The sequence below is a fragment of the Biomphalaria glabrata genome, chromosome 8 (genome assembly GCF_947242115.1).
Source record: "Biomphalaria glabrata chromosome 8, xgBioGlab47.1, whole genome shotgun sequence".
In the NCBI taxonomy this organism is placed as follows: Eukaryota; Metazoa; Mollusca; class Gastropoda; family Planorbidae; genus Biomphalaria; species Biomphalaria glabrata.
This window is the reverse complement of record NC_074718.1, coordinates 33,283,423-33,410,414: the sequence shown is the minus strand read 5'-3', so window position 1 is coordinate 33,410,414 and position 126,992 is coordinate 33,283,423. Positions and strand designations below refer to the sequence as shown.

The following is a 126,992-nucleotide window of genomic DNA, read 5'->3' as shown; positions in this document are numbered from 1 at the left end:
TGATACGAAGTTCTTCATCTTTAGTGGGCTTATTGCATGGTTACTAGATTGACTTACTGAAATTTCTCTTGTTCACCCGTACATTTAGTCAGTCGTTTTACTTTGAATCTTGTATGTGTCTTGGTTGCTGTCGAGTTAATATTGAGCTCAATGTCTTGCATCTAAGCACTCCCGTACATCTACACGCAAGCATCTTCAGATAATTCACGTGTCCAGATATACAAGATACTCCTCAGTAGCAAGGTACATTACAATGGCTGTCTGGTCGTGCGCTGGAATGTCGTTCGATCATCTCGATGGTCCCGTTTTCATCGCCGCCATCCCACGTTGTCCTGCGAGAGGTTTGGACTAGGAAGTAGATTATCTTTAACTCTGAATGAACATCCGAAACGTGTGGAGAATTTTGCGACCGCATACAAACATTACAATATCTTATCTATATATGTGAATTTTTTTAAAAATACATATTTGGTTTCATTAATTAACATAAAAAAAAAGAGGAAAACATTTAACTTTCTTGTTGTTTGATGCAATTAAATACAATCATATTTCAACATGAGTACTCTCCCAAAGTAAACGATTTTCAGAACAAAGATAATTTAGCTATCTATCAAAGGGGTTTGAGTTCAAATACCGATTCGAGCTGAGTTGTCATTGATGAGTGCCTAATGGCGGAACGGAAACCTTCTCCAAGATACCACCTCAACCCCCGACATGTCCACAAAAGATATTCGACCATAGCGCACTGAGCAAAAAAGATGCGGTAAACAAAAGCATTCTAAACATTTAGAAGCACTGATCAACTCTGTAGGTCTTTTAAATAAAATCAAAATTAAATTATAGCTTTTATATAGCATGCTCAGAGCGCTATGGTCCAATCTCATTTGTGGACCAGTGGGGGGCTCAGTAAACACAACTCTTCTCGAGTCGGGTGTCGAACCTCGAGCCCTCTTCATAGGTAGCCAAGCCAAGTTCAAGCGTACTTAGCCTCTCCACCACGCATCCCAGTAAATGATGTCCGTATTCTTTGTCATAAACTTACAACATTGCAACTTAAAGGTAGATAGCATGTTTGGATTTTTACAAAGAGGCTTTCAAATCTACCAGAACACATTCCTCTTAACATAATCAAATACAACTTGGAATCAAATCAATAGAAATCGGGTTAATGAGACGTGGGTTATTAGAATATTATTATCTTTATTAACCTCCCTCCTCCCCCTTCTCTTCCTCCCGTCTCCTTTTCGAAGGTCTAGTCAAGCGGGTAGAACAGCATTCCTGTACCGGCAGAGAGAAAATTGTCGAGTCGAAGGAGCTGAAGAGGACAGTCATTACCTCTCGTGGTGGCTCTTGGCGTCACGGAGCCATAGGTGTAGAGGTGTATAATGGAGCTAGTCTATCTTTTGTTCAGATAAGGTGGGACATTGTAACTAGATAAGATCATTGAATGATCGATACCGAGTTTCCGCTTGATCCATAGTTATTAGATGTCTTGAAGAAATAATAGAGGACCCGGGGATGACCTCGGGGGAGAGGCGTGCTAGGTTTATAAACTTATTTCCAGTTGATTAGTTCTGAAGTATGGAGTTAGGTCAGACTAAGGATCTGCTTTCTATCTATCTATCTATCTATCTATCTATCTATCTATCTATCTATCTATCTATCTATCTATCTATCTATCTATCTATCTATCTATCTATCTATCTATCTATCTATCTATCTATCTATCTATTTATCTATCTATCTATCTATCTATCTGTCTAGTCTTTCTGTCAAACTATTTTTCTCTCTCTCAATCTGTCTGTCTGTCTATCTATCTCTCTCTCTCAATCTGTCGTTCTGTTTTCCTGTTTGTAATTTCTCTCTTTCTCTCTCTCTCTCTCTCTCTCTCTCTCTCTCTCTCTCTCTCTATTTGTCTGTCGGTATGTCTAACTAACTAGCAAACTATCAAAACTATTACCAACAATCTGCACATTCGTTTGTGTCTATGAACTTTATTTTGAAGTGTATACACTATTTCATTAAAAAAACGATGCAACAATCTGGTTAATTAATGGAAAATGAAATGGTGCCTACAAAATATACTACAAGCTCATCTTCCTACTTGATTAATGCACGTCTACACAATTACCAAACTGTAAGACAGTGATGCACAACCTAATCGGCATGCGGGCCATTTTAATTTCCGACACTTGTCTCGCAGGCCACATGACCGAAAATGTACAAAAACGAAATGAAATTGGCCTGAAACAATTTTATCATAAACTTGTGGATCTAGTACTTACATTAATTAATGGGATAGTGGAAGTTTATCTTTATTTTTTTTTTTTGAGCGTCTGAAACTGGCTTCATTTCTGTAATTAAAATTGAGCAAGATTGTAGCTAGCTAACAAACGACTTTTTTGTGTCTCTTTTTGGTAAATATTCTCATACATCCTCCAATCTCTCGGCCTTGTTTAACAATCTTTTTATTCGCGGCTTAAACCAAGAATGTCGTCATATTTGTTTTAAACTGCCGTTTATATGTTGTTGTTTTTTTTAAATAGGTAAGTCTGTTGAAAATTGTATAAAATTTACTAATCGTATATACATGTATAAAATCATTTATATACATGTATTGATACAGTTGAAAACATTTTATATACTTCAACAAGAGAACCTAAGAGAGGGTAGGTGCCTCCAATTACTTGTAACCGGCCCAGTGTACAGAAGACAATAGTTTAGAATGCCAAATATTTTCCTAGGATAAAAAAAAAAGAACAATAGACGTAATATGTTGTATTATTTTACCGAACTTATGAACAGATGATGTTGTTAAGGTCATCTGTTTCTTTGGCCAACAGTTAACGAGCAGCACGATGACCAATCGCCTTTACTTTCCCAAACTTAAGTCTAAAGCCATTAAAAATCTCAGTCTTCACCGATTTGAACCTAGCACTCCAAGCAAAGCGCTTAACCACTGAGCCACTGCGCTCCATTGAATGGTCATTGAATGAATAAGTTACACATAATTTTATTTAAATTGTATTGTTTTCTTGATTGGGAATTGTGAAAACTAGATCTAGATGTAAAGGCACAGTTATCAATCGAATTTCTTTCGGTATAGTCAATACTGTGTTCTTTGGCAGTACACGGGCAAGTGCTTCCGATGAACTTGGTTGTACATTCCGTATAATGAGAAACAGTAAATAATTATCTGCAGTAAATTATGTAGATCTAATTATCCTCTAGGGATAGACTCCATCTTTTTATTGTCCCTTTACAGTTATTTCACGTCCATGAGTTCTATGCTATATAATGCTAATATATGGTCGTGACGTTGCAACATATATGTATGTATATATATATATATATATATATATATATATATATATATATATATATATATATATATATATATATATATATATATATATTGTCACCCGGTTACAACATGGACCAACTTGTCCTGCGGTTAAACTGTTTAATTGACCTCTGTAGTGGCGTTATCAGTGGGTGGAGACATCCAGCAGGAACTAGAAACACATGATGTATTATCTTGGGTGTTGTTTTGAACGCGCGCGCGCACACACACACACAATCAAATAAATATGTACTTTATAATTGTCGGCTAAACAAAAAATTGATATTCAATATAGCAGATTAGGTTCCGCATTTCCAAAATTAAATTGTAACAGTAGATTAATGAACTGCTTTGCCTCGCGTGGGTAAAGTCTAGATTCCTTATTTAAATGCTGATTGTCCCCTGTCATGTTCTAGTATTTCTGTTTTATTATAGTCGTTTTTTTTAATTAGAATTTAGACAAATGTTTTGGCAATTGTTTTGTCTCTTTTTCTTTTAACTATTAATTATATAACCTTTTTAAAAAGTGCATGTCTTTTGAGCGTATACAAATTTCAGAAAGACACATATATAAAGGCACATTTCTTATTCCATAAGCTAGGACAAATTCTAATACTTCTTCCATAGTGTCATTAGAGCATGGAATGCCAATGACTTAAAAGAGTTTAAGTCTCTAATTAACAAACATGCTCGATTAGATTAACGCATGAATACGCGTAGGTCGGAATTATCTTCTGATTTGAAAAAACGTCAGTAATTTAAAAGATAAGACATGCATGGTTTCTCTCTCTCATAAAATAGCAGGTTGTGTGTCAACTGATTTTAAACAAGAAAAACATTTTAAAAATACATTTTTTTTTAAAGACAATACCTCCATTAATATAATAATTTTTATAATAAATTATAGTAAATAAAATAAATTATACATATATAATAAATAAATTTTAAAAAATTAAAATAATATTTGGCTCAAACCGGCTATCAAACCTGTGATTTTGACGATTTTCCTAGATATTTTAAAGTTGAGGTATCTTGCAGAGAAAAGAATTAATAGCTTTTTGGCCCCATGGAGAAAACTCCAATTTTGACCATTATAACTTTTCAAAGTAAAACGTAAAAAAAATAGATGTAAATTTGGCTTGAGAACTAGACTTAGATCTAGAGACAACATCGATTTTGAATGGACCATCGCGTTCGGGAATTTCTCATTATTGATTCAAGAGTTTAATAAACAAAGATGTTCAGGACAACTTGGCTCATCGTCTTCTACAGAGCAATGGGTCAGCAGACGACTTCATAAGGGAGATACACAGAGAAGCCTCTGACAAGAATGAAACATTCGACTGTTTCAAACAACGTTTAGGTTTTTATTAAACTTCATTAAATACTGCTATTAGGGATTTTCACACTAAAAGTTAATTATAATAGTAAAAAAAAAAAAATAAGATAAAAGCAATATGAAGAAATGTGGTGGTCATATAATTGAACCTAAAGTAAAATGAAAGAAAATTTAGAGACTGGGAGAAACTCTGAAACGAATATACCAAATTCACGATGTCAGAGACGCCATATTGAGAGATGACTTACGTCAGCCACAAAACAAAATTTTCTTGGTGATACAAGCGTTAAAAAGGGGACTATGTACCAAAATCAAATCACAAATCATTCTGTATTATGTACTCGGATACAACAAACAGACTTCTATTGATGGATTTGCCTCAATGTAAGGAAAATCGCCAAAAATGTTACAACCCAAAGAAAGACGAAATAATAATTTAGCGAGTAAAAAGGCGCATTTTTTTTCTCACTGCTGTTAGATAATTTATTATGAACGTAAACTGTGATTTTTCGGACATGCTAGGACGTGATAGCAATAGAGTTTTATATTTCGCAATTCACTATCTCACACCCACTGGTACTTGAGAACCTCTGAGATAAAATCTCTTTCAATCTTTCCCACCCTCATCACTGAAGTTGGCTGTTGACTGGGATTTCAACGCCCATCTTTCGTTTTTTTCCCCCTTATGTTTTATGACGTAGCCATCATAAATGTTTAATTGCTGAGAGGTCTAGTCCACCTGTTCTAGGACTCCTGGGTCCCAGCAGACAAGATGTTTTAAGTTTCATAAACCCACTGGAATAATCCCACCCATCCTGGTCTCTTGCGTCATACGGTCTCAGATTTAGATTTTTTTTTGTGTTTTAGGCAGCAATACAATACAAGAACATCCCTAAATTTAGCATCATTCGATTGTACAGGCTGCTTGAATAATTCATGATAACCAATGAGATTGTTGATATAAAATCTCTAATTAACACGAACGACTTGAATCACAGATTTACGACAGTTCAAGACTACGCAGCTTCCCAGAGACTCGCCTTCAAAGGAGTCCCCCACGTTTCACAAATAAAATACAATTAGTAACAAATTAGGCATATTAAATATAAGAAAGTGAGACTGAGCACTTGGCTTTTGAACCAGGAGTCCCGGGTTCGAATCCTGATGAAGACTGGGATTTTTTTAATTTCGGTATCTTTGGGCGCCTCTGAGTCCCGCCAGCTCTAGTGGGTACCTGACCGTAGGTGGGGAAAAGTAAAGGCGGTTGGTCGTTGTGCTGGCTACATGACAACCTCGTTAACCGTGGACCACAGAAACAGATGAACTTTAACATCATCTGCCCTGTAGATCGCAAGGTCTGAAAGGGAAACTTTACTTGTACTTTTTAAATAAAAGAAAATAAGGTGAGTGTGGTTACATTTACATTAAGTATTTTATTTCTTTCTCTACAAACATTTTGTTGCTTTGAGATTTCATCTCACTGGCCTCCCTTAGTTGTAGAACGATTATGGTTTATCTCAGAGCATACTTCCTTAAGTGAGATGAAAGCCTGGGCATTGTTTATGGTCGGAACGATGTCGCCACTCAGGAACGGAATATCCAATACAGTTTGGGATCAGTAGAGCCTCAGGATCTGCCAGGCTGTAGCATGGTGTGCCACAGTCACCAGCACCTAATTTTTCCTCAGGGTTGTCTCCCGAAGCTTTCCCTGTGTTTGAGATTTAATTTATTAATATTATTAATTGCATGTATTTTGAAGCTTTGAGAGGGTTGGGTCCGCCAAAGATATCCTGCCCTGAGCCTCTACTTACTTATATACGACCCTGAGTGGGGTGTCATATCATCCTCTTTTGTTGTTTTCAAAGAAATTTGTAACTTATAAGCTTCAGAAGCCAATTTTTGTTGGGAACTATAAAACTCGGACGCAGGAGTAAAAGAATGAATGCTGATCTGAAAACACTTTTGCCGTGGACGTCTTAGTCTGTACCACGTGATAAAGCAACACCCTTCCAAGGAGTTGTAATTAAGGGGAGACAATTATTTAACTTTCTGACGCGCATGTAGGAAAAGTCGCGGGATTATAGGAGATTTTTAAACCAAATGTTATTCACAGCTATCTTCACCTTTTTCATAGTCTAATTTTCAATTCCATTATACAGATTTGAAAAATAATAATAATACGGTGTCATCATATAATAATAATAGTCTATCAATACTTTCGTATTCTGAACACCGGAAAACAAAACGATTGCTATTTACAGATTTGCCTCTATTTAAAAGTACATATACAACTCTCAATAGTTCACCGCATAGGTTACATACTTACAAAAGTCTTTCATGCATAAATCTAGATCCATATAGGATAGAGATAGGAATTTTGTGACTTTAACCCCACCCAAGCTAGACTCTTTATCGTATGATTGATATATTAGTCTCATTAAGATAACTAATCAGTGATGTACGCGTCAGGATTGCGTCCACAAACCAAAATACAACTTTTATAAATGTGTCTATTCTGTTCACCGTCAGTCTCACAATTTCCTGACCTTTTGTGCGTGATCAGTTCAAAAAGAATTAAAAAACCTGGCAAAAAAAAAAGTAGCCAGATTAAGATAATTATAATTGTCTTTTAAAACATATTTCCATCATGATTTTATTTTTATAATTCCTTAAATAACATCTTTCTGTGGGGTGCGATTCTTAATTAGTTTAGTCTGGTAACTTGGGGCAACTTATGTAGCTCCTGCTATGTATTCGAAAATGAACACATTTCTTAGTTCTTATGAAGAGGAATATGGACTCCATTCCTTGCGTTAAGCTGGACACATACTTGACATGGGCCAGTTTGGTCTACTGCAGATATGTTGCTTCTTTTTTCATCTATTTTTTTTTCTTTTAGATCTGCGTTCTTTGCTGATGGCTGATCTCCTTGCCTCATATCTTGAAACTCCGACACACACGACTTCACGCCATGAGGAGCGATAGAGAGCTAGCGTCTCACATCCGTGAATGTCAATCCCACACTCCTTGAGGGAGCTCTTCAGGGTGTCTTTGTTTCGTTTTCCTGCACACAGCTCCCCATAAAAAAAGTCGTTTCGGGAGGCGATTTTCAGGCATTCGGACGATATCTCCCACCCAAAGTAATTTGGGTCTTTTGCTGAGAAGAAGATACTGGTCATGTGACAACCGTAAGATCTCAACAGTCAAACACAATTCACATGATGGATTTTTCTAAGACATCGTAGATGGAAGCTTTTTGATGTGGCAGGAATATAAGGTCAAGGACTCTGAAGCCTATGAGTGAAGGAAAGACTACAGCATTGAAGAGTCAATTTTTGTTGAATGTGCAGAGTCCTCTCCATGACCAGACCTGTTCTTGAAGACTGCCAAAGGCGGCACTGGCAGGTGTAACCAGAAGTCTACGTCGTCATCTAGATTGGCGTTTACTGATATGGTGCTTCCCAAATATACAAACCTTTTTTTCACGCTTGATAGTTTTTCGCTATCTATGAAAATGTTTGGTTCTGTGACAATTTCATTTAGATTTTAGTGTGGAAACACTGTTAAATGTACCCTCTAATTAAAAAAAAACTCTACTATAGCTATACATTCTATAAACTGCTGGCTTCATTCCTACAACACCAGGAAAGTTTTTAGAGCTTGTGAGTAAATAAAAAAAATAAAACAAGTGAACAACAAAAACTTTAAAAAAAAAGTAACTTTGCTCACATCATGGTTCAGTTGTTTAATTATTTTGTTTATTTATTTATTATGCTGGTTTTTCTATTGTGTTACATACTCTAAAGTACAACCCAATAAGTGGAACACTATTTCAATGTGGTCTTCTAAATCTAGTCAAGAGTAAAGCGAAAAATACACTTCTTATTTACAAACCACTCGTACCCAAAACACTTATTTCTCAGGAAGTAATGGATTTATTCTAATCTACAAAGGCAACAATCACGATATGTTCCATTCTTAAAACAATTCACACGCTGTTAAAAAATATATTTTGATCTAAGCTCAAAACAAACTCTTTAAGCAGAAAACTTTGGCATTGAGTACTGCAAAAAACAAATTCTTTGGTCAGAAATTGTCGTGGTCATGTCCAGGTAAAGATCTGGTAATGAATCTCTTGGAATTACGAAAAAGGTCAACTAGGCATTGAACTGCCAATCATTGCCTGCTTGTCATAGATTAGCGACAATGCAAATGTCATTGGCATTGACATTTTAATTCTTAAAGTGTATAAATCAGTCAAATATCACGACTTAAAATATAAAGGTAGTTTACATCTAACAATATCGAATGTTTACCCCACGCATTTTCTCTTACCATATGGGTTCTTCATTGAGCTGCTGTCTCTTCACAGCTGACAATTGATATGTTTAATTACAATAGTTCTGGAATACAAGCTGTTTATTTGTAGGCCTGTCAACACCTTTTAGCGACCGCGTTGTTATTTTTTATTTTGGTGTACATGTGCTGAATAAAGAAATCAGTAGATTAAATTGTTCTAATGTCTAGCCGCCGCCCTGATTGTAGCTTAAAATAGCAGCTAAATAAAGATCAAACTATTCCGGACTTACTGCAAGCGTGGCCTGAACCTGATCAATTGAATGGATTAGTTTTATATTCACTTCTGTACAAAGCTACTGAAGGGTGATGAAACCTCTCCTTTGATTGATTGGAGCTTAATCACGCGATAAGCAAATTTATGGAAAGATACGAATTGAAATAAATAAATTGATACTAATTTGATACTGTTTACGTGTCAAGTATTGAAACTCTGAAAACTCGATGCCTAAAAAATTGTGTAGGTATATAGGTGTGGGCGTGTGTGTTTGTGAATAGACTATCATGAATTTATAAGATAATTTCACCACACGTACGGCAACATACGATTGTATTTGTCCAGAAATGTAGTTAAATAATTAACAAGCAATAGAAAAAGATTTTAATCAAGAACCGCTAATTACTGCCATTTATTTGAAAATTACAGGGTTTAGCTCCTCTTTGGCTATATAAAACAAAATTAATTAATCAATTAGTACTAAATGATTAACTAATTGGTTAATGTTTTGATTAATTATTGTATTGTCATTGACTATGACTAATTATGCAAAATGTCCACTTGATTCAAGAACGGGAAGTGGGAGATGTGTCAACACGTAAAACGTTAAATCCATATATACATCCACATCTCTCATTAAGTAGCATTTATTACCCTTATTTCGATATCAAACAAAATAATTTATCACCAACAATTAATTAACTGATTGGTTAATAGTTTGGATTGATTGATGTCTTGTAAGGTACAAAGAATAATTGTGCAAAGTTTTAACTTGATTCGAGAATGGGAAATGGGAGAAGAAACATGTTCAAACTTTTTACCAGACAGACAGACAGAATGAGTTGATATAAGCTTTATAATAAAAATTTTACCTTTATATAAGACCTTTAAAAATAGCATTAACATACAAAAAACGGCAGCTAATAAAAATTATTACACATTAAAACTGTTTCTATAAATTCGGCAGTTTATGATGAATTTGGCTTTTCAGTAGGCCTTCCAACAATAGACAAGGAATGAAATAATTGAATGTAACTAAATAACTAAATACTGAAATAACTGTAACGATAGCTCGTTCGTTTGACATGTTTCGGGTGTTCCTTAAAATTTTAAAGGCTATTGCATCTTAGCCCAAACCACCACGTCGTGCGCTTTGCACGCTGGACTGTCGTTCGGATTTATCGACAGTCGAGGGTTCAAACCCTGCCCGCTACCATCCCCCGTCGTCCTGCGGGAGGTTTGGACTAGGAAGTAAACTATCTTCAACTCTGAAGGAACATCCGAATCATGTAAAATGTTTTACAAAAAACAAAATGTTTTTGCAGGACGGCAAGGGATGGCGACTGGCGGAACCAGGGACTATCGAACCGACAGAGCTCATAGCACAAGAACAGGAAGTCGTAGTGCAAGGGGAGGAGTTTCATTGTATTCCTCTATGTTGGCGTCTTGACAGAAAATAGCCGAGCACTTTCTTCTGAACTAATGGTAACAGAAAATAGCCGAGCACTTTCTTCTGAACTAATAGTAACAGAAAATAGCCGAGCACTTTCTTCTGAGCTAATGGTGACAGAAAATAGCCGAGCACTTTCTTCTGAGCTAATGGTAACAGAAAATAGCCGAGCACTTTCTTCTGAACTAATGGTGACAGAAAATAGCCGAGCACTTTCTTCTGAGCTAATGGTGACAGAAAATAGCCGAGCACTTTCTTCTGAACTAATGGTAACAGAAAATAGCCGAGCACTTTCTTCTGAACTAATGGTAACAGAAAATAGCCGAGCACTTTCTTCTGAACTAATGGTAACAGAAAATAGCCGAGCACTTTCTTCTGAACTAATGGTAACAGAAAATAGCCGAGCACTTTCTTCTGAGCTAATGGTGACAGAAAATAGCCGAGCACTTTCTTCTGAACTAATGGTAACAGAAAATAGCCGAGCACTTTCTTATGAGCTAATGGTGACAGAAAATAGCCGAGCACTTTCTTCTGAGCTAATGGTAACAGAAAATAGCCGAGCACTTTCTTCTGAACTAATGGTGACAGAAAATAGCCGAGCACTTTCTTCTGAGCTAATGGTGACAGAAAATAGCCGAGCACTTTCTTCTGAACTAATAGTAACAGAAAATAGCCGAGCACTTTCTTCTGAGCTAATGGTGACAGAAAATAGCCGAGCACTTTCTTCGGAACTAATGGTAACAGAAAATAGCCGAGCACTTTCTTCTGAACTAATGGTAACAGAAAATAGCCGAGCACTTTCTTCTGAGCTAATGGTGACAGAAAATAGCCGAGCACTTTCTTCTGAACTAATGGTAACAGAAAATAGCCGAGCACTTTCTTCTGAGCTAATGGTGACAGAAAATAGCCGAGCACTTTCTTCGGAACTAATGGTAACAGAAAATAGCCGAGCACTTTCTTCGGAACTAATGGTAACAGAAAATAGCCGAGCACTTTCTTCTGAGCTAATGGTGACAGAAAATAGCCGAGCACTTTCTTCTGAACTAATGGTAACAGAAAATAGCCGAGCACTTTCTTCTGAACTAATGGTAACAGAAAATAGCCGAGCACTTTCTTCTGAACTAATGGTAACAGAAAATAGCCGAGCACTTTCTTCTGAGCTAATGGTGACAGAAAATAGCCGAGCACTTTCTTCTGAACTAATGGTAACAGAAAATAGCCGAGCACTTTCTTCTGAACTAATGGTAACAGAAAATAGCCGAGCACTTTCTTCTGAACTAATGGTAACAGAAAATAGCCGAGCACTTTCTTCTGAGCTAATGGTGACAGAAAATAGCCGAGCACTTTCTTCTGAACTAATGGTAACAGAAAATAGCCGAGCACTTTCTTCGGAACTAATGGTAACAGAAAATAGCCGAGCACTTTCTTCTGAGCTAATGGTGACAGAAAATAGCCGAGCACTTTCTTCTGAACTAATGGTAACAGAAAATAGCCGAGCACTTTCTTCTGAACTAATGGTAACAGAAAATAGCCGAGCACTTTCTTCTGAGCTAATGGTGACAGAAAATAGCCGAGCACTTTCTTCTGAACTAATGGTAACAGAAAATAGCCGAGCACTTTCTTCTGAACTAATGGTAACAGAAAATAGCCGAGCACTTTCTTCTGAACTAATGGTAACAGAAAATAGCCGAACACTTTCTTCTGAACTAATGGTAACAGAAAATAGCCGAGCACTTTCTTCTGAACTAATGGTAACAGAAAATAGCCGAACACTTTCTTCGGAACTAATGGTAACAGAAAATAGCCGAGCACTTTCTTCTGAACTAATGGTAACAGAAAATAGCCGAACACTTTCTTCTGAACTAATGGTAACAGAAAATAGCCGAACACTTTCTTCTGAACTAATGGTAACAGAAAATAGCCGAGCACTTTCTTCTGAACTAATGGTAACAGAAAATAGCCGAGCACTTTCTTCTGAACTAATGGTAACAGAAAATAGCCGAGCACTTTCTTCTGAGCTAATGGTAATGAGGAACAGTTCTCTAGGATTTAACCAATTGTTAAGATAGACCCAGATGTTAATATTTCCCAACCAATATTCATATGAATTATAAAAAATATACACACTTAGTTGGCCGGTTTCTTTTTAAAGCACGCGCTAAACAAAAAGACAAGAAATTCAAATTTAGTGCCTCTAGATGTATAATTTTAAAGACATTTCGGTTTTTTAAGAAATTATGTATGAATTGTTTCCACTTTTCATTCTATTAAGACAAAATGCATTTATATTTTGTGACCTAATCTAATTTAAATGTATGGTGTCGAAAAAAAAATAGACACAATATGTCGCAAAAGGTGCCATGGTATTAGTGGAGATCAGATACCCTCCACCCCTCCACTACCATCCTAAAAAGGGATCATAAACTATGATTTAACATTGTTAATTTTGGTCTCAATTTCGCACCATAGGATACGCAATGGTTAGAGACTTTGTCTGTTCTTCAAGACATGCGCAGTAAAACCATTTGTTTAAATTGTATCTTTCAGACATCTGCAATCTAAGACACAAACCTTTTCTCCCGAACAACTGTAGCGTGTCTGTGCGACTAGGGCTGTGTGTAAGAAAGGCAACAAAGTACAAATGCAAGATGTAGAGCGAAACAAAGCTGGGTTGAAATGGGTTTATCAATTAGCATGTTTTATGGATAAAGGCTCATCGATTAGCGTGTATTTTAAGACTTCGTTGTGATGTACAAACCACACACACACACACATAAATATATGCACCCATATCTCACGGAACATAAGTGTCATTTTAGTGTCATTTAGTGTCAGTTCTGGCGGGTAGTGTGTGACATCGGAGCGCTGTTTCTTAGCTAAGCGCCCTTCATGTCACAGTGAGTCCTGAAATTGGAGTGGTGCTATCTTACGCAATAACGTGTAATACTTTTTGTGTCTCCAGTTTTTATATTTAGAGAATTTTTTTTATTATTTTTGGTTGGAGCTTCACATAAAATGAATTCAGAATTGTTGAATTATAAAACAGCTTAAATCTTGGGTTAAATCTAGAAACATCTCCATTGCGTGCCTTGAAACTGTGGTGTACAAATTAGAAGGGTTGGTGATAAATGCTTCGCTATTCCACCACTGTTACACTGCATTAGAATCCCCACCTCCCTACTCAGCAGATTAATGAATAAGTCGGGGAAGGGGTGTAGGCGCTTGACAGAACACCTTTCAATTTAATGTATACTTGATAAACAAATTTGACTGTACTACCCCCCCCCCCCTTTCTCTTTTTCTCTTCCGCGCATCTAGACACCAGGATTCTCTTAATATGACCAGTGGGAGTCCAACAAATTAGTCCCCCCAACGTTGATTGAACAGTTAGCGCCGCCGTCTCCAGCCAGCACTTGGATAATTACTATTGAGCGAGAAGTGACACTAGTTGGTCTCTGCGTGAAGAAATGTGCCACTTCCTTGATAGAAACAAGGGAGACTATACCATTGTCAGGGGAGACTATAGGATATCAAACATGTTTTTTTACAATTGACAGCTTACCCGACAAAACAAAAATATCCTGTAGATGTTTGTATGGAAGAATAAAAACTGCCCGGCGCTTGCTGCTAGACATGTGTCCATCCCTCAATATTGCCTTCGTTAGTTCTGGACTAAACCCTTGACCTGGTGGTTGATAGGAAATGTCATTAAAAGTGACACTTTTTTAACAGCTTTTATTAGTACTGGGCTCTAGCATCTGCATGCTTGCCACGCCAACTATTCTTTAGCATTCTTCTAAAAATAAAAATAATAAAATTTGCTTACACAAAAATGCTTAAAAAAGATTTTATATTATATTATTATTTCATTAATTGTCCTTGCATTTTACACGTATTGTTGTTACTTTACACATTGACCAGCCACATCGCAGCCTGTTTGCAATGTAGTGAGTATTTTTAAAATGAGGAAATGAATATGTGTATGCGTGTGTGCGTGTATGAGTGTGTGTATATGTGTGCGTGCGTGTGTGTGTGCTTGTCTGCTTTTGTGTAAAATAATATTCGGAAATGAAACGAAAGTAAAAAAAAATATGAAATTATGAACGTACAGAAACATGGTACAACACTTTCCAGTTGTTCTTATTAAAGATAAACACAAAAGAAACATCCAGGCAGGTTGGCTAATAGAACATAAGATCTGCTACATTCCTGTTCATGTTTTTTAGAACGAGGCTACTAATGATAAAACAGCGCTAGAATTGTTCTGGTGAAATCCCCTTTTTCCAGACCAAACAAATAAATGATATTTTTAGAATTGAGTTTTTTTCAAATAGTTTTACCTTTGTTATCACGACATCTGCCAAATTTCCGTCACCTATGACATCAGGTTAATAGGTTCATTAGGATGGAGGGTATAGAGTCTAGAGGAGTTGATCAAAACTTTCTCAATCTACACTGATTCTGAGAAACTGGGCATCAGATTTATCAGTTGTAAACCTAGTCTGCGCCCGTCAAATTTGTAGATATATTAGAGATTTCCATTTATGGTGCAACAGCTAAAGGCAAAACAATATCTACCTTTCTGGTGTATCCGATGTACAGAATAAAGTAAGTCTTAATAAGACATGCATATTAAAAGGCATAAATGTTTTTTTTTTTTTTTTTTACTTTTTAGCACTGGAGAATTTAATTTGCTTGAGTTCTTCTGTTTGTAGCTCATTAAATTGTTTTCTTTAATAAGTTGACAACATGGACGTTTAATTCAGTGTCCTTGACATTGTTTAGTTTATCGTGAAAAATTCCCAACATCTCCCATAAATTCCCTTATAATATCATGCTTTTAACATTTCATTTATCTCAATGACTATCTCATAGTATATTCGACTTCGCTAATTACCGGACGTTTTGGTTATTTGTAATCGTTAAAAAACGGAATTATTTAATGAACTGAAACAAAACACGCACACACACAAATAGTGTAAAAAAAAAATAAGAACCATAGAAAGAAAAAGTAGAAAGGACTAGGGAAAAAAGAGTTCTAAATCTGGTCAGACATAAGGACCCCATGTTTTAACAAACAAATACAAGAGTCCCTAACCCAAACAGCCAAGTGGTGGGAAAGTTGACGTCTTTAAAAACTCATAGAAAGAAACATTCCTGAAGCTCATGGGCTCCGCCAATCTTGGAAGCATTAGCGGTTGTTGATCAATTCTTAAGTCAACAGGAGAGGGGGCAGGGTGATGGAAGGGGAGGCAGCGGGACGTATGACCAATAGATTGAGAGTAGCCGGTGATGGCGACTAGAAAAGTGGGCAAGAGAGAAAAAGGGAAAGAGGGGGTTGGGAAAGGGCGGCAGGACAGAGGCTGTGGGTTGGCAAGCATGTAACCTAGCGCCCATGCTAGACTATGTCAAAACACAAGAGAGTTGGGGTGGGACCTCTGCTAGCACAGGGCTGTGAAACTCATAGTTTTTTTTTGCGCTCTGGTTTGTTGATGGATCCTGACTTTGGCCAGCGCACCAAAGCGGGGGTCAGCGTCTCGAGTTATTGTGAAACAGTCACTGTAGCGGTCACATGACAATACTATGTCGAACTGGTTTGATAATGTGGGTCATACTGGTAGCTTTGAAAATTGCAAAGTTTCAAATGCAGCGTTTCAAAATGCTGCCTTTGAGTAAAAAAAAGGGTGCATAAAGCAATTAAAAAAATACAATATGAATTGATCTTGCTGACTACCTTCAACAAAGAAAGGTCCCTTTACTGTACTGTACATTAGTGAACTCTGATCACTTCATATGTCCCTCAGAGCGAGACCAATCGTCCCACGTCACAGGTCTCTGCGATGTGGCATCGAGCTATTGGTCTCCACTCCCTACCCACAGGTTGCAACGTCTCAGGTCAGCGGTGAGGCCTTCTAAAAGGATTGGTCTTGCACAGAGTTGTGCCACGTCGGTTTGCGGGGCTTTATTCAGTACATAGACCAAAGGTACAATGATACATTTACAAAGACTGCTGCTTGGTTGACTAAGAACCGATTACTTTTGTCTTTTTACAATGGACCTCATTCACCAATCGTAAATAAACAACATTTAGCTACGTGATTCTCTATCTCTTCTATACAAACTACGCAATCCATAAAGGCTGTCACGTGATAGTTTTTTTTCCATTGTTTTATCCATATTATCACGTGGCTTAATGTTGTTTGTTTACGATTGTCCATACCTCTATTCGATTCGCAACTTCGTGGAAACTTCAAAACCTATGTAGGTGGACGCGATTCTCGAAAACGGCTCTAAATATTTTCCTAGAAATTTGACAGTTGCTGCATATCGTTGGGAAAAGAATGACTAGCTCGTTGGCCATTCTGAAAAAATCTGAATTGACTGTTATAATTTTTTAAAGTTACAAAAAAAGGAAATAAATTTACATTTGGCTAGAGAACGTCTTCGGGTATTTCCGCATTCATTGAAGAGTTTAATAGATTAATATTCAGGAAAGTTTTGCGCATCGTCTTCTAAGTCTAGTCTGTGTAAAGGCTTATTGGAATATTATAATGTCTAGTAGATCTATACATTCGCATCACCAGGATTTCTTTCTCAGGGGAATGGCGAGGAACGGGGAAGGATAAAAATGTTCCATTATTTTTTAATCTACATTCATTAAGTTATAAACCAAAAAACAATCACTATATAAGATCTGAAAAGACTTGTTTTTTTTTTAAAGTACACACCAAATATCCACATTATATATATTTAACGCTATATGGGACTTGGGTACAAGCACTTAAGGCCACAAATAACACCTACCCATCCATACACCCCAATTTCAAAAACACTGTACAGTACTCTAAATACCGATCTCTGTACTTTATTATAGTTACTTTACTTAGTTCTAAGGAGTCTCACAGAGCTGTGTCGCACTACTCGTATCATATATCATACGATTGACAAGATACAGTTTAGGACTTTTTTGGTTTTGAAATGAAGCCACCACACTGATTTTTTTTTATGCCAACTATGCCAGGTAGGAGTGCAGACGATGTTACAGGGTAACAAACGGACGACCACGTGCACAAGAGACGAACAACAGTCTACCAGTGTACACGGTACGCAGAGGGTGGGGGTGAAGGGGTCTTTTTTTCTCTCTCCGGGCTACTCTGCCGGCAACTACGCCACTGGGTGTAACCCAACACTAGCACCCAACAGAGACAAATACAGCACTGATAAATGAGAACTGATTGCAATTATTTACTGCCGTCTAAATTTATTATCGATTTTCGATATTGTAAAATACATCCGTCTGAATAAAAACTAAACACGTGGCGACGTAGCAAGACCATTGGTAGCATTAGTCAGAGGAGTAAGAGAGATAATTATGCCTAGGTATTCGATACGTGAATAGTTTAATTATACTAGTCAAGTGTGGCTGTAATTAAAAATTGGTTTTCTTCCTTTTGAAACGGTTTTCGTTTGATGAATACCTGAGTAATTTATAATTACTATTAATATAGTCATCCTTTTTATTTGTTTGTTTAATCTTCAACAATATGACTAGGCTTTATTAAACTTCTGTCTTCGTTATAATAGAACTAAAAAGAATAGATCTAATAGATGGGTACACACTTGTATGGTCTGCGCTTCCAACTGTCAACTCGATCTCGTTAGTTCGAACCACTTCCTCTCCCTGCCGTCCGACAGAAGATTTAGTGTAGGAGGTAATAATGTTCATCTCTGAAGAAATGTCCAAAACGTATTACAGTAATCTAAATATTACCAACAAATTAAAGACTTAATAAAGTATAATCTAAAGATTACTAACAAATGAAAGTATGGATTGCACGAAAACCATTGCAGCTACTCTCAAGGATATAGAAAATAAATGAATGAAAAAATATATTTTGATAGCTGTATTTTGTAGCCACTTGAAATACTACACCCATGGGTCACTTGCTAAGCAGGTAAAAAGGCATCACACGAGTAACATCGTGATAATGTCCACTCAGTAAACTAGGGGAAGAAGGGTGTGTGTGTGCGTGATAGCTTTTTAAAATGTATTTCATAAAAAAACAACTTGTTCGACTTGAATTCGAATTCGATGGCTCAAGCCTACTCAAGCCAACACACTAATCACTGTGCCACGCGAAGTGCTTATGAAAATAGAAATATCGTTAGTTAGTGGGAGAAAAAAACGTGTACACAAATTGTATCCGGCAAAGACAGATAGAGTGAGTTGATATAAGCTTTGTGAAAATAAAGTATTTTCTTGATTTATTGTTAAAACAAAGCCTTAGGTCCATACGAAGAAGACAGAGGGTAAAACAGTACAATTAATGTATTGCTTCATTTCTTTTTTAATTATAATATAAACACTCGATGGTAAAATTTAGGCAGCCGAACACATGTCATAACATGTGACAGTTGACTGGCAGGTCAAAGTTCTTGTATTAAACAATAAGTTCTACCCCATCACCTTCACCTATCCCTTAGTCTGTTGAAACATTGGGGCACCACACACGATCTGTAGACGACCTCTCTCCTTTCCTTTCTATCCTTTGATTGAATAGAATCTCTTTCAATGACAGCCCGACATTTTTTTGACGTTGTTTTCCAGTCACTTTCTTTGTATGCCTCTTCTTTTTCCTGGTATTGTACCCTGAAGGAAGGTCTTTGCGAGTATGGAGACCTTGTTATATGGCTATAAAGTTTTAATTTTTTTTTTTTTAAGTGCTCAGCAGGTCTTCGTTTGGGCTCAATCGCCATTGTGATACTGTTTCAGATCTTCTCATTTGTGATTCGGTTTTGTAGGTTATACCTAAGATCCTTCTAATTCAAAATCATCTCAGTTCCATTGATAGGAGTAACAGGACCCTCCTCTTTAGTTCTGCAGGGCTAACCTCCAAGATTTACATACAAGTTGATACAAGAATATGGTCATGACAAGGAGCGCATCAGTCAGATGTTAGTGTCCACTGACAGTTTTGAGCTTTGCAGGTGCTGCTGTAGCCCTGTAGGCTATTGGTCATAATGTGATTTTTTTTAAAATTATTATGTATATTTAAATGAAAAAAAACTTTATTTAAATGTTACATAACAGATCAGTCTGTGCTGGGCTCTAAACTTCCGTCATGCGTGTCACTGGATGCATATCTAAAAAAAAAACCACAATATTATCGAATCGACTACAGGTCTGCTTTTTTTATTATTATTCTGTATTTAAAAGTTTGTAAATAAATTTGTTTCGGATGTCCCTTCAAAGTTGAAGATAATTTACTTCCTAGTCCAAACCTCCCGCAGGATGGCGGGGGATGGAAGCGGGCAGGGTTTGAACATGGGGCCATCGATAAGTCCGAACGACAGTCCAGCGCGCAACCCGCACGACCAGACAGCCATCAAGTGGTCAACGTGACAACGTCACGGGTCGGATGTGGCCCGCAAGACATAATTTGATGTTCACGGTAGGCCTACTAGATCTACGAAGTACTTAGCAGGGCCGGCCTTAGATAACTGGCAGCCCTAGGCGAATTGAATTTGCTTGACCCAATGAAATAGTAAAATAAAAATACATTATACGCTTATTTAAACCCCTCAGGCTAGTGTAGTCCAGCAATAACATTGAGCACAAGTCTTGCTATTTCTTCTTTGAAAAAAGTTGTTTTGAGTCCTGTGAAAGGCCCCCACCAATCGGAAGCCTTAGGCTAGCATATGCCTAAGGCCGGTCCTGTACCTAGATTACTTAAAGAATTATTGAAGTTTGTAAAAAAAAAAGGGTGGGGGGAAGCCATCTGGCAGTATGCGTGTTTTAACTTTCATTGACAATTATATCATCTTCATAGGGGTAAATTGTAATTTAAAAAATGGTGTCTACATTACACATTACAGAGACTTCGCCCCTGCCAAATTAAAATACGTAGCAGTTTTTAGAGAAGCTCATAACAATGGAAAAAAATAATCTATAAATGTTAAATCAGAATGTCAATTTATTAGTAATTTAATGCCAACGAAACATGATACTTTTATTTCAACGGAAAATATGCACCTATGTTGTTTTTGTTTTAAATAAGGATCTGAATGGAAAGGGGAGGGTCTGAGGGAACTTTGGTGCGTTCATTGACTTCAATCTAGAGGTCTAGTTGTTGAACAGAACAAGGACAAGAAATAGTTTGGCCTCCACCAGACACGTGACATGGACAGATTTTTTTTGTTTAAAAAAATAGACCTTTTTTTTTTTCCACAGACACATGGGCTAGATCAGTGTATATAATCTATCCGTCACATCCTGCTCATGACGCCATGTTGTCTCTATGATTTTTTTTCTTTGGAAGGCGGCCCGTGACGATTGTGTTGGAAATTTAGGCACCGATGCCGACATAGGTTGGACACCAATAGAGTTGAAAACAGTCACATGCCAAATTGTATCTCTGTGTGTTTTTAAGTTTTACATTTACAACAAAACGTAGAAACAGTTGTTTTTTGAAGCGCACAAATCTAGGTTTATTCATATCAAATTGTCAGCTTTTATTGAAGTGCTATTGTGTACACCAAATTAAGAGAAAATGTTGACATTTAAAAAGTTGTGGTTATGCTTTGAGAAACTTAGATATACTTTGGTAACGTCAGACAGATTTGTGTTCTCATTCAATGTCTTAAGTCTTAAAAGCAAGGCCTGCTTAGGGCCTGAATCCCATCATATACTACTTTCAAACCTTCGAAAGTCAAGCAGAATATTCATTTTTTTTATCTTAGCTAGTCAATGAAAATCAGTATGTTATCCAGAGAACTAAAGAATGGGCTTGGCATCCAGGAGCTTGAGGGATTAGCTTTGCATCCAGGGGCTTGATGGATTGACTCTGCTTGCAGGGGCTTGAGGTATTGACTCATCATCTGAGCGATTGAGGATTGGGCTTTGCATCTTTGTGCGTGATAGATTGGGTCTGCATTTCAGGGGCTTGAGGTATTGGCTCATCATCTAAGCGATTGAGGATTGGGCTTTGCCTCTTTGTGCCTGATAGATTGGGTCTGCATCCAGTGGACTGAGGGATTGGCTTGGCATTCAAAGGCTCTACATCCAGGGACAAGAGAAATGGGCTCTGCATCTATAGACCAGAAGATTGTCTCTGCATCTATAGACAAGAAGATTGTCTCTGCATCTATAGACAAGAAGATTGTCTCTGCATCCAATGACCTTTGGAATCGGCTCTGCATCCAGTGGAGTGAGAAATAGTCTTGGTATTTAAAGGCTTGAGCGATTAGCCTGAGAGATGGATTCTACATCCAAGGATCTGAGAGATTAGCTCTGCATTTCTTTGCCTCCGCACTTCTCTGGTGAGGCCTATTTAAGCACAGAATATTTCGCTACAATCTACGCATGCTGTTGTAGCTGGCGCCTGTGTGGACAGCCATTACTTTCTGATCTGACGCTTGGCATTTCCCGAGATTCCTTTGGTATCGTCTGCGAGACTCGCTGAAGATTTTTACTTATAAGAGATAGTAAGCCTAACAGAGGCCCTAACATATATTGCTGCAAAAAGAAGTCAGTTTGGACAAAATTATAATCTTATCTTCTTATCTTATAAATTACAGACGTTACTTCAAAAAAAAAAAAAGAAGATAATTACGTCCTACGCATTTTTAAACTAAACTAAACAAAACTAAACCTATTCAAGTCAACACTATTCATAATCAGTTTAATCTCGTTAAACCAGACCGATTTACATTGTGTTTAATCTCTATAAATCAAACAAATTATAATGTTTTACCAGTTAAACTAGATTGCTGTATATGTTTAACCTCGTTAAATAAACTGGTTTCTAGTGATTTGACGGCTAGTTCCAGATACCGGAACATCTGGTGAAGCTAAGAGATTGATTGAACCTAATATCCGAGGTCTCTTGAGATTTGACGTGACGTAGTAGATCTTCATGTCTTTCTCGTTAGCATCAAATCTAGAGCACAGACACACACACAGACACACGCACAGACACACACACAGACACACGCACAGACACACGCACAGACACACACAGACACACGCACAGACACACACAGACACACGCAAAGACACACGCAAATAAAATCGAATTAAAAAAAAAAGTTTTAGTCTAAATTCTTAGCTTCTAGTTTCCTCTATTTTCCCCACTTTGACTTTTTTTTAATGACCTACACATATATTTTTGTATAAATACCTAAATAAAAAAATAAGTACGACCTACTGAAGTAAATAAAATCTGCTAACGTATCAGGTTTTGAGGTGGTAAGCAGACGTGAAACTATAATCAAGTCAGCTGGTGAAATCACTCAACATGTGCAGAGAATATATTTTGACTAGGGTTTGTCTAATTTAGACATTGTATTCATATCAATCTCTGGACTGTCGGATGTAGGAGCTGACGAGTGCTACATATATTAATAGACCACAAACAATTCACTGGACACCCGGCACGATGACAGTGACCCAGTTATAAATATAAGTAGGCTATCAATAGGATCAAGCGCAACTTTTCTTCGCATTTGTCGAAAAAATTGTCAAAAGCGTTAGTACGCACTTCAGAAGTTTTTGCTATGTATATATATATATATTTTTTTGAAGTGATCTTCGTTTACAGCTGTGATAATCTGTGGTGCCCAAACTGTGAACCGCGGGCCATATCTGTTACGTGGCGATGTGATGTAGAGGATCCCGAAACTTCCTCACGCATTGCATGATAAGGCCGCATAGGCCCAGTTCCTCACGCAGTGCATGATAAGGCCGCATAGGCCCAGTTCCTGACGCAGTGCATGATAAGGCCGCATAGGCCCAGTTCCTCACGCAGTGCATGATAATGCCGCATAGGCCCAGTTCCTCACGCAGTGCATGATAAGGCTGCATAGGCCCAGTTCCTCACACAGTGCATGATAAGGCCGCATAGGCCCAGTTCCTCACGCAGTGCATGATAATGCCGCATAGGCCCAGTTCCTCACGCAGTGCATGATAAGGCTGCATAGGCCCAGTTCCTCACACAGTGCATGATAAGGCCGCATAGGCCCAGTTCCTCACGCAGTGCATGATAAGGCCGCATAGGCCCAGCTCCTCACGCAGTGCATGATAAGGCCGCATAGGCCCAGTTCCTCACGCAGTACATGATAAGGCCGCATAGGCCCAGTTCCTCACGCAGTGCATGATAAGGCCCCATAGGCCCAGTTCCATTGGGTCTCTGCGATTTTGTTGCGCTGATACTGTCTGTGGCAGGCGTGTCTTATATTTTCAGGTCTCCCAGTCCGAAAGGGGTTGGCACCACTGATTTACAAGATGTAATCACGTGTCCTTTCACAATGTCCTACTATATTTGTTCCCAATTCGGGATGTTTCGGATTGTTTCCCTGTCGAAATCAATATAATCCTAGCATTTAGGAAATTTAAATTTGTTACGGAAAAAAATATTTTTATTGTAGATTTCTATGCCATTAGGAAACTAATTCCATGTATATATATATATATATATATATATATATACATATTTCTTCCTAATTGACCAGGTTTGCTACATTTTTTTTTCTGCAGTTTTAAGAGCCACTTTACATTCAGATTTATTCGGTTTAGAAGCAATGTATTTATTTATTGCACCGCAGGCCCACCCTTTTTCTGCTCATGCCTTTAGCCTCTCAGTTGTCAGAGTTATACTTGTATTAGACATATGACGAAATTATCACAAGTAGAGACCCTTTCTTGTTGTCGAGGGGATGTCATAGAACTCGCTTTTACATTAGAGTAAAAGTTTGAGTTATCTACTCCTGGTCAAAATTATCAAGGAGATTCAAGAAATGCCTTTAAGAATTCTGACGTGATGTTTGCAAGCCTCGAACTGATGTCTTTTCAACTGCTCGTACGATGAAAAGGTTAAAAAAAAAAGAGAACATTTGTTTATTTATTCAAAGACTTTTTTTTATGACTTGTTAGGAACTACTATCTACCTAGAAAAACATTCTTAAGAATTAAAGTAGGCCTACACACCGTTAGTCCTATCCAAAGGCAAGGACATATATGTATTTATATATTTGATACTAAAGTCTTGGACGCTGCAGTTGCCAACAAGTAGTTCCTAAAACTAGTAGAATTATATAAGAACCATGCTATGTGTTGGATAACCTACACTTATTGAATTTTAGTATTTTCCATTTAAAGTGGGAAAAAAAAAAACACAAAAATGATAACAATTTCTTTGAAAAAAAAAGATAATGCTAAGTCATTAGTTGCTCTGAATGATTCAGGCATCCCATTCAACACAAAGGTAGATGCACATTTCTTATTCCATACGCTAGAACAAATTCGTACAAGTGCTCATTCTTCCCTAGTTTCATTAGAGAATGGAATGGGTTGCCTGAAACAGCTGGAAAATATATCTTAACAGAGTTTAAGTCATTGATTAACATACATGACACATGAAATGCATAGGACGTAATTATCTTCTTTTTTGAAGTCACGTCTGTAATCTATAAGAGGACACGTTCCATGCACTTGCATAGATTTTCTTAGCATATGGAATAAGAAATGTGAATTTATCTTTATGTCCTTCGAAGTATTTGTATTAGGTTTTGTTTTTGTATTTGTAATTAGTGTTTAATGTTTTAGGTAGTATTGCTACTTTGTTTATTAGTCTTCTGTCCTGATGTGTGATTTTACTATTGGTGTTACCGTTACTTTATCAAATCTAAATGTACGTTTGTTATAGATCTTTTTTTTTTATTTGGCATCTGTCCTAGTTTCTGTTTTCCTCTCATAATATGGCTCTGGCTGATAACGCATAATTTTACATTGGTCTAACCATGGAACCAAACTTAAATTTTGGTTTTATGTTCCTGTTTAATTTGTGAACTAATTCTTTCAATAAAAATCCAAAACTTTGATTTTTAATAACCTGCTCAATGTGGGTAGCTTTTATAAAGTACATTACATTTTGATAATACCGTATGAAAACATCAACATAAAATAGTTGAATACAAGCAAATAGACACGTTGGCAGATGAAGTCACCATATAGGCCAAAATGTGAACATTTAAATAAATGTCTAACTGGAGAAGAACGTAGCAATCTAAATTAGCTTATATTGCAAAAGAAAACAAAATGATGAACTATTAAGAGAGTATCGCAATGTTAATACTTCGGACATTAAGTCACTTAAAATAGACTGTGTTTCTTCTATTGTGTAAATATAGCTAACCCCAGTGCAAAGCCCTCAGCCCCCTGGATGACAAAGTGGTCATCATCGAACCACGATGGACGAACTATATATATATAAATATAGCTAGCATAAAATGACAGTTTGTTCTAAATTTCGATGCTAGCCATTTGATTCTCGATACTAGCCATTTGATTCTCGAGTCCCCAAGCCAGATACGAGACCAAAGGAATTTACTTAACCAAGGGAAAGAATCGAGAAAAAGAAAATCGCTACATTTAATCAGTTTTTTGTTTCCACCCACTAAGAACAGGTTCGGTTTTACATCTAGGCATCCCAACCTTCAGCTTAGAGCAGCCATGGAATATGTAACACTGACATATACTATCTGAACAGGGCCCCATATCTCAAAAAGCATATGCGGCACTGAGATTGTGTATTCAGCAAGTATTGGAATAAATTAAATCGTTAGACATTATATTTGCATATTCATGCACAGTACCAGACCTAAACAACATTATTAGCATTAGATATTGTATTTTATTATCATAGATTCCTTCTCTAGATATGAAACATCGCCCACCTTATTTAATGTTTATGTTTGAGTCACTGTCAGAATAGTCTACCACATCACATTCTCTGTTTCTACAGTCCAACACACAATGTTCGTTGAGTTATCTGCCTTCAGAACATAAGCCAGACTGAACTTTAAAAAAAAAACAAAAAAACTCTTGTCTGCTCTGGTCAAAGTCTGAATTGCGCAGACATAAAAAATGTCATAAAAATAATAAAATGCAAGATTTGAGGACAAGAAAAAATAAATGATTGAACTACTGGTCAATGGTGAATGGATTCCTTGTAGTATAGCATGTACTTCGTACTATCACCACGGTGGTCCTGTGTTCAATCCCTGCGTACTTCCATCCCCTGTCATCTCTATTTCTGAAGGAACGCCCGAGCTTTAAAACTCTATTGGAAATGCATTTGTCGAGCGACAAGTTTTAGCTGTCCCTTAAGGGAAGCCGCTATTAGTTTTGTGCAGTCTGTTCGTTCATTCCTCCGTCCGTCTATTACGTTTAGATATCAAAAACTAGAAAAGATATTTAAAAGCAAAGTTCTTATTAGGCAGCTAGCAAAGTTCTCCTTTAACGGCTACTCCTAACTACGAAATGCGAACCATTTTGTTTTTTTAAATTAAATATGTAAGTTGTTTTGTTTTTTGTTTAAAAACTATTTACCATTATTTGCAGAATAGAAAAAGGCTGCGGATCTAGTAAGAACTAGAGAAGATAGTTTGCATATTTTTATAACATTTACAGGTTTGTTATTTAGAAAAAAAAGTATATATTTTGTATGTTTCTTCGCCATGTTACCGTTTCCAATCTCGCTAGCACTAACTGCTGTAAGCTGTTGTCTTTAAATGGTATGAACATTGTATAGTTTAACATTTTTATATTTAGAGTATTGAAAATATTCAGAAAATACATTTTATTAGTTTTCATTTACGGCCCCCAACACCAACAGTGACCTAACAATGTCCATCGGAGAATCGCAGTTTTGACAAGCCTGGACCAAAACCCGGGCTTAATTTGTGGACTACCTTGACCCCCTCGACCTCACACACGTGTTTATTACAATGAGTGTTTTAAAACGGGGCGCATGTTGTTTTTAAGCGCTACGTTTCATGATGGCTATTACAAGCTACGCCTTCCCTCCCCCCTTCTCCCCCTTGGACGTAGAACATAGTGCTGAAGGATTCCAGAAAATTGGGGGCTCGATAGACATACACCACACGGACGTCTAGACACCAGCGAATCGTCACATAAACATATACCGGTAACGTTTTTTTTTTAATGATGCTCTGTTCATAAACGTCTTCATCCTTCTCCGAAAATGAGACATGAGTGAACGTGAATAGAGCGGCTCATTAAAAACCTCATTAGTCTCATTAATATTAAATAATAATTCGAAACTTTTTAACATGTGAAGGATGAAGACAACGGGAAGAAAGAGAAGACAATTTAAAAACTAAACGGAACTAGTCAAATAAAAAGGCAGAGTTAAGGGCCATGGAAATATGAATTACTTTTGCATATTGAAAATGGTCCTATAGACCTTTATTTGTTATTAATTTAACTGAAACTTTCATCTAGCAACGACCACCATCCTACAAGAGCCCAACTATTTATATATATATTTATATCGAACTGTGGGGTATTAAGTTCTTGTAAGAGTTATTCCGTGAAAACTGTGCTGAATTCGTATTATATGATTATCATTTGTTATCTTCAAAGAATTATTCTTACAGTGATTAAGTAAATGCATGATGACTTCCTGGTCATGTGGTAAGCTCTGCCATCCCCCATAATCCTGCGGGAGATTTCAGCTAGGATGTAATCATCTTAAGATGACTAACAGAACATCCGAAGTATGTAAAAAATAAAAATAAAAAAATGATCTGTTCTGCAACATATTAATTCCATTTATTAATTTATATATTTTTTGGGAGGTAATTTATCTTTTAAAACAACATTGTTTTAAAAAAGTTACATAGCACTTACAACAAAACCTTACAACAAAACGAGTTGTTTTTTTATAGTCAGATTTTATTCACTGTGGAGAAATTCTTTGAAGAAAAATTAATAATGTATGAAGGTGTATGAATTTAAAAAAATGACTCTAGTAATAAATAAACAGACATTAGAACAAAAAGTGTAGAAAATCTTCTTAATAATCTAAATGAAAAGAAAGTTTTTGTTTTTAATTTTAATATCAAACAATTATATTGTTATTTATTTTTTTATTTAATTTTGATGAAAATAGAGTTGAAAATTTTGTATGAAATGAATCAAATGGATGATATTCTGATTATCAAAGTTGTTAATAGCTGTTTCTGCTTGATCTGGCAGAAAAACAAAAGGACATGCTCAGTAGAAATTACCCTTTCCAAGAAAAACAACTAACAACTATGTCAAAATTACAAAACATTAAGCCCAGTCATCCTAACAAGGTCTGATTGACATCCTAACAAGATCTGATTGACATCCTAACAAGGTCTGATTGACATCCTAACAAGGTCTGATTGACATCCTAGCAAGGTCTGTTCGTCATCCTAGCAAGATCTGATCGTACTCTAAAAATGTCTGGAGATCAAGATTATAAAAACAAAGATTATAACCCACTGTTATAAGGACACAAACTCAAAAAGGTCAACTCTTTGAAATACCTTGGAGCCATTTTATCCAATGTGAGAACTTAAGTCTAAAGAAGATTGCTAGCCAGAATGTTTACTTATATCTTGTCTTCGAGTACAAGGATTAAGAATGAATGCATTATTTCAAATGGTTATGCTTTTCTGTCATCTACATATTTTGCCACATAAAATGCAGACAGAATATAAAACTTAAAAAATAAAGGCAAAGTTATACAGTTGCTTTTCATATCATTAGACATGACCATATAAAGCAGGTCTTCAGAGATGTATATAGACTTTGGATTGTCACATCAACATATGAGAATTGTATACAGTACTGATACATGTAAAGAAGAGAAGGTAAACACTATATAAACTTTGAATATCAATCTCTGAATACTGCATACAAAACTCATTTGAAAGACACAATAAAGTATTTACCAACACTCAATCTAAACACCAGATTTAATATCTACCCACTGAATCAGAACAGCTCTTTTGTTTTGACAGTATCACTTACAAAAGCATAAACAAAAAAATAACATGTATGGATTCTAAAGCTCTCTCTTGAAACAATGATTGTCAAAACTTGAAATATTCATCTATAATTCTTGAATAATATATGACCAAATTAACATTCATCTAAGCTGTAACAGGGGATGTGGTGGCAGTGGATTCCAAAATTTTATGAAAAAATATCTTTCTAAAGAAGAAGATTACAATTTTCTCTAAAGTATTAAAAGATTTAAACAAATAAAAATTACAAAATTACATTATATAACATTTCTCCATAGATTTAAATATATATATTAAAAAAAAACATCACATGAAAGTTTTTTAAAAGCATAAAATGAAATATCACTAGCATAATATCTACTGTGGTCTCTATTATATTGTATATCACCTACATTTCAACATCAAATGTTTATTTAGCTACCAAAAGGCCTGTGAAATATATGGAACTTGAGTCCTTTATAAATAGAAGCCATCTGGTAGGAAGTGATGTCCACTTGTTGGAATCCATGTCTCAATCCATACAAGACAAGCTCAGCCATTATGTGAGTGAGAGAGGTGGCCTGCACTTCTGACTTGAGCTCTTCTAATGACATCCACCTGCAGGACTCAATCTCCTCTTGGCAAGGGTTAAGCTCATATGTTAGGGGCTTTAACCTGAAAAAAAAAATATTTAAAAAATTGTATTTTCTAAGCAAAGATGGTATAGCGAGTTTAAGCCAACATCATAAATATTCTGTTTTTGGTAATCCTGTATTATGGCGTTATAGGACCTCATGAAGCCCAAAAACGAAAGTCATGCACTCTGTAATTTCTATACTTTTTAGCTATGGGTTCAATCAGGAGTGCATCTCTCCCAAAAAAGGAAGATAAATATATATACTCTATAATTCTTATATTTCTAGCTATTTCTCTACATGAGAGAATGGTCAATGTCAATTTGCCCAGCCTTTTTTAAATCTGAATTTTCAACCACAGTTGCCCAAAATATCATGTGTGGTGGCATATTTATATTTACAGGCAACTATCTTTTGCAGCTCATTCTTTTCCACCACAGACCTTACTACTGAATTTGAAGATGGCCACTTCTTTTAATAAGAGGATTGACTAATTAACTCATACATAAAACTATTGACAACTGATATTCTGAGTTTTCCTATTTCCACTCCAGCCCCATCCCTATACAAAAAAGAACAAAAAAAAAATTGGGCCACTCTTTTTCTATTTAACACTTCCCTTTGAAAAATTGCTGAGTAACATTATAAAAAAGCTTAAAAAGTTATATACTCTTATTTTGCAACTATCTTATAAACAGTATATAATAAAACAAAACTTGATTTAACAATCTATCACAAATATCTAACTACCTATATTGCTTCGGGGAGGCGGTAAAGCGCTTGGCTTTCAAAACGGGGGTTCTTGGTTTGAATCCTGGTGAAGACTGGGTTTATAATTTCTGGATCTTTGAGTCCACCCAGCTCTAATGGATACCTGACATTAGTTGGGGAAAAGTAAAGATGGTTGGTAGATGTGCTGGCCACATGACACCCTCGCCACAGAAACAAATGACCTTTACATCATCTGCCCTATAGACGACAAGGTCTGAAAGGGGAACTTTACTTTTTACTGAATACCTTTGGGCCAAACCAGGATCCAAAAAGAAAAAAAAGGTTTCATAATTACCACCAACATCTTTGTTTAGTTTAGCGAGCTAATCATTATTGCATGTGTATAAATAAACGTCAACATCCCAACACCAGCAACCTGTGGCCTAATGTAATCACCTGCATATCACGTACAGGTCCGACCTGCCAAATGCACCTGGAGGTTTGTGCTGTTGACGGAAGGCCAGCACTGACTGGTACTCTGGAAGTCAAAGAAGTTGAACAGCACATTTTATGTCCGTCTCAAAACGTTACATGTTAAATAATAATAATAATAACAAGAAATGGCAGACACGTTAGACACATTCACCAGAACAAATGTAGAAATAAAATAAAAATAACGTGCACAAATATTGAACGTTTCAGCAGACGATGTAGCACGAGCAGACGACAAGCAGACGGAATAACCACGGAGGGCTCAACTATACATTTCATCTGTACAAATTTGTACAAATGCTCCTTCTTCCCTAGAGCTATTAGAGCTAGGAATAGGTTGCCTGAGCTAGCCAGGAAAACCAGTGACTAAGCAGAATTTAGGTCATTGGTTAATATGCATGACTAAATGCATTACGCGTAGTGCATGTATTTTATTTTTTGAAGTGATGTCTGTATTATATAAGATAAAATAATCGTCTCGATACAGGTCTAGATCCATAGTCCTATAGATCTATCACGACAGACCGTGGATTAGTTGAGCCTACGACATGTGGGATGCTGCAACAGAGTCAGCAGTGATTGTAACGAGTGATGTAACCAAATTAAAATACATTCCTACTTTATGTTCCAATCGAATCGTGTTGGATATGATCAGATTGGATTGGATCTGTCCAGAATCAGATCGGATCGAATGGGATACCGATCGGAGCGAATCGGATCTGATAGGTTTAGATCGAACCAGCAACATTTGCATTTAGTGCGACCCTCTAAAATCTTCGCATCCAGTTTCGTGAATTTCAAGACGTGCCCAATGTCTCTAGAGCCCAGTAGGAGACTAGGAGACTGTAAGAGAAGAGTATTGAAAGAGAACACAGTGAACTGTCAAATAGAAATGAAATCGATACGTGCACCGTGATTGTACTGGATGGAATAGTGAAAACAAATTGAAATAGTAAGGATGGCAACAATAGAACTAAAGTTTCAACAAGCGATCTTACCTAGCGATTTCTTGACATTATCTATAAAATAGCGATTTCTTGACATTATCTATAAAATAGCGATTTCTTGACATTATCTATAAAAACCAACGTACACTTGGGGTGTTTATTTTTCTAGCGCTGTAAAAAATAATTGTAAGAACTTTGACAGTGACAAATTTAACGGTTATTTTTTTTTATGACACCAAGACACTCGAAAGGTTTCCACCTGGCAAGATCCACATACCAAAGATCAAGCTCCTGAGGACTAGGAATCTCTTCAGCAACTGGAGGGCGGTAGTACATGGATCGTGAAAGGAAGTGAACACAACTTAGCGGTCAATGAATGTTTGCCAGTTGGGGATGGAAGAATCGCTGGATTTGAGAGTATATTTTCTCAGTAACAAACAAACAAAAAAACAACAAAAAAAAAACGATTTGAAGAAGTTACTTCTATGGAACATTTTTTTCACTTCTGCTTATTCGGAAAGCGCCATTGTTCGACTACAAGGCAAAGTAAACCAATCATAATAATAATAATCTTATAAAATATAGACGTTACTTCAAAAAAGAAGATGATTACGTCCTACGCGTAATGCATTTAGTCATGCATATTAACCAATGACTTAAATTCTGCCAAGTCACTGGTTTTCCTGGCTAGCTCAGGCAACCCATTCCATGCTCTAAAAGCACTAGGAAAGAAGAAGTATTTGTACAAATTTGTCCTAGCATATGGGACGAGGAATGTGCCTTTATCTTTGTGTCTTTCAGAGTATTTTATTAGATTTTGTTTTTGTATTTGAAGATTATGGTTCAGTGTTCAGAGAATGCATATTCTATTATTGGTCTAAACAAGGTTAAATAACATTTTAGTTTTTTGTTCTTATTTGATTTATAGAAATTTCTTTTAATAAACCCTAAGGCATTGTTTGATTTTTTTAAAATCGCCTTATAGAAGTTACACAATTCAAAAAGATTTTTTCTCCTTGGATTCAGGATCCCAAAATAAAAGAAGAATTCTTTTGTAGTTTTAAGCCATGATGTAGAGGACAATAAAGTAAATAAAATAAAATTATCGCAGTAAAAAAGTTATAAAAAATCACTAGCTAAGTCAATTGAGGCTTCCGAAAGATCTCAACTCAATCTAACGAGGCCAAATCTCCCATAATTCAACTAAATAGAACTTCTATGTCACTAAAGAAACGGGGAAGCAGGTAATATAAGACTTGCCAAAGCTCAAGCACACACCAATGTTCATTCCATTCACGAGAGCATCTGATGAAAACTACGTCCCGTAGTAACGACCATTTCCAGACAGCCCGACGACGAAAATTGATTCAATCAAGGGTCACTTGTGTCTGACGGCTGTCTCTACATTTATGGTCCACTATACAACCACGGCCCTTCCTCTCTGGTGATAAGTTTATTCCCCCGTAGAACAACGAAGCAGAAGAAATTACCTTACCTAACTCAAAAAATATAGAATCAACATTTTGTACAATCAACACCACCTCAACATCCCTAATAATAGGCAGCATTTACAGACCATCATATTCTAGTTTAGAATACATGCAGGAACTATGTAATCAGTTTACTACACTTAAAGAAAAAAATAAAAATGTAGTTTTTTTGGATCATGGGTGATTTCAACCTACCTGATATAAATTGGAAAACACTAACCATAGATAAACACCAAAACTTCAAGGACATAAATGAGCTTTTCATAGAAACTTTACACAACCCAAGTTTAGATCAAATCATTAAAAAACCAACTAGATTAAACAATACATTAGATCTCTTCTTAACCAACAGACCTGGATTAGTAGTAGATTACGATATTCTCCCTGGTCTATCAGACCATGATATTAAAATACACAATCAGATAAAAGCAGTAGCCAATACAAAACCCAAAAGAAAAATCTTACTCTGGAACAAATGCAACCTAACACAACTACACCAAGCTGCGTTAAACTTTCAACAAACATTCTTATCAGAAAAAGACATTAACCAACCAGTTGATTACCTCTGGAATTTCATTAAAAACTATCTTAATTATTATTTTTTTACTTGCTCTTCAGTACTGAAAATAAAATATTTAAGTTTCAAGTAAAAAACATTCTCCAATAAGTAAACTAATGCATTTTTATATTTGTTTGAAATGATCTAAAACAAAACCTTGGGATGTCATATACAAACCTCATACATTGATTACAAACCTCATACATTGGTTTACAATACTCATACATTGGTTTACAAACCTCATGCATTGGTTTACACACACTGACAATAGATTTCATATTAGGCCTACTTAAAGTGTATTTTTAAAAAATAGTCATAATTAACTAAATACAGTTTTATTTGCTCGCATGTATGTCAGTTTCTGTGTACCAGGTCAATGAAAAAATATTAAGAATCATTGAGCTACAAAGTGTAGCAGTATCCTGCCAATGGGTAGTCAGTGATGAGTCATGAATGCAATCTGCTAGGGGAGTAGTTTATCATTACTTAAAGGACACCAATACAAATCAAATAGTAGATTTCCACTGAAGGTTGATCCACAACATTGGAGGGAAACAATAGAAACCCTTTAGGCGACAACGTGAAACAGGTTCCAGTATGTGCGACTCCTTGAAGGTGCTTCAAATAATACATAGCACGTAACATTGTTTTTAAAAATAAAGCACTGCTCCGTATTTATAACATTACCCATAATGCACAGCTTAGCGCCTATTGTGATCCGAACTGAGACAGGTATTCAAGCATACCTAATGTCTGTCTCTCTCAAAGAAAGAACTGCATTTATTGCGTATACAATAAATATTAAAAAAAAGGATTATGACACTTTGTGTACAATTCCAAAGGAGGGCGTGACAGAGTACCTGTTGGCCCGATTTCAATGATTTCGCTGTGAATTAAACATGTTCGATGCCGTCAGCCATTACTTAGCACCTCGAGGTTAGAGCAATTCATCACGGAGAGACTAACACAGTTTTTTTTTCTGTGAGATTAATGCTGTGAATTGCCTGCAGTGTAAAAGTAGCCATGTAGCCCTTTCAGACCTTGCGATCTATACGGCAGATGATGTAAAGGTCATCCGTTTCTACGGCCGAAAGTTAACAAGTGTGTCATGTGACCAGCGCAACGACCAATCGCCTTTACTTTTCCCCCAACTAATGTCAGGTATCCATTAGAGTTGGGTAGACTCTGGGGCGTCATAAAAATCCAAAAAATTACCTCCCCCCAAGTCTTCACCGAGATTCGAACCCGAGACCTCTCAGAAGTCAAGCGCTCTACCACTAAGCCACCTCACCACCCGAATGCGGTACTGGCTCTCACAAAATCAACAAGTTACAAAAAAAAATGGTTGAATCGTATGCTCGGTAACAACATAAGATCAGAACAGACAACAGCATTGTATCAAGAATCCTCACAGAGAAGTTAAATAGGAATTAATTAAAAAGGTCGCAAAATTATTTAATTTTAACATAGCCAGACAATACTAAGGGTTAGATCCAATGTATGGTATTTCCTGTTAATGAAGACATTAAATATTAGCCAAGTCTGCCAAATGTGAAAAAAGAAAAAAAAAAATGAAAGAAAAAAAGAAAAGAACTACTATGACTAACCCCCTCCCCCCCCCCCCTCCCCAATTCTTTACTACTCTCCTAACTTGTAAGTCAACTCCGAGACTGGTATTATCCTCAAGTACACCCGAACCAATAATTCATCCAGCTCCACTTCCTACTCGGGGTCCCGAAATGTAGGACCACTTCCCAGAATGCAACAGTGTTTGCCCACGCGGTATGAAACGTGAGTTCTTTCAAAGTTGCGTGTTACCGATACCGCAGAGGGACAAAACGGAATGGCTCTTGCGCTGTCCCTAAGACTGGACAGAGAGGAGTGGGGGGAGAGGGGGGGGGGTTTGGGAGACCTTACCGGACTGCGGGACAAATATTGGCTCACGTTATGCACACCATATCTGGTTGGGAGTCATCGTTAGTGGGATGGGTGGAGAACAAAAGAGAAAGAGATGGAGTGAGAAATAAAGAGAAGGAAAGAGATAGGGGGAGAGCGAAAGAGAGAGAGAGATCGAAAGAAAGAAAGAGAGAGAATGAAAGAGAAAGAGAATGAAAGCAAAAGGAAGAAAGAAAGAAGAGGAACGGTGTGATACAAGAGAAAGAAAAAGAAAGAACTAGTAATAAAACGAGAATGAGCGAAAGAGTGTGTGTGAAAGATAAAGTAAAAGTGAGTGATAGAGAGAAAAGAGAGAGACAAAAAGAGTGTGAGAGAGAAAGAGACTAAAAAGAAGGTGCTAAAACGATAAAGAATTATAGAGAAAAAGAGAGTGTAAGTGAGAGAGAGAAAGAGAGAGGGAGTGGTTTCATAAAGAAAGGACTGCTCATATAGGGACTGAGTAATCATTTCAAGACATTGAATGAGGCGGTTAGGGCAGGAGGTTTAATTGTCTACACTTCCCATGAAGTGGACACCAATAACGATGGTACTCAGACGCAGGGTCCACTCACGAGACTAGCATGAAATCTAGAACTCGACAGTCGCTCGCACGTACAAGACTGGCGATAATTCGGCGGGGGGGGGGGGGAAGCCTTAAAGCTAACATCATAATCCAGACATGGGATATCTACGGTCCTGTTTCCGAAACGTCATTTCTAGCCTGGTAATGTCTGTCTCGACATGACTCAAAGGTATGACTCACACACAGAGCTGTATCGGGAGGGGTGGTCAAGGGGCTTTAAATTTTTGGGTTTGAATCAGGTTCTCTCTTACTCTCTTTTTCGAATACAAAATTTTGTCTCAAAAGAAAACCGTGGTTTGATTTCTATTTCTTTTGCAGCTTAATCCCCACCCTTTAAAGAATAGAGTTGAAGAGTGGGATATAAAAATCCCCCCCCCCCCCCCTAGACTAATGTAACTTTCAGATTCAACGTAAAAGATTGAAATATTTTTTTTAATTCACTTACATATAATACCAAAATGATAACATTTATACAGTTATTTCAATGGAATTTTTTCCTCTCTCTCTCTCTTCTCTTTCCTTGGGGGTTCCAGGTTGGTGCCGCGTTTTGGAAGCAGATGCCAAGCAGACGTGCAAGACGTGGGGACAGTTGGAGAGACTCGCCCAGAACAGAGATGCCTAGAGGAAGCTGGTTGGTGGCCTATGCCCAAGAAGGGACCACAGGCAGAGATGAGATTCAATGGAATTAACATTTTTTTAAATCATACTTTGAGGGATTAATTTTAATGGACACACGAACTTGATTTCATTTTTATAAAAGATACCAAAATACAGCATTCATAATTAGCAGTTAAAGGCAACCATTATAGTTTCTTAAACACACATTTAAACAGCGGCAGTGACATTTGAACCATTCTTACAAGTTTTTATTTTATGTTTGTCAGAGGTGTTTATTAGCAAGTTTTAGTTGAGTTAACTTAGCTTTTTATCTATTCTTCTCAACTAGATTTTTTCTTCTTAGATCTTCATTGCAAGCTCCCCTTTTGTCCAAGTGTGCATAGTTTGTTTTTTGATGCTTTTCAAATTTGGCTAATGACTTGGTTGGTTCCTCAGTCGTCCACCTAATTATTTTGAGTTACTTGATCATGTTTACTCATGGACATTTGCCTCTTTCAATTCACAATGTGTGGGATGTGTGGCTGAATGGCTATCTATCTGGGCATTAAAACGTTTATGATTTTACCATCACAAAAGAGATACAAGACACCAATAGCAAAGATAAACAGGCACAAAAACTCTTTTGTTCCCCTGGCAATCAAATCATTAAATAGAAATCAATCTGATATTAACTTTTCACATGTAAATTATGAGCCTGATGTGAATGTACATTTTGTTTTTTTATACTAATAATGTTTTGTTTGGTGTAATGAACAAATTGTAAGACAAATTTCCTTATTAGCAGCCAGGGTCGAGTTTCGTTAAAGGGAATCAAAATTCATCGTAGTCTCTTAATCAGTTTCCACCGAGGAATTTTCGGTTGATATAACATTGGGGTATACTGTTGTTTTAGATAACTTCCATAAACGCTTAATCTCCAAGCATAGGTTCATTTATTTTTGTGTTTTTTCTAACTCAATTTTTCTTAATTTAAGAGATAGTGGTACGGCAATGTCAATAATGGTAGAGGCTTTTTCTTTTTTTCAGCAGATCAGGGCTTATTATATTATTATTATCAAGCAGTCTCGAGTTCAAACCCTGACAGGTGCTAAGTTATTTTTACTGAATGCCTAAAGGCAGAAAATTTTCTCCCAGATGCCCCACATGTCCACAAAAGTGATTGGGCCAGAGGGCACTGAGTGATACAACATGAAAGATGAGCTAGACAAAAGTTTGTTATTTGTAATTAAAAAAAAAAAAAGCCTACTTCTATCAAATTACCAACTCAGTCAATGCTTTCATTGTTTTTTTTTTACAAAGCTTTTAGCAACTCACTCTGTCTGTCTGTCTGGTAAAAAGTGTGTACATGTTATTTCTCCCACACCCATTCTCTGATCAAGCTGAAACGCCACACATTTATTCATTGATACAGACAAGACATGAATAAATTTTTAAAAAAGTAATCAATTAGACAATTAATTACAGCTAATTCATTATTTTGGTTAATTGCAACATTGCAAGGGAAACTAATACTAATACTACTAATGACTAAATTTGTTGGATTCAGTTTCCTTTTAATAATTGCTAAGGCTATTTCTCCCTCACATATTCTGCAATCAAGTTGATGCTTTAAACAATTATTTATTGTACCCTACCTAACAAGGCATGAATCAATAGACAAAAATACTCAATTAGTCAATTAATTATTTTGTTTGATATTGAATAAGGGAAATAGCTTGTACATTATTGGTGAATATAGTTTTTAAGGACAGAGTTCTTCCCCATTAGATAAGCTTTGTTGTTATTTTTTTAAATGGATTTTTTATATTTTACTTGTTTCTTTTAAAATATCTCTGAGGTAGACTTTTTAATTTATAAGTTGTCTACCTTTCCTTCAATTTCTTTGAAGTATGCCCCACAAATTCACCCATCCCTGTCCACTACGTTTCTCGTACAAATAGCTTTCATAAAAAATGTTACATTTATAGCTTTAGCTCCACCCATCAGTTCAGTCAAACTTTTTTGTTTCTAAATGGGTCAGAGGTTTCAGAGAGAAAAGCTTACCTGTCTTAACCCCTGTTTCCTCAAACACTTCTCTTTCTGCAGTAGCAGCTGGTGAAATGAAATAAAAATGCTGGTGAATACATTACAAGTCAAACATGAAAACTACAACTATGATCAATATGAAGCTTAGTAAACTATAGAAAGGTGAGAACAGGAATTAAAAGAATGTCACACCTCCTTAACCCACAATTCCTAAATGTGTAATAAAGAATTTTAAGTCGTTGAACCTGGTGACTAATAAATAATTTTCATTTTAGATATTTTGGGTTTTTGGCACATCAACACAAATTAGGCTTTCGATGTTAGCTATGAAAGAGAAAGTGACTTTTTGTGTTGGCCTGGTCATGTGATATGTGCTTTAGATTGTCATCAGGATGGTCCCAAATTTAAACCATGCCTTGTTCCATTCTCCTGACATCCAGTAGATGGTTTGGGCGGAGACGTAATGGTTTGAATTTTTGAAGGAATGTCCATCTTTTTTTTTTCAATAATATTATTTATATTATATTTTTATTATTTGTGGAAATTTGTCATATATTTGTGCATAAAAGAAATCAAAACATTATAACCATAGCCAATAAGAGAGACCTTCATACTTCAAGTTTCACTCAAACATTACATAAAAAGTTTACTTTAGAAAGTTGGATTTTATTCAAGGTTTCTGCCATTACATACATTCAACCAGACTGTAAATTGTGTATTAAGACCTCTGTAACTTTTTATATGTTTATGTATGAGAGGGTGGAGAATGGATCACAATTAGTAAGCAAGGGAAGCTGTAACCACCAAAAGAAAAAGGATCTATCCACCAAGAAAGAAAAATGAATACAGGTAATAAATAGGAAATAGAGAGAATGAAAGAGTGAGTAAAAAAAAAAGAATAAGATGAGTAAAAACAGATGTAACAATACTCACCAATATCTTCACCAAGATCTGACAAACCGCCTGGAAACTTCCAAAGTTGAAACTACAAAAATAAAAATTATGAACATTTGTACTATTTTGACTAGCTGAAAGTTCCCTTTATTATTAATGATCAATTTAATGGATTTCCTAATGAATTATAAGATGCAGGCAACATGTTAAATGAGTCTTCTCATTTTAATGTGTACATTTCACCCCAGTTCACAGATAATGTCAAACCATTTTTTAAATGTACATTCAATAGTCTGATAACTATTTTTATTATAAAAATATCCATTTTGATTTTTCAAAACGTTCATTTAATAAATCAATCTTCAAAAGCTAATTGAAAAATCTATAGTTAGCAAATTAAACTTGTATGACTTACTGGTCTATTTTTATCTTTTACAACTAACACTTCTTTGGTATCATCTCTGACAGCCATACCTAATTTGGTCAAAGAAATGTAGCTTAGAATTTTGTTTCCAAAGAAAATATTGAAAATAACTCCAAAATGTATATAATGTGTAACTCCTGTTTAGCCAGAACTAGACTTTCAACAATTAACATGATAAATACAACAAAAATGCAAGACTTCAATAGGATCATACAAAGTTGAATATTTACATCTCTTAAAACAAGGTCCAATGTCTCAAAGTCAGTGTAACTATTTTATATTTCATAATTAAAATCTGTATAGTTCTTGGAAAGAGTTCCAAATGCATAAGATGCTCCCACCTGAGACACCAACTTGATGAGTTGCAAAGATGGGAATTCTACTTTCTTGTTGTGTGTTCATCCAGAGATACAGCAGTGCTTTCTCCCCTTCAGCATGGTGAAACTGGAAGCCAAACTTAGAGCTGACACTAAATACAGTCCCTCGGGATAGGGGCACCTGCAGCCAAACAGCTTTGATTTTGTCCTTTTTCCATGCTTCAAGTGATGCTACAGTATTTAAAACACTGTTTATTTATTTATTTTTTTTTTTAATTTCTAATTAATATTTTCAATAAAAATTGCAATTCAAGAAATATGAATAAACAATCTTTGTCAATGCGAATGCCTGAGGTATTTGGTATTTTTAAAAGTTCAAATAATTCAACATTTGCGTGGGGCATTGTGACATAAGCTAGTACTAGAATCAATGTTTTTAACTAAATGCACTAACAATAACAAAGCTTGAACAGCCTGAGAAATTATATTATTTTTGTTTTATAAAATTGTAAGGGAGGCAACTCAATGATGAATCAAGGTAAAAGATAAATGATGTTTACTTTATATGACAAAAGTTCTGAGACAATCAAAATGAACATTATTGTCAATCTTAGTTTTCAGATCTTCTTATTCTAGCCTGCAAGGTTCACTGTTGCCCCCTGTGTCTTTACTTTCCAATAACCTTACTGTAGTCTCCAGAATGGTTGCCTTCACTAATCAACAGGAATATCTTCCCCATTGCTGGAATGACTCTTGCAAAGTCTCAAAAGGTGACTTCTCCACCAGACAATCAACACAGAAAACCTACTCTGCTTATCATCCTGCCCATGTTTAGTGATCAAAATATGTGCTGGTGCACACCATATTACAATATTAAATTTAATCAAGGATATGAATAATATTTTTTATAAACTTTCATAAATGTAGACTTTTTCTAATGAGAATTGTTTTGAAAATTTTTAAAAATTCTAGCCAGTTGTGCCTAAAATATTTTTATCATTATGTTCTTGAAAATGTATAATTTCCTAAAATGTCCATATGAAAAGAAACTAATGAGACTTAAACTGACACAAAATAAAGCCATGAGATTTATAACAAACAAATATTCACATCGGACTAAAATAAGATCATTATTAAAATCATGAGACACTTCAGAACAGAAGACTATAAAGTAAAGTAGCAATAATACATAAAACACTAAAAACATTACTCGAAAATACAAAAACACAATAAAAACACAAAGATAAAAGGCATATTCCTTGTTCCATATATTATATATGCTTTGTCTCTAGTGTCTCTAGTTCATGGAAAGGGTTGCCTGAATCAAGACATATGACTTAGAAGAGTTTAAGTCTCTAATTAACATGCATGGCTTATTTTACTCATGGATATGCATAGGATATAATTATGAAGAAAAGTCTTTAATTTATGAAATAAAGGATTTTATAAGATCCCAGTGAGAAAGCTGTGAGTTTGTATTGCTGACTTCATGTTCAACATCAAAATATTTAAATTTACATATAAATTGCTTATGTCTTTACATAATAAGTGGCTTACCCAGTAAAACTTTAGTCAAGTCATCTTCAGAGAGAGAGTTCTTGGTCATATCCACCCAAACACCATTATATCTATCTGTCTCACCAGACAAAATGGCTTCCTTCGTACAAAGTGTGCTATAGAAAAACAACCTCTTCTGAATGAGGCTGTGCCTCACATGAATTGCTTTATTAGTACTATAACCATTATCACACACCACTGTGTCAAATAAGAAACTGTTGCTCCTTATTGTGTAGTGTTTAGCAGCTAGTTTTCCACCAATGTTAATATTAGTACCGGTACACAGAATAAAACGGCATGACAACTTTAAGCAGCCAACACTTCCAAAAGTTTGGGACATGTTGCAGTTCTTTGAATAAAAAAGATTTTGAAAATAAGTATTGAATTACAGCGTCCAATAAGTAATTAAAACATATAAGAATAATTATTATATACAAAATGAAAATGTCTAGTTAAAAGAATTCAATGAATAATTTGTAATTGTTTTGTGTTCAATAATTTATTTATTTTTTAAATTCAACTTAACATCCAGTAAATCATATTTCTAGATAATGTCTTTATAGCGTGTAGAGAAATTATACATATTGTTATATGGTCTTTTTTGGTATTTAGTGATTCTTTTTAATAATTAAATGAAATGTTATAAAAATGTAATCTCTATATATTTTTAAAAAGTTTTTTCTTTTGCATTATTTTTTTGATGCTCAACAAATTAGACCTTTATAAAGTCGAAATTATTAAAATGTTTTAAAATCTAAATAAATTTAATAGATTTTTGTTCTCTTTTTTACTCCTCCTTATATTTATAAGTCCAGAAAGGGAACTAAATCATATTGATCTTAGTAAAATTACTGCAAAACAAGAGTTATCTTTCTTTAACATGAAGCATACCAAAACATTAGATCTAGTCTATACGAATGAAACAAAACAAAAATGCCTACCAATAAATTCCTTGTCATATTATTTAATACGGCCAGTATGTATGGAATCTTCTTATGGTTTTTAATACGTCATTATTCGTGTTCAAACAACTTCTATCCACTTTTTTTTACAGTCAAACAGTCTAGTGACTGAAATGAATCCATACCGACATTCAGATTCACATTACCGAACGTCACACGCCACTCAACTTGAACTAGCGTCAGCCGTCACCATCGACCATGACATGCCCATGCCATTTATTACGATTTATCATAGATCAATTATTTTATCGCCTTTTTGAAGGTGGATTCTGATGAATATTCTATCTAAACGATAAAGCAATAATTAACTTTCGGTAAAAAACAGTCCTGCTTGTTATAGATTTACTTAGATCTAGTTTAAAATAGTCTAGATCTACTCTACTTCTATGTAACTACACAGATCTAAATTTTTTTTTATAAACAAATTAGGAATGGTCTCCCCTTGGTCGCACTGCCCAATACAACAATACTTCAGCTCCAAATATTTCTCAAATTGCTGTAATCTTCCATTTATGACCCCATTCAATACTTTTTCCGGGTTCATCCTTGACCAGTTTAGCTGTCGAAGTATTACACCACAACATTCTATGAACTTCAGATGGACGCCTGGTCTTTGGTTGTATGATAGGCCTAGAATCTATATGCAGGGCCGGTCCTACAGATTGCGCGGCCCTATGAGAAACCGATTGCGCGGGGCCTATTCTGGGTTGTGATAAGGGAAATAAGAGAAAATTAATATTTTATATTAGAAAATCAATTCGTCTTTACATTGTATTCATACTTTACTAAGTACAAAATCACTTTCAAATTAGCCATCTACAGTAGATATGAGTTTTTTTTAAACAAAAAGCTGATAAACATTCAGATCTGCCATTTAGATTTACTATCGACTAGAAAAAAAATATCGCTTTTTTTTTTTTAAAGAGGTCGTGATAGATTTATATCTATATTTGTTTTCCAGTGACTATTAAATTAAATTAAGAATTTGAACTTCTAGTTTTATTTAAAACTTGCCTTATTATTGTTATAAACCTGGTGGTGGCACAGAGAAGGGTAGTGGTGTGTGTGTAGTCAGCCGACGCAAATCGCCCCCAGGCCAGCGCTAGACGAGCGGTCAACCGTGACGAGTTACGACGATCGGCCGAGACGAGTTAACAACATGAAGGTTCGAGTAGGATCGGCGTCGTGAACAGAGCTCATTAGCGTCACGAGAGTTGTAGTCATCTGACCACCTAGAAACGTCGAGGGGCGTTCTGTCCGGTTCGAGAAGGCCAGTAGGGACCCTATATAAGAGCGGAGGTGTCGCAATACAAGACAGTCGAGAAAAGGGGCTCAATACAGGAAGGTTCAGAAAGCGGGTTCACGACAGGAGTTCAGAACACGGTCGACTACAGCACAGTTCAACGGTGTGGTCCTGTACGGAGCATTACGACGGTTCAGTGCGGAGTACTATCAAGTACAGTTGAGACGGCTGGCGTCTTGATCTTGGTCTGTGATCGAGTCCGACACAACGAGCCTAGTGTGTGAAGTCAGTCCTGAACTGTTGAACCCAGTGCAAGCCCGGAACAAGACGGAGAGACCAGTGCAAGACTTGATACGGTCGGAACGGTGTTATCGGAGAGATATTTGTTATCGCAGAGCTATTTGTACTGTTCTACGTGCTGCCAATTGTACAGTATTGGCTGTTATTTATGGACATTAAACCTTTACGTTATTTTGGAGCCCTGACTTGTCAAGTTCTTTAAGTTGGTGGTGTATGGTGCAGTTTGCAGAGAGCCTGGATAGTGAGATTCGTAACATTATTACATTTTTATTAAATGAAAGCTGACAATGCCATTTTTTTTTAATAGTTAGTAGTATTGGCGTTTTTCAAATTGAATGACACCCAAATTTGACAATTTCGTCTGTTTATATTAAGGAGATTTGCATGAGAAGATTTTAATAATTTCATGAGATTTTCAAGACTTTTTTTTTTTCGTATATTTTACACTTTCAGGAGAATTCCAGAAACCCTTTAATAATAAGTTAAAATGGTTTATTTAAATATATTATACCTAGAATTCGAAAGGGGCGTATGAAAGTGCGGGGCCCACTGCGGCCGCATAGGTAGCAGTGGCCTAAGACCGGCCCTGCCTATATGCCTTCTGGACTGTCGTCCGCTAATCTCCCGCCGTCCTTCGAGAGGTTTGGCTTCAGAAGCATGTAGAACAACCAAAACAACATCTAAATAATGTTTATTAGACCTTTATAAGTTTACCACTATGCTCGATTTTTACCCGAAGGCAACACGCTTTCATTCTGTAAATTTTTTTCTGTTTGGAAAGAACATCAGGAAGCCTTATGTGCTACTAGACTCAGAAGTGCTTATTAAAAACTTTGGATGATGGTCAAGGCCTGATTAAAGGGGCAACGATGGTGTTGTTTGGTGTTAGTCCTCCGTGATCTCAACACTGACAGCAGATTGTGTTAGAGCTAAGTTTTGTCAATCTTTTACGTCTGTACGAGAGAGAGACATCTTATACTCTTTTCTGTTAGGCCTATACAGTCTTATTTTATCTTATATCTTTCAGACGTTACTTCAAAAAAAAAAAAAAGAAGATAATTACGTACTATGCATTTAATTTTTCAATCTAGTCATGCATGTTAATCAATGACTTAAACTCCGCTAAGTCGTTGGTTTTCCTGGCTGACTCAGGCAACCCATTCCATTCTCTAATTGCACTAGGTAAGAAGGAGCTCTTACACGATTGTGTTCTAGCATTTGGATTAAGATGAGTTTTTGTCCTTCTTTTTAAACGAACATTTTCGAAACGTGTTTTGTGTCATTGTTTAGAAAGAAAGATTTGATGAATTGTTTTTTTTTTGTTTTTTTTTTGAGAACATGAACTTCTCTGTTACGTCTTAAAACCGCGACATTTTTTGGGTACTATGTAAATAACGTCTCTATGTACTTCTTACGTGATTGATAGACCTGTCAGAATGACTACAAGAAATTCAGACTTTTCATAATTTAAAATAAAAATATTTTGCTTTCTTTCTACAAGTATTTAGGCTACTGCTTATAATATTAATGGTTATCTGATTTTACATTGCATATAGGACTTCACCTTAAGTTAGGTAAAATTTGCTGTGACTAAACAGACTTATTCTTGACAGAAAATATAATGAACATACATATATGTAACAATGAACATACATATATGTAACAATGAACATACATATATGTAACAATGAACATACATATATGTAACCTTGCTGGACCAAGTAAAAAAACAAATGACGTTTGGGACAGGAGGCCTCCGTCAGCTTCAAACAAACAAAAAAAAAAGACAAAGAATTAATACCAAATATATACTTAACTTATAACCCACCCTCTCATTTCCACTAAAAGCACGACTTTTAAAACCGCAAGTTTTAAATTGTAATTCTAGTATTAAGGGGTTCTTTTTTTTCTGGGAGCCTTGATGTTCGACTTGTAAAAGAGCAAGCTTATTTGTTTTCTTGGTATCTAATACCCAACAGATTTCTGTAACATTTACTCTCAAAGGCTTGAGTTTCAAATTCAGAGCTCAGTGTCCAACTTTCACAACCGTATATACACATAGACACCACTATTGAAGAATGCAGTTGAAGTTTACTTAGAAGTTCATGATACTCTTCCAGATTTTACAAAGTTTACTTATGACGGCGGATGCCAAGCTTAGAATTCATAAGAAACGTTTAAGTCTACGTGGAAAAAATGTGATGATAATTGAACCCTAATATTTCCTAGTAGCTTTTCCCCATTCCTTTCATAATCACAGATTTTTCTATTGTGTAAATACATGTGTGCCTATAGTGCCATATAGCTCACTATTTATGCTTACATTGCGTAAAATACACCGAAATGAACGAGCTAAGACACTTAATATTTTTAAGTGGACATGATCCTCAAATATCCATTAATATCTAAATCAACTTTTCTCAATCTATAGTGCACATTTTGCTGACGTGTTGAGAGTTGGAAGCTAAGGATTTTTTTTTTCTAGAGACAAAAAAAATCGGTTGTATTTGCAATCTAGTTAGAGAATATACATTTATATTTGAATATGGATTAAGTAAAAACAGTAATCAAAAAGTTCTTTTAAATTGAACTTTCTATTATGTTTTCGCCAAACCTATAATGCCCGTTTTGCTCGTGTTAAAGCGGTTGACTTCTCCCCAGAATGTCAAATCATCGTTCTATTGACGTCTTCTCCTGATCAAAACAGGCCTATTACATAGGGTCTCGCCTCCACCCATGAAGATAATCTTACTATGAATACTAAAACTAAGTACATAGGTCTTGCTTGTTACAACACAACACCTTTACTTTTTTTTACCTAATTTGATCTGATTTTTAAATGATGGATAGTGAGTTTTATACGTCATCGAATATCACTTAACATCTAAGAATGCTAGAGAATGCAAGAGAATGCTTGGACCAGACGTCATCGAACATCATTTAACATCTAAGAATTCTAGAGAATGCTTGGCCCAGACGTCATCGAACATCATTTAACATATAAGAATGCTAGAGAATACAAGAGAATGTAAGAGAATGTTTGTCTTCGAAGAACCAGGGGGCGTGGTGGCTGAGTGGTTAAATGCTTGGTTTACGAACATGGGGTACTGAGTTCGAATCTCGGTAAAGACTGGTATTTTAAATTTCGGGGATTTTTAGGGAACTCGTGAGTCCACCCCGCTCTAACGGGTACCTCATTTTAGTTGGGGACAGTAAAGGCTGTTGGTCGTTGTGCTGGTAATATGACATCTCGTTCGTTAACCGTTGGCCAAGGAAACAGATGACCTTAACATCATGTGCCATATAGATCGCAAGGTTTGAAAAGGGAACTTTACTTTAATGAAGAACCTCCCTAGTAAGTCGATTTGTCTGAGAAATGTGTTGTTTAATACTGTTGTGATTACAGCCTACGGGCAGAAGAGGCTCGTTAGCTATGGCTGGCTACCCACATAGAAGGAGGAAAACTCTTAATTCAAACCTCTGCTGCCTTGCAGCTATACCCAATCATGGCTTCGGGGGGGTCAACCCTGAGGAAAAAATCAGGAGCCGGCGACACTTAGGCAGTGTGCAACACTCAGAGCTACACCCTGGCAGAGCCTGCGACGACGCTGACCCCAAATAGTATCGGTACTTGCCTCTTTTTTTGGATACATCAGCTGTGTGTTAGGGCGAACTGCTTTGTTGGAGACATGGTTCCGACCATAACTAATTTCCATGAGGTGATGAACAGTCGCTTTTAGTTTGGCTATTGTAAAAATGTTTGACATGTTTCGGATGTTCCTTCAGAGTTGAAGATAATTACTTCCTAGTCCAAACCTCCCGCAGGACGACGGGGGATGGAAGCGGGCAGGGTTTGAACCCGGGACCATCAATAAATCTGAACGACAGTCCAGCGCGCTAACCGCACGACCAGGCAGCCATCATGTTTCATCAAATAAATTGTTACGCCTAGTTTGTTAAGTTTTTTTTCCTTCTCTTGGCTTGCAGGTGTCTGGTGTCTGACATAGGTGAAATGAAATTCTATATCAGACTCTGTTTGTGGAGGAGCCATAGGGACACCAATCTTCATCTTTCTTTTTTTTTTTTAAATCTAATAATAGGTAATGTTTGTATGTGCCTGTTTCTTAACATTAACTCAACCAGAAAAACTGCAGTTTCGACAACATTCACAAAGATGACATTAATTTTATTTTGATGTAGATTAAATATCATTAAACTGAGCCTTAGTAAAAGGTTCAACATCCTTAGACACTATGGCAAACACAAAAATTCAATAGCATAGAGCACATTTTTTGTCCGTGTCACACATGATCAAAGAATCAGAACAAAATAAAACTAAAACAAACTTATAACAATAAATATTACAATGTTCACTTGACATATAATGTATTATTTAGTTTTATTAAATCATCATACTAATATATTATACTATTAAAAGAATATAACTCTAACATAGAACTTTTTTTTTTGGGGGGGGGGAGGGGGCTCAACAAGACAGAATGCTGCCTTTTATAGACGTAAAGATATTGAATGTGATTATAAGACTCATTAGACAATAACGAAAAACCTTACCCCAATAGCATTATTCGTACCTCTTCTTTTTTGAAGTAACGTCTGTATTGTATAAGATAAGATTCTAGCTTCGGAATGTTGCATTTACATTTCTTATTACTTCAAGTATATGTAAATAAGATTGGATGGATAATTACCAGGGCTAACATCAAACAACATGTGTGCCAGCTGGCCAGACCATAGCGGCATGTCCGGAAATCAATTTTCACATGAAAAGGAGACAGATATTTTCCTTCTGATGGTGTCAGTTGTTCAGAGCAAGACCACTAAGACCCCCCAGACCAAAGCAGTTGTTTAATACCAGCATTAATACTGGCAGCTAGAGTAGTAAAAGAATCACACTCAGTTTCTTTACTCATCCACTACAAAGATAACGTTTCAAAACACGGTTATGTATATACGCATACACCATTTTCTCAGACGTGTTCCTAGCAAACTCAATGTAAGTAAACAATTGAACATCCTCTCCTTTCTTTCTCTTTTAAGTGTTTTCTATCGAGCAAAATCCGATAAAACATACATCAGGACCAAAAACGTTCGCTAAATGCTAAATGAAATAGCAACGAAAGAACATTATTACACAGACAAAAAAAAATCGAATATCTTAACTTCAGGCTTAATTTAACTTATACAATTTAAACATCATTAGATTATAAAGACAAGGCCTAGACATTGATACATAAAATGTTTTGGGCACTTAGAACCCATTCAAACCACCAACAAGCAGACATGGAACACGGTAATCTATTTGTTTGTGTGTGTGAAATGAAGGTCATGTTAACTGTGTACCAGTGGACATTCAACACAAATTATCTCTTCACACTTTAATACATCAAGGGATTGAATGTGAACTTCCCATTACCTCTTTTTTTTTCTGGTAACATCAAACCATTATAATTTGACTAGACAATGAACAAATATGCTTCAATGGAAATGTGGACATATCACAATAAACATTGTTTAATACAAAAACGAAAAAAGGCTTCATGGAAAACAAGCTTTCAAAGTGTAACAGTCAGGAAGGCGGAATTCTAGTGAACAACAAGCTGAAGTTTAAACAAATTCATTTCATCTTACATGTAACTCCATCTGAAAATAAACAGAAATATGCGTTCAAATACATGTAGAAAAGCAATAACATTTTTATGTAAAGAGAGCTTTTTGTCAGGATTTTGTGATTTTACCATCACAAAAGAGATACAAGACACCGATAGCAAAGACAAACAGATACAAACACTCTTTTGTTCCCCTGGCAATCAAATCATTAAATAAGAACAATCTGGTATAAACTTTGTCACATGTAAATTATTAGTGAGTCGGGTGTGAATGTATACTTTGGTTTCTTATAATTATAATGTTTTTTGTTTGGTGTAATGCACAAATTGTAAGACAAATTTCCATACGGACAATAAAGATTATTATTATTATTATTATTAAAAATAACAGTTTTGTTTTCATGGGTTAATTTTTTAAAAATTCGGTCTGGTACAGTTGCATTTTGAAGAAGCCTAAAGAATCTCTATTACAGATAGGTTGTATTGTTTTCATTATACACTTCAACAAAGCCACTATGTTCATGTCCCATTCACGGTGGGGTGTGAAAAAGAAATAAAAATTGTAGACATAATTGACAATGATAGAGCCTAGCCTACTGCATATAACATGTACCGCCTATCTACTTGCCACTACAGCAGTTATGATATTTTACTTTTAAGTATAATTTTTAGTGAGCAATATAAAAAGGTTAATGCCAAAATCTTTTTCCCATATGCTAGTACGAAATCGCACACGTCTTCCTTCTTCCCTAACGCAATTGGACTGATTAAAACATGGAATGGATTGCATAAAACAGCTAGGAAAATCAATGCCAATGACTTAGCAGAGTTTAAATCTTCAATTAACATGCTGGACTAGATTAATACAAGGATACGCGTTAGACATAATTATCGTCTCTTTAGAAGAAACGTCTGTAATTTATAAGATAAGAACAATTTTTAAATATTTGAAATAAAAATTATGGTCTCTAATTTATTACCAAAGCTTACCTTTTTAATGAGAACCCATGTCTGTGAATTGGAGTGGAAAGCTATTCTAAGAATTAAAATTCTCCCATACTTTGGAGGAACATCCATGATGAATGCACCATCTGAATTGAATGTACCAAGAACATGATATGTGTCATTGAGATTCTTTAATTGAGGAAGAAAGTCATATCTCTTGATATTCGCAGCTTTTTCTTTCTCACTAAATGGTGTTGTTTTTCTTGTCAAATTGCCGCCATCTACAAACTCATCTGGCAAGATTTCCAAGGACGCTTCTCTAATTATGTCCCCTGGATGTTCACTGTTTCCACTTTCAATGTGTATTCTGAAAGTAAGAAGTTCATTGTATAGTATTTGTTTCAACCCATAACACAGGTGTCGCTAGGATTGTTATTAGCCTGTACAATAATCTAATGTCGTCACTTTCTTTTAAAAAAACAAAGAGGGGAAAAAAAAACACACGTTCCCAATAAAATAGGACACTATTCTTTTCTGTTTAAACATAAGACAACGAGCACGTTTCAAACTTTAGACACAGTGTTGTCATCGGTGAGGTCCGCACCCCTCGCACTCACCTACCGGCGCCACGGATCAGAAGAATCTTTTACATATAGGCTACTATATAGGTCAGGACATGGACTTCTAGTGAGGTTCTAGTGTTTAACTTACAAATGTACTCACTGTGCTCTGGCTTGTAAGATCTACAAAGCCGGTAATGTACGTTTTGTGTACGTTTTGATTTTTAGATCCGGTTTACATTTTTAAAAGCAATAAACTGTGGTACAAAACAGCACAAGATATGGAGAAATGTGGTGACGATACAGTGGCGTAGCTAGAGTTGGGGGGGGGGTCCTAATTCGAAAGTAGTCCCCCCTGTGGGGGCCCTCCTGTTAGTCATTAGCCGATGTATCTGTTCATCTCTTGTTTCTTTGATAACTTTTAGATTTGTTAAGCGCATATAAACCTTTTATTGGCATAAAATAAATAAAGCTAATAAATACGTTTTGAACTAAACATAATGTTTTATCTTACGACACCATACAATGATTGTTGCAGCTATGAGGCCCTGAACCGAAGGCTTTGAAAAGACACACCAGTTCTATTAGAGATTTTCATTAATGGCAGAAAAACTATAGGTAGCTATTTGGTGTATCCGGTGTAGCAAATACAGGAAGTGTTGATAAGATACGTATTTTTTAAAGCTATACGGCAATTTTTGAGTATTTTTTAGCACGGCAAAATCAAACTCCATTTGTAGCTTTTAGTTGGCTAGAAAAATTGAAGGTCAACTTAACGTCCTTGGCATTGCTTAGTTGATTGTGAAAATAGAAGCAAGAAGAAGTGAAATGCTGACAGCTTTTTATTTCGCAGTGGCTGAGTGGTAAATAGTTTGGCTTCTGAAACTGGATTCTGGGTTTGAATCTGTGTGAAGACTGGGATTTTGAATTTTGGGATTTTTAGGGTACCCCTGAGTCCACCCAGTTCTAGTGGGTAACTGACTTTAGTTGGTCATTGTGCTGGCCTCATGACACCCTGCTCGTTAAGCGTTGGCCAAAGAAACAGATGAACTTAACATCTTCTGCTTTGTAGATCACAAACCCTGAAAGGGGAACTTATTTAAAAAATTCTTAACATCATAATTTTCTTTTCCTTCAAATCTGTGGCAGTGGAGACCAATAGCCATTGCCACCTGACAGGTCAGTGTTCAGGCCCACTATGACGTAAGGTCTCGCAGAAACATATCCCATGCCCAGCTTACCTTGCTAAAGGAACAGGATGGTCAAATATGAAATCAATGACATCTCCAGCTTTAGGGTTGCCTCCCCAGAAGATGTCATCACCATTGTACAAAGCATAGATATCATACTTGGAATACGCCTGCAGGTTATTGATGATGCCAGACAGTGGAGGGTTAAAAAATATTTTTTTAGCACCTGTCCCAAAAGATTTATCCTGTAAAAATATAAAATGACCAAGAAAAGTAAGCTTCAATAAAAGATTGGCATTTAAATGATGACCATAACTATAAAAGAAATAAAATGGCTCGTGTAAACGCTGCTAGTCCCAGGAGTAATAAATAAGAAAAAATCAGAATAAAACGGCATTACAGTTTCAACATAATTTATATTTTGTTATTATAAGCTCATATTGTAAGACATATGACTCACTATCAGAAGTCATTCTTTAAAGTACAGTGGAGGGAGCACGAAGAAAAGCTAGCTGGACAACGTAGAAGGATGGACCTGGACCTATCTCTTGATATCCTGCTAAGAGCAGCTGCTGATCGGGGAAAATGAAGGGATTTGTTTGCACGAACAGTCACAGCACCCCTATGATGAAATTCAAGGGACAGATGAGACACTCTATGTTAGTTTATATAGGTTATGTTTTAAAAAAACGTAAGTTTTAGTAAGAACTTTTCAAATATTGAACTATGTTTTTGTGTAGTGTCAAGACCCAAGACAGCGTGGCATCCTGCTTAGATATTTGATGTATGAGCCTACATTATATTCTCTAATAAGAGAAACAGCTCAAGCAAATGATTGCTTTTAAGGCTATGAAAAGAACTCTTATTAGAAAACATAATGCAAGTCTTATAGTTTTCCTTTAATTAAGTTAATATCATAAAAATGAAATGTCTATTGAAAGTAAAAATTCTCTAAAATAGACTCTATGAAATGACATATCAAAATAACCCAAATATATATCACATTTACACGTGTGATATAAGTAAAGGTTTAAAAAAAACACAATAAACAAAAAATATGAACCTTTAATTTATTGACATTGCCAGAAAAAGAAGAATGAAAGCCTTCATGTTGAAAGAGGGTGGGTGTAATTAGACGTGCCACACTCCGGATCTTATGGATGCAATAGGCCTGGAGAAATATTATAATAAGTAATTATTTGTAGGTCAGTGACATTTTTAAAAGTTAAGCAAAAAAAGTTAAGAAAAAAACTGTTAATATTTTAAAAAAACAATAGTTTAAAAAAAAAAAAACTTCCGTCACCATTTTTAAATTGATTGCCTACTTTTGCTTTGTTTAAAATTACAAGATCTTACTAAAGTCTTACACTTCCTAACACTAAGTGACTAGATCTTATCACAGTCTTTCATTTCCTAACACTAAGTGACTAGATTTTACCAGGGGCGGACTGGGTATCAAAATCGGCCCGGACATTAACATATAAATCTGCCCACAAATAGCATGTCGATGTTGTAGCCAGGATCTTTTCATGTGTGTGTGTGTGTAATTAATCTTCATTACATTCTGACATTTCATTCTTTCGAACGTGTTTTTGTACCCTAGAATATTCAAAAAATCAAATCTGCTATTCACTGCACTTAATTAATGGAGTCCGGTGATTGTTTGAAGATGATAACTACAGTTTTGCTTTAGTTTTTGTATTGGTGGGAAAGGGTACAAAATTAGGTGACTGTAGTTTGCTTAATTTTTTTCTGGTTTTATTGAAGGTGGGGATTTTAGCCTAAACCTCCTTAGTTGCACCATCCTCCTTAGTAAAGATTCCCTTTTTCCCTTTAAGACAATGAGGTCTGAAGCAATTGATGGTTTGATTCCCCCCCCCCCCCGGCTACGCCCATGTGTTATATTATAGGTGTAAGCCTAATTCTCTTCAAAATATATAAAGTTTGATAGCGCATCGAAAACTGGATGTATTCGTGCGTAAGATTTCGCAATGTATTTTATTTATACGTGTATGTGGTCTGAAAACTATAAAAAAAAAATACAATAGCAGCATTAATGACTTTGAAATGAATAAATTATTTAATGTTTTAGAAACTTTTTGGTATTTTTATATATTGCAGACGTTACTTAAAAAAATACGATAATTACGTCCGAAGCTTTTCATGTGTCAATCTAGTCGTACATGTTTTTCTGTGACATAAACTATGCTAAGTCGTTGGTTTTCCTGTCTGACTCAGGCAACCCATTTCATTTAAAGATTAAAGAACGCTGAACGGTTAGAGAGGCACTTACTTAATGTAAAAAGCACTTGGTTCGTCCTAGTACATTCTCGAAAATGAGAATCGTATATGAATATACCATGACCCATTATTTAAAATATAAATATAAATCTCCTTTCATTAAATATCGGATGTGACAGAGATATATAAAACCATACAATTATTATAAGAATTTCCGTCATTAATGACTTCATACTAAGCACAAGTTTGCCATTAATTATAATAGAAAAAATAATGAATATGTATACTGTAGATGTAGATCTAGATTTGCTTTTTTAAAAACATACAACAATAATTTTTATTGTGTGTAAGCTAAAGTGTAGTATTTTTAGATCTGTTATTAAAAAAAAAGCTTACTACATCGTAACAAATCGCTGAAAGAAGATCTGTATATCCGAATTGAGCTGTGAATAAGTTGTGTGGTTTGCATTTTCGCGGCTGTGTATGTTCAAGTTAATTTCTATTAAGTATTGTTAAAGAGCTAATTGTCGCCTCTATTTTATGGATGCGTTAAATCAATGTTTTCTAACTTAAACTCTCTCATCCCTCTTTTTCGTTAACATTGTCAATGGAACCATCAAAAGGGCGAGAAAGGAGCAAAACCAATGGGAGTGCCATCAAACGTCCATGCCGACCAGCAAAATGATTAGGCCAAACACAACCTCGAACTGCCTTGCAGACATCAAAGTAGTGTTGAGGTCCATGCTGCTCGTACATTATAAAAATTAACGGTCTAACGTTTTACAAATGATAATACGTACAGTGTAGCGTCAAGATTTTTTTTATATTTTTGTTGAATTTCAAACAAAATAATTGTAAAAAATTAATTAAAAGTTGTCAGCATTGAAAAAAAAAATTATTCGGTCGCTACCAGACCGGCCCATTTGGTGCCGGCCCACCGGGCATTTGCCCGTTTGCCTATAAAGCCAGTCTGCTCCTGGATCTTACCACAGTCTTTCACTTCCTAACACTAAGTGACTGGATCTTACCACAGTCTTCATCTTCCTAACACTAAGTGACTAGATCTTACCACAGTCTTCCAATTCCTAACTTAGTAGTGACTAGCTTTTGTCATAGCCCAAAATAGGAATCATTTAGTTTGACAACTTTTCCTTCTATACGGTCTGAAATTTTGCACCCAAACTTGTACTGCGTGACAACATGTTATTTTAGAAAGATCTCTTTTTTTAATTTTTATTTACCCGTACAGTACAATTCCATCTAATGAACACATGGGAAATGACAAATATATTGTATTTTTCTTATTACTGAGTATCATTAATGTCCCTTTTAGCATATGGCCAACCTCCATGTAAATGTAAAACAATCTTTCTATTGTTAAAATATATGTATGTATTTTAAAGAATAATTAAGATATTAATCATTTTTCTATTTTGCCACTTTTTATCTATATTATTTATTATTGTTATTAATTATGAAAAATAAAATATGAATTTTTAGTTATATTTATATATATTGTTTGAATACAAATTAGGAGTTGATTTAAAAATGTATACTACCTGTTGATAGTTACTTCCATGTAGGTACAGACTATCAGAGTTATAATAATGGATTTGGCGTGTAGAAGTTAAGATTCAATGGACCTCATTCACCAATCGTAAACAAACAACATTTAGCCACGTGATAATATTGATAAAACAATGAAAAAAAAACTGTCACTTGACAGCCTGTGTGTATTACGTAATTTTATAGAACCACGTGGCTAAATGTTGTTTGTTTACGATTGGTGAATGAGGTCCATTATTTTCTTTATTTGTATTTAGGTTTTAAAGTGTAGAAGCAATATCGTCATAATAAAAACAAAGACTAGAGTTAAATACGAAATTAAAGCAGTTGATAGAATTAATAAGCGATTTATGTCCTTAAAAATTTCAGCTATCAATTAACAGACTACATCTTATCTTCTTATCTTATATAATACAGACGTTACTTCAAAAAAGAAGATGATTACGTCCTACGCGTCATGCATTTAGTCATGCATATTAACCAATGACTTAAATTCTGCCAAGTCACTGGTTTTCCTGGCTAACTCAGGCAACCCATTCCATGCTCTAATAGCACTAGGGAAGAAGGAGTATTTGTACAAATTTGTCCTAGCATATGGGACGAGGAATGTGCCTTTATCTTTGTGTCTTTCAGAGTATTTTATTAAATTTTGTTTTTGTATTTGAAGATTATGGTTCAGTGTTTTATGTATTATTGCTACTTTACTTTTGAGCCTTCTGTCCTGAAGGCTTTCTAAATTTAGTGATTTTACTAAAGGTGTTACTCTAGTCAAATGTGAATATTCGTTTGTTATGAATCGCACTGCTCTATTTTGTGTCTGTTCTAGTTTCTTAATGTTTTCTTGAGTTGAGGGGTACATATATACAAGTTATAGGTAAGTTATCTACCCATATATCAGCATGGCCCTGCATATATATATATATATGTATGTATGTATGTGTGTGTGTGTGTGTTATAGTTGTTACGTAGACGTAACAGTTACCTACCCATATATCACCATGGCCACACATTCGAACTCTGAGAAAGTCTTCTAACAACCAATCGCATGGCTTGCTGGCATAAAACATAAATAAAAATTCCATGACTTTCGGAACATCTTGGGACTTGAACAATCGACCTATTGTAAGATAGTCAAAGAGAATTGACCGTTTAGAGTTAGTTCTTCCTCAATTTATCTATATGTAGGTATAATTTCTATTTGTAGTGTGTGAGACACACACACACATACATACAGTGGCGTAGCTATGGTGGGGGATGAGGGGAATTTAAAATCCAGCGGGCCCCAACTTTAGGGGAGCCCCTAATGAATGTTTGAATATATTTTTTTACATTAATTATTAAATACTACGCCATTATCTCATGTCATAATGTCGAATGTCAAAATGCAGGGGCCCCAAATGATGGCAAATTCCTACTGCACACACATATATATACATGTATGTATGTGTGTGTGTGTGTGTCTGTGTGTGTGTGTGTGTGTCTGTGTGTGTGTGTGTCTGTGTGCAAAAGAAACTGAAGAAACTTGCCAGATGTTACCTATAAATCCTAACGTTGAAAATTGCAATAGAAACCAGTCTCCGTAATTTCCACTTAAGGCACTTTTCATTCCCCCAATAAAGCCAGGTGAAGCCTGAATGTCGTCTTCTAACTAGTGGAGGGAAGAGTAAACATCAAACATGATTAGAATGTTACACCAGACCTTAGAGCTAGACTATAAGTTTCTTATATTCTTATCCAACCGCGATGTTTTTAAACGGAATTATTTCAAAGTTCTATGGCATTGTCATTTTCGCGGCGTTCTCATTGGCCTCAGACACGCACAAGAAAAGTGTAGAGAGGCACTGTTGGTACTTGGTAGGCTAAAAAGAGCTCATTCATTAATGAGATGAAATATAAACTAACATTTTACACTTTTTTCCCCGTCTCGTCCACGTTTCCATCCCTTTTAAGTCAGTTCAGGAGTTTATAGTTTTAAACAAGATTTGTATGTATTCATTTACCTTTGAGTTTAATACTATTAATACTATTTTTATTCTGTATGCTCGACACTCCAGTACACAAATATCCTCTGTATAATCAAACAAACAGTATGACATCTACTATTGTCTACATGTCTTATCCACGCCAATGAATAATTATGTGAAGTTTCAACTTGATCCGAGAATGGGTGTGGTAGAACATAGTTTTGTACCAGGCAGACAGACAGAAAGACAGACTGATTTGTCATACGTTTTGTAAAAAAAGGGAGATTTCCATGAGAAAACAAACAATATAAATCCTATATTTAAAAAAAAAATCTTACTAAATGCCTGTTGTATTCCATTATTAGATTTACTCGGAGATTATAATCAAATTTATTGCAGCATAAACCCAAAGATTATCACAACATTTAGTAAGAGATTATCACAACATTAAGTAAGAGATTATCACAACATTTAGTAAGAGATTATCACAACGTTAAGTAAGAGATTATTACAACATTTAGTAAGATATTATCACATTTAGTAAGAGATTATCACAACGTTTAGTAATAGATTATCACAACATTTAGTAAGAGATTTTCACAACATTTAGTAAGAGATTTTCACATTTAGTAAGAGATTATCACAACGTTAACTAAGTAATAACAACATTAACTGTTATCACAACATTAAATACGGGAGTATGACAACATTGATAAAGAAATGATCACAACACTGATTCAGGGATTACTTACTTGTAAATAGTAAGAACCTCTCTTCCAGGAGTATAACATTAAGTACGCGTAGTCCAGGTTCTGTTTGGACCTCCATCTATTTGGGGGGAAAAGCTAGAAAGATCAACGCTATGTGGATTAAAGAAGCCACTCTTAGACAAACATTTACTTAGTGCTTATGGATATCGATAAAATTACGTTTGATTCTGGATAGTGTTTTAGATTGCTAGATGTTGAATGTAGGTAAAATAAAGTTCCCCTTTCAGATCTTGTGGTCTTACAATTTGACCGAACCAGCTCAGCTTTCATCTCTTCACAAAATTGAGGATCCAGGTACGTAACATATAACTAAAGACTTCAATTGTATACATTTTCCCTCTATTGTAGCCTACAAAGGTAGCTATCGCACTTGTTAAAAGAAAATAATAAGTGTGCAGAATTTCAGCTTGTTCCTGGATTGAGTGTGGGAGAAATATCGTGTACAAACGTTTTACCGTGTGATTGTCAAAAGAGTTGAGCCGAAGGTTCTTCGAACTCTAGGCGTGTAAGCATGCTTGAACAAACCGTTCTGTCTGGAAGAAATCCAAGTCGATGTCTATGTAAAACATTGCTATTTCCGATATATCCGGCACTCCGGGCGCATGGACTAGAATGCATGGCCGAAGGCCGAGCACACCGGAAATCTCCGCGATTTTACTATGTTGTACCAAGCTAACCGTGCAGGACTCGCCATTAATGTAACGGTCCCTTAAGGAACCGCACATGGATTATCGACAGGGACGTGGAAGCTCTCTTTCAACTCCGCACCGTGAAATGAGAAAGCTCTCGCATTCCCTTGGACACTCCCACAGGAGTTTTGTTTTGCTATTCATTTAGCCTAACCACTTCCTCTAGTGATCGTTTTCCCACCCTTTTGAAGCAGAATAGCGAACCAGGGAAAGGTTTTACCAGACAGACAAACAGACAGACAAACAGACAGACAAACAGACAGACAAACAGACAGACAGACAGACAGACAAACAGACAGACAGACAAACAGACAGACAGACAAACAGACAGACAGACAAACAGACAGACAGAATAAGTTGGTAAAAGCTTTGTAAAAAAAATATAAATAAAAATTACTAGATTTGTCTCAATCTACAATCCAGTGGAATGAATGACTTACTTCACTCTTTCATGTGGATCCCCCAGTCCTGCTTTTAGTTGGCTTAGATCTGGGTAGTAGCCAGCTTGTGGAGTTATAACTTCCAAGAGTCCTGAATCTAGCTCTTTGGGAAATCTAAATAAAGAGCGATGAAATCTAAAGCAAGTCCATGCACTATGTCTACAATCTAAAGTGTACAATTTTTCAAGTACACTTTCTTCTTAGAAAGTTTTTAAACTTTTGTCAATTTAACTGAGGCCTATACATGCACAAGTGGAATAGACATATTTAATTACGGACTAAGAGGGCCATATCAAGAATTGTACAGCACTGAGCAGTCTTAGTTTGGGAAAGTGTTTGGGCTGATATGGCTATCTTGGAATAGTAACAGAATTAACAGTGGAAGTTATTTTGTTATCGGATAGAGTAAGAAAGCTTTTTTAATATGCATCTGATGTCCTGCAGATGTTTATTGTCATTGAAAAGGAATTAGATAAATCTAAGTATTTATGCGCCCCAGTTGTATATACTAAATGCTGAATTTAACATAAAGAACTTACAATGGACAAGCTATGGGAAAATATATTCGAAAATTTCGATTTATTGAAAAGAGATTCATCAGACCTAACAGTCTAATTAAATATGTTTTAAATATCAAACCTAAATTTAAAACAAAAGTAAATTGAGTTTCAGTTTGTAGTTTCTTTGTTTGAAAGCCAAATAAACATGATACGCCTATCTCAGTTCGTTATCAGAGAACTCAATCTCCCAAATATTCCACTTACTAAATACTAACCATGCTTTTTTTTTTTAATGATATTAACCGTCAAAAGTTCTCTAAAGATAGAATATTGGCAATATGCTACCCGTATAAATTAAAATAGCATTTTAAAAAATATTTGAAAGAAATCTTACTTCTGTATTATGTCTAAAATAATCTTTTTCTCGTACGATATGTTCCATGGCTGTTTAGACAAAACAAAAAGAACACAGTGTTTTTATACCATATTAGAATGATTAATTTGTGAACAGTAAGCATTGTTAAATAAAAACTTTATTTTAAAAAAAAGGTTGAATAAATCTGTTATTCATAACTTTACGCTTCAGGTGTTTTCATTTAAATAGAGCAAAAGTAGAGCAGGTTTGGTTTTTAAAACAAGAAGACTTTCTTAGTAAACCCCAGAATAAACTAAACGCAAACACTTTGAATAAGGATACAAATGTACTCTACTGGGAAAGTCCACGTATACATTGGATACATGCTTTTCTTCTTCATGGTTTGCTATCACAAATAAACCAAGAACTTTGTTGTTAATGTTCTCTGGAAGTGTTCACATGGAGTTGCTGCCCTAACAAAACACCACACAAACTTTTTTCTTTTTCAAAATCTATCTCCAGATGTAAAAACGTTGTTATACAAACGGTTGCTTTTTAAATGAGGTCATGGGAGGTCATGGGAGGTCATGTCACCAACATTACAAGGACAGAATGTTGACTATACAAAGTGTATTGATTATAAATGTACTTTTAATGGCAATGAAAAGCAGCCATTGTGCTGACAACATGGGACCATGATAAACTCAGAATGTCCCTACGTAAATACTTTCAAAAGTGCAAACCTCTGTTATACCAAAGGTGCATACCTCTGTTATACAGACGATCAGAACTGTTTCCGTTTTCTCTGTCTCGTTCATGCCTTGGATGAGAGACTGTAACGTATTGATCAGATACACATCAATAGGCCTTCTAATACTTGGGATACCAATCACAAACGTCACTGTTCAGATGTATTCAAACATTACAAGTTGTTATAGAAGTTTACAATATCAAAAGTAAATGTTTTTTTGTCATATGTCTGTCGACCACTTGCTGTTTTTTTTAATAAATAAAACCCAATAGCTGCCTAGTCGTGAGGTATGCGCTTTGGTCTGTCATCTTGGAGACGGTGGTTCGGGTTCGAACCCTTCCTCCACCTTCCATCTTTGTCTAGCAGGACGTTTGGGATAACTAAGAAGTCATAATGTTCATTCCTGAAGAACGTCTGAAAATTTGAGCCAAATTAATCAAGTTAATCCAGTCAATGAAGTAAATCAAGTTAATAAAGTAAATCAAGCTAATTAGGTTAATCAAGTTAATCAAGTCAATGAAGTTAATCAAGTCAATGAAGTTAATCAAGTCAATGAAGTAAATCAAGTTTATCAAGTCAATGAAGTCAATCAAGTTAATCAAGTCAATGAAGCCAATCAAGTTAATCAAGTCAATGATGTCAATCAAGTTAATCAAGTCAATCAAGTTAATCAAGTCAATCAAGTTAATCAAGTCAATGATGTTAATCAAGTTAATCAAGTCAATGAAGTCAATCAAGTTAATGAAGTAAATCAAGTCAATGAAGTCAATGAAGTCAATCAAGTTAATCAAGTCAATGAAGTCAATCAAGTTAATGAAGTAAATCAAGTCAATCAAGTCAATGAAGTCAATGAAGTCAATGAAGTCAATCAAGTTAATGAAGTCAATGAAGTCAATCAAGTTAATGAAGTAAATCAAGTCAATCAAGTTAATCAAGTCAATGAAGTCAATCAAGTTAATGAAGTAAATCAAGTCAATCAAGTCAATGAAGTCAATCAAGTCAATCAAGTTAATCAAGTCAATGAAGTCAATCAAGTTAATGAAGTAAATCAAGTCAATCAAGTTAATCAAGTTAATCAAGTTAATGAAGTAAATCAAGTTAATAAAGTAAATCAAGTTAATCAAGTCAATCAAGTTAATGAAGTCAATGATGTCAATCAAGTTAATGAAGTCAATGAAGTCAATCAAGTTAATCAAGTCAATGAAGTCAATCAAGTCAATCAAGTTAATCAAGTCAATGAAGTTTATCAAGTCAATGAAGTCAATCAAGTTAATCAAGTCAATGAAGTTTATCAAGTCAATGAAGTCAAACAAGTTAATCAAGTCAATGAAGTTTATCAAGTCAATGAAGTCAAACAAGTTAATCAAGTCAAGGACGTCAATCAAGTTAATGAAGTCAATCAAGTTAATCGTCAATCAAGTTAATCAAGTCAATCAAGTTAATCAAGTTAATACGAATTATTAAAGACGCATAGCAAAAACCAAAATGCAGTTGTTTTATTTGTTATGAGTAAAAATCGTGGCTGCACATATTCTGTGTTGAAATCCTCCAACAGCACAAGATTCAGTTACATAAGTAGACCTATTTGTAGACAAAGCATGGCGGGTAAGCTATTACATCAGTTAATAGTAAAAATCAACCCACCTAAATATGCAATACATCATTGGACTATCTATATTAGAAAGGATACGGCTCAATGATTGGTAATTGAAGAAGAATACCTGGGAAAAGCATCCGAAGAAACTCAATTGCTCTGGTTCATTAGCCTAGACAAAATGAAAGTGTCTGTGTCTGTGTGTTTATATTACACACTTGATGTATGGCTCGTGAGCATTGAGAAGCTGTGCCAATTATCAGAGAGTTATGAAGAAGAGTAAGTCAGATGAAAGATGAATAAGGCGTATCCTGACTCATTAAAGAAAGAAAGAAAGCAGAGATTGAGAAATACAAAGAGGTTCTTCTTTGATCATCAAATGTGGCAAACTTGAATAGATGTTAATGATGTATCCAGGTTAGGAGGATACAAAATATTTATATACAAAGATAGATAGACAGACAGATAGATAGATAGATAGATAGATAGATAGATAGATAGATGAAAGATTTTCTAAAACTACTATTTTTGATTGACTCATCCTTTTTGTTTCTTTCTCTCGCCCCATTCCCTTTTTATTTTCTATACACGTATATTACAAATTAGCTGGCTTATGACCTTTCGTTCGGTGTATCAAACCAACAAGGAAGTGATTTTAAACTGGAGAGTACTGTGACGTTTCAGTAAAGTTTCCCCTTCAGACTTTGCCCTCTATGGGGCTGATGATGTAAAGATCATCTGTTTCTGTAGCCCACAATTAACGACAAACCGCCTTTACTTTACTCAGAGGCACTAGCGGATCCAGAACTTTGGAGTGGGGGGGGGGGCGAATTTTTTTCAAACCCTAACCCTAACGCCCAGCAAACCCTAACCCTATCCATAAACGTGCGTACAGCGCGCGCGCGCACACACACACACACACATATATATATATATATATATATATATCATTTCTCAACCTTCGGCGAAAAACAAAACAACTGGAGCAGAGCTATAAGGCCCCGAAGACAAAAGTGTTTTCTTGTTTTTTTCACTGTAGAAACGTATTCTCCTGACAAGTACAGCTCATTATTCATCAATGGAGTTCGGGGCGAAGCCCCGACGCAAAAAAGATTTTCTTGCATTCTTCACTGCAGAAACGCATTCTCCTGACATCTACAGCTCATTTTCACCAATGGACTTGGGGCGAAGCCCCGACGCCAAAAGCGTTTTCTTGCATTCTTCACTGCAGAAACGCATTCTTCTGACATCTACAGCTCATTATTCATCAATGGAGTTCGGTGCGAAGCCCCGACGCCAAAAGCGTTTTTTTTTTGCATTCTTCACTGCAGAAAAGCATTCTCCTGACATCTACAGCTCATTATTACAGCGCCTTGAGCCTACATTTTGTTTGTTAACAGCGCTTTATAAATAAAATTATTATTATTATTATTATTATTATTCATCAATGGAGTTCGGGGCGAAGCCCCGACGCCAAAAGCGTTTTCTTGCATTCTTCACTGCAGAAACGCATTCTCCTGACATCTACAGCTCATTTTCATCAAAGGAGTTCGGGGCGAAGCCCCTACGCCAAAAGCGTTTTCTTGCATTCTTCACTGCAGAACCGCATTCTTCTGACATCTACAGCTCATTATTCATCAATGGAGTTCGGGGCGAAGCCCCGACGCCAAAAGCTATTTTTTTTTTTTGCATTCTTCACTGCAGAAACGCATTCTCCTGACATCTACAGCTCATTTTCATCAAAGGAGTTCGGGGCGAAGCCCCTACGCCAAAAGCGTTTTCTTGCATTCTTCACTGCAGAAACGCATTCTCCTGACATCTACAGCTCATTATTCATACTATTAAAAAAGGACCTTGAAAATATTCTAATATAAATTTATAGGCCCATAATACATTGCAAATAAAACTGATTTGTTCCTTGAAAAGATAGGATACCCCACATATTTAGCTTTTTGCTTTGAGGATCGCCGCCGAAAAAAAAAATTATTCGATAAATAGTATTTAAGAAAATTGAAGTATAAATTGTGAATTATAGTCCCAAATTTATTTAACTGGAAAAATATCAGATTGAGTAAAGGTTGGGAAAAGGCGACTATGAAGACATTATTTGAGTTTAGAACTCATCTCAATCATGACTTTTATACTGAAAAATTTCGTTTGAATGCAAAGTCTTTCTTAAAATAATTATGATAAATTCATGTGAAATTATATAAATAAACTCTGTCTGGAAATGGGAGGGGCGGTAGACTGAAAACGATTAATCTTAGCTTCTTTAATAATTTCTGCTAAATATTGCATTTGGCATTAAAGAATAGGGGTGGGGCGACTCGATATAAGAATTTAATTTATAGTGTATATAAATTATATTAGTGACAGATTTTTTTTAATTTTGTAATTTCTTAACTATAATACAAAAAGAAAAAGTATTGATTTTTCCGATGGGGGAAATGCGATTGCATGTATCGCCCCTCCCAACTGGTACAACCATCTTTCATTTAAATTTACTAATGATACAATTTGAGATTAGAGTATGGTACGACATAATAAACAATGGGTCACATATCAATACGTAGTTTATATTATATAGATATTCAACTAATTTTGTTCACAAACTATGATTCTCCACAAAAATAGGACCGCCCCCCCCCCAGCACTCAGAGGGCTAGAGTGGGGAGGGCAGTATATGCAATCGCCCCCCCCCCCCCTCACCCCACCGAATCGGCTAATATACCAGAAAGGGAGCGACATAATATAAAATGTATATATTAATTCAACTAATTTTGTTCACAAACTATGATTTCTCCATAAAAACGGACCGACCCCCCCACTCAAAGGGTTTAGGTGGGAAGGGCAGTAGAGGTATTCGCCCCCCCCCCCACCAATCGGCAAACAGGGAACGACATAAAGATCGGTTAAAATATCAATAATAAGTTTTAATAATATAGATATTTAATTGATTTTGTTAGCAAGCTGTGATTTCTACAAACAAATTCGACCGCCCCCCCCACTCGAAAGTGTAGGGGGGGGGGCGCGGGATTGATACCATCGCCCCCTCCTGACCCCACCAAATCGGTCAACATACTAGAGGGGGGGGGGCGAAATAATCTAAACATAGGTTGAAATATAAATAATTTGTATATATTTTTAACATAAGTAATAAATTCGTATACAAATTGTGTGAATCCTATACTAAAGTTCGTCCGCCTCCCCCCCCCGGGGGGGGGGGTCGGCCGAGTGGGGGGGGCGATCGCCCCTACCGCCCCCCCCCCTGGATCCGCCAGTGCTCAGAGGCACCCTAAAGATCCCAAAATTTAAAAATCCCAGGATTCGAACGCGGGGCCCTCCGGTTCGGAAGCCAAACGCTATACACTTGGCCACCGCGCGTCCATGACGTTTCAGTAAACAACTAATTTGAGTGTTTAAGTGTTGAAAACGTCAATGTCAGCCAAAACTAGAATACTTACCATTGTTTCTGCCTTTGGATATTTTGAACTCTGGTAGAAGTAAACTTTTGTTTGCGGTCAAATGCGGCAAGTAGGCGAATAAACCTGGCATCCTTGGCACTGACCAACCATCGTTGCCTATAGACTTCTCGTCTTCATAGATAAACACAAATTTCCTGCAAAGTATAAAAAGGCACAGACAAATTACATAAAACAGGCTCGGGAAATGACATTTTTCGTATGCAATCCATTTTTATTTTACATGACACATAAGTTGATCTCCTGATCAGGGCCGGTCTTAGGTAATTGGATGCCCTAGGAAAAGTGAATTTTGTGGCCCCCAAATAAAATATCAAAATAAATTAAAAAAAACACAGAAAACAATTACGCAGTTAATAAAACAACAACAAGGGTCTCCTAAAATAATTAATCTAACAAGTAGATTTAAACATTCGCAAATAAACATTGTGTCATAGTAAAGACTTAAAGCTAGGCAAGTAGACATAGAGCCCTAGTGCTCTACTATATATTAGATTCGATACAGGTTTAGCAATGTTTTTAGTCTTGTGCGAGGCCCCACCCAATCGGAGGCCTCAGGCGGCTGTCTAGTTTGTCTATACCTAAGGCCGGCTTTGTCCTGATTGACTTATTATGTACACCAACATGAAAGTCATCCGTAACTAAGTCAAACCATGTTACAAGAGGCTGCGAACTGTAATGTCTACATTTAGAACCTTTTTAAACTAACGCCTATTGATTATTGTTTTGTCGGGTAAAAGAAAATAGAGGGCACAATTTCCGCTTGATCCGAGATTGGGTGTGGGAGAAATAACGTGTACAAACTTTTTACCAGACTGACAGAGTGAGTCGATATAAGCTTTGTAAAAAGGGGCTGATAACTATCCTTGTTTTTGTTAAGCACAATGGTATGGCCAATGCGATGCCCTTTCATTCATTCAATTATTCACTTCTCCTCGATACTAGCATCTCATCTGTCATCATCGGCAATCCAATACCTACTTAGTTTATTACATTGCACAAATGCCTTCTCTCGGACGAATTTTTTACTCCCTAGCAATTTTTCTGCATCCAAGATCTCGGTTAACGCCATTTTTTTAAAATTATTCCAAAGAAGAGTGGCACAGCAGTCTGTGAGAACAGCTTTCTTACCTAGATCTAGTCCCCTGCTAAAAATGTGAAGGTCACAGCCACCTTGAACTAAGGAAACTGCATCCATTCATTAAACTGATACCTGTGTGTAAGATAAATACAAACCTGTTTTACAGGCGTTTTCCTCTCCTGTGTTAAAGAGTAGAAAGTTGAACTCCACATTCTTTAGTTTCCTTCTATTGGGGAAAAATGTTTCCTAAGTCCTGTACTCGCGTTATGAGTATAGCAAGGCTATATGTTTACCGACACCCTGAACCTGGGTTGGGTGGGGGGAGGGGTTCAACAGCGACTCCACAGCATGATGTCATCATCATGTTTATTGACATTTAGCTCTACATGCATTTCTAATGAAGTACAAACAATGAAGACAGACAGATAAATTGGCTTGACAGTACCAATAACTGGGCATTGTGGACCAGGCTCAAATTAGATATAATCCTATTGGGATTAGTTAGAGCAGTGGTTCCCAAACCTTTTCCCTTAAAGGAACACTTCACACATTCTGAGTATTTATCGGAACATTTTGCTGATTTTTTTAGTGAAATGAATTCAAGTGGTGGCCTACTGGTTAATTATTCCAGTACTTCGTGGAACACCGAGTCAGGCTTCGCGGAACACTAGGGTCCGGCGGAACACAGCTTTAGAAACACTGAGTTAGAGAAATAGGAATCAAAATTGCAGCATGTCTTTCCACCAAGAAAATTATTAAGAAGCTATTTATAGATCTAAAGGCCGACAATTATTTTGTTAGTAGCTAAAGGCAATGGGTCTTACATGTGAAAGTACAGAAGTACAGGTATGGCTGTTATCTCTAAGCTCCATTAATTAAAACAAAACATTTCTTCGATGCAAACCAATTATGCTTCAACTCGCAAAGTTGTCCTTTTTCCTCAGCATAGACCTACATTCACAGATTTCGTTAGAAATGCGTGGGTCGCCCTATTAGCTACGCACAAAGATGTCTGCATCATTGAAAAAAAAAAATGAAACATTAGAAGCACCAAACTATCCACTTGAAAAGGTCAAGGACATCAAAAAAACGCTAAATTGAATCTCAAAATGGCCAACTTAATAAAAGTTACAAACAGAGGAGCTTACAAAGCTTGATTCTGTAGTGCTCAAATATTGTCACATATAATTATGAAACCTTTTAAACCAAAGCAGACAAACACTTCCTTTCTTTAGTGCACCGGAGACACCAAACAGCAAGCTATTTATAGTTCTTCCGCCATGTATGAAAATCTCCAACATATATTATCGTCACTTTGAATTCATACGTTTTCTTGTTTTAAGTTAATTCTCCTTGCTTTCTATGTAAATTCTATGTACATGATTTAATACAAGAAATATAAGTACTTCATTCCATGTTATTTTTATATTACTGTGCATATATCGCTAGGAAGTATCTAGAAAAGAAATTTGCTTATTCATCTTTTTTTAAAAAGCGGGTTAAGTATATTGTAATTCAGTTTGTGCTAATTGTATTCTAAACAATTCATTTCTTAAAGAAATATTGCTTCTATTTAGGATTTCAGATTTATTTCCAACTCATAGATATATTTTACTATTAAGTCACTACCACCGCCCGAGGGACATTCCTTTGTCCTCTCGTGAGTTTAGCCTCTGCATACGTCAGAGTAGAACCAAGTAGAACCATGGCTAGTGGGATTTTTCCTTTGAAACTGCTTCATCTAGATTTTTTTGGCGGGGTCGCAGCTAACTGGCGGTCACGTTTGGGCACCCAGTTGTATCAACATTCCAACAGAATTTGTTTTGCGTGACTGATTTTGTCCTCAACCGCGTACTAGTGCTTCCTCTGTTTACATGCTCGTCTGCCCTTACGTATGCAAGATATGACCAACAGGATACAGAAAATTCTGATGCAGTCGATAAGCTTCTAAACCTTCTGTTAGATTTATTGCTCAATGGCTGCAGTTCATTAGTGCGTACAAATACACGCACTACTGAAGCACAATAGAACTTACAAATACATGCACTACTGAAGCACAACAGAACGTAGAAATACACGCACTACTGACGCTCAATAGAACGTACAAATACACGCACTACTGAAGCACAATAGAACGTACAAATACACGCACTACTGACGCTCATAGGCACTTATAAACTCACGACTCTCCCTCCAGCTCGCCTTAAGTAACGCCACTGCACACCCAGACCCACCAGTGTAAGCGATGACGATGTTCGTTACGCCTGAGTGGTACAGCCCTTGCCAATCGAATGTCGTGTTTCCTGTGACTCAATCGAACCCCCAGTCATCGATCTTTCAATAAACTGAGAGAGAACGAGGATGGAATTTGAAAGGGGGGGGGGCAAAGCAACCCCCGCCTTGACAGAGAACGATAATAAGGTATAAAAAAAAAGGAGGGAGTAATACTTAACTCTTTCTTGATTCCAATACACTTCAATTTAACTTTTTGAATTGGAATATACATCTTCTCTCACATCTATAATATCGACATGACAAAGGGGATTTGATTTGATTTGATTTTGATTTTGGGCACATCGGCACAATTTAGGCCATGTCGTGCCTGAAGTCCCTCAAGGGCCACTCTCCCTCCACACAACAAGGGCCAAATTCCATACAGTCAAATCATTAAAATCAAGGTCTATTCACAGTTAAAATTTTAGAGGTGGTAAAAATTTAATAATTTGGTAAAAATCTAATGTAAATAGTACATGTTTACAAATTCATAAATCAGATCTTCGTAGACAACCCCACTTCCCGGATAAAGCCCAGTACCTTCCCAGGGTCGACATTATTGAATAGTGTTTTTAAATTAGAGGCTCTAAAATATTTTTCCCTGACATCCTGGTATCTGGGGCAGTCGATGAGGATATGTTCCACGGTGAGGCGAGAGTCACAATACTCACAAAGTGGGGCCTCTTCTTTCTTCAGCACAAAAGAGTGCGTGATGTAGGTGTGGCCAATCCTAAGTCTGGACATGATCGTGCTACCACGCCTTGTCAGAGCCTTAGATGTGGACCGCCACCTGACATCCGCCACAATCTGCCTGAGTTTATTGTGAGTCTCAGCCTCCCATCGGTCCTGCCACTCATGGTAGGTGGCAGAGGCAATACTTTGTCTCAGGTCCGAGCAGGGAATTTGGGTTCCTGACACCGCATGATTAAGGGCTCTCTTTGCTTCTCTGTCTGCGGCTTCGTTTCCCTCAATGCCCACATGGGAGGGGACCCAGATGAAGGGGACATCCCTATGGTCGGCTGTTATTTGGTCCAACAGCTTCAGGCTCTTATGTACCAATGTAATGTCAGTCTTCATCCGCCCCAAAGCTTGCAATGCAGATTTGGAGTCGGAGCAGATTATAAATTTCCTCCTTTCTGATGCTAAGTGCAAGCGATATTGCATGCAATTCGGCCGTAAAGATGGAGCAGCCATTGGGGAGTCTACGGGAGATTGTTTAGTTCTGAAAGGAGCAGGCACACGCGACCTTTCCATCCATTTTGGATCCGTCTGTGTAGATGGTGCCACAATCTCCGTAGCTCTCTTGCAGTTCCCTAAAGTGGACTTGTAGTATGCTTGGGTTTGTATTTTCTTTTTTGAAATTAAGGAGGGATAAATTTAATTTGGCTGCCTATTACTGAAATGTTGACTTATGCAGCTTCCTATAGCCAAAGATAAATAGTTAGCCTAAATGTAGCTACTGCTGGGTTGTAAAGGGGAAATCAGTCACCAGGGCATCAAAGCTAGAGTTAAATCAACGAAAAGTGGCGGTAAAATAGAAAGTAAACTTGGTGAGACCATGGGCGTAGCCAGGATTTTTTTTCGGGGGGGATTTTTTTCTTCACCCCCCATATATATACATATGTGTGTGTGTGTGTGTGTTTGTGTGTGTGTATATGTGTGTGCATAATATATTCGGAAGACGTTTATTGTATCCTAGAAAAGGTTTTTCCTGGAGTGAGTGGATAAGCTGTAAACACCCCTGCCACCAGGTACTATTTCCGTTATTTAAAACAAAACAAAATGCATATTTTGAGGTATCTACTGTGCATTATACTTAAATTTATGTTTAAATTTTAGTTCAAAAACTTAATCTGCTATTCTTAATTTCTTAGGACTTGGATCCTCAAGCGCCGTTCGGCGCTTTGGGCAGCAAGCTGTCTCCACAAGGATTTGTCACTGGCAATGTCCACTGCTCTGAGGTCCTCCGTGAAAGTGTGGCGCCAAGATATACTAGGATTTCACTGTTTCCGCTTTCCTCGTAATGGCCTCCATGTCATTGCAACTTTATGCGTAATTCATTTTGTCAGAGAACATGTCCCTCAAACCTCATGCGACGCTCTGTCACAACCTCATTAAGTGGTCGACTCCCAGTTCGGCATAGGGGTTTCCTTGAGTGAGACCAGATCTCTATAACTGACTCTTGACATCCGTCTAAGCCATCTTGGTTGACATTTAGTCTTTTTTCAATTTCGGCAAATGACTTCCTTGCTATTCACCGCACTTTAATCATGGAGCCCGGCGACTGATAGAAATCTCTAACGTTCCCTCTCTTACCCTAACCGTAACCTCTCTTGGCTATGCTCTTGAAATTTAGGGAAATTTTATCGTCAAAACCATCTGTTGGGGGGGGGGGGGGTAAACTAAAAAATCTCTGGAGTTTTTTGAACATATATACATACAAGAATTACTCGCTCAAGAGTATAGGGTATTCATGTCATTTCCATTCTAATGTATCTTAATTTAATGTAGTCATTTTAGGTACTGGGTAGGAAAAACAAAGCACAAGCATACTAAAGGAATATGGAAAAACAGAAGTGACGCCCCTAGGGGGGACTGCTCCAAGGGATAATGCGGGCCACAACGGATGACACTAACAATTAAGAAACAAGCAAAATATTGAAAAAATCATTTAAAAAAAATAATGGTTATCTTGTGGAAAAACTCCGCATTTACAACTATATATCTCAATAATGTAGAAGTTAGTTCCCTTATTTGATATCAAGCGAAATAATTAATTGACTACTTGATTATTTAAAAAAAGACTTTTGTTTTGTGAGTTACAATAAATAATTGTTTAAATTTAATCTTGGTCCAAGAATGGGTGTGGGAGAAATAAATTGTACAATTATCTAAGGTAACCAAGCCTTACATATTTTATTATTTAGCCATATCTGTGAAAACTAAAGGATTAATTTCCCTTGTTTGATATCAAACAAAATATATAAGTATCGGTAATTAATGGACGAGCTTAATTGAATAGCTTAATTTTTGTTATGGATTCGTGTCTTTTCTATGACAATGAATAATTGTGCAAAGTTTCACCATGATTCGACAATGGCAATGGGTGTTGGAGAAATAATGTGTGCAAACTTTTACCAGACAGACAGACAGAATTGATATAAGCTTTGTAAGAAAAAGGAGCAGGGCTGTAGAAGAGCTCCACTATACAACACAGTCTTGTGACGATCATGATATGCAAATATAGTTCTGTTTGTTTGTTTTCACAATTCATATTCTTTGTGTGTGTGTGTGTGCGTGTGTTTGTATGTGTGTGTGAAAAAGGAGGAGGGTGGGTTTTTAAACAGAATATACAAAAACTTTAACATTTATTTTTGGCTCCTGCCTTACACTCAACTTAGGTCGATATCTGGTCCAAACGGTCAATTCTTAGACGTAGGTTTTTGGTAAACAATACCATTTGTACTAAACTCTTTTCAAGTCCACGCTAATCCTAATTGCTTCTTTTCTTTTTCCTGATGGTGTTAATGTGGGCACCTAACACAAGCCAATGTATTACCGGAGTATCACACCTGGGCCTAGCAAGGGCAAATGACAGAGAGGAATGGAAAAAGAAGATATGTTCATTTAGTGTAGCGATGATATATTGCACGCGATAATAAGGAAAAACTACTTATTAAATGTTGTTTTATATTATGTTTCACTAGTTATGCATATTAAATAGATTTTTTCTAGTATAAAAAAAAATCTTACAGTATTGATAAATTTCTGTAAATGGGAAGTTCTTCCCCTTAGATAAGCTGTGTTTTTTTTAAAAGTATTTTTTAAATATTGTTTTTTTTTCTATATAATTTGTGCATGACACACTCTGTTGTTTGATATATAAGATATCAGTAATGATAGTGTTGATCGATATACCAGATACCAGTTATGAAATTGTTTTTATATATATATAAAATATCAGTTATAATATTGTTAATTTATATATAAGATATCAGTTATAATATTGTTAATTTACATCAGTTATAATATTTTTTATTTGTATATTAGATATAGGTTATGAAATTGTTATTGTATTCTATAGAATGCTTAGGCAAAGTAGGAATTGGAAAATCATTTCGTACTTTGCCTAAAAACGCCAGGCATGCAGGATTTTGCACTTTCCGGTAACATATAGACTTTATATTGCAGGAACAGAAACCCGTGCTGCGCTACGGTTGAAACCCCCTAATATTGAGTATGCACAAACACTTCTAGGACCCATCAGTTGTAGCCTTTTCGTCAGCCTGCATTATAACACCTCTCCCACACACACAATAAACAAGCTACTTTTCAATGAAACCTTTCACCCCACTAAAACACTTTTTTGATAACAACATCGCATTATTTTTTTTTTATCCTCCAATAGAAAGCCCTCATTCTCAACCCTGAACTGTTAGACCGCCCCGCTTTATTGTATCCCTCCATGAAAAGCCAGTAAAGCAGAGTTTTAAACAAAGCATACACTTCTTTGAATCGCTGGTTGCATCCTTGCTTACAATAACACACCCGCTACACACATTTTTTTGTACCCGTAAAGTTTATAGAAAAGTATTGATAAATAAATAATTGAAACTTTGCCATTCCCGACACACAGTTTGAAAGAAGAAACAGATTTATTCTCAACTTTATCAACTCATTACATTTTTTTATTATTTTGTGAGTCATAGATCTAGATTCTAGATCTAGAGAGGCACCTCATTTAGAATAGCCCATCTCCACCAATTGTATTTTACACCCCCCATCCCAAAACAACACGCATATATACACACACAACCACTCACACTTTGAATAGGCCTATACACTTTTATTCACTGTGACAATTTTTTTCTTTTAGTTTTGACTTAGAAAAAAGGCCTACTTGTAGATCTGGATCTAGTCGTTTTAACATTGTGCTACACATTATCAGCAACTACAATCTTTACATTTCAAACTGGAGTCCTTTTCAGCGCGCGCACACACACACGCACACACACAAACACACACACATACACACACACACGCTTTCATACAGTTGTTTCATGTTCCTTGTAAAAACACATTCGATCTGTAAGGATTATCTCCTCCTATTCACTCCGACAATGACATAAATCTAGAAAGTTAGATTTAGATCTACATCTACATCTGCGTAGACATATACATAACTAAAAGAAAAACTGGAATCAAAGAAATGTATGCACACAAAATAGTGTTATTGGTTCTTAAAGCGGCAGGAAATATAATTTTGTACTTTAGACATTTAAATGTCGGCTTCAAAATACATAAATATAGAAGTGAAGCTAGGGGCTGAAACAAATGATGATACATACATATTAAACATACATGAACAGCAGCACCAGGGACCAAGTTTTTAAATGAGAGAAAGTAGTGAATTAAATGGACGAAAATAAAGGACTGCGCCTGGAAACGACAACTGGTTCAAGCCCTGGAGCTGCTATTTATTTATGTTTAATATGTATGTTTCAAAATACATAGTATGTCAAAATTTGGGGAAAAAAAATGTTTTTAGTCAGTTAAACCGCCATGACTGTGATCGTGATAAAGTCTTAGTTGTTCTAGTCTTAATTAAGTTAAGTAGTAACTGGTTGGAGTTGCGGTGGCTGAGCGGTAAAGCGCTTGGCTTCCAAACCGGAGGTTCCAAATCCTGGTGAATACCTGGATTTTTACTTTTGTGATCTTTGGGCGCCTCTGAGTCCACCCATGTGTACCTGACATTAATTGGGGAAAAGTAGTTTGGTTGGTCGTTGTGATGGCCACATGACACCCTCGTTTACCGTGGGCCACAGAAATAGTTGACCTTAACATCATCTGTACTATAGATTGCAAGTTCTGAAAAAGGGGAACTTTACTTTAGTAACTGGTTACATTTTCGTATTTTTCGTCCACAGCAAGTGGGAGAATATGTAATTATGTGGCAGTGAGTCAGTGTTCTGGGCTAAGGATTTTATATAGGTCAAGAAGATATTTGTTATTATGTCGTTGATTTATATAATAGTAGTTATGATACTGATGTCAAAAAACTACCTTTCTGCAGTTTCTTGAAACACTGGACTGGTACTCTGGTTAACAGCCGCAGGGCTTGGCTGGATTTGAACTGAAGTGTGCGAGGCGAAGCTGGATTTGTTCTCTAGCCACTGTCTCAATATATTGTCATTTATAACCTCCGACCTATCTGCGGAGACAAAATAAAAAAAAGGGTTCATATATATTCTGCTAGTGAGGTGCCTATGAAAAATTGAAAATTGTAGAATTATCTATTGTTGGCTTCAAACTTACCTTCAAGCGGCGACCTATAAACGGGAATAATTCAGCTTGTGCTACCACCTCATTCAATTATAATTTCTTTCCCTTGTTCGAGATACCAAACAAAAAAAATAATTTATCAACAGTTAATTAACTGATTGGTTGGTTGTAGTTTTTTAATTCTTGTGTTGTCAGATAAAAGAAATAACGTGTGCAAAATTTCAGCTTCATTTGACATTGGGTGTCGGAGAAATGACGTGTACAAACTTTTTAAAAGACAGCGTGCGTTTATAAAAGCTTTGTAAAAAAAAGAGCTTTATAAGGAAGAGCTTAGAAAATGTAATTATGCATTGCTAATGTCTGTCTGTCTGTCTGTGTTTCTTGTTTGAACTTTTGTGTTTGCATCTATATTGTTATAGTAGTTATGGTAAGGAGGACAATTGTAGTCAAACTAAATATTTCTATTTGTTTGAATCATAATATTTTCTTATCTTAAAAAGTGCCCAAAAATAGTCATACATCTTTGAAACCCGTAGTTTATCATTACACCGGATACACCAAAAAGCAAGCTATTTATAGTTTATCCGCCATAGACGAATGTCTCTAATAGGGAATTTTTCATAGCTTAGTTCTTCAACATGCGGCATGCTTTGTTTAGTTTTTTTCCAAAAAAAACAACTCTTAAATAACAAAAAACAGTAACAGAAGAAAAAAGCAATGGAAAAAAAATTAACAGAAAAAGTTTTAAAAAAAAAGATTTTGAAAATGGTACAGAATAAATAAAGCCCATAATGCTATATTTAAAGATCATTTTTGCTAAGTACTAAAAATTACTTTGTGATACAACTGTAAGGACTTAAAAATATGATTGTCTAGTGCCAAAAAAAGGGCACCAAAATTATTGCATCTTTATGCCTTTTCAAATGTATAGTTTGATAGGCCTTGCTCTTGTAATGTTGATGGCTGTCTGACTTCGACAGATTACTCTGGAGATGTCTGGGTTTATTTTACGGATATATTAGACGCACTTGAACCACAACAGAACAGAGCCTATACATTAACAAGTAGAAACCTTACATAGACTTAAGTGAAGTTTAATACTGAAAAGGCCACAGTCGAGTCTCTGTCCGTAATACGAAGTTATTTCCCTAAGTCCTAACACCAACTGACTTATAATAACTTAAATAGACTATATTCCATTAAGTCGTGACGTCACTAAATGTCGCGCTCAAATTCCGTCAACTATGGCGCGTCTCTCTCTGTTAACTAAATGCCTAACGATACTAACTGTCTAACAATAGCTTATCAGTACTTCCGTATGTTTTACTTCTAAAATTTGACTCCTGTCTCGGAAGACAATGCTTGACTTCTGGTATAACCAAAACAACTATTTATAGATTTGCTACCATTTCTACAAATCCCTCATTGCTTCCGTTGTTTCATTGAAAGTGTTGCCCATGAATTTAACAGAAGACATCGCTGGAGAGTTGAAGGGAAAACATTTCTCCCACTCCCCCGGGAACTGCTCATAACAATTGTTTCTCGATGTGGTGAGGGTGATGTGGGGGGGGGGGCGGGGGGCGGGCGGGCGGTGTCCTTGGCTGAATAGATTCTGGTGTAACCATGAGTTAGACTTTCACAGTAAAGTAAAGTTCCCCTTTCAGACCTTAGGATCTATAGGGCAGAAGATGTAAAGGTCATCTGTTTCTGTGGTCTACAGTTAATAAGGGTTTCTTGTGGCCAGAACAACGACCAACCGCCTTTACTTTTTCTCATCTAATGTCAGAGCTGGGTGGACTCAGACGTGCACAAAAGATTGAGAAATAAAAAATCTAAGTCTTCACAGGATACGTGCCCGGGACTCCCGGTTCGGAAGCCAAGCGCTTTACAGCTCAGCCACCGCGCCTCCCAAAGTAAAGTTCCCCTTTCAGACCTTGAGATCGAAAAGGCAGATGATGTTAAGGTCATCTGTTTCTTTTGCCAGCGGTTAACGAGCGGAGTGTTATATGGCCAGCACAACGACCAACCGCCTTTACTTTCCCCATCAAAAGTCTGGTACCCGTTAGATGTGGTTCGACTCAGAGGCGCCCGAAAATCCAGAAATTCAAATTCCCAATTTTCACCGAGATTCGCCAGATTTTAAACAGAGGATAGGATACAGGGGTGTGTGGTTGGGGGGAAAGGGGAGATAAAAATGATGAGAGCCAGTTTCGACCAGAGTAGAATTCGTAGATAAACTTGCATCGAACCACCTTTACGGCTTATTTGAAAAGATTTCACGTTTGGCCTAGTGTCTAGACAGGTGTTGGTAAATCCCTTTCAACACGAACTTCCACACACACCTGTTAGAATAGCAATACAAAAGACGCTGTGGAGAGAGCTACAGTGTATTTCAAGTTAGTTTTATTGTTGTATCGACATCAGAGGTGGTGTTCGCAACAAACAAAGGGAAGGGATGGGTGCCAGGTTAGCTACAGATGCAGTGCAAAAAATCAATATCACATTTCTTTATCTCTTTTTTAAATATATTTTTAAAAAATCATTTCGAACTTTTTTTTACGAAACAAATAATAATTATCATATACTATATAGCCATGTGATAATTGTTATAAAGCTAGGAGGCGCGGTTTCTAAGAGGTAAAGCGCATGGCTCCCGAACCGAGGGGTCCCTTGTTCGAATCCTGGTGAAGGCGGTGATTTTTAATTTCGGGATCTTTAGGGTGCTTCTGAGTTCACCCAGCTCAAATGGGTACCTGACATTAGTTGGGGAAAAGTAAAGGCGGTTGGTCGTTGTGTTGGCCACATGAAACCCTCGTTAACCGTTAGCTACAGAAACAGATGTCCTTTACATCACCTGCCCTATAAACCACAAGGTCTGAAAGGGGAACTTTTACTTTTTTTCCCCACACACACACAAATATTTTTTTCAAAAAAAAAAATAACATTGAGTTTTAGGATATGCTTCTCGTAATTTTTTGTCCTGATTACTCTGTCCTGTATTGCTGTAACAAAGCCTTCTGTTTCAGGGTAGAGATTACCTGCTTTGAGCCATGTTAAGGAAGCAGCCTTGTCGATGTTGTCCCCATGTAAATATTTTTTTCAAAAAAAAAAATAACATTGAGTTTTAGGATATGCTTCTCGTAATTTTTTGTCCTGATTACTCTGTCCTGTATTGCTGTAACAAAGCCTTCTGTTTCAGGGTAGAGATTACCTGCTTTGAGCCATGTTAAGGAAGCAGCCTTGTCGATGTTGTCCCCATGTAATAAAGCCGGGAATTTTCCGTGGAGGATTTTTTCTTCCCATTGGCCAATCTCATGCCCTACGTCCTCCAAACCGACATTGACATCAGCATTATTATTATTATTATTATTATATTGTGTATAATCCAAATCACAAACTTTTAGACCGCCCCATATTTTGTTTACGTTCCTCAATGGAAAGTCCAGTAATACACAGTTTATAAACAAAGCACGCCCTTCTTTGAATCACCCCGTTGGAGTTTTAACCGTAAAGCAGCCCAGTCATCTGCTCGCATATACTACAAGACTTACATTGCCTGTAGTTATAAAAAACAAAAGGTGTATCATGTATGTGCATAGAATGTTTTTACAGAGTTCGTCGAATCTCCATCAAAATCATTCTCACTTTCGCAACGCAAAGTGGACCAATGACTACTATTTGTTTGTTTTACATGTTTCGGATATTCCCTTGCATCCTAACCCAACCTACCGCTGGACGGCGGAGAGAGGGGGGGGGTGGATGGCGGCAAGCAAAGTTTGAACTCTGGTTCGTCGAGACCATTGAAACGACACTCCAGAGCGCATACCACAAGACCAGACAGCCAATATTTTTACATTTAAAAGTACTGTTTTTTAGAATGATTTCTGATTATCAAAAAAAATAGATGCATATTTAGTTTCATACATAGCATTCAGACGACCAAAAGTAACCAGTTTATTAAAATACTTTGCGTGTCAATACTTCCGTATTCTATACACCGGATTCTGACCGGATACACCAACAAGATTGCTCTTGATGAATTTTTCTCTTTGTCTGAAAATCTCCACTATGCAGGCACGTAGAAACACTTTAGATAAGATTTCAAAGATGTGTTAATAAGCATCTATATCTCAGCGTAGTACAGCGTGTTACGCAAGGTGAGCACTAGATTGACCCGCAGGGGCTGCTTCGAGATAATGTTGTAGGCTACTTTTTTTTTTCATTTTTAGCTGTACAAACAGAAATCCACTAAGATCTAGATTTTTGAACTTTAAAAAACAACTGTTTACAATATATAGTCATGCAGGCGGTGGTATTCATTATTTAGATAGATTGTATAACTTTTCTTGTAGGCTATGCAGCTACCTTGAGGCTATGCAGCTACCTTGAGGCTATGCAGGCACCTCTCTGAAGGTAAAGTAAACTTTGGATGCAGCAACAATTAATGCTAGTCAATAGAAAATTTAATAATTCTCAGAAGAATTAACGCTATTGATCAGGTCCTTTGTTCCTGCAGACCTTTGATAACAAGAACTGATAACAAAAGACAAATTTATTAGCTTAGCAAAATAACCAGGAAGTAGAATATGAGTAAATTTTGACACGATTTTTTTCTTTGTTACAGTACTGATAACATGGGATTATGAGATTGTCGACCTTTGAGTGTCGTAAGAGTCTATACGTTACAGACTTTCCTTTTACTATTTTATTGTTAATTGTTTATACATGTATACTTGTAGAGACCTCTAGTCGTTCATGATATTTAAAGATTTTAAGTCCATTAAGTCAATTTAGATTCCCCCCCCCACACACACCAGCTGAGGCAACTTGTTTTAACATTGCACAGATTCAAATAACAAATGAAGATTACAAAGAGTTTATGCTGTCACAAACACCGAGGCGGCACCCATCGGATTCGCTGTTTTCGCGGATAACGTGGAATTAAAAGATTGCCGACCCTTTGAGTGTCGTACGTGTCTATAGTGTCTATAGTTTACAGACTTTCCTTCTCATTTTTTTTTGGTCAAACTTTTATACACGTTTTAGTCTAGTGACTAGTCGGTCATGTTAATCAAAGATTTAAAAGTCCACTAAGTCAATATAGCTTTCCTTTCTGACTGAGGAAACTTGTTTTAACATAGTACACATTCAAATCATAAATAAATTTAAAAAAAAAAAAAGCTTACTAAGAGAATTTGTGTTATCACACAAACTCAGAGGTAGCCCCTATAGGATCCGACTATTTGCAATTAATATTTAAGACATGATTTTTTTTTGATTGTCCAACGTACAACAAAATTTAAAGATTCAATACTCAATAGGTGTTGCTTTTGACTTTATAACAAACTAATAACCTTTAACTGATAAAGAGATTTTTAGACTCTCTTTGGCTTGACAACTACCGTAAATGTATAATAATCAGAAGAGCAATTTTAGTTAATCTTTTGGCATGGTTTTGTAATGGAAAGAAAAATGAACAGGTATAGAACTCGTACTTTTTCCTTAACGGAACACTTCGCACATTCTGATTATTTAGAGGAACACTATCCTTTTTTTTTAAAGAGATTACTTCCCGTGGTGGCCTACTAGTTAATTCTTCCAGTAGTTCGTGGACACACCTATTCAGGTCTCGTAGAACACTAGCAACACGGTTTTGGAAACATTGTTTATAATGAATTGATAAATGATAGTCTCACTGGGCTTTTGTTATTGTAAAATACTAATAACTCGAAATCGCAGGCTGGGTAATTTCATTATGTCTGTTTTTTTTTTCTGTTCTGAGATAGTTAAATGTTGTCGTTTTAAAAGTACTTGTTGTAACCTGTTATCGAAAGGACAAGGCCTTAAATACGAGGATTCTTCATCCTGTTTTTAAAGGTGGAAACATGTAATTAAGACGTTTTGAAAGAAACTATTTCTTAGCTGTGTGTTGATACCGGTTGTTGCTTGGTCACAGCTCCGAACAGCTAATCCAACGAAACCGTTGCAGGCATATAATAATATGGCTTTTCTTTGAGTCCGAAGATTAATAAGGAATGCAGCATTTACCATGGCTACAAAACCCCAGCTGTGACCTAGATATCTTGCAACATCAATAGCAAGAATAATCATTGTCCGCCGGTGGTCGATTAAAATTTTCTTTTCGCCGTTTGCGTCTGTCCTCGGCGGCGGATTTTCTTTTGGTCTCAAATGTTTATCCCGCGGCCTTTGTGAGTGACCTCCGCTGTCTTGTTCTGAAGCCGTGTGCAACCAGGTGCACTCTTCTATGTGAGCTAAGGCAATTTGATGTATAACCTAAAGGAAACAACAGTCTTGAATAACGCTTGAACAGTTTTAACTCGAAATCAACTTATTTTTTATGGAGGATGTATAGCCTTCGTGTTTCATTGTAGATCAAATGGCGTGCTTTGGATTCCAATGATTAAGGATAAGTGCAGTGTTTCAAAAGACTACGTAAGCCTGGTTGTGACCTGTATATTATGTCAAATGAGATGCAGACGCCGGGGTCTGTTTAAGAAACGGTAAAAAAAAAAAGAACAAGATACTTTAACTGACATAAAAAACTACTATCAAAACAAGTCGCTCTGTCATTGACTCATACTTGTCCTCCTCTCTCAACCGAGACCATTCGTTATAGACAAATACTGACTTTCTTCATTCGTTATAGACAACTGACTTTCTTCATTCGTTATAGACAACTGACTTTCTTCATTCGTTATACACAACTGACTTTCTTCATTCGTTATAGACAACTGACTTTCTTCATTCGTTATAGACAACTGACTTTCTTCATTCGTTATAGACAACTGACTTTCTTCATTCGTTATAGACAACTGACTTTCTTCATTCGTTATAGACAACTGACTTTCTTCATTCGTTATAGACAACTGACTTTCTTCATTGCTCCCTCATCTTTTAAAAAAAAGTCTGCGAATGTTCTAACATCAGAATACATCAACCAATGCAGTCACGAACACACTCACATACACACCATATAACTGTGAGCTGTCAATAAGGAAGTGCTAGAAGTAACATATTTAACAAAAAATTTTTTGATTATTTTTTTTTTATTTACTTTTTATTTCTTACTTTCTAAACTGTACTTTGAGTAGGTCAGAGTTCATAGGTCATCGTTTTCTCCTCTTGAATGTACCAATTAGTCAAATAGAAGTCTCCCCTCTACTCGCTGTGTTTACACTCTGTGTATGTGTTGACTCTGGCTACTGCCGCTATTTCAACATTTTTTTTTACTTTAGTTGAATAAGAATGCGATTTGAAATGTTGTAAAATTGGAAGTAGATATTGCTGTGTTAATACTAAGCCTTTCAACCAACAACTGTTGATCAAATGAGTTAAGTTTCCACATAGAGTTTGTTAATGTCTTCATAGCTGCCATGTTATAGAGTCCCAACATAACATCAGTTGGTAAACATGCCCTCTAATTAAACAAATGTCGAGATGTTTCTTATTAATTATCATTTCAGTAGGAGCTTGTGACGTAATGAATAAATGAGTTTCTTCCCAAGTTGAACCCCATATTTTTTTAAAACTCTCATTCTGTTGTTGCAGCGCGGTGCTAATGCGTCCATAAATGTTAGGGCGAAATCAAAAGACGTCATTGATAGCAGACGACAATCTGATCTGTTTTTTTTTGATAGAATTATATATTTAGAACGTCCAATCGATTTCTAGCTCTACTACTTGCATGATTTATTTCAACACAAGTGGAATAGATCTATATATAATATATCTAGACTGGACACGGAGATCTTTTAACACTAAAAAGAAATGTGAAAATTTTCCAAAAAAGCTGAAACAAGTAGTTATAGGAAGTCAAGTGTTTTTTTTTTCAACCCTAGCCTATGTAACATATAATTTAATTTTTAGATCTAGATCTCGTAATTGAACATCGAAAATAAGAGCACTCCAATTCTATGCGCATTATATAGGCAAGGCTCGTAAAGTAAAGTTAATTTCATCGTGATTTAGTACTTAGTAAAGAATGAATAAAATGCACAGACGAATTTATTTTCTAATACAAAATCTTAATTTTCACTTATTATCCATATCCCTACCCAGACTGGGCCCAGCGCAATCCGTTTCGCATAGGGTATCGCAATGGTTAGGGCCGGCCTTGATCGCAAGGTCTGAAAGGAACACATTCAACTTGCCTTTTATTTAAAATCCCTCACTACTCAGGTCACTAACCTAACATTATATTATTAATATTATATATTGTTTATCATATCGATGCAGTCAGTAATGGCTTGTCATTGCTCGAAGGAAGAAACTAGATCTACATTCCCAGACTTTAAATGCAACGTTTTTATTAAGCCAGTGCAGCAGAAAAACAAGCAAATATATTTTTAAATACTTTTTTAAAAAAATTATATATGGAAAAGAACAGCATAATTTGGCCTACTGTCATATCTTTCAATATTACAAAATGTAGATCTTTTTTCTATATAAACTCAAAATTAGTTAATTAAGTAATTACTAATAATTAATAAACTAATTTGTTTGTTTTTTTCATTAAGATATTGTCTTCAACAATGAAAGATTTTGCCAAAGTTTTAACTTGATCCGAGATATAATGTGTACAAGTTTTGTACCAGACAGAGTGAGTCTTGATAAATCACTTTCACTTCTTTCGATAGACAGCAAAAAGTGTAGATTTACTCTCCTGCTAGTTAACACATGACGCCGGTCGGTGTAGAGTTGAGTTTCTCTTTCTCTCTCTCTCTTTCTCTCTCTCTCTCTCTCTCTCTATCTCTTTTCTATATCTCTCTCTCCATGTGCCTCTTTCTGAATCTCTAGGACAATATTGTCTTCTTTAAGAAAATATTTTCCTTCTCCACTGCATCCTGTTTCGTCTTACCTTACCTCCCCCTCCCGCCTTCTCCTTACAAAACATTTTTTTGTTTACCCACAATGCACTTATTTGTGTACAGTTGTGCCACTCCTCCCCGTCTTGTGTCGCTTTCCTCCTCTGTACCCCCTCACAATTTTTTGGGTGTGCCTTCTTCTCAGATATTTTAATTCGTTACATAACGTATGCGTCATTTTCTTTTCGACCCCCACCACGATGATCCCGGGTTCATACACTGCCCGCTGCCATTCCCCGTCGTCCTGCGGGATGTTTGGACTAAGTTCCCCTTACAGACCTTGCGATCTATACGGCAGTTGATGTAAAGGTCATCTGTTTAAGTGACCCACGATTAAGAACGGTGTCATGAAGCCAGCACAACCAACAGCTTTTACTTTCCTCAGGTACCCATTAAAGCTTGGTTGACTCAGAGGATCCAAAAATTTAAAATCCAAGTCTTCCACAGGATTCGATCCCGAGACCCCCGGCTCAGAACCCAAGCGTTTTACCGCTCAGCCACCGTAAATTATTTTCAACTCTGAAGGAAGTCGAAAACTCAAAAAAAAAAAATAAGAGTCAAAACTGAAAACTACAAGTCAAAACTCAAAGAAATAAGAGTCAAAACTGAAAACTACAAGTCAAAACTCAAAAAAATAAGACTCAAAACTGAAAACTACAAGTCAAAACTCAAAAAATAAGAGTCAAAACTGAAAACTACAAGTCAAAACTCAAAGAAATAAGAGTCAAAACTGAAAACTACAAGTCAAAACTCAAAAAAATAAGAGTCAAAACTGAAAACTACAAGTCAAAACTCAAAAAAATAAGACTCAAAACTGAAAACTACAAGTCAAAACTCAAAAATAAGAGTCAAAACTGAAAACTACAAGTCAAAACTCAAAAAATAAAAGTCAAAACTGAAAACTACAAGTCAAAACTCAAAAAAATAAGAGTGAAAACTGAAAACTACAAGTCAAAACTCAAAAATAAGAGTTAAAACTGAAAACTACAAGTCAAAACTCAAAAAAATAAGAGTCAAAACTGAAAACTACAAGTCAAAACTCAAAAAATAAGAGTCAAAACTGAAAACTACAAGTCAAAACTCAAAAAAATAAGAGTCAAAACTGAAAACTACAAGTCAAAACTCAAAAAAATAAGAGTCAAAACTGAAAACTACAAGTCAAAACTCAAAAAATAAGAGTCAAAACTGAAAACTACAAGTCAAAACTCAAAAATAAGAGTCAAAACTGAAAACTACAAGTCAAAACTCAAAAAAAAAATAAGAGTCAAAACTGAAAACTACAAGTCAAAACTCAAAAAATAAGAGTCAAAACTGAAAACTACAAGTCAAAACTCAAAAAATAAGAGTCAAAACTGAAAACTACAAGTCAAAACTCAAGAAATAAGAGTCAAAACTGAAAACTACAAGTCAAAACTCAAAAAAAAAATAAGAGTCAAAACTGAAAACTACAAGTCAAAACTCAAAAAATAAGAGTCAAAACTGAAAACTACAAGTCAAAACTCAAAGCATTTATTTATCAACTCTGTTTGTCTTTCTATATTTCTGTCTGGTAAAAAGTTTGTACATACTATTTATCCTACACCGAATATCGGATCAAGTTGAAATTTTGCACAATTATTTCTTGTACCTTACACTACAAGAATCAATTTGAAAAATACCAATTAGTTATTTAACTCTTGATAATTAATGTTTTTGTTTGGTATCGATCTAGGGAAAGAAATTGTACTTGCAAGATGTGGTGGCATAAGTTGAATTAGTCTCCATTATACTTTGTGTAGAGAATTAGGTCGTCGCTTAAAAGTTTGAAACTAACAATAGATAATTATAAAACCTTCTGTTTTCATAAGCACTTCGCTGGCACAGTGGTTAATTAAAGTAGTACAACTTTTAAAAAAGAATTAAATAAGTGATCACGGTAACATTTATCCAGATACCCTTTCTTTGTACACCCCTTCCCCCCCACCCTCCCTTTCCCAACTGGTCCAGGCAAGTGATAGGATCAAAGCTAAAAGCATGAAATTGCGCTAAAAAAACAAAAAAAAATTGATAAAAATATTACTAATCGCAAATTTATGAATGTTAGTCTATATCTATTACAAATTTAATTACATGACTGATCCTAAGTGATACAATGACATTTGACATAAGCTGTTTTTAAATGTATTTTTTCATTTTGCTGTTGTATTATTTATAATGCGTAGACTTGAGATAAGAAGCTCCTGGAAGTTACAAGATCTATGTACCATTTACAAGCACGTAATCACTAATGAATTATTTTCCACTTCTGTCTTTGTTGAAACTAAAATGAGTGCGTATAAAAAGAATGGGTACTTCTAATACGCATTAATTAATAAAAAAATTGCTAATTTGTTTGTTAAATTGTATAAAAGTCGTCATTAACAGATAGGTACCGTGTTTGGAAAGCCTACTGACGGACTTGTGGATCTAGCTGAAAAAGGTTGCACAATTATATGCCAAACGTTAAAAAACAGTAGCTTACCTCTTTTGGAGTTTTTGAAAACTAATTGTAATCCTAATGTGAAAAAGATCAGAGTTAACGTGGAGCCGATTATCAACTTTCTTCGCACCCAGAGCCTCATGGTTAGAAGTGAAGTCGTTGATAAGTACACTGAGTTTAGGTCCTATTGTTTTATGCTCCTGGCGGCCAGAACGTGCTTAATGGAATCATTTACTGGTAGCTGAGCGTGCGAACAGTGTACATGTATCAGAAGAATGAATCTTGTCTATTTTTAAACTAAATCGCTTTAAAAACAAACTGGTCACGATATGAAATCTCGTTCGATTAAGTTCCTCCTTTCAATCCAGTTTTCAGTCACTCGTGAAATCAGTTGCTGTTTCTTTTTTGCTATTTAAGTCGTGTACGATTGTTAATAGGCTGCACTTGACAAATTACAACACTGCACAAAGACATAACTCATTGTGTATCTTTCCACTTTGTACTCCCACTGTCAAACTCCGACCTGAACGTATGGTCGGGGATAGATCACCGCACTGTACTCGGGTTAGCAGATGAGAGACTCAGCCTACCGGGAAGTGCGGGCACAAATAGAACTTGAGAGTGGGGGATAAACGCGACGCGGCTTGCAAAGTACAGGTAACTCTGGATTCTTCGTATACGATGTCACCACAGAGGAGCGGAATCCCCTCATGGGGTTATTTATGTATCCTCTTTTATTTCAGGGAAACTCCGGGGTTTTGAAATTTAAGTTATTGACATATATTTAAATTTTGCTTAAAATGTTATAATAGTGAATATTTTACCCATAGACCTATATATATATTAGATAGATAGATAGATAGATAGATAGATAGATAGATAGATAGATAGATAGATAGATAGATAGATAGATAGATAGATAGATAGATAGATAGATAGATAGATAGATAGATAGATGGATAGTTCAACCCCATCCCCCCGAAATGATTGATTTTTTTTGCTTTGATTTGTTTATTTTAGGTGAGATTTTAATACTAAACCATCTCTTGCCCCAGCGCAGCCTAGGGGGGTTTGAGATTAAAACCCCCTACCAGGGGGTTTTGCAGTTAAATGCCCCTCTTCTATAAAACAAAACAAAAAAATGCAAACGACTAACCCCAAATTCCAAGAGCATAACTAAGGAAGATTTAGATTTTAAAACCCCCTCCGAAATTTACGATAAATCCCTCTCTTCAAAAAAGAAAGCAAATTGCACACTCAAAATTCTATGAGCGTAGACAAAGGGGTTTTTAGTTTAAACCTCCTTCAGTGGGGTTTGAAGTTAAAAAAATACCTCTTCTATAAAAAAAAAAAGCAAATTACGCACTCAAAATGCTATGAGCGTAGCCAAATGGGTTTTGAGTTTAAATCCCCCTCCTCCTGATGGCTTTTTTTTTTAAGTTTAAAACTCCTCCAGATGGCTTTGAGTTTAAAATCCCTCCACAGAGAGTTTTGATGTTGAAAACCTCTCTCTTCAATATTATTCTAAAACAAACTACTCTCACCAAATTCTAAGAGCTTAACTAAATGGAGTTTTGAATTTGTTAAAAAAAAAACTCGATATTTATTAGTTTAAAACCCCCCAAAAAGATCATTTTGACGATTAAACTTCCCTTTTGGATATAAAATCTACAACAAACTACAGTCACCTAATTCCAAGAGCGAAGCCAAGAGGGATACAAATTTCTACCAGTGGCTGGGCTCCATTAATAAGGTGCAGTGAATAGTCATCTGCCGAAATTGAAAAAGACTAAATGTGGCTCAACAAAGATGGCTGAGACGAATTTTAGAAGTCAGTTATAGAGATCGGGTCTCAATCAAGGAAATTCTATGTCAAGCCCTTAGTAAGGTTGTGACAGAGCGTCGCATGAGGTTTGCGGGACATGTTCGACAAAATGAATTACGCATACCAAGAGTTGCGATGACATGGAGGCTAATACAAGGAAAGAGCAAACAGGGACACCTTAGTACAACTTGGCGCCACAAATTCATGGAGGTCCTCAGAGCAGGTGGGAAGAGGCTTCAGACATTGCCAGTGACAGATTTTTGTAGAAACAGCTTGTCGCCCAATGCGCAGAAGGGCGCGGGAGGATCTAAGTCAGTAACAATAGCACATTAGGTTTTTTACATAAAACATTTTTAAATATTGTATCTTAGCTAATATAATACAGACGTTACTTCAAAAAAGAAGATGATTTCGTACTACGTGTCATGCATTTAGTCATGGATATTAACCAATGACCTAAATTCTGCCAAGTCACTGGTTTTCCTGCTAGCTCGGGATAATGGATAGCAGAATAATGCAAGTATACCTCAGAATATGCATTTTTGTTGACTTTCAATATCGGAAATAGTGCTGGCAGCGGGGCTTTGCCCTGCGCTGGGGGAGCTCACATCGCTCCTCTAGACTCCCTTGTTGGCAAGGGCGGATAGTCTACAATGTTTCCATTAACTCCAGAAAGATCCTATTCTCGGGTACAATAAACAACTTCCAAAAGAATGAAGGGTGAGAATGTAATAAATATTAATTATATACACACACACACGCACACATACATATATATATATATATGTATATATCATTGGCCTCCTTCAGTCGTAGAACTACTATGGTTCATCTTGCACACTTCCTCTTGTGGCTGTGGAGCGCTATTTTGGAGAGACACTCCCGTCAATAAATATCGCAGGTTAATGTGGCTTTTGCTTCGGTGGTAGAGGATCTCGCCATTTTTCGCATTGTCCGTTTTTCTTCCAGGGCTGAGGCCCATGTTCTTTCGCTATCCATAGCTTTCTTGGTCACTGTTTCTCTCCATCTGGTGCGGTCTAGAGTTATGTCTTCCCAATGGTCAGTATTGATGTTCACTGATTTGAGGTCCCGTTTTATTACATCTATGTAACGGAAGTGGGGGCGACCAGTTTTTCTTGAGCCAGTCGCGAGTTGTCCGTAGAGGATGACTTTCGGGATGCGCTTGTCCTCCATCCGGCGAACATGTCCAAGCCAGCGCAAGCGGCGTTGTCTGAGGGCTGTAAAGATGCTGGTTCTTGCAAGAATCTCAGTATTGCACACTTTTTCTTTCCAAGTGATTTTCAAGATCCTACGGAGACATCGCAAATGGAATGAGCTAAGTTTTCTCTCTTGCTTTGCGTATGTGATCCATGATTCACTACCATACAGTAGTGTACTTGTCGCAGTTATCTATGTAGTTGTATAGTGGAATTACTTTCCTATGTAGTCTAGGGGAATGATCTCCCCTTGTTGCTTTTCACTATTTCTGCTGACGTAGAGGAGAGTGTGTGTGTGACTTTTGTCATAGATCGTCTGTTTCAGTCTCTCCATCTTGTACTATTGAGTCAAGTCATGTTTTTGGGAGCTCTTGAATTTCTCCGTGTGCTTATGTTACTGGACAGCCTTAGCGTTTGCTTTGGATATATTCTAAGGGATTATCTTGACCCCTGTTTAGAGGTTTTAGCGTCAAGTCTAAGTTTTGGTCTTAGTCTTGGTTTCAAGTCTCAGTGTCAAGTCTTAGTGTCAAGACTCGGTTTCAAGTTTCAGTGTTAGACTCAGTGTCTAGTCTAGGTATTAGACTCAGTGTCAAGTATCAGTTTCCAGTCTCAGTTTTCAATATAGAGATTTCAGCTTTAGTCTACATGACTGAGGTCTTCATCTCGGTCTGTCTAAAGTTCAAGTTTGTTTTCACGAGTCTGAGGTTCCAGATTCCAGACTGCGGGTTGCTGTGTCCAGATCTGGTGTTACAGAGCGAACCATGAACTTTGGAATAATAGTCGTAGGTGAAAAGTAACTGAGCTAGAGGCTAGATCTACGTGTATTACCAGCTGTTGTTTTGAAATTGAAAGTCTATGTGGACCATTATATTAAATATTATAGCTAAGATAATATATATTAAATATTATAGCTAAGATAATATATTAATTGTTTCATAATTATTTTTATGTTTTAAAGAGACTAACTGGATCATATTAGATTATATCATATTATATATCTACTGTTATTCATACCATTATTATTATTCATAGATCAGTTCATTGTAAACATATCATTAGCTTAACTTCATAATTTTAATAAAATCATCATACACATCGTTTATTAATTTATATATGACAGACTGTCGGGCTGAACTTGGGCCTAAAATATTACAAGTTTTAACATAGAACACACATTTTAATTCAAGATTACTTTAATACATGGACACATGAATATTTAATAATAATTCAATAATTGCATTAAACAAAGTCCTGACAGTACTCATAACGCATGCCTTGTAGACTTCCATTTTGGTCACTGTAGTGAGCTTCTGGTTTTCCCAAACTCTTGACCTGAGTCTAGCGAAGGTCTAGGCAGCCTTCCCTATGCGTTTTTTTTTATCTCCTCCTCTAGAGAATTGTGGATCCCAGATACAAAATTCATTTACGGCATCCAGCTTGTTATCGTCTATGAGGATGGAGGGTGGTGCTGTAGCAGGTGGTCCCATAACATTTGTTTTCCTCGTGCTAATAGTTAAGCCATACTCCTTACAGGCCTGAGAGAAGTGGGACATTAGTATATATTTATTTATAATTTTTTTTTTGGCAGGGGTAGGGGGGGATGGGGAGATTAAAATCCCCCCCCCCCCACCCCCGAAAAAAAATCCTGGCTACGTCCATGTACATATTATACTTAGACTGGAAAACGGAAACAAATTATTATCGGATATTGATCAGATCACAGACATATATATCTATATTTATTTAAATTGATATGTACGTAATGTACGTAACTCTTTTTTTTTTAACTGTAAGGGAAGTCGCCCCGAATCTTGGAAAATCAATCTTTTCTGTCTAAGAAAAGTAATGATCTTTAGTTTTCAAAGTTTAGAAACAATGCTATTCCATTTTGCGGATTTTTTTTATAAAACGGGCTATTAATCACACAACTATATAGTTACGCATATCTGTGAAATAAAGTAATTTCCTGTCAGATTCCATCGAGTTTGGATACGTAAAATTCTAGATCGAAATAATTTGCGTCTGTTGATTTAAATCATCTTAAGTATATTTCAATAGATTTAACACCTAGATCTTTCGTGATTAGGCCTATGTATCTAAAAGTTGCAAAATAATAATTATGAGACGAGAGTGCTATTATTTTCGATGTTCAATTACTAGATCTAGATCTAAACATTAAATTAAATGTTACATAGGTTAGGGTAGAAATTAATTTTTTCTTATAAGTACTTTACAAAACAATGCCTTGTTTCATTTTTTTCTTCTTGATCGTTCTCATTGTTATGTTGGAGTGTTCAGATGACTAGACCAATACATGAGATGAACTGCGCAGTGGTTTCCAAATCAGGGAGCTCTCCATATAGTTTTCTTTCTATTGGGGTGATTTGGGGCCAATGTCTTATACGGGCCTCTTGGTAAAGAGAGCAGTTTTGGAGGACGTGGTCGGCATTTTCTGGTGATACTCCACATGGGCAGAATTCACTGGTTCCAATTTTGAGCTTCCGGAACATGTGTTGTCGCATTCTGTTGTGTCCGGTCCTGAGTCGAAAGATTAGACGTTGGTCTTGTCGGGATAGCTTATAGTAAGCGTCATCTTTCTTGTGATTTGGATGGGAGCTCGTCCATTTCTCATTTATTTTATCTACAATTAATTTCTTCATTTCTTCTGGATAGAGTGCAGAGTTTACTTGTGAGTTTGTTCTCCCACTCTTGGCGAATGTGTCAGCCTTCTCATTTCCTGCTAGTTGTATGTGAGCTGGTATCCATTGAATAACAGTTTTTTTGCTGTTGTTGTTGAGCTTTGTAAGTGCTGATCTGAGGTTTTTAATATAAGGGGAATCAGAGTTTTGCAGGCTTTGGAGGGTTGTTTTCGTGTCTGTTAGAAAGACAATCTGACTGTGAGGGGAACTTGGATGATTTGCTAGCATGGTAGCAGCTAGTGCTAGTGCTTCCCTTTCTGCTCTGTGACTGTCAGAGAGCTCTCCAGTTGCAATGGATTTTTCTAGTTTTCCTCCATCTGGCCATTCGATAAGTATTCCAGCTCCTCCATTTGTGGTGGCTTTATGGGATGAGCCATCCGTGTAAACTCTGATCCACTGATTTCTAGGGTAATTGGTATGTAGAAAATAGTTCACTATTTCCTTGAGCTCTGTTGGTCTGTAATCAGATTTTCTTTTTATGTTTTCAATATGGTCCCTTATAGTAGGAAGAGGGCTTTCGTCCCAGGGTGGAGATTCATTATAGTGTATCGAGGATTCCAGAGTAATTTTTTCAAGTTGGTGTTTCTTTTTTAGGTTTAGAGATTCCTGTATGAAATTGGTCCTTTTGAGACGGTTTTTTGTGCCAGTTTTGTGGATTTTTGTTCTGAGTGGGTGCCTCTCCAAGGTTTTCAATTTAATGAATTGGGAAAGGATTTTTATTTCTCTTCTTTCATCCAGAGAGATCAGGGCAGCGGTTTCCTCCATAGCTCTTATGGTTGTTGTTTTGATTGCTCTTGTCATTATCCTTAGACCAATATTTTGAACCTTGTCTATTTTTCTTAGGTTGGTTTGGGCTGCTGAGCCCCATGCTGTGGCACCATATTCTAGTACAGGTCTTACATAACTGGTATAGGTCTTTTTCAGGATGTTGTGATTAGCTCCCCAATCTGTGCCAGCTAATTTTTTCAAGAGGGATAGTCTCTGGATGCCTTTACTCTGTGTTTTATCTATTTGGTTTTTCCAGGTTAGTCTCGGGTCATAGGTGACTCCAAGATAAGTAGGGCTGTCATTTTTTTTCTAAAGCTTCCTTATCTAATGTTAATTTTATTGTTTGTTGTTTTGTTGACAGTGAGAATATGGTATATGTTTTTTTTTTTGTGTTAATGGACATGCCCCAGTCTTTGGACCAATTATTGAGTTTATCAAGAGCATCTTGTAATCGAAATTTCGATGTTCCTACATATTCTTCTGTGCTAATTAAGGCAAGGTCATCTGCATACATGCTGCTTTTAACTTTTTTGGGTAGGTTTTGATTTAGATCGTTTATGAATATTAGGAAAAGTGTTGGGGATAGGACTCCTCCTTGGGGGACGCCATTTTGTTTCAGATTTTTTGAATATTTTTCACATTTTTTGCAGTGTTAAGAGATACCCTTGTCCAGTCTAGATATAATGTATATAGGTCTGTGATTGTACCCTTGTTACGAGCAGAGGAGACTCTTTTTACCATACACAACACAGAGCTACAAGCATGGGCGGACTGGCTAATATGGGCATTCGGGCAAATGCCCGGTGGGCCGGTACCCAATCGGGCCATATGGCCACCAAAAGGGCCGCATGAATGCCATGATGGTTGTCACGTGACCGTTTGTTTCGTTGTTTTCTCAATAAGATCACGTGACTAAATGTTGTTTGTTTACGATTGGTGAATAAGGTCCATTGTCACAGCCTCACTTGACATTGGATGTTATTCGTTCACCTTGGGTCAAGAAGGTGAAAGCACGAGAAACCTCTGAGTAGAAAGAGGAAGTGAGAAGTACTAAGCCCAAGTTAATGTTAGTCTTTCTTCGGTACTCACAGCAGTACACATGTATTAGAGTTTCCTTTGTTACCCTCTGTGATGCGGACGAGATTTAGCATTGTAGGCTACACCTAATCTAGAGGACTTGTCATATGTATACCCGCTGTGATACGGATGTAACTGTATTTCAATACGTTGGATTATGTTTGTATAACTACTATGGAGGATACTATGCCATTTCATATCTAACCAGGGATTTGTAACTGCGGGTTTGAAGTAGCAGTATTTTACCTTGTATTATTCTCACTAAATAAACATATTGGTTTTTTTTTTTATCTGCTGAAATCGGACTCAAGTTTTTGTATAATAGTTATGTTTGTCACGTAGGCCTACTATTAGTTTAGGTTTTTGATTTCATAATGCAGTTTAACGTTACATTCTATAAAAACAGTCACAAACAGCTCTATACAACTCATATTGCTCCACAAAAACGTTAAGATCTGTCCACTTTGACTGGTCATTTAGGCATTCCGAGTCTACTCTTCGTTTCTTCGAATCTCCTATTTTATTAAAACAAATATTAAATAATACGGCACGGTGGCTGAGCGGTAAAGCGCTTGGCTTCAGGACCGGGGTTAGAAACATGGGGAAGACTGGTATTTTTTAATTTCAGTATCTTCGGGTGCTCTGAGTCCACCCAGCTCTAATGGGTACCTGGCATGAGTTGTGAAAAAGAAAAGGGGGTTAGTTGTTTCCCAAGAATGAAATAACTGTCAACTCATCTCGCTGACAACTAAGTTGTTGTTTTTAACAAAAATAGTTGCAACATCTTTGATTCAGTTGGGTTCAGGTAAGGACGGTTCGTTCAGTTCGTACCGTTCAGTTATAAAATTTGGGTTCGGTTCGGTCGTAAGTGAGGTTCGAGTTCGGTTCGTTCGGTTCGAGTTTGGTTTGTTTGCCATCTCTCTGGTTTATCACAAATTTTCAGTTTCTCAATCTTCCCCCTCAACTCTCTTTGCTTCACTCCTTCTCCCCCCCCCTCTCATTCTCTGTCTCTCTACTTTCTCTTTCTTCCTCTATCTCTCTCTTTTTCTCTCCCCCTTCTCTTTTCCCCCTGTCAATCTCTCTCATCCCAAAATTTCATTGATTTATGTCATTACAATCAGGATGAGTATTTCATTAGTTTCTTTTAAAAAAAAAACAATCAGGTATTGCAATATTTATACACAAGAAAGTGTTTAATTCAATTTACTACTTACTGTGTAATACTCTATGATTCAGTTTAAATAACCGGAGTACCACAGTTTAGTTAAATACATTATAATGCACTAGGAATGCACTAGGAATGACTATAATTCAGTTTAACACAGAATTATGCACTATCATTAGTGATGGGATCTAAACTAAATTTAAAAAGTTCAACTAAAACTAAGTAGTTAAACTAAACAAATTATCATGAATTTCAAAATATAGTTAAGGTACTAAACTAAAGAAAATTAATTAAACCACACAAACCTTTTCTTAGCTTTTTTTTTTTTTGGGGTGGAGGGGGGTAAAATAGAATTTGGCAAAAGAATGCAAGTTTGACAACCTTCGAGATGAACTCATCAGAGATCGATTGGTATGTGGCATACAGTCGGATCGAGTGAGAGAGAGACTTCTGAGAGATGTAGACTTTAGAGAAAGCAGTAAGCATAATTCGTGCTGACGAGCATACCCAGAACCAAATGATAGATATGAAAGGACTACATGTGGATGCTGCTAATAAATTAAAGAAGACCGAAGATAGAAAGCCAGTCAAAACTTCACAGGAAAATAGGGCAAAGAATCATGTAACAAGTTTCATTAGAGATTGCAGATCTTTGTGGTGGATCTCATGGAAAATACAATTGCCCAGCATTCGGACAGACATGCCGAACATGTAAAAAAAAGAAATCATTTCGCTGTAAAATGTCGTTCGAAACATTTCAAGGCTGTTGATTCACTGGAAGATGAAAGTCAGTCAAGCCAAGTAAATGAGTTGTGGTTTGAGGCAATTGGTACTGACAACAATGTCAAAGTTTGGATGGTTGATGTCAATATTATGGGGAAAATAGTCAAAATGAAGACTGACACAGGAGCACAAGCTAATGTCATATCAGAGTCAACGTGGAACAATTTAGAAACTGATACTCAGTTAAGGAATTCAAATACAACCCTACGAGCATTTGAGATGAAGCATTAGAACTGAAGGGAGTTGCATTGGTCACATTTAAAGTCGGCGATGTAGAAGTTAAAGATGATCTGTACGTGATCAAGAAAAGTATAAATCCTATACTAGGTCTGAAGACATCTATTGCTTTAAAACTAATTGAGACAAAGCGAAATGTCGAAGTACACGATGTCAAGCAACAAAATGAAGTTCCACAAGTGTTGATGAAAAAATTTAAGCAAGTATTCGAAGGATTCGGTACATACAAAATGAAGTATCACATTAAACTGACGAATTCAAAAGAAAACTCACACAAATGCAACAAGATGGAGTGATCACAGAAGTTGATGAACCAACAGAATGGGTTCATAACTTGGTTATAGCAAAGAAGAAAGATAATTCTTTGAGGTTGTGTTTAGATCCCCGAGAACTGAACAAATATATAATGAGAGAACATTTCACTATACCAACATTTGATCAAATCAATAGTTCACTGGGAGCAGCAAAAGTGTTTAGTATACTTGATCAAAAGGATGCATATTGGCAAGTTGAGTTGGATGAACCAAGCTCTTATTTATGTACATTCAATACTCCGTTTGGAAGATACAGATTCTTGAGAATGCCTTTTGGTATATCCTCAGCTAGTGAAGTATTACAGAAACGTGCTTATCAAGTATTCGGAGACATCCCAGGTGTACATATCATGTCAGATGACATGCTGATTGCAGCAAAAGATGAAAAAGAACATGATCAAATTTTTGAAAATGTTTTGGAGTGAGCTAGAAAGAACAATGTAAAGTTCAATAAGAACAAGATACAATATAAACTTTCTGGTGTTAATTATCTCGGAAGACAAAGTGAAGCAGATGGTATTCGTCCAGATCCAGACATGGTTATGAGAATTCATAGCGCAACAGCACAGTTTCCCGGAAGTGATCAGAAGATTATTGAAATTAGAAGGAAAACTGAATCTGATGCTAAATTAAAACTTGTAATTAATTATGTCAGAAAAGGTTGGCGAAAGATAAAAACTCAAGTTCATGAAACAGTGAAAGTGTATTGGTCAGTATTCATGAAGAGAATGGAATATTGTTTTATGAGAACAGATTTATAAGTCCTTCAAGTATGAGAAATGAAATTCTCGACAAGTTGCACATAGGTCATTTTGGTCTTGAGAAAACCAGATCCAAGGCAAAACAGAGTGTGTTTTGGCCAGGATTGTCCAAAGATATTTTTTCGACAATAATGAAATGCGCAACATGTGCAACGTTCAAAAGAAATAATGTGAATGAAAAATTGCTACCTCATGCTGTACCAGACAGACCATGGAAAAAGGTTGCGACAGATTTGTTTGAATGGCGAAACAATGATTATTTGCTTGTTGTGGACTATTTCTCTAAATACCCTGAAATAAAACGACTGGAGAACAAAACAGCAGAATGTGTTATCAGGGCAATGAAAGGTATTTTTGCTAGACATGGCATACCAGAAGAAATAGTGAGCGACAATATGCCATTCAATAGCTATCAATATAGAGAGTTTGCTTCTGAATGGGGTTTCAAGATAACAACATCAAGTCCCAGGTACCCTCAATCAAATGGACAAAGTGAGGTGTATGTTGATATCGTAAAGCAGATATTTAACAAAGCATACACAAGTGGGAAAGATCCATATCTCGCTATGCTCGAGTATAGAAATATTCCGATAACAACTGCTGATGAGTAGAAGACTCAGGGACATCATTCCAACTGATCCCTAACTATTGAAACCATCGGTAGCTGAAAATGCAGAGACATTACTCAACGAACGACAGACGAAAAGCAAGGTTACCTAAAGACTACTCTGTCGGGGAGAAGGTGAGAGTTCGTCTAGGACAAACATGGCAGAAAGCAGTCGTCATTAAGAAACATCCATCACCCAGATCTTACATCATAAGGACAAATGATGGGAAAACATACAGACGAAATCAACGGTTTTTAAACAAGAGCTACGAAGAAGACATCTCTTTTACTATGACACCGACGAAGACAATGAACAGCGAACATCTAGAGAACTTGCTGTGCCGGTCAAGACAACCAGAAGTGGTCGAGTTGTCAAAATTCCATGTAAATATAAGTATTAAGAACTTTAAAAGGAAGGATGTGATAATAGCTTCAAAAGGAAGGATGTGCTAATATTAGAAGATATTACGTCATTGTTTGTTGTTTATGTTTTATACGAAAGCAAAGAATCGGACGGAAATAAAAGTTAGTTATATATGTCTACCTTGATAAAGACAGTCTCGTTATTATCATTATTAATTAGTAACGTCTACAGTAATTTATTATTAATCTGTGACAACAGAACATACCTTTTTATCTAATTCTTTTAACATTGTAGAAATATTTATCCATTATAAAATCAGTAATAAAGAAAATGTTTCTTACATAAACGTTAATATGCACAATAAATTAAATCAGAAAAAAAAAGATGTCTAAATAAATATAATATGTACGTGTGCTTGTAGTTTTGCCTTGAATTAAAACCTTTACCTGGTACTTGTTTTTTTTTTAAATTAGCCTATATTAATTTATTAGAGGGCCTAAATAATGGAAAATCTTACTTTTACCGGTCAAGTTTAAAATCTCATTGAATAATTTAACGTACAGATTTAGAATTTCACATTTAGATCTAGTAACCAAAGAAATAGAAACGAAACTACTGGAGTTTTATGAAACATTTGACCTGTGTAACTATTTTAGTGTAAAGTAAATGATTGACTAACTAAGCCAATCTGTTATTTTCTTGTCTGACCTCTCAACACACAGCAAACATTTTTGCATAACCGTTAAACGGGCAAGGAAAAAAAATATGGGGTGATCTTGTCACTATAGACTGCACACTAAAGTACACTAGGCCTACATGTGTACGTCTATCTCAACAGGTTGTTAAAATCAGTCGGACACACGGTCTATTTATTTTTTGGGCAGAGAGGGTGTGTAACTATTTTAGTGTAAAGATAGATCTACGTACATGCTTGACTAACCAAGCCAGTGTGTTATTTTCTTTCTGATCACTCCACATTAAGCAAACACTATTTCATAAAGCGCAATGAAAAAAATCTACGTACATGCTTGACTAACCAAGCCAGTGTGTTATTTTCTTTCTGATCACTCCATAAGAAAACACTATTTCATAAAGCGCAATGTAAAAAAAAAAACTCAGGGTAGTCTTGTAGTATCATCGACTATACACGTACAGTAGGCCTACACTAGGCCTACATGCATGGGCGTAGCCACGGGGGGTTTGGGGCTCAACCCCCCCCCCAAATGAAATTCCCCCCCCCCTGCAAAGCAGGGGGGTGGGTGGTATCGGAATTTAGTGACTGATTTTTTACTTTGATTTTGTTTATTTTAGGTGAGATTTTAATACTAAACCATCACTTGCCCAGCACTGCCAATGGTTTTTGAGTTTAAAATCCCCTACCAGGGGTTTTTGCAGTTAAATCCCCCTCTTCTATAAAACAAAACAAAAAAAATGCAAACGACAATCCCCAGATTTTAAGAGCACAGTTAAAGAAGATTTTGATTTTAAAACCCCCTCCAAAATTTGCGATAAATCCCCTCTTCAATATAGAAAAAAGCAAAATACGCACTTAAAATGTTATGAGCGTAGCTAAATGGGTTTCGACTCAGTTTTGAGTTTAAACCCCCTTTCAGCGGGGTTTGAAGGTAAAAAATACTTCTTTAATATTAAAATCAAAGCAAATTATACACTCAAAATTCTATGAGTGTAATCAAAGGGGTTTTGAGTTTAAACTCCCCGCCAGCGGGGTTTAAAGCTAAAAGATACATCTTCAATGTAAAAAAAAAAGCAAATTAAGCACTCAAAATGTTATGAGCGTTGTTAAAAGGGGTTTTGAGTTTAAACCCCCTTCTAAGGGGTTTGATGCTAAAAAATACCTCTTCAATATAAAAAAAAAAGTAAAGTACACACTAAAATTGTTTTAGCGTAGCCAAGCCAATTGGGGGTTTTGAGTTAAACTCCTCTCCTCCAGATGGTTTTAAGTTTAAAATCCCTTTACAGAGCGTTTTCAGGTGGAAAACCTCTATCATCAATATTATTTTAATGCAAACTACAGTTACCAAATTCTATGACCGTAGCTAAATTGGGTTTTGAAATTTAAAAAAACAACTCCAGAGAATTTTTAGTTTAAAACCCCCAACAGATGATTTTGACGATAAAACTTCCCTTATCGATATAAAATAAGGAGCAAACTACAGTCACCTAATTCCAAGCGCGTATTCAAGAGAGTTTACACATTTCTACCAGTGGCGGGGCTCCATTATTAAACTGCAGTGAATAGTCATCTGACGAAATTGAAAAACACTAAATGTGACTCAACAAAGATGGCTAAGACAGATTTCAAGAGTCAGTTATTGAGATCGGGTTTAAATCAAGGAAATCCTATGCCGAACTGGGAGTCGACCCTTTAGTAAGATTGTGAGGTTTGCATGAGGTTTGCGGGACATGTTCTCCGACAAAATGAATTACGCATAAAAAGAGTTGCGATGACATCCTAGTACAACTTGGCTCCACACATTCATGGAGGCCCTCAGAGCAGTGGCGCGGGAGGGTCTAAGTCAGTAAGAATAGGACATTAGGTTTTTGAAATAAAACTTTTTAATAGCAGGAAAATGCACTGTAGATACCTCAGAATATGCATTTTGTTGGCTTTCAATACCAGAAATAGTGCTTGGCGGCGGGGCTCCCTGCACGCAGGTGAAGGCATACACTTCATTTAAAACAACATCAAGACATAAAAGGCAAAAAGTTACGTTATTTCTCCCACACCCCATCTCGGATCAAGCTGAAATTTCACACAATTATTTTTTTTTACCTGACAAAACAAGAATCAATTTTTAAAAATTAAACAATAACTTAACTATTTATTTTAATTAATTATTTTATTTGGTATCAAACAGGACAAATAAATTGTATTTGACAAGTGTAGTGGTATAATTGAATTAGAGCCCTTTATAGTTTATGTAGAGAATAAATTCGCTTAAAAGTTTGAAACTTAACAATAAATATGAAATTAAATAAATAAATAAATAGATCATGGCTTTTATATAGCGCTACTTTCATGCTTATAGCATGCTCAGAGCGCTATGGTCCAATCTTCTTTGTGGACCAGTGGGTGGAGGGGGTATCTGGGAGTAGTTTTCCGTGCTCAGTAAACACAACTCTGCTCGAGTCGGGTGTCGAACCACGAACCCCCTTCATTAAAACATGATAATCCTAGATGTAAATCATTAAATTAAACCATTTTATAACTTATAAAAGATTTTCCGCGGCCCGATTTACCAGGAGCACCTGGACATTTCCTGAAATTGCAAAATATTCGAAAAATTCCTGCAAATCTCCGTAAATTATTTAAACCCTTAAAACTCATAAAAATCTCCTGAAATATTGACAAAATTGTTATTTTGGGGTTTCATTCAATATGGAAAACGCCAATCCTATGCGCGATAAGAAATAAAAAAAAAGGCATTATACAATACCGTAATTGTGGAATCTGGTGAAAGAAGCTTCTGGCGCCTCAAACTAATGAAGAATTACTTGAGGTCAACAATTCTCAAAGATAGATTGAAACATTTGGTAACTCTTGCTACTGAGAGTGATCTATGCAGGAATCATAATTTTTATGATATACTGTATCTGTATGACTTCGCTACACGCAAGGCTCGTAAAGTAATTCTGTGCGTAGTAAAGAATGAATAAGATGTAAAGACGAATTTATTTTCTAATACTCTTAATTTTCACTTATTATCCGTATCCCTGTACAAACTGGGCCCTGCGCAATCCGTTTCTCATAGGCCCGCAAAGGTTAAGTCCAGCCCTGCTATTTAGTGACGGGTGAATACTACTTGTTCTCCTCCCCCTTTTTTTTTCTCCGCTAAAGTTACGTGGGGTAACTCAAGTCCTACTTGCAGAAATAAAAGAGTGATCTTTCCCTGACTTCTTGGTGGTGTCAGGATTGGTTTTGCCATGAAGAGAATTATATATATATCAAACCCGTTTTAAGCATATTTGTATTAGCACTAAAAGTACCATCAAATTATTGATTTATTAAAAGAAGTATAAAAAATTAAACAGGACTATTATGGATATAGATACAAATTTGAAGACAGTCGAGAGACGTCTTCAGCAAACATTCTTGAGTCAGTTTAGTACTAAAATCAGTGGTTGAGACGTGGCCGACTCGCGTGCAGTGAGAGCCTGTGTTGGAGGACTTGGTGCTTACCGCAAAGTTTGAAGCTTAGCCGTACTTAATTACTTGCTAGATCTATTTGCATTAAGTAATTAATTTTTTGTAAGCTGTTGGGCTGAAAACACATGTTAAACCACTGTGTGGCTAATATTCCCCATATATTTACATCTCAAGTCAGCGTTTACTTTAAACAACTTGCCGATAAGAGGGCGTAAACGCATCCTATTTATTATTCAAGAATAAAAACAAATTGTGTATTTTGTCTCAGCTATAATTAAGGCTTGTCTTCGAGTTTGAAGATAAATGAGGAATGCAGTATTTCCCGTCGCTACGAAGCCCTAGCTGTGACCTACATATTTTGCCATATTCAGGGCACGCATAACCCTTTTTCGCCGGTGGTCGATTAACATATTCTTTTCGCCGTCTTCGTCTGTCCTCGGCAGCGGGTTTTCTTTTGGTCCCAAATGTGTATTCCGTGGCCTTTGTGAGTGACCTTCAACTGTCTCGTTCTAAAGCCGCGTGCAACTAGGTGCTCTCTTTTTGTCCGTTATAAATGTAGGCCTAATTCCATGTTTCAATAGTAACCAAGTAAAAATGAGATTATGATCAAAACGTTTTAACAGTGTATTTTATGCACGTCTTATCTTCAAGGGAGGATCTCTTCTTGAAATGTATAACATTCTAGCCAGAGGCGTCTGCAACAAGATCCATTCAAAACTTAAAAGCAGTGTTTCCCAAGTGGGGTTCTCGCGTACCTCATTAACTATGCTGATTTTTTTTTTAAATACCCATTTGTAATCTCCATTCTTCTCATTGATGCAATGTGAGGGGTACTCAGCTTTACAAAAATTACAAAAGGGTACACTTTAGTCAAAAGTTTGGGAAACACTGCTTTAAAGCATAAAGAAATTTTAAAACGTCTCCGCTAACGCGATTCTGCTCGACTTTGTCATATCGAAGCGGTCAAATTTCTCCCGACTATCGATCATCATTCTGTTGATACCATTTGCATAACAAAAGAAAAAAGATTCGCGACAAGACGCCTTTCTTAAAAGGAAGTTGACCTTAGACCCGGGGTCGGCAACCTGCGGCTCGCGAGCCACATGCGGCTCTTTGGACGTGAAGCTGCGGCTCTTTCGTTCCATACGCAAATATTATTTATTTTATCGAATTTTTTTTTTAAAAAGTTCTGAATCGTTTAACGAGGATTAGGCACTGATTCTATGTTCAGCCACTTGTACTCGCTTTTCACCACACCCCTTCCCCATTACACGCGTTGTCACTGTAATCAGTCCGTCGGAAGCTCTTGAATGACGCCGTCGTCTGATTGCTTCTATGTACGCTTTAATTCGCTTTCGGCTGTGAGGTATAGTTTATTGTTTCAGGTAAATGAGTTAGAAGCGAATTATCTTCTCAAAGTTAGAAGCAATCTACAAGTAATGCTGATCTGGCAAACGATGGGGTACCAGTACGTACCACTAGAAATTGCAAACCATTTACATATGGTATGTCAAAGACTGCTTTATACGTGCATCTGGAAAACATTTTCATGATTTCGAAAAAAAAACCTGAAAAAAAATCAAAGCTAAAACAGTATAAGATAGAATAGCTAAAATGTCTTTAAATGTAACATATTTGCAGGTGGAAGATATTCAATATTCTTCTGTCTTGTCACTTGCTATAGTTGAACTGGCAACATAAAAGACACGGATAAGTTGATCCTTTTGTCATGTATGTCTTCCCAAGTTCCAAAAGAAGAACTTGGATTGCTACCGCTCTGGAGACAAACTAGAGGGGATGATAGAGCGTATGCCGAGCAAAAATACCTTGAAGACATTAAAATCGTTTAAATAACAAGGAGCAACTACGATTCTTCGAAGCAAAATAAATTGCAAAATTCTTACGTTTCACCGAATAATACACCAAGAAGCGCTTTTAGACCAAACGATTCAGGCCAAAATAGTTGAGGTCATAAGTTCGGTAAGATTGTTATTAGCATCTTGTCAAAAGCACTTAACCATCGTCAGTTTAAAGAATTCTTAAGCGTATTCCGATCTCATTTACAATAAAGTGTGATGGCTTTCCAAAGGTAAGGTGTTGAAACGTTTTGGCTTGTGCTTGAATGAATTAAATACATTCCTAAATGAAAAAAGACATTTATCACCCTAAATTAAAGAACGACAAAAGGTTGCAAAAATTTTAACTTTACATAACAGCAAAATTAAATGAGCTGAATGTTAAGCCACAAGGAAATGGAAACCCAGCCGATGTTTGGGTAGAAGATTAGCCTTCTTTTGAAAAAAAAAATATTATTGCAGAAGAGAAGTAAGTTACTTTTTTTCAATGTCTAAAGAAATATCGCAATAAGATCAGTGCAACTGTTGACACGAATTACTTCAGCACAGTTAAAAAAAATAAATAATTCAAAGATGAATTTGTTGACAGTTTTCTATGCCAGTTATAAAGAATTACAAACTAACACAATCATTCTAGCATTACTAGTAAATCAACACTTATAGTAACGAAATCCACATTGATCCATTTGAAATTGATACTGGAGTTCTAGAAATGCCATTGATTGAAAGTAAAACTTTGCGGACTTGAAAATTTAAAGAGTTGAAAAGCAAGTTGGAAGAGTTGAAAGTCCAGAAATAACAAGTGGACGTCTTTAAAAAAAAATGCCGCGAGTTGATTCAGCGCAAGGAATAATCTTCCAGTTTGCAACATTGAGGTGAAGAAGTTGGCATTTCGAGTGCTATATTCGGATCTATATATTCGTCCGAGCAAGCGTTCTCTTGCATGATATTATTAAAAGTAAGAAGTCAACAAACAAATGAAAATTTAGAGAAGTGTTTGAAACTAAAAACAACAAGTTATGAGCCAAATGTATACAAAATTTCTAAAACCAAAGCCATCGCTCCCATTGAATTTGTTTGTTTAATTGCTTGTTATTGAAGTAGGCCTACAAGTTAGTGTTGCAAATAAATGTTTAACTGCTTTATTTGCTACCAGCATAAACAAAACAATTATCTAATAATTCCATATATATATATTATCTACTTTTGCTGTGATAACACTACTTAGGCCTATATATGAATAAATAAATATTTTGTCTTATGTCATAAAAACAATAGTAATGTGAGTACTACGTATTGTTGGCAAGGAAAAAATAACGTTGTGGCTGTTTAAAATTTAAAAATTTTGTAAATTGTAATTTTTGGCTCTTCCGACTCAAAAGGTTGCCGACCCCTGCCTTAGACGATCATGTCTGTAACAAACGTGTGTGCGCTATATGCACCTCGAATGTGCATTGCATTATAATTTGACCAGTGCTGCTTGCCTTTTTGTTTTGGACTAAATTTAAAGCTGGGGAAACGCTTCAATATCGACCATCCTACATCTTTCTTTACTTTTTATTCGATGTGAACAATTGCACTGTTGACACCAGGAGAATGAATTTCTAAGGTTCAGAACGGAGGAATGCGCATGGAGCCGGGAATCCAACCAGAAACTGCTGAGGACTTGCAATGAAACCATGGAACTATACTACTATTGAATTCGGGATTTTATCTTATCTTATCTTATATTATACAGACGTTACTTCAAAAAAGAAGATGATTACGTCCTACGCGTCATGCATTTAGTCATGCATATTAACAAATGACTTAAATTCTGCCAAGTCACTGGTTTTCCTGGCTAGCTCAGGCAACCCATTCCATGCTCTAATAGCACTAGGGAAGAAGGAGTATTTGTACAAATTAGTCCTAGCGTATGGGACGAGGAATGTGCCTTTATCTTTGTGTCTTTCAGAGTATTTTATTAAATTTTGTTTTTGTATTTGAAGATTATGGTTCAGTGTTTTATGTATGATTGCTACTTTACTTTTGAGCCTTCTGTCCTGAAGGCTTTCTAAATTTAGTGATTTTACTAAAGGTGTTACTCTAGTCAAATGTGAATATTCGTTTGTTATGAATCTCACTGCTCTATTTTGTGTCCCAGTTTATTAATGTTTTCCCAGTAGTTTCAACTCTAAACGATGTTAACGAGGCTCTATTAAAAGACCAGTGTTACCAACTAAATATTAAGAATGTGTTAGTGGCACACGCGGAATTGGGGCGACTTCCCTTACACTTACAGCTTGAAAAAGAGTTACGTACATAAAAATCTCTATATATAGGTCTGTGAATAGATCAATCGCGGATAAGAATTTGTTTCCGGTTTCCAGTCTAGATCTAATATATAAGTCTATGTATCGAACTCTACTAATGAACATAAGTGATCAGCACTTCCTTTTTCCTGTACACCGAATACATGTGTTTTCTGTTGTAGATGAAAATCATTTCTGTACTTTCTATTTTTAAAAGTTTTTAATTTTTTTATGTTTGAAAGAATGCACAATAGATAGTATGACTTGGTATACTTAAAATGCCAATGTAACTAAAATTAGTTATTGTTGCCAGTTTATATTTGAACTATTTGTTGTTACTAAAACGACAATTTTTACTTCTTTATACATAGATATAATATAGGTAGGTCTATGTGTTCAAATTAATTCCAGCTTTTTAAACAGCAAATTTACTTTAATTTAATTAATTTAAGGACTTAGAAACTCGGATTTGTGTGTTCAAAGAGGTAGGCCAAGGGCAGGCAAGCGTACTGTTTCATTGATTTGTTGATGATATGAGTAATTAGAGATGTAATCAATATAATTAGATGGGTCAAATGATAGGCATTAAAAAAAATAAGCTTAGTATGCCTATTGGACTTTCATTAGCTGATGACTGTGTGTCTATGCTTGGGGGGGTACTAGTGATCAGTGGCGTCACTAAGGTGCGAGGGGTGCAGTCCGCACCGGGGGACACCCTTTTGGGGGTGACACCCAGGTTGGAAAAATTATATCTTGGCAAAAGCAGATACATCGGAAAAGATAATAGTCAAAAATCTATAGATATATGCCCAAATATGCCCAGAGGCATCTAGATGATAGTTTAAGTTTTATACCATTTCTGTCTCAAAGTATAACTAAGAATACCTGTTCAGGTGATATTAAGTCTAATTCTAATTTTAATTTAATTTCGTTGTAAAATTTGCTATGAGAATTAATCAAATGCCATAAAAAGTGGGATTTTATAGTAGAATTGACACTCATTTTGTATTTGAGTAATAATCAATAAAAGTAGGTAACCAGCTCACTGTATTGGTTCAACAAATAGAACTAACTAGCACTAGTGTTTATTTGGAACATATTTGAAGAAAGTTGATGAGGGGTGACACTCTGAGCTGACCGCACCAGGTTACACTGACAAGAGTGACGCCACTGCTAGTTATGTAGGACATTCAGAGAATGTTATCTGAGGGTATCAGAACTGCTTTAGAAACTCAGCTTAACACAACTTTGAAGTATGACTTTTTTTTAGTGGCATTTATAGAAAAACACAAAACAAATGCGCTTTTGATGTTCTGATTTCCCAATGACCGGTATCATGAGTCTGCATCACGAGTCTATCGTATTTTTTGTTTGTTTGCTTTTTTTATGTTTTCTATGACGAATAAATGTCATACGCTCCTTCAGAAGTGAGATTATTATTTACATCCTAACCGATACCTCTCGCAGGTTGGTAGGTGGGCAGGTTCAAACTGGGACAATCGTGACAACAGCGATAACCCCGCGACCATCCTACAAAAAAAAATATGGCTACTTTTGATTGTAATCATGTCCATTATCATCACATTACTTAAGACTTTTCTCCTGCCATCTAATTTTATTTATTTAATTATTTTTTTTACTAAATTTATTTTAGTATAAGCCTGTTTATATATGCAAATCTTCCCGACTCCGGCAATTGGCATGTAGTCAGTTCTTTCTTCTTTGCAATTTATCTATTAAAATAGTTTTTTTTTTCCTTTTAAAATAAAGACATTCTCAGAGTGAAGAGATGCATTAAATAAATATGGAACCGTAGCTGCATGTGTGTGAAGCGTCTCATTGTGTATGTGTATACGTGTTTGTGTGTGTGTTTGTATGTGGCATGACATACGTCAACGGTGTAGTGATTTATCTCTGCTTTCTTTCTAACTTAGAGCTGTCAGCGGTGATGCTGTCTGACATCTTGCTATTGATTTCCCGCTCAAACAAACACTTTCTTTAAAAAAACACATTGTGGTTACCATAAACACACACATTGTGGTTACCATAAACACACACGCATGCTTGAGAAATCGAGTAAAGCATGGGTGGGCAACCTTTTTGTATCGAGGGCCGCATTAAAAATAGTTTGGAAATGGCGGGCCGCATATAAATAAATAAATAAATATATATATATATATATATATATATATATTATATTCTTATAACGATACGATAGCTATCTGTGTAGAGTGTCTATTAATTCATATTTACACTGTATTATATTCACGTTTCTTTTTTTTTTTTTTTTCACACTCCACGTTGAAAAATTACAACAACAGCAATTTTTGAAACCAATATTGCTATTTTTCTTAAGATTGCTGTTGCCTTTTTATACCACAATAACCCCACTTATATACAGTTGTACTTAATGTGCAGTATTTTACTTTTTACACTCGTGCATAGTGTTCCGGAACTGTTAAATTATCTTTCTAGTTATTACCCTTGTGACTGCTGTCACATTACAGTCAGTCAACATTGACCAGTAATTATACTTGTTTAGTTTCCACAAAAAAAAACTGCTTGTTCACTGAATGAAACAATATATGTTCCGTAAGTTAAATGTCAGAAAGAGCGAAACCTGCCCGCATCCAGAGAATGCTGACCATGTCCTTCAATGGTGCATACTAAATCAAGAGACCCGAACAAAGCTCTCCAAAGACTATTCGGTTCATCTCAGATATAGGATTACTGATCTGAACCCTCCAACATGTAAAATGAGAACGAGGAAAAAGAAGAACTGATGTATGTGTACCCAAATAGTGTGAACAGCAGCAAAGTTTTTTTTTATTGTCTAAATACAGCTTCTGTACTTTTAATCATTTCACTAAAAATAGTTTCACATTTCAGCAAAGGAAAATGACAAAGACTATTTTCTTTTGCTTGCCAGTAGAAATGGAAAAGTCTTGTTTGAAAAAATTTAACATGCATTTACATCTCATATGTAAACAACCGATTGCAATGAGATAAGATACAAACCATGAAATCTGTCTTCCACTCTTCATTAGAAATATTGGTAACAAAGTCACAGTCAATGTCCTTCAAGTAACAACTATTTCTTACTTAAGATTGTATATCTCATTTGCCTTGCCCATGATAGGGTGGCGGATGCATTGGATTATTTTGTTCATAAATCGGAACTACCCTTGGTAAAAACCCCTAGCTCTAATAGGTTCTATCGATATGTTATCTCAACTGCAGCCAGTATAATGATGAAATTTTATGCAGCTTTGTGGAAACTTTCCTGTTTAGAGTTTATGGTTGGGATATTTTTATATAAAAAAATATATCAGTTGTCATCAGTAGTTTCACTTGCCATCTTGTTCCAAGCCTATTCAACACTCACAGATTGTGACTTCAATTAAGTGTATTGATGTATAGCCAATAAGCATAATCTTTGTTTACATAAAACTTTTTATAATGTGACATTTTAAAATAATTTATAAATATATTATTTTTAATATTTGCATTTTATATGTATATACTGTGGGCACACCTGGTTTCTATAGGTGTCGGCGGGCCGCATAAAACACTTCGACGGGCCGCATGTGGCCCGCGTTCCGTAATTTGCCCACCCCTGGAGTAAAGCAATGTAGTTGATGTTAGAATAAATTATTTTATCTTCTGGTAACTTGCCGTATACAAAACGCCATGTTTTAAAATTTACCTCTCTGTATTAATGCATATGCTTAAGTCTGATGATTTAAATGCATGAGTGGTGTTTTTGTTTTAACCAGGTTGACATTGGTTATGCTTCCTTCCTCACTCTAGACAGCAAGGTCTCTTTTCAACCTTCATCTTTCTGTCTTTAATTAAACAAAGTACTTTCTCAGCGATGTTCCTAACAGATCGATTCTCTTCCCGACTGTACCATGGGCTGAAATCTATGTTGACAGTGCTCCTACCTTATGCTACGGGGGCCACGTCGTCATTGAATCTTCAGCTTGAAGAAGACAAGTTGATCTTGTTGCAAAGCCAACTGTGGAGTTCTTCGATTTGGTTTTAAATATAGTAGACTTCTATTTGCACTCACATTAAGGCGTGTCAGTTTCGGCATCTCTGAGTTGGTCTTGCTCTTAGGACCAACTCGGCACATAAATTAAAAAAAAAAACTCAATAGAGATGTACGCTGAGTAAGAAACCACTGAACTCAAATATGTCACAATCTAACCCAGGGCTTCTCAACCTGTGAGTCGCGACCCCCTTGGGGTTTCGAATGACAATTTACCGGGGGTCGTCTATGACTTAAAAAAATGTGGACCTTTTTGTCTATTCCATTGGAAATTAATGTTTTCTTTAGTTATTTAGAGACAACAGAATTATTCCCTTTTAATATTGTTGCAGTAGGCTATAAATATTTTTAATAGTTTAAATTAATGTAAATTATTATTTACATGTAGCCAACCGTATCTAATTTCTATGAGGAAAATGACATTCAATATGACAAATTAAAAAAAAAAGATAATTTCTGTGAAAAAAAACTTTTGCGCATGCTTGCGGACACAATTTCATCATACTTTCTTCATTGCCAGAACTCCATTTACAGTCAATATTGAAGATGTTCAGGAGACATCACACAAAGAGTTAATTGAACACATTACTAGCGATACATTGATACATGATTGTTTTCAATGACAGTTACACAAATCTGGATCAAGTGTTTGAAGTTTTTTCCTGATTAGTCTGTATTGTGGCTTCCTCTTCCATTTCCAATAATATATTTGTGCAAAACGGGGTTTTCCCAGCCTGCTAGTAATCAAGTCTAAATACAGAAGTAATTACTCCACAGTAGTATTCTTACTATTGCAAAGACAATCCTGACAATTCTTAATCGTTTTGTAACAGTAACAAGCTTAACCTTTGCATTGGCGACATTTATACAACAAAATAGTATTGTTTCGTGCTGAAACAACACACCAATACTTTACACTAGAATTATAATTTTATAACATTTGTAAAAGAACGATTCTTTATGCTTATGAACGAAAATGGTTTTACTGTTGAGGGTCGCCGCCTAGTGGGGAATTGTAAAAAGGGGTCGCCGAGCTAAAAAGGTTGAGAACCGCTGATCTACATGAACAGTTTATTGTTGCAGAATTACATTGCATTAAATTCAGATTTCATTCTACTATATGTGAACGTCAATAGGTGTTTTAGGTCATCCTATTCTCACCATTAACGTCAATAGGTGTTTTAGGTCATCCTATTCTCACCATTAACGTCAATAGGTGTTTTAGGTCATCCTATTCTTACCATTAACGTTCCAGTAAAAGCTGCGACCTACAGGCCTATACTTTGCCAGCGCAGTCAAAACCATTTTCCCCCTGAAGTCTATTTAGATTTTCTTTTCGCTGTCTAAAACAAAAAAGAAGAAAGTATTTTTTTTTTAATAAAATAAGAAGGAAAGAAAGAGAAATAGGTTTACTGACAGAGAAATAAGTGTACAGATGGAAAATAGGTCTAGAGACGGACAATAGGTCCACAGACAAAGAAAAAGTTCTACAGACAGAAATATATCAATAGACATAAATTAAGTCTACAGACAGAGAAATAAATCGACAGACAGAAAATAAGTCTACAGATAGAGAAGACAAAAAAGGGAGAGAGACATGATCGAAATGTGAATCATAAACTAGGAAGGGAAATTGTTGGAAATGTATACTGACTGTAAGAAAGTGTCATGTGAGACTAATGAGAATGTCAGGTGATATTAATAATTAAGTCACGTGATATCGATTTAATAAAAAAAAACGCCTATGTAGACGGTTCTCAGCCTGTGGGTCTAAGGTCTTCATAAGCATGTTTTTGTTAGCAGCCCCCGAAAGGGGAAAAGACGCTATTCGTTTTGTGTGGAATGTCTGTCCGTCTCGTTTAGATCTCGTAAACTAGAAAAGATAGTGAAAATCTGGCATCATAATATTTTAGACCATTCAAAGTTCTGATGCAACGGCTACATTTTACTTTTCTAAAAGCGAAAAATCTAATTTTTTAAATCACTTATGCAAGCAGTTTTTCATAAAAATACACCATTTTTACAACTATTCACTATTAATAGTAACAAACACTGGAGGCTCTTTAGAAGGAGATATCCGGTTCACAACATTTATGACATATTTATGCAAATGGTTTTAGAAAAAAAATTGTATTACATTTGTATAGCTAAGTTAAGTAAGTTCTGTCATACTAACTACTACATTTACAAAAAAAAAATGTTTTCTTTTTTTTTTAAGAGAAAAAATCTATTTAGTATGCTTGTAAATTGGACATAATTTAAAACAACAATTAATAAGTAGTTTTTCATATTAACGCGTGAACTGCAGAGTTTCACAACGGAAAAAGTACAATTAATTAAATTTTTTTTACGGAAATGTTTTTTTCTTGAGGATTTGAATAAGAGATTGACCCTTTACAAAACGATTTGATCAATTAGATATTCATTATAAGACATCAGTTAGGCCAGGTTCCCATCTAACTTCACATTCACTTTCACCTATCCTTTGGTGTCCTGGACCGCTGGGGCACCACAAAAGATCTGTCAACCTTCTTTCTCCATTCTTCTCTGTCATTTGTCTTTGATAGAATTTCATTCTGATGTTCTTTCTGAAAATATTGAAACCTTCCCTTTTTACCCGCCTTGGTGGACCACTTCGGGGGCCGATTTTGAGTTTGTGTTTTCACACAAACTGTCTTGGTAACCTTGTTGATGTTGTTTTTACTATTCTAGCGTGTAGAATTTGACATATATAAAGTTTTTCCATTGACAGAATTCGTACTATAATTGTAATTTGAGGATAGATCTTGCAGAAAAATGTATCAGAATCATTTTCAAATATTTTAATTGCTTCAATATAAATATTAGCACTTTACGTGAGTTTTATAAATGATGGTGATTTGAAAGAAGAATTGCTCTTTCGCTAACCTCTTTAAACAACCACTACCGGAACTAGTATATTTAAACAAAGCTGGTTCATTCTAGTCCCGGGTACGCTATTCTGCCTCAACTTGAGAAAGTGATTAGACTAAATAAATAGAAAAACAAAACTCCCGCGGGAGTGTCTAAGGGAATGCGGTTAGCTTGGTAAAACATAGGAAAATGGCGGGGGTTCCCGGTGTGCTCGGCCTTCGGCCATGTATTCTTCCAGTCCATGCACCCGGAGTGCCAGATACATGGGAAATATCAATGTTTTTCATAGACATTGACTTGGACCTCCTCCAGACAGAACGGTTTGTTCAAGCAGGCTTACACGCCTAGAGATCGAAAAGCCTTCGGCTCAACTCTTTTGACAATCACACGGTTCATTCTAGTTGTATCTGCACTGTTACTATGATTGAGTTTATAAACGTTTAAAGCGCACATCTCAAATGTCTACTATCAGAAATATACAACTTTCGCAAAGATAGTGGCTTGTCTGTACATACTGGTGTAACAGTTTTGTAGCCATATAGTTAACTATAACCTAGCTACGACTTAACCATTCTTTGTCTCCATGCTTTTTAAAATGTCAAAAAGGTCTACAAACGCAAGAAACATAAATAAATGCAAGCCCTAAAGATAAGTCCCATGTATTTGTAAACTATAACTAGAAATGTATTCTACACAAAATATAATTACATAAAGATTTCGCTACGTTGAGTTTCTACAAATAAAAAATGCATCATGCATGTTAGATAAACACATCACTAGCGTTGTCCACCGACTACATCTTTCCTACTATTTTTGCCACGTAACGGCCCTTAAAAACTTGAATTTTAGTATCTGTTAAGGCTAATTGACACGGCCTGCTTTATAACGCTAGCCCTCCCAAAAGTATACTTGTAGCCAGTGAATTCGATGACCGGTATTCGGCGGTATCAGTAATCCCCCCCCCCTCCTCCCCGCCCTTTTACGCCTTAGAAACTAGTCCTTCATACAATATCTGAGTTGAAGAATTTAAGTCATTGGTTAACACCTAGGAACACGCGTAGGACGTAATAATCTTTTTTTTAAAAAGTAACGTCTGTATTTTATAAGATAAGATAAGATAAGTGTAATCTTTGATTTTTCAGCTCCTTATCAAAACATTTGAAAGGATAACGGATGCTTTTTAGCTGGAGCCCTTTTTTATTATTGCATCCAGCGCATCGAACGCTCACAAAATATAATTTTAATATAACCTCACTTCCCAAGCCCATTTTAGCGCTCCTCTTAAAATAATATCAGCCCATATTTATAGTAGCTCTATAGGCTATTGCTTTTTGGTTCGACCCCCCCCCCCTTTTTTTTTTTATAGTTATCAATCACTCTGGCGTCGTAACGCTCTCTCGTCCAAGAATTCTATTATCTTTTTTTTTTACCTTAATCCTCAGCACACAAAATAATAAAGTTATATCTACAGTTTGTTTTTATATTTTTTTTTACACACTAACACATGCATTGTTTTATACAATGTCTACAAAAGCAATGTTAGGGAGTGTGTGAGTGTGTGTGTTATCTATGATGACAATGAGAAGAAGTTAGCGATTGGTTGGTGGCTAAGCAGTGTGGATGATGTAAGATACGCAGCAATGTCGTAAGCTGGCTTGGGTAGACGACTTCAGAATGAGGAGTGTAAAAAAAAACGTCGTGTTTTTGCAGTGAGTTTGATTTTTGTTCAAAATACCATTTTATATTATTACTTAAGTCTACAACATTTGTTTCATCTAAAGTTGAGTTTATCAATATTGTTACGTATTTCTGAATCTTCTGGCTAAATGTATTAGTAGGCACACAAATAAAAACACTGCAAAGAACTTGACAACTCAACTTTCAGCTTCATCTAACTTTATTGACTATTAACTCTAACATTACTGTAACATGTAGCGTAGAAGACTGTACAATATCTGTCAGTTTACAGTTAGCTATACTTTGTTGCACTGCATCTCTTCACTTCGTTGCATATCCTCTCTTCTCAATTTGCATCGAGCCGTATTCCACAGAACAGACCAACGACACACTTCCCAGTGTCGCTCCAGGTCTCCCAAAGCTAAACCAAGCCGTACTCAAGTCTACCGAATCAGAGCCGCACACGTCTTACATCGACTGTATCGACTGTAACGGCTCAAGTCCATTGTAGTTCGCTGTATAGACTTTAACGACAGTAGTCCACTCCAGTTAACTCTACCCTAGTTAACTTGCATCGAGTCGTACACATTTCACTTCCACTAGAGCCGCACACGTCTTACATTGTCTGTATCGACTGTCCCTACTCACTCACGACTCCATACGACTGACTTTCACATTAACTTTCAGGCTTATATAGAGTCCCTAATCGCTTCTCTAAAGTTGCACAAACACTCCTAGTATCCTCTGGAATAACATGTCAGGAAACGTCACATCCTGTCTTTATTTATACATGTAGATTCCAGAAAACACTCGCTGCAGTGTCATCAAGTTGGGGTCACACGTAGTGACCTTTATCTGTCACTGTTCATTAGTAACTGTCCCCCTACTTAGATCTATTCGTCCCCTGGAACAACACGTGAGGACACGTCACATCCTGTCTCTGTTTATACATGTACATTCCAGGGAACACCCGCTGCTGTGTTATCTCGTCGGGGTCATACGTTAACCTCTTCCTGTCACTGGTCATTTGTAACACTATTGTATTAAAAGTTAAATTTATTTAGATTTTTCACAAAAACGTTATTCAAGTTATTTCAGGTTTTACGTGTTAAAATAGCTTATAGCGGTTTAGTTGCCTACCAGCAGTTTGGTGCACCAAGTCAACAACCGTTAACATCAAGCAAGTTTCGCACCGAGGGGAAATTCATACAAATAAAAGGAGTTTTATAATAATTACAATGTCTTCGATTCCGAAGATGAAGGATAAATGCATTATTTCATATGGCTACGCAAATTCAGTTGAGACCTGCATATTTTTCCGCATCTCATGACAAAAAAAGTTAAAATAGTGCTTAATTTTGCCCTTCAGGGTTATACTTTGTAGGTCAGTGTCTTTTACTTTTCGACAAGGCGGTTTATTTTTTTTTAACATATAAGGTCTAAATCGTTTTTGTTACATTAAACCGCTGCGGTTTCAAATGTGAAAATGGCTTAGTTGTTCTAGACCTAAGGTTAGTGAAAGAATAGGTGATATATGAATAGTGAGTGAGTGAATGTGTGTCAGAATTCTTATGAATATATTATAGATGATTACGACCTTATGACATTATAAAGTACAGTTACTTCAATCAATGAATATCAATAATTTTACTATCGGTGGTCGCCGCAAAGTGAGAATTCTATAAAGGGGTCGTGGAACTAAATAGCTTGAAAACGGCTGGCCTAAATGATACTATTTGATACTAATGATAACTTGAAGTATCAATTTAAGCTCTTGATTGTAATTATAAAGTATCTTGATTCTGGAAACAGAGTGGTGGTATTAATAGAGGAGACATGTATGGCTACGTGATACAAATGCTAGAGAGAATCAATACTACGCAAGGATGTAAGCACCCTGTTGACAAACATATTGTATGTAGGCACCCTTTTCACACAATTACTTTGTTAGCAGCCACCTCTTGATACACTTACTTTGTATGTAGATAAGATGTTGACACACTTACTTGGTATGTAGACATGATGCTGACACACTTAATTTTTATGTAGAAATGATGTTGACACACTTTGTATGTAGATATGATATCGACAGATTTACTTTGTATGTAGAAATAATGTTGACACACTTTGTATGTAAATATGATGTTGACACACTAAGTTTGCATGTAGACATGATATTGACACACCTACTTAGTACGTAGATATGATGTAGCCACACTGACTTTGTATGTAGAAATGATGTTAACACATTTAATTGATATGTGATATGATGTTGCATGGGCGTAGCCAGGATTTTTTTTCGGGGAGGGTTTTGCCCCCCCCCCGACCTCCCCCCCCCCCCGCGAAAAAGAATTATATATATATATATGTGTGTGTGTGTGTGTGTGTGTGTACATAATTAATCTTTATTACATTCTGACCCTTTCGGAAGACGTTTATTGTTTATTGTAGACTCCCCGCCCTTGCTAGCAAGGGGGTCTGGGGGAGTTCGCAGCGCTCCCCCAGCGCGGGGCGAAGCCCCGCCGCCGAGCACTATTTCTGGTATTGAAAGCCAACAAAATGCATATTCTGAGGTATCTACAGTGCATTATCTTGCTATTAAAAAGTTTTATTTCAAAAACCTAATGTGCTATTCTTACTGACTTAGACCCTCTCGCGCCGTTCGACGCATTTTCCGGCAAGTTGTTTCCGCAACTCTTATTTTGCGTAATTCATTTAGTCGGAAAACATGTCCCGCAAAACCTCATCCGACGCTCTGTCACAACCTTACTAAGGATTCGACTCCCAGTTCGGCATATGATTTCTTTGATTTAGACCCGATCTCTATGACTGACTCCTAAAATCTGTCTTAGCCATCTTTGTTGAGACACATTTAATGATTTTCAATTTCGGCAGAAGACTATTCACACTTAATTAATGGAGCCCAAGCCACTGGTAGAAATTTGTAACCTTTCTTGACTACGCTCTTGGAATTACATGCCTGTATTTCGCTTTAGATTTTATATCGATAAGGAAAGTTTTTTCGTCAAATCATCTGTTGAGGGGTTTTAAACTAAGAAATCCCTGGAGTTTTTTTTTTTGTTTTGTTTTTAATTCAAAACCCCATTTAGCTACGATCATAGAATTTGGTGACTGTAGTTTGCTTTAAAATAATATTGAAGAGAGAGGTTTTCAATTCTAAACGCTCTGTAAGGGAATTTTAAACTCAAAACCATCTGGAGGGGTTTTAAACTTAAAAGAAAAAGACATCTGGAGGAGGGGGATTTAAACTCAATACCCCCTTTGGCTACGCTCATAGATTTTATAGTGTGTAATTTGCTTTTTTTTTATATTGAAGAGGTACTTTTTAGCTTCAAACCCCAACTGGAAGGGGGAGGGGGGTTAAACTCAAAACCCCTTTGGCTACGCTCATAGAATTTTGAGTGTTTAATTTGCTTTTTTTTATATTGAAGATGGGGTTATCGTAAATTTTGGATGGGGTTTTAAAATCAAAATCTTCCTCAACTGTGCTGTTGGAATTTGGGGATTGTTGTTTGCATTTTTTTTTTGTTTTGTTTTATAGAAGAGGGGGATTTAACTGCAAAAACCTCTGGTAGGGGGTTTAAAATTCAAAACCCCCTGTAGGGGGTTTTAAACTCAAAGCCCCCTGGTAGAGGGATTTGTATCTCAAAACCCCCTGATAGGTTTTTTTTTTAAATTTCAAAACCCCCTGGTAGGGGGATTTAAACTCAAAACCCCCTGGTAGAGGGTTTTTAACTCAAAACTGCCTCGGCTGTGCTGTGGTAAGTGATGTTTAGTATTAAAATCTCACCTAAAATAAATAAAATGAAAGCAAAAATCAGTCACTTAATTCCGTCCCCCCCCCCTTGCGGGGGGGGGGGGATTTCATTTCGGGGGGGGGGTTTGAACCCCAAGAACCCCCCCCCTGGCTACGCCCATGTGATGTTGACACACTTACTTTGTATGTAGTTACCCTCTAGACACTTACTTTGTATGTAGTTATGATATTGTTACATTTATCTTGCATGTAGATAACCTTTACTTTGTATGTAGATATCATGTTGACACACTTACTTTGTACGTATATATGATGTTGACACACTTACTTTGTAGGCTACGTATATATGATGTTGACAGTAGTTGACAACTTTGCGTAAAGGCACCCTGTTGAAGCACTTGCTTAGTATGTGAAAATAATGTTGACACACTTATACACCATGCTGACACACTTACTTTGTATGTATTCACTATACTGAATATTTGGTTTCGTATGTAGACACACTTTAGTAGATCTTCACGACGCTACACACTGGTATCGCAGGTGATGACAATGTTACAGGAGGTCCTTCATGGCTTTGAACATGTGTATTGTATGCAAATTAAATGTTGACATCATACACAGACCCATTACATACAGTATTTGCATATTGACATTATATGTATTCAGTGGCGGCGTAAGACTTATATTTTATGTGGGCGAGCCCCTATTGTGGCGCAAAAGTATGTATATATACAATCAAATAATGAACAAGAAACTGTCTAATATATATTTTTAAGTGTTATTTAAAAAAATAAAATTAAAAAAATGAATTAAATAAACAGAAAATTCCTTTTTAAGTCTTATTGAAATCCTATACATGTATTCTAGTATTAGAATTCAGTTTCAAGTCCTGAAGTTCAGAATGCAGGAATACGCTTGGCGCCCGGAAAGCTGGCAAACGACTCTTTTTTTATATTTGGGGGTGCCAATAATAAATTTTGAGAAGCAGTACTATAGTAGCTAGTGAGTAGTTACTTACATTACTTCGGGGCACCACGCTAGAACGCACTATAATAGGCCTATCTAGTCAACCAAAGTAAAGTAGGTCTGTGGTTATTAATTAATAATTACAATTTCTATTTCGAAGAGTCTTGAAATTCTTTGACCTTCACATGAATAATTTTTTCTGACTTTAAAAAAAAAAAGATTTAACACCTTAAGTTCTCTTTTGCTTCAAAATATCTTTTTTTTTTTTTGGGGGGGGGTAGATCATCGTTTGTTTTATTTTATTTTGTTCCTTTAGAATGTTAGATATTACAGCTGAAACCTTCCGCGGGACGATATTTATGTTTATTTAACAGATGTCCAATGAGAAATGGAAAGGTTCTGTATACAGTGTAGTATTACCCCAGCTGCGAAGAGGGAGAAGAAACAGTCTCTCCATAGGTTCCGCCGTGACTACAACATAAGCTAATCAAATCAATAGGCCTAATTATGTTTGTCCACCGTCTAAGCTCAACAACACATCTAAACAAGAAAAGAGATCTATAGCAATAGGTAACTATAGCAACAAAAACAAAAAAAAGAGAAGCTTGATGAAGAAAAAAAATCGTTGACGTAAAGACAGTAACTCGTTGATATTGGGTGAGGAAGGCTATAATGCAAGGCTTAGTTAGTGCGGACTTGAACTACCGATACCTCACATTGATACGTTTATGACCGGCCTGAACCACGTTTTTATGACACGCAATAGAACTTTCTTAACAACGAACAGGCCAAGTAGTGGGAGGGTGGGGAAGAGCGTCCAGCAGATGGTGTCACTTTTATATTAGAGGTTCTTAAACTGTAAGTACCGCTCAGCAATGTCTTGTATATAATATTGAAGGCAGAGATGTTGGCTTACAGAAACTTAAGGCATAACTACCTCGGGTGGAGTTTTAGGTGGTCCGTCCCCCTTTCCAAGGCGGCGCGTGTTTGATTTCGTAGTATGTCTACTTAATGTTACCAACGTACTTCTTATAAAGATTCTTGAGCTAAACAGATAATTGAAAAACTTAAATTTATTTCTTTAAAAATACAGGGTTCTCCTTCCACTGCTATTTTTCCCCGCCTCGATCGACATTGAAGTTAATTTAAAAATACACTTTCAGTTTAAATATAAATCTTATTTTCTTCTCTCTCTCTCTTCATTATTGTAAATTATGAATTGACATTTCTTTATTTTTTGGCGACAGATTTAACAGCATGAGACCTAGCCATTGTTGTCATTGAACTCGATATATTGGGTAATTAACTCGACTCAGCCTTAAATAATGAGAACACATCTTATTTATGTCCTGCTCTAAACATTGCGCCCGTAATCAATATATATAGATATCTATATACATTAACAAAGTAATGGTTATATAGAAAACATGTTTCATTGGGTAAACAAAGGTGGAGTGACCTGGTCTGCATCACACTATCTTTCTTAGTGGCTCACAAATCTTATTTCAATGTAGCACTAGGCCGATTATTTGGTGATATTGCTCTCTCTTTCTCTCTCTCTTCTAAGAAACAAATCACAACGCTGATACAAGAAGCGTCGTTTGTGGGTTGCGAATTAATGACTAGCTACAAACTAGGACAAAGAATGAAGAGGAAAAATATGAAGAAAGAAAGTAAGCTTGTGGGCAAACTATTTATTTAAACGTGATAAAAAAAAAAACGTTTCTGCGAGTTCTTGAAACGGGCCCAATTCTTTTAACATTCAAGGGGGGAAAAAGGAAAAGTAAGGACGTATTAATAATTTATGTTTATAAGGGTATCGCGAAGGCTTTGTAATTATTTTAGACATTTAGATTAACGACCAATTGTTTAATGACATAACGTCAGTCACATATCTAAAAGTGTATAGATGGAAATCGCACTGGACAACACGATAAGTGGTTAGGCATTCATTCTGGTACTTTATTAGTGGCTCTTTTGACTTATTGTGTTATTTAGACTGCCGACCTTTCATATTGTTAGCCTCCACGACGAAGGCGTATTCCTATATTCTGGTACCAAATTTATTCAACATTGTTAACAAGACCTTGACTACTTATTTCTGCAGTAATCAAGCTATTGAATCGATGACAAGGTCGCCACACTTTGTCATCAGTGTGTATATATAACAACGAGATGCCATTGTACCTTAGCGAACTGATTACTCCATATGTCCCCCAGAGAGCCCTGCGCTCAATGGACTCAACGCTTTTAGTAGTGCCACGTTTCTCCCTCAAAAGCTACGGTCTGCGGGCTTTTTCAGTTCACGGACCAAAGGTTTGGAACTCACTCACCATTGATCTCAGACAGACAACATGCTACACCACTTTTAAGAAGAACATTAAGACCTATCTGTTTAAAACTTTCTTAGATTAACTTTCATTTTAGCTGTCGTGTCTGTGTTTGTAATGTTATTACAGCGCCTTGAGCCTAAATTTTGTTTGTTAACAGCCCTTTATAAATAAAATTATTATTATTGTCCACATCAAGTTGACAATATAAACATCCCATCACAAAACCTTTTAAAAAGATAAATTTATTGTGTACCGGTACCGGGATTAATGTTTAGTTGGCACTTTGTCTTTTCAAGTCAACTAATTCTCTGTCTGTCTGGTCAAAAGTGTGTAGGCCTACACGTTATTTCTCAAACACCCAATCTCGGATCAAGTTTAAAATTCTTTTACCTGACAACACAAGAATAATTATATAAAAAAAAACACTTAGTTAATTAACTATTGGTAATTAATTGTTTGGTATCAAACAAGGAAAAGAAATTGTACTTGATAGATGTGGTGATATAAGTTGAATTAGTCCCATTTAGGAGGCTTTAACCATGAGTTCGAATTCAACTTTTATTTAATGCATCTACAAAGCAATCACGGTAACATTCACACAGTTACACCAATCTTTCTCCCCACTGGTCCTGATAAGTGATAGGATCATAGCGCAATGAGGAAGCTAAAAGCATTAGATTTGCCCTACAAACACAATTGGTAAAAATATTTCTAATCTCACAGATTTATTATTGTTAGTCTAGATCTGTTACCAATTTAATTACATGACTGATCCAAAATAATTGACTACACTGAATATATAAGCTTGTATTTTATAATGTTTTTCTTGCAAGTGATTTTACTTGCATTCTACAGTCCGGTGAGAAGAGCACAATGGCTAAAATAGACAGACAAGATTATTTAATTTTTTTTTTAAATGCTCATTATTACTTCCAGTCCATCTCTGACTATCAATCAGTTAAGAAATTCTTCTTCTTCTTGATCGTTCTCATTGTTATGTTGGAGTGTTTAGATGACTAGACCAATACATGAGATGAACTGCGCAGTGGTTTCCAAATCAGGGAGCTCTCCATATAGTTTTCTTTCTATTGGGGTGATTTGGGGCCAATGTCTTATACGGGCCTCTTGGTAAAGAGAGCAGTTTTGGAGGACGTGGTCGGCATTTTCTGGTGATACTCCACATGGGCAGATTTCACTGGTTCCAATTTTGAGCTCAAAATTGGAACCAGTTAAGAAAAGTTGATGGTAAAAATTTAAAATTAAGCCTTATTGTATATTTCCATTTCAATTAGTCTCAAAAATAAATAAAATAACTACTCTGCTTGTCACTTTATATTTATAGTTCAGTGACAACGAACAATTGCTAATGTCATACATAGAAGGTCTTAACATACTTGTGTCAGGCATGTATCATAGGCAATTATAACAGGACAAAATTAGTGGCAAGCTGATCAAGCTATGTGCGGAGCAAATTTCTTCTATCTTCTGTCATATCTTTAACCAGTCATTGCAAACGTGCGTAATTCCAAACATCTTTAAAACTTCAGAAATCATACCAGTGCCTAAGAAACCAAAAATAGATTGCTTAAATGATTTCCGCCCAGTAGCACTAACACATATTGTTATGAAATATTTTGAAAAATATATCCTTAAACAACTTGTAGCAAAAGTCAATAACAGCCTAGACCCTCAACAATTTGCATACAAAGCAGCTAGAGGAACTGAGGATGCCATTCTATTGCTTTTGGACCAGCTTTATAAGCATCTCGACATACCCAAAACATATGCACGAGTCCTCTTCGTAGATTTCTCCTCGGCTTTCAATACTATACAGCCACATCTAATGATAAACAGAGTAACTTAAATGTAAGCCCTTACTTGCAAGCATGGGCTCTAAACTTTTTAACCCAACGGCCCCAGTATGTTAAAGTCAACAACACCAAATCGTCAACTCGAGTACTATGTACGGGTGCTCCACAAGGTTGTGTACTTTCTCCTGTACTATACACTCAATACACTAATGACATAAGAAGCATCTATGACTCAGTTAAACTCATTAAATTCGCTGATGATACTGCCATAGTCGGTCTTATTTCAGGAGACGAAACTCAGTATCGAAGCTCGATAGAAGAGTTTACAAACTGGTGCACCGACAACTTTCTAGAACTGAATGTAACAAAAACTAAAGAACTTATAATAGATTTTAGAAAGAAAAAACAAACTATACGTGAACTGCAAATAAACACTACATCTATAGAACAAGTAAAGGCAT

The 126,992-nt window shown here is 36.2% G+C and overlaps 3 protein-coding genes across 5 annotated transcripts; 1 reads left to right on the top strand and 2 right to left on the bottom strand.

The window, feature by feature from the left end:
* Window positions 1–10,737: 10,737 nt before the first annotated feature.
* On the top strand, window positions 10,738–12,774 carry LOC129927833 (kinesin-like protein K39). Its single transcript, XM_056039360.1, has one exon. It carries the CDS (start codon window positions 10,738–10,740, stop codon window positions 12,772–12,774), a length of 2,037 nt encoding a protein of 678 aa, XP_055895335.1.
* A 15,660-nt stretch (window positions 12,775–28,434) lies between these two features.
* LOC106069350 (nucleoside diphosphate-linked moiety X motif 6-like) lies at window positions 28,435–44,099 on the bottom strand. 2 transcript variants are annotated; one of them, XM_013228992.2, is made up of 8 exons: window positions 43,671–44,099; window positions 42,730–43,078; window positions 41,197–41,403; window positions 40,847–40,905; window positions 40,471–40,522; window positions 39,556–39,603; window positions 31,345–31,426; window positions 28,437–30,217 (listed from the first exon to the last, which is right to left on the bottom strand). In XM_013228992.2, the coding sequence occupies exons 1-8, from the start codon at window positions 43,686–43,688 to the stop codon at window positions 29,977–29,979; spliced, it is 1,056 nt and encodes a 351-aa protein (XP_013084446.2). In that variant the 5' UTR covers window positions 43,689–44,099; the 3' UTR covers window positions 28,437–29,976. The 2 variants fall into 2 exon arrangements, with proteins under 2 accessions (XP_055895275.1, XP_013084446.2); XM_056039300.1 differs by lacking the exon at window positions 41,197–41,403 and having other exon boundaries at window positions 28,435–30,217.
* Window positions 44,100–49,399: 5,300 nt separating this feature from the next.
* On the bottom strand, window positions 49,400–89,493 carry LOC106069351 (alpha-1,3-mannosyl-glycoprotein 4-beta-N-acetylglucosaminyltransferase B-like). 2 transcript variants are annotated; one of them, XM_056038688.1, is made up of 14 exons: window positions 88,931–89,492; window positions 77,579–77,650; window positions 77,327–77,474; window positions 67,891–68,045; window positions 62,849–62,982; window positions 62,121–62,170; window positions 61,227–61,340; window positions 60,080–60,155; window positions 58,900–59,011; window positions 58,350–58,480; window positions 54,620–54,727; window positions 53,608–53,801; window positions 51,852–52,173; window positions 49,400–50,895 (listed from the first exon to the last, which is right to left on the bottom strand). In XM_056038688.1, the coding sequence occupies exons 4-14, from the start codon at window positions 67,979–67,981 to the stop codon at window positions 50,875–50,877; spliced, it is 1,353 nt and encodes a 450-aa protein (XP_055894663.1). In that variant the 5' UTR covers window positions 67,982–68,045; window positions 77,327–77,474; window positions 77,579–77,650; window positions 88,931–89,492; the 3' UTR covers window positions 49,400–50,874. The 2 variants fall into 2 exon arrangements, with proteins under 2 accessions (XP_055894663.1, XP_055894662.1); XM_056038687.1 differs by lacking the exon at window positions 77,579–77,650 and having other exon boundaries at window positions 88,931–89,493.
* Between the last annotated feature and the right edge of the window lie 37,499 nt (window positions 89,494–126,992).

What these genes read in the sequence shown, in the direction of transcription:
- LOC106069350 (XM_013228992.2), bottom strand. An exon ending in CTTGACTAAAGTTTTACTGG is followed by an intron (nt 41,404 to 42,729) that starts GTAAGCCACTTA and finishes TAAATACTGTAG; the next exon opens with CATCACTTGAAGCATGGAAA. An exon ending in TAAAAGATAAAAATAGACCA is followed by an intron (nt 40,523 to 40,846) that starts GTAAGTCATACA and finishes TTATTTTTGTAG; the next exon opens with TTTCAACTTTGGAAGTTTCC.
- LOC129927833 (XM_056039360.1), top strand. Translation starts at nt 10,738, where the DNA reads ATGGTAACAGAAAATAGCCGAGCACTTTCTTCTGAACTAATAGTAACA.
- LOC106069351 (XM_056038687.1), bottom strand. Translation starts at nt 89,030, where the DNA reads ATGAGGCTCTGGGTGCGAAGAAAGTTGATAATCGGCTCCACGTTAACT. An exon ending in TTTCAAGAAACTGCAGAAAG is followed by an intron (nt 68,046 to 77,326) that starts GTAGTTTTTTGA and finishes TATACTTTGCAG; the next exon opens with GAAATTTGTGTTTATCTATG. An exon ending in CATGGGTTCTCATTAAAAAG is followed by an intron (nt 50,896 to 51,851) that starts GTAAGCTTTGGT and finishes GTTTATTTTCAG; the next exon opens with ATGGAGTTACATGTAAGATG.